Source organism: Taudactylus pleione, unplaced genomic scaffold, assembly GCF_031769625.1.
Source record: "Taudactylus pleione unplaced genomic scaffold, aTauple2 ptg001437l, whole genome shotgun sequence".
NCBI lineage: Eukaryota > Metazoa > Chordata > Amphibia > Anura > Myobatrachidae > Taudactylus > Taudactylus pleione.
Window position 1 is genome coordinate 310671 of NW_028285836.1, and position 144179 is coordinate 454849.

Here is a 144179-nt window from a genome sequence, read left to right on the forward strand (position 1 = left end):
ACATCCCACAAAACTTCCGAAACACATACCATAATTAGCCACAGCAACCTTTCATTCACACTACCACACGCACCCAGCCCAAACATAGCCACCTTCCATGACATCACCTGAATCCCAGACAACTCTTTTATCAAACCACCCAAATCCTTCCACACACGCTGTGCATATGAACAATTCCAAAACAAATGGATCACACTCTCAAAACCTCTACACCCTTCCCGTGGACACTCTTCTGACAAAACCAAATGTCTTTTCAACAGCACTTGTCTCACAGACAACACACCATGAAGCTTCATCCATACCACCTCCCTCTGTCTATTATTCAAACCACTCACATTAATCATCTTCCATGTTCTCACACTATCTGTGGAAGTCAAACCATCAATAAGACAAACCTCCTCACGCCCCTTCAACATTTTAATAACATTCTTCCTTTCTCTGAAGTCCTTCACACTCACCCCTAATAAATCAAATTTCCTCACAAACACTTCAATCACACTATACCAATTACACACTCTAAACGCCATTGGCACTGCATTTTCCCTGACACGCCACTTCAAGCCACACATCATCCAACCAGCCATATATTTCATCATATAAGCAGCCTTACTATCAATCTCCATCAATCTCAAAACTTGAGCAATATAATTCAACCCAAAATACACTTCTAAATTTGGAAACCTCATACCTCCATTCTGCCACTCTTTCATCACATGTTCACGTTTCAGACGCTCCATCTTACATCCCCAAAAGAAAAGAAACAGCATTCTATTAATCTTCCTCACACCCCGGGAACCTGGCGGAAACACATTTGCAATATGCAATAACATAGGTAACACCACTGCTTTAATAATTAGAACCTTCCCAAACATAGTCAATTTTCTTAAATTCCAAAAGTTAAGCTTTTTAGCCACTTTCCTCCCTACTTCATCCCAACTTTCCTTACCATTCAGACACTCATCAAAAATAACCCCTAACACCTTTATCCCACCTGACACACACTCCATCTGACTATCCCTCACACTACTGTCCCCAAACCCTTTCACTTTGGACTTGTCCCAATTAACCTTAAAGGCAGATGCCCCACAAAACAACTGTATTAATAATTTTGCTCTGTCCAAAGTAACCTTACTTCCACCCACAACAACCACATCATCCATATAAGCTAGTGTTTTCACACATCTCCCATTACTTCCAGGCACCAAAAAACCTCTAACAACCTTATCCCTACGCAACATACATAACAAAGGCTCAAGCACACAAATGAACATAATAGGAGACAAAGGACAACCCTGACGTACCCCAGACTCAATACTAACATGCTCACTCAAATACCCATTCACCAACAATCTACTACAAGCACCTGCATACAAACATCTAATCTTATTCACAAACTCCCCAGGAAAACCCATCCGCACCAGAACATTAAACATAAATACATGAGACACTCTATCATATGCTTTTTCGAAATCAAGCGCCATCACATACATCTTCTGCTTTCTTACTAGACAATCACCTATCATATCACGCAACAACATTAAATTATCATGCATACGACGTCCTGGGACCGCACATACCTGCTCCTCACCAATCACCTGACTAATAACCACTCTCATACGACATGCTATCAGCTTTGCAAACAACTTATAATCGGAGTTCAATAGTGTAATAGGCCTCCAATTTGCCAAACACCGCCTATCACCTTTTTTATGAATTAAAACAACCACACCTTCTTTCATAGAATCATTCATCTGGCCATTCACAAAAATATAACGCATGACTTCAACCAAATCAACTTTCACAACATCCCACATACTCATATAAAATTCAACAGGCAAACCATCCTTACCAGGAGATTTATTCCTCCCCATGCTCTTCAATACATCTTTCACCTCATCCTCAGACATATCATTCAATAATAAATCACAATCACCCATATTGACTTTTTCACTAACAGCACTCAACACCTCACTCTGCATATCTCCATCACCCACCTTCCATTCATACAATTTCTTATAAAATTTCTCAACCTCAAACATAACATCTTCCGCACCCACTTCCATACCACGATCATCCAATACCACATCCATAGCCTTAGACCCTCCACATATCTTTTTGAAAAAAAACCTGCTACATCTTTCATCCTTCTCCATATGTTCAACTTTCGCACTATATATAATCTGTCTACCCCTCTCCTCCAACATCTTATTCACCTCAAACCTCACTGCCTTAATATCATCTGCAACCTCTTGCCCCATTTCTCTCATCCTATACAAAAACCACAATCTCTTATTCAACCATTCATACCTATTACGCTTGCGCCGAGCCACAATATGGCCACTTCTTCTGAAAAACACACCCACTTTCATCTTCACCCATTCCCACCAATCAAGCACATTCACAAACTCACTTTTACACATCTGCCATTTAGCATAATTTTTAAAGAAATGTTTTCTAACTTGGTCATCTTCAAGCAACTGTACATTCAGCTTCCACACACCTTTCCCATGCCTCACACCATTCTTACATTCTACCTTACATATCAGACACTCATGATCAGAGTAAGACACACTCACTTGCACAAAACTAACACACTTCAAAACTTTAGTAACAAAAACATAATCCAAACGAGACTCAATCATTCCTCTATCAGCCTTATAAGTAAATAATGGCTTACCACCAGTACACACACTTGCAGCATCCACTAAATCAAAATCCACAATCATTCTTTTTAACATATTACCAGTCACATCCACCTTACTCGTACAAACGCTCTGTCTTCCCTGCACCTCAATTATACAATTCATGTCACCAATCAAAATAACAGGTGTTTTACCTGGTAAAAAATATACAATCTTTTCAAACAACTCTTTGCGCTCAATCAAATTAACTGGCGCATAAACATTAATGACCCTTAATTTAATCCCTCTAAACCAAATATCAACCAAAATGCAACGACCCTGCTCAATAATGACATAGGATTCAAAGGAAATCTCCCTACTCTGGGCTAATACCCCCACGCCATCATTTCTATTTAATGCAGAACCAGACCATATTGCAGCACCATGTGGCCATTCATCTTGTTTAGGAGCTTCACATATGCCACACTCCTGTAAACAAATTAAATCCCCCCCTTTAGCCCTAATATCTTCCAAAATTGCGGCTCTCCTGGCATTGGACTTAAATACCCTTACATTTTGGGAAATTATAGATATAGACATCGCGCCAGGCAAATTATAAGAAAGCAGCACATTACATCATGACTACATTGCCAACATTCATTTCCCACTACATACATCAATAAAGGATTCAACATCACCAGTGCTCAAAAAAGGCTGAGCAGGCGAATCCCCCTGCACACCACCCTCAGTCTGAATACACTGAGCAGGCTGATCAATAGCTTCCATAGGGACTGTAGCATCAACTGTGCCAGGCAAACACCCAGCAGACTGCATGCCAGTATCTGAGACAGGCTGACCAGCCATCACCACCACCTCCTGGCTGGCTACCTCCATATCACCCTCTTCTACTGGCAGGCCTTCAAAACGATTACTTGTAGTTACTGCAACCTTCACATCCAGCCGTGGGCGCTTTAAAGCGCTACCAGTCGCTACTCCACGATTCCTATTTACAGAGGTAAAACCATCCAGATCGTCTGAACTCCTAACAGTTGCAGGACTACTTCCACAACCAGACACGGTGTCAAAATCAGATTCGGATTCACTCCAATGACATTGCAAGGATGCTGTAGCATTGCTATCAGAAGGACTTGCTGAGGTGTCTGGAAACTCTGCTATGTTAGCAGTGCCACTCAAAGCAGGAGGGGAGGAACTGACTTGTGAAACAGGGGAGACAACTTGTCCAACAACTGAAGCAGGCACATTGCCTTTCTCAGCCTCCCACACAGTCTTAAACCCATATCTTTCCACCATCTCCACTTTAAACTTAAACTGCCTCTCCTGTTCCAGCAGCTCAGCCTCATTAACAGCAGGTGTTTCAGCATTACTCTCACTCCTGTTAACTATTCCACTCCCAGAATGTGATGGTACATTAAGCTGTTCATGCAGCCTTCTCGTATCCTTAGCCATTTCCTCAGGCCCTTTAGGGCAGCTCCTCATAACATGACCAGTATCCCCACATATGTCACACTTTCGTGCCTGAGGACATTCTGCAGCTTCATGCCCAGGCAAACCACAGTTTCTGCAACATTTTCCCACACTGCAATTTTCCTTAGTATGGCCATACTTAAAGCAACTCCTGCAAAAAAAAGGCTGGTCAGGATAAAACAAGTACCCTCTAGCTCCTCCAATATTAAAGTTCCCAGGAGGGTGCATAACTCCACCAATGCCACTGGGATCCAGTCTCAAGCGTACCCAAAATTTAGTCTTGCCGTTAAATATGCCGACATAATTTTCTAGGCGAATTCCTCCACGAACTGAAGAGCAATACCTGGACAGAAAAGCTCTAATAATGTCTGGCTCCACAAAGGGGTTGTACATGTGCACCGTTAATGGCCTCTCTGCTCCCATAAATAAAGGCAACACCTCAATTCCATGTAATAAAGGGTCTTTTGCAAAGGTTTTAACCCTCTCAAATGCATTCAGGCAGTTCTCAGGATGGCAAAAAGTCACATCATAAATCCCAGTTGAAGGAAACTCTTGAATACAGTAAATCTCCTCCTTACTTACCCCAGCCAGACCAACCAAAATTCTGTCCCATAAAGTACGCAGGGTTCTTCTTTGACCAGTAACCTCCTCAGCATATTTAAAGCGAATGGTATTCTTCAATCCAGACATCCTGGCAGCCTCAAGGACTCCAAACAGCAGTAGGCAATCACAAATCAACGTCCCAGGATCCCCTAGCAAGGAGACCCTGATTCCTTCCAACCAGACCAGATGCAGCAATTACACCACACCTGGTCCTAGCCAAAATGGCCGAGGATCACATCCTGCTACATGACATACAAAAGTAGCCATGTAACATGTGGAAGAAGTGAACAGAAAACTCAAATGCCATTAGGGGTAGTATAAAACATATACCACTAAAATTAGGGAGACCATTTAAAAACAAAAAAAAATAAAAAATTTGCTCAAGGGATCAAGTATGTCCAAGGGTCCCACTAGCATCGGTGAAGGGGGACCTGAAGATTCAGTTTTTTCCCTTCAATGGGGGCCATTTGGCTTTGAGGGGATGGGGAGAAATGGGGCCTATGCCCCCAGTGCTTGTTCTACAATCACATGTGAATACAACCTGCTGCTGCACTCATCTGCTTTCACTTTTGCATTTATAAACACTTCATATCATTCATTAAACAACTGAGAAGAAGAGGACTGACCTTTTGGTGTCTCCATGTCTTGTCTCCATTTATCTGCCTCTATTTAGGCCTAATTCCGGGACTAAAGTCAAAGTCCCTGTAAAGTGGATGTATTTGCAGAGGATTGGTTAATTAAATAATGAATATATTCTATTGTTTGTGTCATGACTATCCAACCCCTAAGACACTTTTGCAATGCCATTTAGAAATTGATTATCAGGTCTCCTGTTTTTACTTTTTCGCACCATTGCGGGGGTAACCACATGGATACAACTGTTGGAGCCATGAATTGCTTACCATTACTTCTGACAAATTGGGTATTTGTTACATTTCTATACTGAGGCCAAATTTGCTAGAGCAGTTCACATTATGTATTCAGAAAATTTCTGTCATCTTTTGAAAATATATTTTAGGTTTGCAACGCTTGAATTTCCCTGATTGTTTAACTTGGGACCAGCTGGAGGCATTCATTTTCTCCATTTGCAAGAACGAGCAGTGATATGATGCATCTCGAGGTGTTTGTCTCCCTCAAGTAAGCTTCTCCGAGGAAGTGCAATGGTTATAAGCAGCAGTAGATTGTGACATCATAGAAGAATGTTGTTATAGTGGCAGAATCTGCTAGCTGACTGTTTACATTCTATTGCCATGGTGACTGCATGGCAGCCACTCCTGAACATTCCGTGGACAGTATGACTATTCCGTAGAGTTCTGAACATTCCGTGGACAGTGTGAACATTCCATAAACACTGTTAACATTCCAATTAAGGTTTTAGACTATCTGATTAACTGCCGAGACAAGAAATGAAGAAAGGAAGGCTACCAGTTGGCTTGTGGGTGTGGCAGAGGCTTCCAGGAGGCAGTACGTTCACAAATCATGCACCCAGAGAGAAAGAGAAAGAAGTCTGCATATGTTAATTGATAACATAGAGATGAATTGAAAAAAAATAATAACTCCAAGGCTCTAAATGACATTGAAATCCTCTGCTCTCTTTTGGTAACAATGAATCAAAGAAATGAAAGTATAGATTAAGGAGGAGGAGGAAAGGATGGGTGAAAATAGAACCAGGCCAAATGAAAAAACATTTCTAGGAGAAAAAGACACAAATATAGGGGTGCATCTTCTGTTTGGTTGGGAGTTGCAGTTCTGTCTCTTGGATACCTGGCTCCTAATTTACTGCTGCAGTTTCTAACTACCAGCCCAAGCTCTGACACAATGAGCCGACCATACTTGAGAACAAAGCAGTAATAATCTTTTTTAGAAACCACTTTATATCATATACCATTATAAATCAATGTATATGTGTTTACATTTATAATACTTACCATATGCTAATCACCATATATTTAATCTTTTAAAGTCAGCTAAGTGGGCAAACAGTGCAAATATTACTTCATTTACACTTAAACTGTACAAGCTGTGAAATAATTTGAATATATGCAAAATATTTTGCAGCTAAACTTTATGCTTATAAATGAAGTAATGTGTGCACTATCTATTTGCTTAGTTAACATTTAAGCATTGAATTATGGGTGGTTAGCATATGATATGTACTGCAAATTATAATATATATATAGATGTATTTATTTTTTATTAAAGAAAAGCTCTCACTAATTGTAATAGCATATGATTTATACTACCCATTGTGTTCATCAGCAATTATCAATGTCTCTCTATGTGAGGTAGCTGCTTGTGTCTGATAAGTAACAAATCAGAAGCGCAACCCCAAGCTTTGAGACATAAGAGAGCCTGAAAACCCTGAATCTAAGGTGCTGTTTGGCTGCTCTGTCAGGTGCAGCCCTGCTCTCTGTGATGGTGGGTTTTTGGCTTTTGTGGTTTAAAGAGAAATGGTGCTTATTTGCAAAGCATGCTTTTACACTCTCCTGGGTGATTGGAGCATAGATTTAAGGCTTCAATAAAAAAGTATATAGGACCTGTGATGCTCTTGAGATTGTGGTTATGCACTCCACTACTGTCTCCAACTATGGCTTCCCTGTATTGGGGCAAGGTAGATTTTTACACAGTACCAAGCAAAACCGATTGGCTGCAGCAGTGCATCTTCATGGTGTTAGGCCTGAAGTGACCTAGGGGACTGCACCACTCCCTATAGCTTTACACCTGGCTCCAATCATCCAAGAAACTGTAAAAATGCACTGGGCACATGAGCCTCATTTCTCTTCATCAACTCAGAGCCAGAAAGCCCATCTTTGACATCCCTGGAGCCAAAAGGCTCCCATCCAACACAAGGATTGGGCACAAACTCCCACCTTGTTACATCACATACATAGCCATGTAACATGTGGAAGAAGTGAACAGAAAACTCAAATGCCATTAGGGGTAGTATAAAACATATACCACTAAAATTAGGGAGACCATTTAAAAACAAAAAAAAATAAAAAATTTGCTCAAGGGATCAAGTATGTCCAAGGGTCCCACTAGCATCGGTGAAGGGGGACCTGAAGATTCAGTTTTTTCCCTTCAATGGGGGCCATTTGGCTTTGAGGGGATGGGGAGAAATGGGGCCTATGCCCCCAGTGCTTGTTCTACAATCACATGTGAATACAACCTGCTGCTGCACTCATCTGCTTTCACTTTTGCATTTATAAACACTTCATATCATTCATTAAACAACTGAGAAGAAGAGGACTGACCTTTTGGTGTCTCCATGTCTTGTCTCCATTTATCTGCCTCTATTTAGGCCTAATTCCGGGACTAAAGTCAAAGTCCCTGTAAAGTGGATGTATTTGCAGAGGATTGGTTAATTAAATAATGAATATATTCTATTGTTTGTGTCATGACTATCCAACCCCTAAGACACTTTTGCAATGCCATTTAGAAATTGATTATCAGGTCTCCTGTTTTTACTTTTTCGCACCATTGCGGGGGTAACCACATGGATACAACTGTTGGAGCCATGAATTGCTTACCATTACTTCTGACAAATTGGGTATTTGTTACATTTCTATACTGAGGCCAAATTTGCTAGAGCAGTTCACATTATGTATTCAGAAAATTTCTGTCATCTTTTGAAAATATATTTTAGGTTTGCAACGCTTGAATTTCCCTGATTGTTTAACTTGGGACCAGCTGGAGGCATTCATTTTCTCCATTTGCAAGAACGAGCAGTGATATGATGCATCTCGAGGTGTTTGTCTCCCTCAAGTAAGCTTCTCCGAGGAAGTGCAATGGTTATAAGCAGCAGTAGATTGTGACATCATAGAAGAATGTTGTTATAGTGGCAGAATCTGCTAGCTGACTGTTTACATTCTATTGCCATGGTGACTGCATGGCAGCCACTCCTGAACATTCCGTGGACAGTATGACTATTCCGTAGAGTTCTGAACATTCCGTGGACAGTGTGAACATTCCATAAACACTGTTAACATTCCAATTAAGGTTTTAGACTATCTGATTAACTGCCGAGACAAGAAATGAAGAAAGGAAGGCTACCAGTTGGCTTGTGGGTGTGGCAGAGGCTTCCAGGAGGCAGTACGTTCACAAATCATGCACCCAGAGAGAAAGAGAAAGAAGTCTGCATATGTTAATTGATAACATAGAGATGAATTGAAAAAAAATAATAACTCCAAGGCTCTAAATGACATTGAAATCCTCTGCTCTCTTTTGGTAACAATGAATCAAAGAAATGAAAGTATAGATTAAGGAGGAGGAGGAAAGGATGGGTGAAAATAGAACCAGGCCAAATGAAAAAACATTTCTAGGAGAAAAAGACACAAATATAGGGGTGCATCTTCTGTTTGGTTGGGAGTTGCAGTTCTGTCTCTTGGATACCTGGCTCCTAATTTACTGCTGCAGTTTCTAACTACCAGCCCAAGCTCTGACACAATGAGCCGACCATACTTGAGAACAAAGCAGTAATAATCTTTTTTAGAAACCACTTTATATCATATACCATTATAAATCAATGTATATGTGTTTACATTTATAATACTTACCATATGCTAATCACCATATATTTAATCTTTTAAAGTCAGCTAAGTGGGCAAACAGTGCAAATATTACTTCATTTACACTTAAACTGTACAAGCTGTGAAATAATTTGAATATATGCAAAATATTTTGCAGCTAAACTTTATGCTTATAAATGAAGTAATGTGTGCACTATCTATTTGCTTAGTTAACATTTAAGCATTGAATTATGGGTGGTTAGCATATGATATGTACTGCAAATTATAATATATATATAGATGTATTTATTTTTTATTAAAGAAAAGCTCTCACTAATTGTAATAGCATATGATTTATACTACCCATTGTGTTCATCAGCAATTATCAATGTCTCTCTATGTGAGGTAGCTGCTTGTGTCTGATAAGTAACAAATCAGAAGCGCAACCCCAAGCTTTGAGACATAAGAGAGCCTGAAAACCCTGAATCTAAGGTGCTGTTTGGCTGCTCTGTCAGGTGCAGCCCTGCTCTCTGTGATGGTGGGTTTTTGGCTTTTGTGGTTTAAAGAGAAATGGTGCTTATTTGCAAAGCATGCTTTTACACTCTCCTCGGTGATTGGAGCATAGATTTAAGGCTTCAATAAAAAAGTATATAGGACCTGTGATGCTCTTGAGATTGTGGTTATGCACTCCACTACTGTCTCCAACTATGGCTTCCCTGTATTGGGGCAAGGTAGATTTTTACACAGTACCAAGCAAAACCGATTGGCTGCAGCAGTGCATCTTCATGGTGTTAGGCCTGAAGTGACCTAGGGGACTGCACCACTCCCTATAGCTTTACACCTGGCTCCAATCATCCAAGAAACTGTAAAAATGCACTGGGCACATGAGCCTCATTTCTCTTCATCAACTCAGAGCCAGAAAGCCCATCTTTGACATCCCTGGAGCCAAAAGGCTCCCATCCAACACAAGGATTGGGCACAAACTCCCACCTTGTTTTTTTTTTTTTTTTTTGAAACCGTTCAGGTGTAAGATAACTTCTCCATTCCCAAAAGGGATACAGCCACTGTTTGAAGTATCTAACAACTCATCATTAGGTTTCATCCACCAAAAGAAAAATTCCAATTACTGTACATCATATTAACTTACCAGAAAAAAAACAACAAACAAAGACATAGATCCTTTCCACAAAACTTATTAATAACAAAAACACCAATAAGTACTATCACTGAAATAACACCACCCCTTAAACAAATTATAAACATACTACAAAAAAATCATCCCTAAAACACTAGCACTCCTCCCACCCCAGCTAACTTAAACAAACAATTTCTTTCCATTTCCTATGTTTCCACAACCCCTCTGCATCCTCCCCCCCACCAGCATGCTTATCCCACATATAACATGTGTAAAGTTTCCCCAGTATCATATGAATACATTCCCTTGCATCAATATCATCTCGTCTAAACACATAAATATTCCTAACATCCCACAAAACTTCCGAAACACATACCATAATTAGCCACAGCAACCTTTCATTCACACTACCACACGCACCCAGCCCAAACATAGCCACCTTCCATGACATCACCTGAATCCCAGACAACTCTTTTATCAAACCACCCAAATCCTTCCACACACGCTGTGCATATGAACAATTCCAAAACAAATGGATCACACTCTCAAAACCTCTACACCCTTCCCGTGGACACTCTTCTGACAAAACCAAATGTCTTTTCAACAGCACTTGTCTCACAGACAACACACCATGAAGCTTCATCCATACCACCTCCCTCTGTCTATTATTCAAACCACTCACATTAATCATCTTCCATGTTCTCACACTATCTGTGGAAGTCAAACCATCAATAAGACAAACCTCCTCACGCCCCTTCAACATTTTAATAACATTCTTCCTTTCTCTGAAGTCCTTCACACTCACCCCTAATAAATCAAATTTCCTCACAAACACTTCAATCACACTATACCAATTACACACTCTAAACGCCATTGGCACTGCATTTTCCCTGACACGCCACTTCAAGCCACACATCATCCAACCAGCCATATATTTCATCATATAAGCAGCCTTACTATCAATCTCCATCAATCTCAAAACTTGAGCAATATAATTCAACCCAAAATACACTTCTAAATTTGGAAACCTCATACCTCCATTCTGCCACTCTTTCATCACATGTTCACGTTTCAGACGCTCCATCTTACATCCCCAAAAGAAAAGAAACAGCATTCTATTAATCTTCCTCACACCCCGGGAACCTGGCGGAAACACATTTGCAATATGCAATAACATAGGTAACACCACTGCTTTAATAATTAGAACCTTCCCAAACATAGTCAATTTTCTTAAATTCCAAAAGTTAAGCTTTTTAGCCACTTTCCTCCCTACTTCATCCCAACTTTCCTTACCATTCAGACACTCATCAAAAATAACCCCTAACACCTTTATCCCACCTGACACACACTCCATCTGACTATCCCTCACACTACTGTCCCCAAACCCTTTCACTTTGGACTTGTCCCAATTAACCTTAAAGGCAGATGCCCCACAAAACAACTGTATTAATAATTTTGCTCTGTCCAAAGTAACCTTACTTCCACCCACAACAACCACATCATCCATATAAGCTAGTGTTTTCACACATCTCCCATTACTTCCAGGCACCAAAAAACCTCTAACAACCTTATCCCTACGCAACATACATAACAAAGGCTCAAGCACACAAATGAACATAATAGGAGACAAAGGACAACCCTGACGTACCCCAGACTCAATACTAACATGCTCACTCAAATACCCATTCACCAACAATCTACTACAAGCACCTGCATACAAACATCTAATCTTATTCACAAACTCCCCAGGAAAACCCATCCGCACCAGAACATTAAACATAAATACATGAGACACTCTATCATATGCTTTTTCGAAATCAAGCGCCATCACATACATCTTCTGCTTTCTTACTAGACAATCACCTATCATATCACGCAACAACATTAAATTATCATGCATACGACGTCCTGGGACCGCACATACCTGCTCCTCACCAATCACCTGACTAATAACCACTCTCATACGACATGCTATCAGCTTTGCAAACAACTTATAATCGGAGTTCAATAGTGTAATAGGCCTCCAATTTGCCAAACACCGCCTATCACCTTTTTTATGAATTAAAACAACCACACCTTCTTTCATAGAATCATTCATCTGGCCATTCACAAAAATATAACGCATGACTTCAACCAAATCAACTTTCACAACATCCCACATACTCATATAAAATTCAACAGGCAAACCATCCTTACCAGGAGATTTATTCCTCCCCATGCTCTTCAATACATCTTTCACCTCATCCTCAGACATATCATTCAATAATAAATCACAATCACCCATATTGACTTTTTCACTAACAGCACTCAACACCTCACTCTGCATATCTCCATCACCCACCTTCCATTCATACAATTTCTTATAAAATTTCTCAACCTCAAACATAACATCTTCCGCACCCACTTCCATACCACGATCATCCAATACCACATCCATAGCCTTAGACCCTCCACATATCTTTTTGAAAAAAAACCTGCTACATCTTTCATCCTTCTCCATATGTTCAACTTTCGCACTATATATAATCTGTCTACCCCTCTCCTCCAACATCTTATTCACCTCAAACCTCACTGCCTTAATATCATCTGCAACCTCTTGCCCCATTTCTCTCATCCTATACAAAAACCACAATCTCTTATTCAACCATTCATACCTATTACGCTTGCGCCGAGCCACAATATGGCCACTTCTTCTGAAAAACACACCCACTTTCATCTTCACCCATTCCCACCAATCAAGCACATTCACAAACTCACTTTTACACATCTGCCATTTAGCATAATTTTTAAAGAAATGTTTTCTAACTTGGTCATCTTCAAGCAACCGTACATTCAGCTTCCACACACCTTTCCCATGCCTCACACCATTCTTACATTCTACCTTACATATCAGACACTCATGATCAGAGTAAGACACACTCACTTGCACAAAACTAACACACTTCAAAACTTTAGTAACAAAAACATAATCCAAACGAGACTCAATCATTCCTCTATCAGCCTTATAAGTAAATAATGGCTTACCACCAGTACACACACTTGCAGCATCCACTAAATCAAAATCCACAATCATTCTTTTTAACATATTACCAGTCACATCCACCTTACTCGTACAAACGCTCTGCCTTCCCTGCACCTCAATTATACAATTCATGTCACCAATCAAAATAACAGGTGTTTTACCTGGTAAAAAATATACAATCTTTTCAAACAACTCTTTGCGCTCAATCAAATTAACTGGCGCATAAACATTAATGACCCTTAATTTAATCCCTCTAAAACAAATATCAACCAAAATGCAACGACCCTGCTCAATAATGACATAGGATTCAAAGGAAATCTCCCTACTCTGGGCTAATACCCCCACGCCATCATTTCTATTTAATGCAGAACCAGACCATATTGCAGCACCATGTGGCCATTCATCTTGTTTAGGAGCTTCACATATGCCACACTCCTGTAAACAAATTAAATCCCCCCCTTTAGCCCTAATATCTTCCAAAATTGCGGCTCTCCTGGCATTGGACTTAAATACCCTTACATTTTGGGAAATTATAGATATAGACATCGCGCCAGGCAAATTATAAGAAAGCAGCACATTACATCATGACTACATTGCCAACATTCATTTCCCACTACATACATCAATAAAGGATTCAACATCACCAGTGCTCAAAAAAGGCTGAGCAGGCGAATCCCCCTGCACACCACCCTCAGTCTGAATACACTGAGCAGGCTGATCAATAGCTTCCATAGGGACTGTAGCATCAACTGTGCCAGGCAAACACCCAGCAGACTGCATGCCAGTATCTGAGACAGGCTGACCAGCCATCACCACCACCTCCTGGCTGGCTACCTCCATATCACCCTCTTCTACTGGCAGGCCTTCAAAACGATTACTTGTAGTTACTGCAACCTTCACATCCAGCCGTGGGCGCTTTAAAGCGCTACCAGTCGCTACTCCACGATTCCTATTTACAGAGGTAAAACCATCCAGATCGTCTGAACTCCTAACAGTTGCAGGACTACTTCCACAACCAGACACGGTGTCAAAATCAGATTCGGATTCACTCCAATGACATTGCAAGGATGCTGTAGCATTGCTATCAGAAGGACTTGCTGAGGTGTCTGGAAACTCTGCTATGTTAGCAGTGCCACTCAAAGCAGGAGGGGAGGAACTGACTTGTGAAACAGGGGAGACAACTTGTCCAACAACTGAAGCAGGCACATTGCCTTTCTCAGCCTCCCACACAGTCTTAAACCCATATCTTTCCACCATCTCCACTTTAAACTTAAACTGCCTCTCCTGTTCCAGCAGCTCAGCCTCATTAACAGCAGGTGTTTCAGCATTACTCTCACTCCTGTTAACTATTCCACTCCCAGAATGTGATGGTACATTAAGCTGTTCATGCAGCCTTCTCGTATCCTTAGCCATTTCCTCAGGCCCTTTAGGGCAGCTCCTCATAACATGACCAGTATCCCCACATATGTCACACTTTCGTGCCTGAGGACATTCTGCAGCTTCATGCCCAGGCAAACCACAGTTTCTGCAACATTTTCCCACACTGCAATTTTCCTTAGTATGGCCATACTTAAAGCAACTCCTGCAAAAAAAAGGCTGGTCAGGATAAAACAAGTACCCTCTAGCTCCTCCAATATTAAAGTTCCCAGGAGGGTGCATAACTCCACCAATGCCACTGGGATCCAGTCTCAAGCGTACCCAAAATTTAGTCTTGCCGTTAAATATGCCGACATAATTTTCTAGGCGAATTCCTCCACGAACTGAAGAGCAATACCTGGACAGAAAAGCTCTAATAATGTCTGGCTCCACAAAGGGGTTGTACATGTGCACCGTTAATGGCCTCTCTGCTCCCATAAATAAAGGCAACACCTCAATTCCATGTAATAAAGGGTCTTTTGCAAAGGTTTTAACCCTCTCAAATGCATTCAGGCAGTTCTCAGGATGGCAAAAAGTCACATCATAAATCCCAGTTGAAGGAAACTCTTGAATACAGTAAATCTCCTCCTTACTTACCCCAGCCAGACCAACCAAAATTCTGTCCCATAAAGTACGCAGGGTTCTTCTTTGACCAGTAACCTCCTCAGCATATTTAAAGCGAATGGTATTCTTCAATCCAGACATCCTGGCAGCCTCAAGGACTCCAAACAGCAGTAGGCAATCACAAATCAACGTCCCAGGATCCCCTAGCAAGGAGACCCTGATTCCTTCCAACCAGACCAGATGCAGCAATTACACCACACCTGGTCCTAGCCAAAATGGCCGAGGATCACATCCTGCTACATGACATACAAAAGTAGCCATGTAACATGTGGAAGAAGTGAACAGAAAACTCAAATGCCATTAGGGGTAGTATAAAACATATACCACTAAAATTAGGGAGACCATTTAAAAACAAAAAAAAATAAAAAATTTGCTCAAGGGATCAAGTATGTCCAAGGGTCCCACTAGCATCGGTGAAGGGGGACCTGAAGATTCAGTTTTTTCCCTTCAATGGGGGCCATTTGGCTTTGAGGGGATGGGGAGAAATGGGGCCTATGCCCCCAGTGCTTGTTCTACAATCACATGTGAATACAACCTGCTGCTGCACTCATCTGCTTTCACTTTTGCATTTATAAACACTTCATATCATTCATTAAACAACTGAGAAGAAGAGGACTGACCTTTTGGTGTCTCCATGTCTTGTCTCCATTTATCTGCCTCTATTTAGGCCTAATTCCGGGACTAAAGTCAAAGTCCCTGTAAAGTGGATGTATTTGCAGAGGGTTGGTTAATTAAAGAATGAATATATTCTATTGTTTGTGTCATGACTATCCAACCCCTAAGACACTTTTGCAATGCCATTTAGAAATTGATTATCAGGTCTCCTGTTTTTACTTTTTCGCACCATTGCGGGGGTAACCACATGGATACAACTGTTGGAGCCATGAATTGCTTACCATTACTTCTGACAAATTGGGTATTTGTTACATTTCTATACTGAGGCCAAATTTGCTAGAGCAGTTCACATTATGTATTCAGAAAATTTCTGTCATCTTTTGAAAATATATTTTAGGTTTGCAACGCTTGAATTTCCCTGATTGTTTAACTTGGGACCAGCTGGAGGCATTCATTTTCTCCATTTGCAAGAACGAGCAGTGATATGATGCATCTCGAGGTGTTTGTCTCCCTCAAGTAAGCTTCTCCGAGGAAGTGCAATGGTTATAAGCAGCAGTAGATTGTGACATCATAGAAGAATGTTGTTATAGTGGCAGAATCTGCTAGCTGACTGTTTACATTCTATTGCCATGGTGACTGCATGGCAGCCACTCCTGAACATTCCGTGGACAGTATGACTATTCCGTAGAGTTCTGAACATTCCGTGGACAGTGTGAACATTCCATAAACACTGTTAACATTCCAATTAAGGTTTTAGACTATCTGATTAACTGCCGAGACAAGAAATGAAGAAAGGAAGGCTACCAGTTGGCTTGTGGGTGTGGCAGAGGCTTGCAGGAGGCAGTGCGTTCACAAATCATGCACCCAGAGAGAAAGAGAAAGAAGTCTGCATATGTTAATTGATAACATAGAGATGAATTGAAAAAAAATAATAACTCCAAGGCTCTAAATGACATTGAAATCCTCTGCTCTCTTTTGGTAACAATGAATCAAAGAAATGAAAGTATAGATTAAGGAGGAGGAGGAAAGGATGGGTGAAAATAGAACCAGGCCAAATGAAAAAACATTTCTAGGAGAAAAAGACACAAATATAGGGGTGCATCTTCTGTTTGGTTGGGAGTTGCAGTTCTGTCTCTTGGATACCTGGCTCCTAATTTACTGCTGCAGTTTCTAACTACCAGCCCAAGCTCTGACACAATGAGCCGACCATACTTGAGAACAAAGCATAAATAATCTTTTTTAGAAACCACTTTATATCATATACCATTATAAATCAATGTATATGTGTTTACATTTATAATACTTACCATATGCTAATCACCATATATTTAATCTTTTAAAGTCAGCTAAGTGGGCAAACAGTGCAAATATTACTTCATTTACACTTAAACTGTACAAGCTGTGAAATAATTTGAATATATGCAAAATATTTTGCAGCTAAACTTTATGCTTATAAATGAAGTAATGTGTGCACTATCTATTTGCTTTGTTAACATTTAAGCATTGAATTATGGGTGGTTAGCATATGATATGTACTGCAAATTATAATATATATATAGATGTATTTATTTTTTATTAAAGAAAAGCTCTCACTAATTGTAATAGCATATGATTTATACTACCCATTGTGTTCATCAGCAATTATCAATGTCTCTCTATGTGAGGTAGCTGCTTGTGTCTGATAAGTAACAAATCAGAAGCGCAACCCCAAGCTTTGAGACATAAGAGAGCCTGAAAACCCTGAATCTAAGGTGCTGTTTGGCTGCTCTGTCAGGTGCAGCCCTGCTCTCTGTGATGGTGGGTTTTTGGCTTTCGTGGTTTAAAGAGAAATGGTGCTTATTTGCAAAGCATGCTTTTACACTCTCTTGGGTGATTGGAGCATAGATTTAAGGCTTCAATAAAAAAAGTATATAGGACCTGTGATGCTCTTGAGATTGTGGTTATGCACTCCACTACTGTCTCCAACTATGGCTTCCCTGTATTGGGGCAAGGTAGATTTTTACACAGTACCAAGCAAAACCGATTGGCTGCAGCAGTGCATCTTCATGGTGTTAGGCCTGAAGTGACCTAGGGGACTGCACCACTCCCTATAGCTTTACACCTGGCTCCAATCATCCAAGAAACTGTAAAAATGCACTGGGCACATGAGCCTCATTTCTCTTCATCAACTCAGAGCCAGAAAGCCCATCTTTGACATCCCTGGAGCCAAAAGGCTCCCATCCAACACAAGGATTGGGAACAAACTCCCACCTTGTTTTTTTTTTTTTTTTTTTGAAACCGTTCAGGTGTAAGATAACTTCTCCATTCCCAAAAGGGATACAGCCACTGTTTGAAGTATCTAACAACTCATCATTAGGTTTCATCCACCAAAAGAAAAATTCCAATTACTGTACATCATATTAACTTACCAGAAAAAAAAACAACAAACAAAGACATAGATCCTTTCCACAAAACTTATTAATAACAAAAACACCAATAAGTACTATCACTGAAATAACACCACCCCTTAAACAAATTATAAACATACTACAAAAAAATCATCCCTAAAACACTAGCACTCCTCCCACCCCAGCTAACTTAAACAAACAATTTCTTTCCATTTCCTATGTTTCCACAACCCCTCTGCATCCTCCCCCCCACCAGCATGCTTATCCCACATATAACATGTGTAAAGTTTCCCCAGTATCATATGAATACATTCCCTTGCATCAATATCATCTCGTCTAAACACATAAATATTCCTAACATCCCACAAAACTTCCGAAACACATACCATAATTAGCCACAGCAACCTTTCATTCACACTACCACACGCACCCAGCCCAAACATAGCCACCTTCCATGACATCACCTGAATCCCAGACAACTCTTTTATCAAACCACCCAAATCCTTCCACACACGCTGTGCATATGAACAATTCCAAAACAAATGGATCACACTCTCAAAACCTCTACACCCTTCCCGTGGACACTCTTCTGACAAAACCAAATGTCTTTTCAACAGCACTTGTCTCACAGACAACACACCATGAAGCTTCATCCATACCACCTCCCTCTGTCTATTATTCAAACCACTCACATTAATCATCTTCCATGTTCTCACACTATCTGTGGAAGTCAAACCATCAATAAGACAAACCTCCTCACGCCCCTTCAACATTTTAATAACATTCTTCCTTTCTCTGAAGTCCTTCACACTCACCCCTAATAAATCAAATTTCCTCACAAACACTTCAATCACACTATACCAATTACACACTCTAAACGCCATTGGCACTGCATTTTCCCTGACACGCCACTTTAAGCCACACATCATCCAACCAGCCATATATTTCATCATATAAGCAGCCTTACTATCAATCTCCATCAATCTCAAAACTTGAGCAATATAATTCAACCCAAAATACACTTCTAAATTTGGAAACCTCATACCTCCATTCTGCCACTCTTTCATCACATGTTCACGTTTCAGACGCTCCATCTTACATCCCCAAAAGAAAAGAAACAGCATTCTATTAATCTTCCTCACACCCTGGGAACCTGGCGGAAACACATTTGCAATATGCAATAACATAGGTAACACCACTGCTTTAATAATTAGAACCTTCCCAAACATAGTCAATTTCCTTAAATTCCAAAAGTTAAGCTTTTTAGCCACTTTCCTCCCTACTTCATCCCAACTTTCCTTACCATTCAGACACTCATCAAAAATAACCCCTAACACCTTTATCCCACCTGACACACACTCCATCTGACTATCCCTCACACTACTGTCCCCAAACCCTTTCACTTTGGACTTGTCCCAATTAACCTTAAAGGCAGATGCCCCACAAAACAACTGTATTAATAATTTTGCTCTGTCCAAAGTAACCTTACTTCCACCCACAACAACCACATCATCCATATAAGCTAGTGTTTTCACACATCTCCCATTACTTCCAGGCACCAAAAAACCTCTAACAACCTTATCCCTACGCAACATACATAACAAAGGCTCAAGCACACAAATGAACATAATAGGAGACAAAGGACAACCCTGACGTACCCCAGACTCAATACTAACATGCTCACTCAAATACCCATTCACCAACAATCTACTACAAGCACCTGCATACAAACATCTAATCTTATTCACAAACTCCCCAGGAAAACCCATCCGCACCAGAACATTAAACATAAATACATGAGACACTCTATCATATGCTTTTTCGAAATCAAGCGCCATCACATACATCTTCTGCTTTCTTACTAGACAATCACCTATCATATCACGCAACAACATTAAATTATCATGCATACGACGTCCTGGGACCGCACATACCTGCTCCTCACCAATCACCTGACTAATAACCACTCTCATACGACATGCTATCAGCTTTGCAAACAACTTATAATCGGAGTTCAATAGTGTAATAGGCCTCCAATTTGCCAAACACCGCCTATCACCTTTTTTATGAATTAAAACAACCACACCTTCTTTCATAGAATCATTCATCTGGCCATTCACAAAAATATAACGCATGACTTCAACCAAATCAACTTTCACAACATCCCACATACTCATATAAAATTCAACAGGCAAACCATCCTTACCAGGAGATTTATTCCTCCCCATGCTCTTCAATACATCTTTCACCTCATCCTCAGACATATCATTCAATAATAAATCACAATCACCCATATTGACTTTTTCACTAACAGCACTCAACACCTCACTCTGCATATCTCCATCACCCACCTTCCATTCATACAATTTCTTATAAAATTTCTCAACCTCAAACATAACATCTTCCGCACCCACTTCCATACCACGATCATCCAATACCACATCCATAGCCTTAGACCCTCCACATATCTTTTTGAAAAAAAACCTGCTACATCTTTCATCCTTCTCCATATGTTCAACTTTCGCACTATATATAATCTGTCTACCCCTCTCCTCCAACATCTTATTCACCTCAAACCTCACTGCCTTAATATCATCTGCAACCTCTTGCCCCATTTCTCTCATCCTATACAAAAACCACAATCTCTTATTCAACCATTCATACCTATTACGCTTGCGCCGAGCCACAATATGGCCACTTCTTCTGAAAAACACACCCACTTTCATCTTCACCCATTCCCACCAATCAAGCACATTCACAAACTCACTTTTACACATCTGCCATTTAGCATAATTTTTAAAGAAATGTTTTCTAACTTGGTCATCTTCAAGCAACCGTACATTCAGCTTCCACACACCTTTCCCATGCCTCACACCATTCTTACATTCTACCTTACATATCAGACACTCATGATCAGAGTAAGACACACTCACTTGCACAAAACTAACACACTTCAAAACTTTAGTAACAAAAACATAATCCAAACGAGACTCAATCATTCCTCTATCAGCCTTATAAGTAAATAATGGCTTACCACCAGTACACACACTTGCAGCATCCACTAAATCAAAATCCACAATCATTCTTTTTAACATATTACCAGTCACATCCACCTTACTCGTACAAACGCTCTGCCTTCCCTGCACCTCAATTATACAATTCATGTCACCAATCAAAATAACAGGTGTTTTACCTGGTAAAAAATATACAATCTTTTCAAACAACTCTTTGCGCTCAATCAAATTAACTGGCGCATAAACATTAATGACCCTTAATTTAATCCCTCTAAAACAAATATCAACCAAAATGCAACGACCCTGCTCAATAATGACATAGGATTCAAAGGAAATCTCCCTACTCTGGGCTAATACCCCCACGCCATCATTTCTATTTAATGCAGAACCAGACCATATTGCAGCACCATGTGGCCATTCATCTTGTTTAGGAGCTTCACATATGCCACACTCCTGTAAACAAATTAAATCCCCCCCTTTAGCCCTAATATCTTCCAAAATTGCGGCTCTCCTGGCATTGGACTTAAATACCCTTACATTTTGGGAAATTATAGATATAGACATCGCGCCAGGCAAATTATAAGAAAGCAGCACATTACATCATGACTACATTGCCAACATTCATTTCCCACTACATACATCAATAAAGGATTCAACATCACCAGTGCTCAAAAAAGGCTGAGCAGGCGAATCCCCCTGCACACCACCCTCAGTCTGAATACACTGAGCAGGCTGATCAATAGCTTCCATAGGGACTGTAGCATCAACTGTGCCAGGCAAACACCCAGCAGACTGCATGCCAGTATCTGAGACAGGCTGACCAGCCATCACCACCACCTCCTGGCTGGCTACCTCCATATCACCCTCTTCTACTGGCAGGCCTTCAAAACGATTACTTGTAGTTACTGCAACCTTCACATCCAGCCGTGGGCGCTTTAAAGCGCTACCAGTCGCTACTCCACGATTCCTATTTACAGAGGTAAAACCATCCAGATCGTCTGAACTCCTAACAGTTGCAGGACTACTTCCACAACCAGACACGGTGTCAAAATCAGATTCGGATTCACTCCAATGACATTGCAAGGATGCTGTAGCATTGCTATCAGAAGGACTTGCTGAGGTGTCTGGAAACTCTGCTATGTTAGCAGTGCCACTCAAAGCAGGAGGGGAGGAACTGACTTGTGAAACAGGGGAGACAACTTGTCCAACAACTGAAGCAGGCACATTGCCTTTCTCAGCCTCCCACACAGTCTTAAACCCATATCTTTCCACCATCTCCACTTTAAACTTAAACTGCCTCTCCTGTTCCAGCAGCTCAGCCTCATTAACAGCAGGTGTTTCAGCATTACTCTCACTCCTGTTAACTATTCCACTCCCAGAATGTGATGGTACATTAAGCTGTTCATGCAGCCTTCTCGTATCCTTAGCCATTTCCTCAGGCCCTTTAGGGCAGCTCCTCATAACATGACCAGTATCCCCACATATGTCACACTTTCGTGCCTGAGGACATTCTGCAGCTTCATGCCCAGGCAAACCACAGTTTCTGCAACATTTTCCCACACTGCAATTTTCCTTAGTATGGCCATACTTAAAGCAACTCCTGCAAAAAAAAGGCTGGTCAGGATAAAACAAGTACCCTCTAGCTCCTCCAATATTAAAGTTCCCAGGAGGGTGCATAACTCCACCAATGCCACTGGGATCCAGTCTCAAGCGTACCCAAAATTTAGTCTTGCCGTTAAATATGCCGACATAATTTTCTAGGCGAATTCCTCCACGAACTGAAGAGCAATACCTGGACAGAAAAGCTCTAATAATGTCTGGCTCCACAAAGGGGTTGTACATGTGCACCGTTAATGGCCTCTCTGCTCCCATAAATAAAGGCAACACCTCAATTCCATGTAATAAAGGGTCTTTTGCAAAGGTTTTAACCCTCTCAAATGCATTCAGGCAGTTCTCAGGATGGCAAAAAGTCACATCATAAATCCCAGTTGAAGGAAACTCTTGAATACAGTAAATCTCCTCCTTACTTACCCCAGCCAGACCAACCAAAATTCTGTCCCATAAAGTACGCAGGGTTCTTCTTTGACCAGTAACCTCCTCAGCATATTTAAAGCGAATGGTATTCTTCAATCCAGACATCCTGGCAGCCTCAAGGACTCCAAACAGCAGTAGGCAATCACAAATCAACGTCCCAGGATCCCCTAGCAAGGAGACCCTGATTCCTTCCAACCAGACCAGATGCAGCAATTACACCACACCTGGTCCTAGCCAAAATGGCCGAGGATCACATCCTGCTACATGACATTTTTTTATTTTGAAACCGTTCAGGTGTAAGATAACTTCTCCATTCCCAAAAGGGATACAGCCACTGTTTGAAGTATCTAACAACTCATCATTAGGTTTCATCCACCAAAAGAAAAATTCCAATTACTGTACATCATATTAACTTACCAGAAAAAAAAACAACAAACAAAGACATAGATCCTTTCCACAAAACTTATTAATAACAAAAACACCAATAAGTACTATCACTGAAATAACACCACCCCTTAAACAAATTATAAACATACTACAAAAAAATCATCCCTAAAACACTAGCACTCCTCCCACCCCAGCTAACTTAAACAAACAATTTCTTTCCATTTCCTATGTTTCCACAACCCCTCTGCATCCTCCCCCCCACCAGCATGCTTATCCCACATATAACATGTGTAAAGTTTCCCCAGTATCATATGAATACATTCCCTTGCATCAATATCATCTCGTCTAAACACATAAATATTCCTAACATCCCACAAAACTTCCGAAACACATACCATAATTAGCCACAGCAACCTTTCATTCACACTACCACACGCACCCAGCCCAAACATAGCCACCTTCCATGACATCACCTGAATCCCAGACAACTCTTTTATCAAACCACCCAAATCCTTCCACACACGCTGTGCATATGAACAATTCCAAAACAAATGGATCACACTCTCAAAACCTCTACACCCTTCCCGTGGACACTCTTCTGACAAAACCAAATGTCTTTTCAACAGCACTTGTCTCACAGACAACACACCATGAAGCTTCATCCATACCACCTCCCTCTGTCTATTATTCAAACCACTCACATTAATCATCTTCCATGTTCTCACACTATCTGTGGAAGTCAAACCATCAATAAGACAAACCTCCTCACGCCCCTTCAACATTTTAATAACATTCTTCCTTTCTCTGAAGTCCTTCACACTCACCCCTAATAAATCAAATTTCCTCACAAACACTTCAATCACACTATACCAATTACACACTCTAAACGCCATTGGCACTGCATTTTCCCTGACACGCCACTTCAAGCCACACATCATCCAACCAGCCATATATTTCATCATATAAGCAGCCTTACTATCAATCTCCATCAATCTCAAAACTTGAGCAATATAATTCAACCCAAAATACACTTCTAAATTTGGAAACCTCATACCTCCATTCTGCCACTCTTTCATCACATGTTCACGTTTCAGACGCTCCATCTTACATCCCCAAAAGAAAAGAAACAGCATTCTATTAATCTTCCTCACACCCCGGGAACCTGGCGGAAACACATTTGCAATATGCAATAACATAGGTAACACCACTGCTTTAATAATTAGAACCTTCCCAAACATAGTCAATTTTCTTAAATTCCAAAAGTTAAGCTTTTTAGCCACTTTCCTCCCTACTTCATCCCAACTTTCCTTACCATTCAGACACTCATCAAAAATAACCCCTAACACCTTTATCCCACCTGACACACACTCCATCTGACTATCCCTCACACTACTGTCCCCAAACCCTTTCACTTTGGACTTGTCCCAATTAACCTTAAAGGCAGATGCCCCACAAAACAACTGTATTAATAATTTTGCTCTGTCCAAAGTAACCTTACTTCCACCCACAACAACCACATCATCCATATAAGCTAGTGTTTTCACACATCTCCCATTACTTCCAGGCACCAAAAAACCTCTAACAACCTTATCCCTACGCAACATACATAACAAAGGCTCAAGCACACAAATGAACATAATAGGAGACAAAGGACAACCCTGACGTACCCCAGACTCAATACTAACATGCTCACTCAAATACCCATTCACCAACAATCTACTACAAGCACCTGCATACAAACATCTAATCTTATTCACAAACTCCCCAGGAAAACCCATCCGCACCAGAACATTAAACATAAATACATGAGACACTCTATCATATGCTTTTTCGAAATCAAGCGCCATCACATACATCTTCTGCTTTCTTACTAGACAATCACCTATCATATCACGCAACAACATTAAATTATCATGCATACGACGTCCTGGGACCGCACATACCTGCTCCTCACCAATCACCTGACTAATAACCACTCTCATACGACATGCTATCAGCTTTGCAAACAACTTATAATCGGAGTTCAATAGTGTAATAGGCCTCCAATTTGCCAAACACCGCCTATCACCTTTTTTATGAATTAAAACAACCACACCTTCTTTCATAGAATCATTCATCTGGCCATTCACAAAAATATAACGCATGACTTCAACCAAATCAACTTTCACAACATCCCACATACTCATATAAAATTCAACAGGCAAACCATCCTTACCAGGAGATTTATTCCTCCCCATGCTCTTCAATACATCTTTCACCTCATCCTCAGACATATCATTCAATAATAAATCACAATCACCCATATTGACTTTTTCACTAACAGCACTCAACACCTCACTCTGCATATCTCCATCACCCACCTTCCATTCATACAATTTCTTATAAAATTTCTCAACCTCAAACATAACATCTTCCGCACCCACTTCCATACCACGATCATCCAATACCACATCCATAGCCTTAGACCCTCCACATATCTTTTTGAAAAAAAAACCTGCTACATCTTTCATCCTTCTCCATATGTTCAACTTTCGCACTATATATAATCTGTCTACCCCTCTCCTCCAACATCTTATTCACCTCAAACCTCACTGCCTTAATATCATCTGCAACCTCTTGCCCCATTTCTCTCATCCTATACAAAAACCACAATCTCTTATTCAACCATTCATACCTATTACGCTTGCGCCGAGCCACAATATGGCCACTTCTTCTGAAAAACACACCCACTTTCATCTTCACCCATTCCCACCAATCAAGCACATTCACAAACTCACTTTTACACATCTGCCATTTAGCATAATTTTTAAAGAAATGTTTTCTAACTTGGTCATCTTCAAGCAACCGTACATTCAGCTTCCACACACCTTTCCCATGCCTCACACCATTCTTACATTCTACCTTACATATCAGACACTCATGATCAGAGTAAGACACACTCACTTGCACAAAACTAACACACTTCAAAACTTTAGTAACAAAAACATAATCCAAACGAGACTCAATCATTCCTCTATCAGCCTTATAAGTAAATAATGGCTTACCACCAGTACACACACTTGCAGCATCCACTAAATCAAAATCCACAATCATTCTTTTTAACATATTACCAGTCACATCCACCTTACTCGTACAAACGCTCTGCCTTCCCTGCACCTCAATTATACAATTCATGTCACCAATCAAAATAACAGGTGTTTTACCTGGTAAAAAATATACAATCTTTTCAAACAACTCTTTGCGCTCAATCAAATTAACTGGCGCATAAACATTAATGACCCTTAATTTAATCCCTCTAAAACAAATATCAACCAAAATGCAACGACCCTGCTCAATAATGACATAGGATTCAAAGGAAATCTCCCTACTCTGGGCTAATACCCCCACGCCATCATTTCTATTTAATGCAGAACCAGACCATATTGCAGCACCATGTGGCCATTCATCTTGTTTAGGAGCTTCACATATGCCACACTCCTGTAAACAAATTAAATCCCCCCCTTTAGCCCTAATATCTTCCAAAATTGCGGCTCTCCTGGCATTGGACTTAAATACCCTTACATTTTGGGAAATTATAGATATAGACATCGCGCCAGGCAAATTATAAGAAAGCAGCACATTACATCATGACTACATTGCCAACATTCATTTCCCACTACATACATCAATAAAGGATTCAACATCACCAGTGCTCAAAAAAGGCTGAGCAGGCGAATCCCCCTGCACACCACCCTCAGTCTGAATACACTGAGCAGGCTGATCAATAGCTTCCATAGGGACTGTAGCATCAACTGTGCCAGGCAAACACCCAGCAGACTGCATGCCAGTATCTGAGACAGGCTGACCAGCCATCACCACCACCTCCTGGCTGGCTACCTCCATATCACCCTCTTCTACTGGCAGGCCTTCAAAACGATTACTTGTAGTTACTGCAACCTTCACATCCAGCCGTGGGCGCTTTAAAGCGCTACCAGTCGCTACTCCACGATTCCTATTTACAGAGGTAAAACCATCCAGATCGTCTGAACTCCTAACAGTTGCAGGACTACTTCCACAACCAGACACGGTGTCAAAATCAGATTCGGATTCACTCCAATGACATTGCAAGGATGCTGTAGCATTGCTATCAGAAGGACTTGCTGAGGTGTCTGGAAACTCTGCTATGTTAGCAGTGCCACTCAAAGCAGGAGGGGAGGAACTGACTTGTGAAACAGGGGAGACAACTTGTCCAACAACTGAAGCAGGCACATTGCCTTTCTCAGCCTCCCACACAGTCTTAAACCCATATCTTTCCACCATCTCCACTTTAAACTTAAACTGCCTCTCCTGTTCCAGCAGCTCAGCCTCATTAACAGCAGGTGTTTCAGCATTACTCTCACTCCTGTTAACTATTCCACTCCCAGAATGTGATGGTACATTAAGCTGTTCATGCAGCCTTCTCGTATCCTTAGCCATTTCCTCAGGCCCTTTAGGGCAGCTCCTCATAACATGACCAGTATCCCCACATATGTCACACTTTCGTGCCTGAGGACATTCTGCAGCTTCATGCCCAGGCAAACCACAGTTTCTGCAACATTTTCCCACACTGCAATTTTCCTTAGTATGGCCATACTTAAAGCAACTCCTGCAAAAAAAAGGCTGGTCAGGATAAAACAAGTACCCTCTAGCTCCTCCAATATTAAAGTTCCCAGGAGGGTGCATAACTCCACCAATGCCACTGGGATCCAGTCTCAAGCGTACCCAAAATTTAGTCTTGCCGTTAAATATGCCGACATAATTTTCTAGGCGAATTCCTCCACGAACTGAAGAGCAATACCTGGACAGAAAAGCTCTAATAATGTCTGGCTCCACAAAGGGGTTGTACATGTGCACCGTTAATGGCCTCTCTGCTCCCATAAATAAAGGCAACACCTCAATTCCATGTAATAAAGGGTCTTTTGCAAAGGTTTTAACCCTCTCAAATGCATTCAGGCAGTTCTCAGGATGGCAAAAAGTCACATCATAAATCCCAGTTGAAGGAAACTCTTGAATACAGTAAATCTCCTCCTTACTTACCCCAGCCAGACCAACCAAAATTCTGTCCCATAAAGTACGCAGGGTTCTTCTTTGACCAGTAACCTCCTCAGCATATTTAAAGCGAATGGTATTCTTCAATCCAGACATCCTGGCAGCCTCAAGGACTCCAAACAGCAGTAGGCAATCACAAATCAACGTCCCAGGATCCCCTAGCAAGGAGACCCTGATTCCTTCCAACCAGACCAGATGCAGCAATTACACCACACCTGGTCCTAGCCAAAATGGCCGAGGATCACATCCTGCTACATGACATACAAAAGTAGCCATGTAACATGTGGAAGAAGTGAACAGAAAACTCAAATGCCATTAGGGGTAGTATAAAACATATACCACTAAAATTAGGGAGACCATTTAAAAACAAAAAAAAATAAAAAATTTGCTCAAGGGATCAAGTATGTCCAAGGGTCCCACTAGCATCGGTGAAGGGGGACCTGAAGATTCAGTTTTTTCCCTTCAATGGGGGCCATTTGGCTTTGAGGGGATGGGGAGAAATGGGGCCTATGCCCCCAGTGCTTGTTCTACAATCACATGTGAATACAACCTGCTGCTGCACTCATCTGCTTTCACTTTTGCATTTATAAACACTTCATATCATTCATTAAACAACTGAGAAGAAGAGGACTGACCTTTTGGTGTCTCCATGTCTTGTCTCCATTTATCTGCCTCTATTTAGGCCTAATTCCGGGACTAAAGTCAAAGTCCCTGTAAAGTGGATGTATTTGCAGAGGATTGGTTAATTAAATAATGAATATATTCTATTGTTTGTGTCATGACTATCCAACCCCTAAGACACTTTTGCAATGCCATTTAGAAATTGATTATCAGGTCTCCTGTTTTTACTTTTTCGCACCATTGCGGGGGTAACCACATGGATACAACTGTTGGAGCCATGAATTGCTTACCATTACTTCTGACAAATTGGGTATTTGTTACATTTCTATACTGAGGCCAAATTTGCTAGAGCAGTTCACATTATGTATTCAGAAAATTTCTGTCATCTTTTGAAAATATATTTTAGGTTTGCAACGCTTGAATTTCCCTGATTGTTTAACTTGGGACCAGCTGGAGGCATTCATTTTCTCCATTTGCAAGAACGAGCAGTGATATGATGCATCTCGAGGTGTTTGTCTCCCTCAAGTAAGCTTCTCCGAGGAAGTGCAATGGTTATAAGCAGCAGTAGATTGTGACATCATAGAAGAATGTTGTTATAGTGGCAGAATCTGCTAGCTGACTGTTTACATTCTATTGCCATGGTGACTGCATGGCAGCCACTCCTGAACATTCCGTGGACAGTATGACTATTCCGTAGAGTTCTGAACATTCCGTGGACAGTGTGAACATTCCATAAACACTGTTAACATTCCAATTAAGGTTTTAGACTATCTGATTAACTGCCGAGACAAGAAATGAAGAAAGGAAGGCTACCAGTTGGCTTGTGGGTGTGGCAGAGGCTTGCAGGAGGCAGTGCGTTCACAAATCATGCACCCAGAGAGAAAGAGAAAGAAGTCTGCATATGTTAATTGATAACATAGAGATGAATTGAAAAAAAATAATAACTCCAAGGCTCTAAATGACATTGAAATCCTCTGCTCTCTTTTGGTAACAATGAATCAAAGAAATGAAAGTATAGATTAAGGAGGAGGAGGAAAGGATGGGTGAAAATAGAACCAGGCCAAATGAAAAAACATTTCTAGGAGAAAAAGACACAAATATAGGGGTGCATCTTCTGTTTGGTTGGGAGTTGCAGTTCTGTCTCTTGGATACCTGGCTCCTAATTTACTGCTGCAGTTTCTAACTACCAGCCCAAGCTCTGACACAATGAGCCGACCATACTTGAGAACAAAGCATAAATAATCTTTTTTAGAAACCACTTTATATCATATACCATTATAAATCAATGTATATGTGTTTACATTTATAATACTTACCATATGCTAATCACCATATATTTAATCTTTTAAAGTCAGCTAAGTGGGCAAACAGTGCAAATATTACTTCATTTACACTTAAACTGTACAAGCTGTGAAATAATTTGAATATATGCAAAATATTTTGCAGCTAAACTTTCTGCTTATAAATGAAGTAATGTGTGCACTATCTATTTGCTTAGTTAACATTTAAGCATTGAATTATGGGTGGTTAGCATATGATATGTACTGCAAATTATAATATATATATAGATGTATTTATTTTTTATTAAAGAAAAGCTCTCACTAATTGTAATAGCATATGATTTATACTACCCATTGTGTTCATCAGCAATTATCAATGTCTCTCTATGTGAGGTAGCTGCTTGTGTCTGATAAGTAACAAATCAGAAGCGCAACCCCAAGCTTTGAGACATAAGAGAGCCTGAAAACCCTGAATCTAAGGTGCTGTTTGGCTGCTCTGTCAGGTGCAGCCCTGCTCTCTGTGATGGTGGGTTTTTGGCTTTCGTGGTTTAAAGAGAAATGGTGCTTATTTGCAAAGCATGCTTTTACACTCTCCTGGGTGATTGGAGCATAGATTTAAGGCTTCAATAAAAAAAGTATATAGGACCTGTGATGCTCTTGAGATTGTGGTTATGCACTCCACTACTGTCTCCAACTATGGCTTCCCTGTATTGGGGCAAGGTAGATTTTTACACAGTACCAAGCAAAACCGATTGGCTGCAGCAGTGCATCTTCATGGTGTTAGGCCTGAAGTGACCTAGGGGACTGCACCACTCCCTATAGCTTTACACCTGGCTCCAATCATCCAAGAAACTGTAAAAATGCACTGGGCACATGAGCCTCATTTCTCTTCATCAACTCAGAGCCAGAAAGCCCATCTTTGACATCCCTGGAGCCAAAAGGCTCCCATCCAACACAAGGATTGGGAACAAACTCCCACCTTGTTACATCACATACATAGCCATGTAACATGTGGAAGAAGTGAACAGAAAACTCAAATGCCATTAGGGGTAGTATAAAACATATACCACTAAAATTAGGGAGACCATTTAAAAACAAAAAAAAATAAAAAATTTGCTCAAGGGATCAAGTATGTCCAAGGGTCCCACTAGCATCGGTGAAGGGGGACCTGAAGATTCAGTTTTTTCCCTTCAATGGGGGCCATTTGGCTTTGAGGGGATGGGGAGAAATGGGGCCTATGCCCCCAGTGCTTGTTCTACAATCACATGTGAATACAACCTGCTGCTGCACTCATCTGCTTTCACTTTTGCATTTATAAACACTTCATATCATTCATTAAACAACTGAGAAGAAGAGGACTGACCTTTTGGTGTCTCCATGTCTTGTCTCCATTTATCTGCCTCTATTTAGGCCTAATTCCGGGACTAAAGTCAAAGTCCCTGTAAAGTGGATGTATTTGCAGAGGGTTGGTTAATTAAATAATGAATATATTCTATTGTTTGTGTCATGACTATCCAACCCCTAAGACACTTTTGCAATGCCATTTAGAAATTGATTATCAGGTCTCCTGTTTTTACTTTTTCGCACCATTGCGGGGGTAACCACATGGATACAACTGTTGGAGCCATGAATTGCTTACCATTACTTCTGACAAATTGGGTATTTGTTACATTTCTATACTGAGGCCAAATTTGCTAGAGCAGTTCACATTATGTATTCAGAAAATTTCTGTCATCTTTTGAAAATATATTTTAGGTTTGCAACGCTTGAATTTCCCTGATTGTTTAACTTGGGACCAGCTGGAGGCATTCATTTTCTCCATTTGCAAGAACGAGCAGTGATATGATGCATCTCGAGGTGTTTGTCTCCCTCAAGTAAGCTTCTCCGAGGAAGTGCAATGGTTATAAGCAGCAGTAGATTGTGACATCATAGAAGAATGTTGTTATAGTGGCAGAATCTGCTAGCTGACTGTTTACATTCTATTGCCATGGTGACTGCATGGCAGCCACTCCTGAACATTCCGTGGACAGTATGACTATTCCGTAGAGTTCTGAACATTCCGTGGACAGTGTGAACATTCCATAAACACTGTTAACATTCCAATTAAGGTTTTAGACTATCTGATTAACTGCCGAGACAAGAAATGAAGAAAGGAAGGCTACCAGTTGGCTTGTGGGTGTGGCAGAGGCTTGCAGGAGGCAGTGCGTTCACAAATCATGCACCCAGAGAGAAAGAGAAAGAAGTCTGCATATGTTAATTGATAACATAGAGATGAATTGAAAAAAAATAATAACTCCAAGGCTCTAAATGACATTGAAATCCTCTGCTCTCTTTTGGTAACAATGAATCAAAGAAATGAAAGTATAGATTAAGGAGGAGGAGGAAAGGATGGGTGAAAATAGAACCAGGCCAAATGAAAAAACATTTCTAGGAGAAAAAGACACAAATATAGGGGTGCATCTTCTGTTTGGTTGGGAGTTGCAGTTCTGTCTCTTGGATACCTGGCTCCTAATTTACTGCTGCAGTTTCTAACTACCAGCCCAAGCTCTGACACAATGAGCCGACCATACTTGAGAACAAAGCATAAATAATCTTTTTTAGAAACCACTTTATATCATATACCATTATAAATCAATGTATATGTGTTTACATTTATAATACTTACCATATGCTAATCACCATATATTTAATCTTTTAAAGTCAGCTAAGTGGGCAAACAGTGCAAATATTACTTCATTTACACTTAAACTGTACAAGCTGTGAAATAATTTGAATATATGCAAAATATTTTGCAGCTAAACTTTCTGCTTATAAATGAAGTAATGTGTGCACTATCTATTTGCTTAGTTAACATTTAAGCATTGAATTATGGGTGGTTAGCATATGATATGTACTGCAAATTATAATATATATATAGATGTATTTATTTTTTATTAAAGAAAAGCTCTCACTAATTGTAATAGCATATGATTTATACTACCCATTGTGTTCATCAGCAATTATCAATGTCTCTCTATGTGAGGTAGCTGCTTGTGTCTGATAAGTAACAAATCAGAAGCGCAACCCCAAGCTTTGAGACATAAGAGAGCCTGAAAACCCTGAATCTAAGGTGCTGTTTGGCTGCTCTGTCAGGTGCAGCCCTGCTCTCTGTGATGGTGGGTTTTTGGCTTTCGTGGTTTAAAGAGAAATGGTGCTTATTTGCAAAGCATGCTTTTACACTCTCCTGGGTGATTGGAGCATAGATTTATGGCTTCAATAAAAAAAGTATATAGGACCTGTGATGCTCTTGAGATTGTGGTTATGCACTCCACTACTGTCTCCAACTATGGCTTCCCTGTATTGGGGCAAGGTAGATTTTTACACAGTACCAAGCAAAACCGATTGGCTGCAGCAGTGCATCTTCATGGTGTTAGGCCTGAAGTGACCTAGGGGACTGCACCACTCCCTATAGCTTTACACCTGGCTCCAATCATCCAAGAAACTGTAAAAATGCACTGGGCACATGAGCCTCATTTCTCTTCATCAACTCAGAGCCAGAAAGCCCATCTTTGACATCCCTGGAGCCAAAAGGCTCCCATCCAACACAAGGATTGGGAACAAACTCCCACCTTGTTACATCACATACATAGCCATGTAACATGTGGAAGAAGTGAACAGAAAACTCAAATGCCATTAGTGGTAGTATAAAACATATACCACTAAAATTAGGGAGACCATTTAAAAACAAAAAAAAATAAAAAATTTGCTCAAGGGATCAAGTATGTCCAAGGGTCCCACTAGCATCGGTGAAGGGGGACCTGAAGATTCAGTTTTTTCCCTTCAATGGGGGCCATTTGGCTTTGAGGGGATGGGGAGAAATGGGGCCTATGCCCCCAGTGCTTGTTCTACAATCACATGTGAATACAACCTGCTGCTGCACTCATCTGCTTTCACTTTTGCATTTATAAACACTTCATATCATTCATTAAACAACTGAGAAGAAGAGGACTGACCTTTTGGTGTCTCCATGTCTTGTCTCCATTTATCTGCCTCTATTTAGGCCTAATTCCGGGACTAAAGTCAAAGTCCCTGTAAAGTGGATGTATTTGCAGAGGGTTGGTTAATTAAATAATGAATATATTCTATTGTTTGTGTCATGACTATCCAACCCCTAAGACACTTTTGCAATGCCATTTAGAAATTGATTATCAGGTCTCCTGTTTTTACTTTTTCGCACCATTGCGGGGGTAACCACATGGATACTACTGTTGGAGCCATGAATTGCTTACCATTACTTCTGACAAATTGGGTATTTGTTACATTTCTATACTGAGGCCAAATTTGCTAGAGCAGTTCACATTATGTATTCAGAAAATTTCTGTCATCTTTTGAAAATATATTTTAGGTTTGCAACGCTTGAATTTCCCTGATTGTTTAACTTGGGACCAGCTGGAGGCATTCATTTTCTCCATTTGCAAGAACGAGCAGTGATATGATGCATCTCGAGGTGTTTGTCTCCCTCAAGTAAGCTTCTCCGAGGAAGTGCAATGGTTATAAGCAGCAGTAGATTGTGACATCATAGAAGAATGTTGTTATAGTGGCAGAATCTGCTAGCTGACTGTTTACATTCTATTGCCATGGTGACTGCATGGCAGCCACTCCTGAACATTCCGTGGACAGTATGACTATTCCGTAGAGTTCTGAACATTCCGTGGACAGTGTGAACATTCCATAAACACTGTTAACATTCCAATTAAGGTTTTAGACTATCTGATTAACTGCCGAGACAAGAAATGAAGAAAGGAAGGCTACCAGTTGGCTTGTGGGTGTGGCAGAGGCTTGCAGGAGGCAGTGCGTTCACAAATCATGCACCCAGAGAGAAAGAGAAAGAAGTCTGCATATGTTAATTGATAACATAGAGATGAATTGAAAAAAAATAATAACTCCAAGGCTCTAAATGACATTGAAATCCTCTGCTCTCTTTTGGTAACAATGAATCAAAGAAATGAAAGTATAGATTAAGGAGGAGGAGGAAAGGATGGGTGAAAATAGAACCAGGCCAAATGAAAAAACATTTCTAGGAGAAAAAGACACAAATATAGGGGTGCATCTTCTGTTTGGTTGGGAGTTGCAGTTCTGTCTCTTGGATACCTGGCTCCTAATTTACTGCTGCAGTTTCTAACTACCAGCCCAAGCTCTGACACAATGAGCCGACCATACTTGAGAACAAAGCATAAATAATCTTTTTTAGAAACCACTTTATATCATATACCATTATAAATCAATGTATATGTGTTTACATTTATAATACTTACCATATGCTAATCACCATATATTTAATCTTTTAAAGTCAGCTAAGTGGGCAAACAGTGCAAATATTACTTCATTTACACTTAAACTGTACAAGCTGTGAAATAATTTGAATATATGCAAAATATTTTGCAGCTAAACTTTCTGCTTATAAATGAAGTAATGTGTGCACTATCTATTTGCTTAGTTAACATTTAAGCATTGAATTATGGGTGGTTAGCATATGATATGTACTGCAAATTATAATATATATATAGATGTATTTATTTTTTATTAAAGAAAAGCTCTCACTAATTGTAATAGCATATGATTTATACTACCCATTGTGTTCATCAGCAATTATCAATGTCTCTCTATGTGAGGTAGCTGCTTGTGTCTGATAAGTAACAAATCAGAAGCGCAACCCCAAGCTTTGAGACATAAGAGAGCCTGAAAACCCTGAATCTAAGGTGCTGTTTGGCTGCTCTGTCAGGTGCAGCCCTGCTCTCTGTGATGGTGGGTTTTTGGCTTTCGTGGTTTAAAGAGAAATGGTGCTTATTTGCAAAGCATGCTTTTACACTCTCCTGGGTGATTGGAGCATAGATTTAAGGCTTCAATAAAAAAAGTATATAGGACCTGTGATGCTCTTGAGATTGTGGTTATGCACTCCACTACTGTCTCCAACTATGGCTTCCCTGTATTGGGGCAAGGTAGATTTTTACACAGTACCAAGCAAAACCGATTGGCTGCAGCAGTGCATCTTCATGGTGTTAGGCCTGAAGTGACCTAGGGGACTGCACCACTCCCTATAGCTTTACACCTGGCTCCAATCATCCAAGAAACTGTAAAAATGCACTGGGCACATGAGCCTCATTTCTCTTCATCAACTCAGAGCCAGAAAGCCCATCTTTGACATCCCTGGAGCCAAAAGGCTCCCATCCAACACAAGGATTGGGAACAAACTCCCACCTTGTTACATCACATACATAGCCATGTAACATGTGGAAGAAGTGAACAGAAAACTCAAATGCCATTAGTGGTAGTATAAAACATATACCACTAAAATTAGGGAGACCATTTAAAAACAAAAAAAAATAAAAAATTTGCTCAAGGGATCAAGTATGTCCAAGGGTCCCACTAGCATCGGTGAAGGGGGACCTGAAGATTCAGTTTTTTCCCTTCAATGGGGGCCATTTGGCTTTGAGGGGATGGGGAGAAATGGGGCCTATGCCCCCAGTGCTTGTTCTACAATCACATGTGAATACAACCTGCTGCTGCACTCATCTGCTTTCACTTTTGCATTTATAAACACTTCATATCATTCATTAAACAACTGAGAAGAAGAGGACTGACCTTTTGGTGTCTCCATGTCTTGTCTCCATTTATCTGCCTCTATTTAGGCCTAATTCCGGGACTAAAGTCAAAGTCCCTGTAAAGTGGATGTATTTGCAGAGGGTTGGTTAATTAAATAATGAATATATTCTATTGTTTGTGTCATGACTATCCAACCCCTAAGACACTTTTGCAATGCCATTTAGAAATTGATTATCAGGTCTCCTGTTTTTACTTTTTCGCACCATTGCGGGGGTAACCACATGGATACTACTGTTGGAGCCATGAATTGCTTACCATTACTTCTGACAAATTGGGTATTTGTTACATTTCTATACTGAGGCCAAATTTGCTAGAGCAGTTCACATTATGTATTCAGAAAATTTCTGTCATCTTTTGAAAATATATTTTAGGTTTGCAACGCTTGAATTTCCCTGATTGTTTAACTTGGGACCAGCTGGAGGCATTCATTTTCTCCATTTGCAAGAACGAGCAGTGATATGATGCATCTCGAGGTGTTTGTCTCCCTCAAGTAAGCTTCTCCGAGGAAGTGCAATGGTTATAAGCAGCAGTAGATTGTGACATCATAGAAGAATGTTGTTATAGTGGCAGAATCTGCTAGCTGACTGTTTACATTCTATTGCCATGGTGACTGCATGGCAGCCACTCCTGAACATTCCGTGGACAGTATGACTATTCCGTAGAGTTCTGAACATTCCGTGGACAGTGTGAACATTCCATAAACACTGTTAACATTCCAATTAAGGTTTTAGACTATCTGATTAACTGCCGAGACAAGAAATGAAGAAAGGAAGGCTACCAGTTGGCTTGTGGGTGTGGCAGAGGCTTGCAGGAGGCAGTGCGTTCACAAATCATGCACCCAGAGAGAAAGAGAAAGAAGTCTGCATATGTTAATTGATAACATAGAGATGAATTGAAAAAAAATAATAACTCCAAGGCTCTAAATGACATTGAAATCCTCTGCTCTCTTTTGGTAACAATGAATCAAAGAAATGAAAGTATAGATTAAGGAGGAGGAGGAAAGGATGGGTGAAAATAGAACCAGGCCAAATAAAAAAACATTTCTAGGAGAAAAAGACACAAATATAGGGGTGCATCTTCTGTTTGGTTGGGAGTTGCAGTTCTGTCTCTTGGATACCTGGCTCCTAATTTACTGCTGCAGTTTCTAACTACCAGCCCAAGCTCTGACACAATGAGCCGACCATACTTGAGAACAAAGCATAAATAATCTTTTTTAGAAACCACTTTATATCATATACCATTATAAATCAATGTATATGTGTTTACATTTAGAATACTTACCATATGCTAATCACCATATATTTAATCTTTTAAAGTCAGCTAAGTGGGCAAACAGTGCAAATATTACTTCATTTACACTTAAACTGTACAAGCTGTGAAATAATTTGAATATATGCAAAATATTTTGCAGCTAAACTTTCTGCTTATAAATGAAGTAATGTGTGCACTATCTATTTGCTTAGTTAACATTTAAGCATTGAATTATGGGTGGTTAGCATATGATATGTACTGCAAATTATAATATATATATAGATGTATTTATTTTTTATTAAAGAAAAGCTCTCACTAATTGTAATAGCATATGATTTATACTACCCATTGTGTTCATCAGCAATTATCAATGTCTCTCTATGTGAGGTAGCTGTTTGTGTCTGATAAGTAACAAATCAGAAGCGCAACCCCAAGCTTTGAGACATAAGAGAGCCTGAAAACCCTGAATCTAAGGTGCTGTTTGGCTGCTCTGTCAGGTGCAGCCCTGCTCTCTGTGATGGTGGGTTTTTGGCTTTCGTGGTTTAAAGAGAAATGGTGCTTATTTGCAAAGCATGCTTTTACACTCTCCTGGGTGATTGGAGCATAGATTTAAGGCTTCAATAAAAAAAGTATATAGGACCTGTGATGCTCTTGAGATTGTGGTTATACACTCCACTACTGTCTCCAACTATGGCTTCCCTGTATTGGGGCAAGGTAGATTTTTACACAGTACCAAGCAAAACCGATTGGCTGCAGCAGTGCATCTTCATGGTGTTAGGCCTGAAGTGACCTAGGGGACTGCACCACTCCCTATAGCTTTACACCTGGCTCCAATCATCCAAGAAACTGTAAAAATGCACTGGGCACATGAGCCTCATTTCTCTTCATCAACTCAGAGCCAGAAAGCCCATCTTTGACATCCCTGGAGCCAAAAGGCTCCCATCCAACACAAGGATTGGGAACAAACTCCCACCTTGTTTTTTTTTTTTTTTTTTTTTTTGAAACCGTTCAGGTGTAAGATAACTTCTCCATTCCCAAAAGGGATACAGCCACTGTTTGAAGTATCTAACAACTCATCATTAGGTTTCATCCACCAAACGAAAAATTCCAATTACTGTACATCATATTAACTTACCAGAAAAAAAACAACAAACAAAGACATAGATCCTTTCCACAAAACTTATTAATAACAAAAACACCAATAAGTACTATCACTGAAATAACACCACCCCTTAAACAAATTATAAACATACTACAAAAAAATCATCCCTAAAACACTAGCACTCCTCCCACCCCAGCTAACTTAAACAAACAATTTCTTTCCATTTCCTATGTTTCCACAACCCCTCTGCATCCTCCCCCCCACCAGCATGCTTATCCCACATATAACATGTGTAAAGTTTCCCCAGTATCATATGAATACATTCCCTTGCATCAATATCATCTCGTCTAAACACATAAATATTCCTAACATCCCACAAAACTTCCGAAACACATACCATAATTAGCCACAGCAACCTTTCATTCACACTACCACACGCACCCAGCCCAAACATAGCCACCTTCCATGACATCACCTGAATCCCAGACAACTCTTTTATCAAACCACCCAAATCCTTCCACACACGCTGTGCATATGAACAATTCCAAAACAAATGGATCACACTCTCAAAACCTCTACACCCTTCCCGTGGACACTCTTCTGACAAAACCAAATGTCTTTTCAACAGCACTTGTCTCACAGACAACACACCATGAAGCTTCATCCATACCACCTCCCTCTGTCTATTATTCAAACCACTCACATTAATCATCTTCCATGTTCTCACACTATCTGTGGAAGTCAAACCATCAATAAGACAAACCTCCTCACGCCCCTTCAACATTTTAATAACATTCTTCCTTTCTCTGAAGTCCTTCACACTCACCCCTAATAAATCAAATTTCCTCACAAACACTTCAATCACACTATACCAATTACACACTCTAAACGCCATTGGCACTGCATTTTCCCTGACACGCCACTTCAAGCCACACATCATCCAACCAGCCATATATTTCATCATATAAGCAGCCTTACTATCAATCTCCATCAATCTCAAAACTTGAGCAATATAATTCAACCCAAAATACACTTCTAAATTTGGAAACCTCATACCTCCATTCTGCCACTCTTTCATCACATGTTCACGTTTCAGACGCTCCATCTTACATCCCCAAAAGAAAAGAAACAGCATTCTATTAATCTTCCTCACACCCCGGGAACCTGGCGGAAACACATTTGCAATATGCAATAACATAGGTAACACCACTGCTTTAATAATTAGAACCTTCCCAAACATAGTCAATTTTCTTAAATTCCAAAAGTTAAGCTTTTTAGCCACTTTCCTCCCTACTTCATCCCAACTTTCCTTACCATTCAGACACTCATCAAAAATAACCCCTAACACCTTTATCCCACCTGACACACACTCCATCTGACTATCCCTCACACTACTGTCCCCAAACCCTTTCACTTTGGACTTGTCCCAATTAACCTTAAAGGCAGATGCCCCACAAAACAACTGTATTAATAATTTTGCTCTGTCCAAAGTAACCTTACTTCCACCCACAACAACCACATCATCCATATAAGCTAGTGTTTTCACACATCTCCCATTACTTCCAGGCACCAAAAAACCTCTAACAACCTTATCCCTACGCAACATACATAACAAAGGCTCAAGCACACAAATGAACATAATAGGAGACAAAGGACAACCCTGACGTACCCCAGACTCAATACTAACATGCTCACTCAAATACCCATTCACCAACAATCTACTACAAGCACCTGCATACAAACATCTAATCTTATTCACAAACTCCCCAGGAAAACCCATCCGCACCAGAACATTAAACATAAATACATGAGACACTCTATCATATGCTTTTTCGAAATCAAGCGCCATCACATACATCTTCTGCTTTCTTACTAGACAATCACCTATCATATCACGCAACAACATTAAATTATCATGCATACGACGTCCTGGGACCGCACATACCTGCTCCTCACCAATCACCTGACTAATAACCACTCTCATACGACATGCTATCAGCTTTGCAAACAACTTATAATCGGAGTTCAATAGTGTAATAGGCCTCCAATTTGACAAACACCGCCTATCACCTTTTTTATGAATTAAAACAACCACACCTTCTTTCATAGAATCATTCATCTGGCCATTCACAAAAATATAACGCATGACTTCAACCAAATCAACTTTCACAACATCCCACATACTCATATAAAATTCAACAGGCAAACCATCCTTACCAGGAGATTTATTCCTCCCCATGCTCTTCAATACATCTTTCACCTCATCCTCAGACATATCATTCAATAATAAATCACAATCACCCATATTGACTTTTTCACTAACAGCACTCAACACCTCACTCTGCATATCTCCATCACCCACCTTCCATTCATACAATTTCTTATAAAATTTCTCAACCTCAAACATAACATCTTCCGCACCCACTTCCATACCACGATCATCCAATACCACATCCATAGCCTTAGACCCTCCACATATCTTTTTGAAAAAAAACCTGCTACATCTTTCATCCTTCTCCATATGTTCAACTTTCGCACTATATATAATCTGTCTACCCCTCTCCTCCAACATCTTATTCACCTCAAACCTCACTGCCTTAATATCATCTGCAACCTCTTGCCCCATTTCTCTCATCCTATACAAAAACCACAATCTCTTATTCAACCATTCATACCTATTACGCTTGCGCCGAGCCACAATATGGCCACTTCTTCTGAAAAACACACCCACTTTCATCTTCACCCATTCCCACCAATCAAGCACATTCACAAACTCACTTTTACACATCTGCCATTTAGCATAATTTTTAAAGAAATGTTTTCTAACTTGGTCATCTTCAAGCAACCGTACATTCAGCTTCCACACACCTTTCCCATGCCTCACACCATTCTTACATTCTACCTTACATATCAGACACTCATGATCAGAGTAAGACACACTCACTTGCACAAAACTAACACACTTCAAAACTTTAGTAACAAAAACGTAATCCAAACGAGACTCAATCATTCCTCTATCAGCCTTATAAGTAAATAATGGCTTACCACCAGTACACACACTTGCAGCATCCACTAAATCAAAATCCACAATCATTCTTTTTAACATATTACCAGTCACATCCACCTTACTCGTACAAACGCTCTGCCTTCCCTGCACCTCAATTATACAATTCATGTCACCAATCAAAATAACAGGTGTTTTACCTGGTAAAAAATATACAATCTTTTCAAACAACTCTTTGCGCTCAATCAAATTAACTGGCGCATAAACATTAATGACCCTTAATTTAATCCCTCTAAAACAAATATCAACCAAAATGCAACGACCCTGCTCAATAATGACATAGGATTCAAAGGAAATCTCCCTACTCTGGGCTAATACCCCCACGCCATCATTTCTATTTAATGCAGAACCAGACCATATTGCAGCACCATGTGGCCATTCATCTTGTTTAGGAGCTTCACATATGCCACACTCCTGTAAACAAATTAAATCCCCCCCTTTAGCCCTAATATCTTCCAAAATTGCGGCTCTCCTGGCATTGGACTTAAATACCCTTACATTTTGGGAAATTATAGATATAGACATCGCGCCAGGCAAATTATAAGAAAGCAGCACATTACATCATGACTACATTGCCAACATTCATTTCCCACTACATACATCAATAAAGGATTCAACATCACCAGTGCTCAAAAAAGGCTGAGCAGGCGAATCCCCCTGCACACCACCCTCAGTCTGAATACACTGAGCAGGCTGATCAATAGCTTCCATAGGGACTGTAGCATCAACTGTGCCAGGCAAACACCCAGCAGACTGCATGCCAGTATCTGAGACAGGCTGACCAGCCATCACCACCACCTCCTGGCTGGCTACCTCCATATCACCCTCTTCTACTGGCAGGCCTTCAAAACGATTACTTGTAGTTACTGCAACCTTCACATCCAGCCGTGGGCGCTTTAAAGCGCTACCAGTCGCTACTCCACGATTCCTATTTACAGAGGTAAAACCATCCAGATCGTCTGAACTCCTAACAGTTGCAGGACTACTTCCACAACCAGACACGGTGTCAAAATCAGATTCGGATTCACTCCAATGACATTGCAAGGATGCTGTAGCATTGCTATCAGAAGGACTTGCTGAGGTGTCTGGAAACTCTGCTATGTTAGCAGTGCCACTCAAAGCAGGAGGGGAGGAACTGACTTGTGAAACAGGGGAGACAACTTGTCCAACAACTGAAGCAGGCACATTGCCTTTCTCAGCCTCCCACACAGTCTTAAACCCATATCTTTCCACCATCTCCACTTTAAACTTAAACTGCCTCTCCTGTTCCAGCAGCTCAGCCTCATTAACAGCAGGTGTTTCAGCATTACTCTCACTCCTGTTAACTATTCCACTCCCAGAATGTGATGGTACATTAAGCTGTTCATGCAGCCTTCTCGTATCCTTAGCCATTTCCTCAGGCCCTTTAGGGCAGCTCCTCATAACATGACCAGTATCCCCACATATGTCACACTTTCGTGCCTGAGGACATTCTGCAGCTTCATGCCCAGGCAAACCACAGTTTCTGCAACATTTTCCCACACTGCAATTTTCCTTAGTATGGCCATACTTAAAGCAACTCCTGCAAAAAAAAGGCTGGTCAGGATAAAACAAGTACCCTCTAGCTCCTCCAATATTAAAGTTCCCAGGAGGGTGCATAACTCCACCAATGCCACTGGGATCCAGTCTCAAGCGTACCCAAAATTTAGTCTTGCCGTTAAATATGCCGACATAATTTTCTAGGCGAATTCCTCCACGAACTGAAGAGCAATACCTGGACAGAAAAGCTCTAATAATGTCTGGCTCCACAAAGGGGTTGTACATGTGCACCGTTAATGGCCTCTCTGCTCCCATAAATAAAGGCAACACCTCAATTCCATGTAATAAAGGGTCTTTTGCAAAGGTTTTAACCCTCTCAAATGCATTCAGGCAGTTCTCAGGATGGCAAAAAGTCACATCATAAATCCCAGTTGAAGGAAACTCTTGAATACAGTAAATCTCCTCCTTACTTACCCCAGCCAGACCAACCAAAATTCTGTCCCATAAAGTACGCAGGGTTCTTCTTTGACCAGTAACCTCCTCAGCATATTTAAAGCGAATGGTATTCTTCAATCCAGACATCCTGGCAGCCTCAAGGACTCCAAACAGCAGTAGGCAATCACAAATCAACGTCCCAGGATCCCCTAGCAAGGAGACCCTGATTCCTTCCAACCAGACCAGATGCAGCAATTACACCACACCTGGTCCTAGCCAAAATGGCCGAGGATCACATCCTGCTACATGACATACAAAAGTAGCCATGTAACATGTGGAAGAAGTGAACAGAAAACTCAAATGCCATTAGTGGTAGTATAAAACATATACCACTAAAATTAGGGAGACCATTTAAAAACAAAAAAAAATAAAAAATTTGCTCAAGGGATCAAGTATGTCCAAGGGTCCCACTAGCATCGGTGAAGGGGGACCTGAAGATTCAGTTTTTTCCCTTCAATGGGGGCCATTTGGCTTTGAGGGGATGGGGAGAAATGGGGCCTATGCCCCCAGTGCTTGTTCTACAATCACATGTGAATACAACCTGCTGCTGCACTCATCTGCTTTCACTTTTGCATTTATAAACACTTCATATCATTCATTAAACAACTGAGAAGAAGAGGACTGACCTTTTGGTGTCTCCATGTCTTGTCTCCATTTATCTGCCTCTATTTAGGCCTAATTCCGGGACTAAAGTCAAAGTCCCTGTAAAGTGGATGTATTTGCAGAGGGTTGGTTAATTAAATAATGAATATATTCTATTGTTTGTGTCATGACTATCCAACCCCTAAGACACTTTTGCAATGCCATTTAGAAATTGATTATCAGGTCTCCTGTTTTTACTTTTTCGCACCATTGCGGGGGTAACCACATGGATACAACTGTTGGAGCCATGAATTGCTTACCATTACTTCTGACAAATTGGGTATTTGTTACATTTCTATACTGAGGCCAAATTTGCTAGAGCAGTTCACATTATGTATTCAGAAAATTTCTGTCATCTTTTGAAAATATATTTTAGGTTTGCAACGCTTGAATTTCCCTGATTGTTTAACTTGGGACCAGCTGGAGGCATTCATTTTCTCCATTTGCAAGAACGAGCAGTGATATGATGCATCTCGAGGTGTTTGTCTCCCTCAAGTAAGCTTCTCCGAGGAAGTGCAATGGTTATAAGCAGCAGTAGATTGTGACATCATAGAAGAATGTTGTTATAGTGGCAGAATCTGCTAGCTGACTGTTTACATTCTATTGCCATGGTGACTGCATGGCAGCCACTCCTGAACATTCCGTGGACAGTATGACTATTCCGTAGAGTTCTGAACATTCCGTGGACAGTGTGAACATTCCATAAACACTGTTAACATTCCAATTAAGGTTTTAGACTATCTGATTAACTGCCGAGACAAGAAATGAAGAAAGGAAGGCTACCAGTTGGCTTGTGGGTGTGGCAGAGGCTTGCAGGAGGCAGTGCGTTCACAAATCATGCACCCAGAGAGAAAGAGAAAGAAGTCTGCATATGTTAATTGATAACATAGAGATGAATTGAAAAAAAATAATAACTCCAAGGCTCTAAATGACATTGAAATCCTCTGCTCTCTTTTGGTAACAATGAATCAAAGAAATGAAAGTATAGATTAAGGAGGAGGAGGAAAGGATGGGTGAAAATAGAACCAGGCCAAATGAAAAAACATTTCTAGGAGAAAAAGACACAAATATAGGGGTGCATCTTCTGTTTGGTTGGGAGTTGCAGTTCTGTCTCTTGGATACCTGGCTCCTAATTTACTGCTGCAGTTTCTAACTACCAGCCCAAGCTCTGACACAATGAGCCGACCATACTTGAGAACAAAGCATAAATAATCTTTTTTAGAAACCACTTTATATCATATACCATTATAAATCAATGTATATGTGTTTACATTTATAATACTTACCATATGCTAATCACCATATATTTAATCTTTTAAAGTCAGCTAAGTGGGCAAACAGTGCAAATATTACTTCATTTACACTTAAACTGTACAAGCTGTGAAATAATTTGAATATATGCAAAATATTTTGCAGCTAAACTTTATGCTTATAAATGAAGTAATGTGTGCACTATCTATTTGCTTAGTTAACATTTAAGCATTGAATTATGGGTGGTTAGCATATGATATGTACTGCAAATTATAATATATATATAGATGTATTTATTTTTTATTAAAGAAAAGCTCTCACTAATTGTAATAGCATATGATTTATACTACCCATTGTGTTCATCAGCAATTATCAATGTCTCTCTATGTGAGGTAGCTGCTTGTGTCTGATAAGTAACAAATCAGAAGCGCAACCCCAAGCTTTGAGACATAAGAGAGCCTGAAAACCCTGAATCTAAGGTGCTGTTTGGCTGCTCTGTCAGGTGCAGCCCTGCTCTCTGTGATGGTGGGTTTTTGGCTTTCGTGGTTTAAAGAGAAATGGTGCTTATTTGCAAAGCATGCTTTTACACTCTCCTGGGTGATTGGAGCATAGATTTAAGGCTTCAATAAAAAAAGTATATAGGACCTGTGATGCTCTTGAGATTGTGGTTATGCACTCCACTACTGTCTCCAACTATGGCTTCCCTGTATTGGGGCAAGGTAGATTTTTACACAGTACCAAGCAAAACCGATTGGCTGCAGCAGTGCATCTTCATGGTGTTAGGCCTGAAGTGACCTAGGGGACTGCACCACTCCCTATAGCTTTACACCTGGCTCCAATCATCCAAGAAACTGTAAAAATGCACTGGGCACATGAGCCTCATTTCTCTTCATCAACTCAGAGCCAGAAAGCCCATCTTTGACATCCCTGGAGCCAAAAGGCTCCCATCCAACACAAGGATTGGGAACAAACTCCCACCTTGTTTTTTTTTTTTTTTTTTTTTTTTTGAAACCGTTCAGGTGTAAGATAACTTCTCCATTCCCAAAAGGGATACAGCCACTGTTTGAAGTATCTAACAACTCATCATTAGGTTTCATCCACCAAACGAAAAATTCCAATTACTGTACATCATATTAACTTACCAGAAAAAAAACAACAAACAAAGACATAGATCCTTTCCACAAAACTTATTAATAACAAAAACACCAATAAGTACTATCACTGAAATAACACCACCCCTTAAACAAATTATAAACATACTACAAAAAAATCATCCCTAAAACACTAGCACTCCTCCCACCCCAGCTAACTTAAACAAACAATTTCTTTCCATTTCCTATGTTTCCACAACCCCTCTGCATCCTCCCCCCCACCAGCATGCTTATCCCACATATAACATGTGTAAAGTTTCCCCAGTATCATATGAATACATTCCCTTGCATCAATATCATCTCGTCTAAACACATAAATATTCCTAACATCCCACAAAACTTCCGAAACACATACCATAATTAGCCACAGCAACCTTTCATTCACACTACCACACGCACCCAGCCCAAACATAGCCACCTTCCATGACATCACCTGAATCCCAGACAACTCTTTTATCAAACCACCCAAATCCTTCCACACACGCTGTGCATATGAACAATTCCAAAACAAATGGATCACACTCTCAAAACCTCTACACCCTTCCCGTGGACACTCTTCTGACAAAACCAAATGTCTTTTCAACAGCACTTGTCTCACAGACAACACACCATGAAGCTTCATCCATACCACCTCCCTCTGTCTATTATTCAAACCACTCACATTAATCATCTTCCATGTTCTCACACTATCTGTGGAAGTCAAACCATCAATAAGACAAACCTCCTCACGCCCCTTCAACATTTTAATAACATTCTTCCTTTCTCTGAAGTCCTTCACACTCACCCCTAATAAATCAAATTTCCTCACAAACACTTCAATCACACTATACCAATTACACACTCTAAACGCCATTGGCACTGCATTTTCCCTGACACGCCACTTCAAGCCACACATCATCCAACCAGCCATATATTTCATCATATAAGCAGCCTTACTATCAATCTCCATCAATCTCAAAACTTGAGCAATATAATTCAACCCAAAATACACTTCTAAATTTGGAAACCTCATACCTCCATTCTGCCACTCTTTCATCACATGTTCACGTTTCAGACGCTCCATCTTACATCCCCAAAAGAAAAGAAACAGCATTCTATTAATCTTCCTCACACCCCGGGAACCTGGCGGAAACACATTTGCAATATGCAATAACATAGGTAACACCACTGCTTTAATAATTAGAACCTTCCCAAACATAGTCAATTTTCTTAAATTCCAAAAGTTAAGCTTTTTAGCCACTTTCCTCCCTACTTCATCCCAACTTTCCTTACCATTCAGACACTCATCAAAAATAACCCCTAACACCTTTATCCCACCTGACACACACTCCATCTGACTATCCCTCACACTACTGTCCCCAAACCCTTTCACTTTGGACTTGTCCCAATTAACCTTAAAGGCAGATGCCCCACAAAACAACTGTATTAATAATTTTGCTCTGTCCAAAGTAACCTTACTTCCACCCACAACAACCACATCATCCATATAAGCTAGTGTTTTCACACATCTCCCATTACTTCCAGGCACCAAAAAACCTCTAACAACCTTATCCCTACGCAACATACATAACAAAGGCTCAAGCACACAAATGAACATAATAGGAGACAAAGGACAACCCTGACGTACCCCAGACTCAATACTAACATGCTCACTCAAATACCCATTCACCAACAATCTACTACAAGCACCTGCATACAAACATCTAATCTTATTCACAAACTCCCCAGGAAAACCCATCCGCACCAGAACATTAAACATAAATACATGAGACACTCTATCATATGCTTTTTCGAAATCAAGCGCCATCACATACATCTTCTGCTTTCTTACTAGACAATCACCTATCATATCACGCAACAACATTAAATTATCATGCATACGACGTCCTGGGACCGCACATACCTGCTCCTCACCAATCACCTGACTAATAACCACTCTCATACGACATGCTATCAGCTTTGCAAACAACTTATAATCGGAGTTCAATAGTGTAATAGGCCTCCAATTTGACAAACACCGCCTATCACCTTTTTTATGAATTAAAACAACCACACCTTCTTTCATAGAATCATTCATCTGGCCATTCACAAAAATATAACGCATGACTTCAACCAAATCAACTTTCACAACATCCCACATACTCATATAAAATTCAACAGGCAAACCATCCTTACCAGGAGATTTATTCCTCCCCATGCTCTTCAATACATCTTTCACCTCATCCTCAGACATATCATTCAATAATAAATCACAATCACCCATATTGACTTTTTCACTAACAGCACTCAACACCTCACTCTGCATATCTCCATCACCCACCTTCCATTCATACAATTTCTTATAAAATTTCTCAACCTCAAACATAACATCTTCCGCACCCACTTCCATACCACGATCATCCAATACCACATCCATAGCCTTAGACCCTCCACATATCTTTTTGAAAAAAAACCTGCTACATCTTTCATCCTTCTCCATATGTTCAACTTTCGCACTATATATAATCTGTCTACCCCTCTCCTCCAACATCTTATTCACCTCAAACCTCACTGCCTTAATATCATCTGCAACCTCTTGCCCCATTTCTCTCATCCTATACAAAAACCACAATCTCTTATTCAACCATTCATACCTATTACGCTTGCGCCGAGCCACAATATGGCCACTTCTTCTGAAAAACACACCCACTTTCATCTTCACCCATTCCCACCAATCAAGCACATTCACAAACTCACTTTTACACATCTGCCATTTAGCATAATTTTTAAAGAAATGTTTTCTAACTTGGTCATCTTCAAGCAACCGTACATTCAGCTTCCACACACCTTTCCCATGCCTCACACCATTCTTACATTCTACCTTACATATCAGACACTCATGATCAGAGTAAGACACACTCACTTGCACAAAACTAACACACTTCAAAACTTTAGTAACAAAAACGTAATCCAAACGAGACTCAATCATTCCTCTATCAGCCTTATAAGTAAATAATGGCTTACCACCAGTACACACACTTGCAGCATCCACTAAATCAAAATCCACAATCATTCTTTTTAACATATTACCAGTCACATCCACCTTACTCGTACAAACGCTCTGCCTTCCCTGCACCTCAATTATACAATTCATGTCACCAATCAAAATAACAGGTGTTTTACCTGGTAAAAAATATACAATCTTTTCAAACAACTCTTTGCGCTCAATCAAATTAACTGGCGCATAAACATTAATGACCCTTAATTTAATCCCTCTAAAACAAATATCAACCAAAATGCAACGACCCTGCTCAATAATGACATAGGATTCAAAGGAAATCTCCCTACTCTGGGCTAATACCCCCACGCCATCATTTCTATTTAATGCAGAACCAGACCATATTGCAGCACCATGTGGCCATTCATCTTGTTTAGGAGCTTCACATATGCCACACTCCTGTAAACAAATTAAATCCCCCCCTTTAGCCCTAATATCTTCCAAAATTGCGGCTCTCCTGGCATTGGACTTAAATACCCTTACATTTTGGGAAATTATAGATATAGACATCGCGCCAGGCAAATTATAAGAAAGCAGCACATTACATCATGACTACATTGCCAACATTCATTTCCCACTACATACATCAATAAAGGATTCAACATCACCAGTGCTCAAAAAAGGCTGAGCAGGCGAATCCCCCTGCACACCACCCTCAGTCTGAATACACTGAGCAGGCTGATCAATAGCTTCCATAGGGACTGTAGCATCAACTGTGCCAGGCAAACACCCAGCAGACTGCATGCCAGTATCTGAGACAGGCTGACCAGCCATCACCACCACCTCCTGGCTGGCTACCTCCATATCACCCTCTTCTACTGGCAGGCCTTCAAAACGATTACTTGTAGTTACTGCAACCTTCACATCCAGCCGTGGGCGCTTTAAAGCGCTACCAGTCGCTACTCCACGATTCCTATTTACAGAGGTAAAACCATCCAGATCGTCTGAACTCCTAACAGTTGCAGGACTACTTCCACAACCAGACACGGTGTCAAAATCAGATTCGGATTCACTCCAATGACATTGCAAGGATGCTGTAGCATTGCTATCAGAAGGACTTGCTGAGGTGTCTGGAAACTCTGCTATGTTAGCAGTGCCACTCAAAGCAGGAGGGGAGGAACTGACTTGTGAAACAGGGGAGACAACTTGTCCAACAACTGAAGCAGGCACATTGCCTTTCTCAGCCTCCCACACAGTCTTAAACCCATATCTTTCCACCATCTCCACTTTAAACTTAAACTGCCTCTCCTGTTCCAGCAGCTCAGCCTCATTAACAGCAGGTGTTTCAGCATTACTCTCACTCCTGTTAACTATTCCACTCCCAGAATGTGATGGTACATTAAGCTGTTCATGCAGCCTTCTCGTATCCTTAGCCATTTCCTCAGGCCCTTTAGGGCAGCTCCTCATAACATGACCAGTATCCCCACATATGTCACACTTTCGTGCCTGAGGACATTCTGCAGCTTCATGCCCAGGCAAACCACAGTTTCTGCAACATTTTCCCACACTGCAATTTTCCTTAGTATGGCCATACTTAAAGCAACTCCTGCAAAAAAAAGGCTGGTCAGGATAAAACAAGTACCCTCTAGCTCCTCCAATATTAAAGTTCCCAGGAGGGTGCATAACTCCACCAATGCCACTGGGATCCAGTCTCAAGCGTACCCAAAATTTAGTCTTGCCGTTAAATATGCCGACATAATTTTCTAGGCGAATTCCTCCACGAACTGAAGAGCAATACCTGGACAGAAAAGCTCTAATAATGTCTGGCTCCACAAAGGGGTTGTACATGTGCACCGTTAATGGCCTCTCTGCTCCCATAAATAAAGGCAACACCTCAATTCCATGTAATAAAGGGTCTTTTGCAAAGGTTTTAACCCTCTCAAATGCATTCAGGCAGTTCTCAGGATGGCAAAAAGTCACATCATAAATCCCAGTTGAAGGAAACTCTTGAATACAGTAAATCTCCTCCTTACTTACCCCAGCCAGACCAACCAAAATTCTGTCCCATAAAGTACGCAGGGTTCTTCTTTGACCAGTAACCTCCTCAGCATATTTAAAGCGAATGGTATTCTTCAATCCAGACATCCTGGCAGCCTCAAGGACTCCAAACAGCAGTAGGCAATCACAAATCAACGTCCCAGGATCCCCTAGCAAGGAGACCCTGATTCCTTCCAACCAGACCAGATGCAGCAATTACACCACACCTGGTCCTAGCCAAAATGGCCGAGGATCACATCCTGCTACATGACATACAAAAGTAGCCATGTAACATGTGGAAGAAGTGAACAGAAAACTCAAATGCCATTAGTGGTAGTATAAAACATATACCACTAAAATTAGGGAGACCATTTAAAAACAAAAAAAAATAAAAAATTTGCTCAAGGGATCAAGTATGTCCAAGGGTCCCACTAGCATCGGTGAAGGGGGACCTGAAGATTCAGTTTTTTCCCTTCAATGGGGGCCATTTGGCTTTGAGGGGATGGGGAGAAATGGGGCCTATGCCCCCAGTGCTTGTTCTACAATCACATGTGAATACAACCTGCTGCTGCACTCATCTGCTTTCACTTTTGCATTTATAAACACTTCATATCATTCATTAAACAACTGAGAAGAAGAGGACTGACCTTTTGGTGTCTCCATGTCTTGTCTCCATTTATCTGCCTCTATTTAGGCCTAATTCCGGGACTAAAGTCAAAGTCCCTGTAAAGTGGATGTATTTGCAGAGGGTTGGTTAATTAAATAATGAATATATTCTATTGTTTGTGTCATGACTATCCAACCCCTAAGACACTTTTGCAATGCCATTTAGAAATTGATTATCAGGTCTCCTGTTTTTACTTTTTCGCACCATTGCGGGGGTAACCACATGGATACAACTGTTGGAGCCATGAATTGCTTACCATTACTTCTGACAAATTGGGTATTTGTTACATTTCTATACTGAGGCCAAATTTGCTAGAGCAGTTCACATTATGTATTCAGAAAATTTCTGTCATCTTTTGAAAATATATTTTAGGTTTGCAACGCTTGAATTTCCCTGATTGTTTAACTTGGGACCAGCTGGAGGCATTCATTTTCTCCATTTGCAAGAACGAGCAGTGATATGATGCATCTCGAGGTGTTTGTCTCCCTCAAGTAAGCTTCTCCGAGGAAGTGCAATGGTTATAAGCAGCAGTAGATTGTGACATCATAGAAGAATGTTGTTATAGTGGCAGAATCTGCTAGCTGACTGTTTACATTCTATTGCCATGGTGACTGCATGGCAGCCACTCCTGAACATTCCGTGGACAGTATGACTATTCCGTAGAGTTCTGAACATTCCGTGGACAGTGTGAACATTCCATAAACACTGTTAACATTCCAATTAAGGTTTTAGACTATCTGATTAACTGCCGAGACAAGAAATGAAGAAAGGAAGGCTACCAGTTGGCTTGTGGGTGTGGCAGAGGCTTGCAGGAGGCAGTGCGTTCACAAATCATGCACCCAGAGAGAAAGAGAAAGAAGTCTGCATATGTTAATTGATAACATAGAGATGAATTGAAAAAAAATAATAACTCCAAGGCTCTAAATGACATTGAAATCCTCTGCTCTCTTTTGGTAACAATGAATCAAAGAAATGAAAGTATAGATTAAGGAGGAGGAGGAAAGGATGGGTGAAAATAGAACCAGGCCAAATGAAAAAACATTTCTAGGAGAAAAAGACACAAATATAGGGGTGCATCTTCTGTTTGGTTGGGAGTTGCAGTTCTGTCTCTTGGATACCTGGCTCCTAATTTACTGCTGCAGTTTCTAACTACCAGCCCAAGCTCTGACACAATGAGCCGACCATACTTGAGAACAAAGCATAAATAATCTTTTTTAGAAACCACTTTATATCATATACCATTATAAATCAATGTATATGTGTTTACATTTATAATACTTACCATATGCTAATCACCATATATTTAATCTTTTAAAGTCAGCTAAGTGGGCAAACAGTGCAAATATTACTTCATTTACACTTAAACTGTACAAGCTGTGAAATAATTTGAATATATGCAAAATATTTTGCAGCTAAACTTTATGCTTATAAATGAAGTAATGTGTGCACTATCTATTTGCTTAGTTAACATTTAAGCATTGAATTATGGGTGGTTAGCATATGATATGTACTGCAAATTATAATATATATATAGATGTATTTATTTTTTATTAAAGAAAAGCTCTCACTAATTGTAATAGCATATGATTTATACTACCCATTGTGTTCATCAGCAATTATCAATGTCTCTCTATGTGAGGTAGCTGCTTGTGTCTGATAAGTAACAAATCAGAAGCGCAACCCCAAGCTTTGAGACATAAGAGAGCCTGAAAACCCTGAATCTAAGGTGCTGTTTGGCTGCTCTGTCAGGTGCAGCCCTGCTCTCTGTGATGGTGGGTTTTTGGCTTTCGTGGTTTAAAGAGAAATGGTGCTTATTTGCAAAGCATGCTTTTACACTCTCCTGGGTGATTGGAGCATAGATTTAAGGCTTCAATAAAAAAAGTATATAGGACCTGTGATGCTCTTGAGATTGTGGTTATGCACTCCACTACTGTCTCCAACTATGGCTTCCCTGTATTGGGGCAAGGTAGATTTTTACACAATACCAAGCAAAACCGATTGGCTGCAGCAGTGCATCTTCATGGTGTTAGGCCTGAAGTGACCTAGGGGACTGCACCACTCCCTATAGCTTTACACCTGGCTCCAATCATCCAAGAAACTGTAAAAATGCACTGGGCACATGAGCCTCATTTCTCTTCATCAACTCAGAGCCAGAAAGCCCATCTTTGACATCCCTGGAGCCAAAAGGCTCCCATCCAACACAAGGATTGGGAACAAACTCCCACCTTGTTACATCACATACATAGCCATGTAACATGTGGAAGAAGTGAACAGAAAACTCAAATGCCATTAGGGGTAGTATAAAACATATACCACTAAAATTAGGGAGACCATTTAAAAACAAAAAAAAAAAAAAAATTTGCTCAAGGGATCAAGTATGTCCAAGGGTCCCACTAGCATCGGTGAAGGGGGACCTGAAGATTCAGTTTTTTCCCTTCAATGGGGGCCATTTGGCTTTGAGGGGATGGGGAGAAATGGGGCCTATGCCCCCAGTGCTTGTTCTACAATCACATGTGAATACAACCTGCTGCTGCACTCATCTGCTTTCACTTTTGCATTTATAAACACTTCATATCATTCATTAAACAACTGAGAAGAAGAGGACTGACCTTTTGGTGTCTCCATGTCTTGTCTCCATTTATCTGCCTCTATTTAGGCCTAATTCCGGGACTAAAGTCAAAGTCCCTGTAAAGTGGATGTATTTGCAGAGGGTTGGTTAATTAAATAATGAATATATTCTATTGTTTGTGTCATGACTATCCAACCCCTAAGACACTTTTGCAATGCCATTTAGAAATTGATTATCAGGTCTCCTGTTTTTACTTTTTCGCACCATTGCGGGGGTAACCACATGGATACAACTGTTGGAGCCATGAATTGCTTACCATTACTTCTGACAAATTGGGTATTTGTTACATTTCTATACTGAGGCCAAATTTGCTAGAGCAGTTCACATTATGTATTCAGAAAATTTCTGTCATCTTTTGAAAATATATTTTAGGTTTGCAACGCTTGAATTTCCCTGATTGTTTAACTTGGGACCAGCTGGAGGCATTCATTTTCTCCATTTGCAAGAACGAGCAGTGATATGATGCATCTCGAGGTGTTTGTCTCCCTCAAGTAAGCTTCTCCGAGGAAGTGCAATGGTTATAAGCAGCAGTAGATTGTGACATCATAGAAGAATGTTGTTATAGTGGCAGAATCTGCTAGCTGACTGTTTACATTCTATTGCCATGGTGACTGCATGGCAGCCACTCCTGAACATTCCGTGGACAGTATGACTATTCCGTAGAGTTCTGAACATTCCGTGGACAGTGTGAACATTCCATAAACACTGTTAACATTCCAATTAAGGTTTTAGACTATCTGATTAACTGCCGAGACAAGAAATGAAGAAAGGAAGGCTACCAGTTGGCTTGTGGGTGTGGCAGAGGCTTGCAGGAGGCAGTGCGTTCACAAATCATGCACCCAGAGAGAAAGAGAAAGAAGTCTGCATATGTTAATTGATAACATAGAGATGAATTGAAAAAAAATAATAACTCCAAGGCTCTAAATGACATTGAAATCCTCTGCTCTCTTTTGGTAACAATGAATCAAAGAAATGAAAGTATAGATTAAGGAGGAGGAGGAAAGGATGGGTGAAAATAGAACCAGGCCAAATGAAAAAACATTTCTAGGAGAAAAAGACACAAATATAGGGGTGCATCTTCTGTTTGGTTGGGAGTTGCAGTTCTGTCTCTTGGATACCTGGCTCCTAATTTACTGCTGCAGTTTCTAACTACCAGCCCAAGCTCTGACACAATGAGCCGACCATACTTGAGAACAAAGCATAAATAATCTTTTTTAGAAACCACTTTATATCATATACCATTATAAATCAATGTATATGTGTTTACATTTATAATACTTACCATATGCTAATCACCATATATTTAATCTTTTAAAGTCAGCTAAGTGGGCAAACAGTGCAAATATTACTTCATTTACACTTAAACTGTACAAGCTGTGAAATAATTTGAATATATGCAAAATATTTTGCAGCTAAACTTTCTGCTTATAAATGAAGTAATGTGTGCACTATCTATTTGCTTTGTTAACATTTAAGCATTGAATTATGGGTGGTTAGCATATGATATGTACTGCAAATTATAATATATATATAGATGTATTTATTTTTTATTAAAGAAAAGCTCTCACTAATTGTAATAGCATATGATTTATACTACCCATTGTGTTCATCAGCAATTATCAATGTCTCTCTATGTGAGGTAGCTGCTTGTGTCTGATAAGTAACAAATCAGAAGCGCAACCCCAAGCTTTGAGACATAAGAGAGCCTGAAAACCCTGAATCTAAGGTGCTGTTTGGCTGCTCTGTCAGGTGCAGCCCTGCTCTCTGTGATGGTGGGTTTTTGGCTTTCGTGGTTTAAAGAGAAATGGTGCTTATTTGCAAAGCATGCTTTTACACTCTCCTGGGTGATTGGAGCATAGATTTAAGGCTTCAATAAAAAAAGTATATAGGACCTGTGATGCTCTTGAGATTGTGGTTATGCACTCCACTACTGTCTCCAACTATGGCTTCCCTGTATTGGGGCAAGGTAGATTTTTACACAGTACCAAGCAAAACCGATTGGCTGCAGCAGTGCATCTTCATGGTGTTAGGCCTGAAGTGACCTAGGGGACTGCACCACTCCCTATAGCTTTACACCTGGCTCCAATCATCCAAGAAACTGTAAAAATGCACTGGGCACATGAGCCTCATTTCTCTTCATCAACTCAGAGCCAGAAAGCCCATCTTTGACATCCCTGGAGCCAAAAGGCTCCCATCCAACACAAGGATTGGGAACAAACTCCCACCTTGTTACATCACATACATAGCCATGTAACATGTGGAAGAAGTGAACAGAAAACTCAAATGCCATTAGGGGTAGTATAAAACATATACCACTAAAATTAGGGAGACCATTTAAAAACAAAAAAAAAAAAAAAATTTGCTCAAGGGATCAAGTATGTCCAAGGGTCCCACTAGCATCGGTGAAGGGGGACCTGAAGATTCAGTTTTTTCCCTTCAATGGGGGCCATTTGGCTTTGAGGGGATGGGGAGAAATGGGGCCTATGCCCCCAGTGCTTGTTCTACAATCACATGTGAATACAACCTGCTGCTGCACTCATCTGCTTTCACTTTTGCATTTATAAACACTTCATATCATTCATTAAACAACTGAGAAGAAGAGGACTGACCTTTTGGTGTCTCCATGTCTTGTCTCCATTTATCTGCCTCTATTTAGGCCTAATTCCGGGACTAAAGTCAAAGTCCCTGTAAAGTGGATGTATTTGCAGAGGGTTGGTTAATTAAATAATGAATATATTCTATTGTTTGTGTCATGACTATCCAACCCCTAAGACACTTTTGCAATGCCATTTAGAAATTGATTATCAGGTCTCCTGTTTTTACTTTTTCGCACCATTGCGGGGGTAACCACATGGATACAACTGTTGGAGCCATGAATTGCTTACCATTACTTCTGACAAATTGGGTATTTGTTACATTTCTATACTGAGGCCAAATTTGCTAGAGCAGTTCACATTATGTATTCAGAAAATTTCTGTCATCTTTTGAAAATATATTTTAGGTTTGCAACGCTTGAATTTCCCTGATTGTTTAACTTGGGACCAGCTGGAGGCATTCATTTTCTCCATTTGCAAGAACGAGCAGTGATATGATGCATCTCGAGGTGTTTGTCTCCCTCAAGTAAGCTTCTCCGAGGAAGTGCAATGGTTATAAGCAGCAGTAGATTGTGACATCATAGAAGAATGTTGTTATAGTGGCAGAATCTGCTAGCTGACTGTTTACATTCTATTGCCATGGTGACTGCATGGCAGCCACTCCTGAACATTCCGTGGACAGTATGACTATTCCGTAGAGTTCTGAACATTCCGTGGACAGTGTGAACATTCCATAAACACTGTTAACATTCCAATTAAGGTTTTAGACTATCTGATTAACTGCCGAGACAAGAAATGAAGAAAGGAAGGCTACCAGTTGGCTTGTGGGTGTGGCAGAGGCTTGCAGGAGGCAGTGCGTTCACAAATCATGCACCCAGAGAGAAAGAGAAAGAAGTCTGCATATGTTAATTGATAACATAGAGATGAATTGAAAAAAAATAATAACTCCAAGGCTCTAAATGACATTGAAATCCTCTGCTCTCTTTTGGTAACAATGAATCAAAGAAATGAAAGTATAGATTAAGGAGGAGGAGGAAAGGATGGGTGAAAATAGAACCAGGCCAAATGAAAAAACATTTCTAGGAGAAAAAGACACAAATATAGGGGTGCATCTTCTGTTTGGTTGGGAGTTGCAGTTCTGTCTCTTGGATACCTGGCTCCTAATTTACTGCTGCAGTTTCTAACTACCAGCCCAAGCTCTGACACAATGAGCCGACCATACTTGAGAACAAAGCATAAATAATCTTTTTTAGAAACCACTTTATATCATATACCATTATAAATCAATGTATATGTGTTTACATTTATAATACTTACCATATGCTAATCACCATATATTTAATCTTTTAAAGTCAGCTAAGTGGGCAAACAGTGCAAATATTACTTCATTTACACTTAAACTGTACAAGCTGTGAAATAATTTGAATATATGCAAAATATTTTGCAGCTAAACTTTCTGCTTATAAATGAAGTAATGTGTGCACTATCTATTTGCTTTGTTAACATTTAAGCATTGAATTATGGGTGGTTAGCATATGATATGTACTGCAAATTATAATATATATATAGATGTATTTATTTTTTATTAAAGAAAAGCTCTCACTAATTGTAATAGCATATGATTTATACTACCCATTGTGTTCATCAGCAATTATCAATGTCTCTCTATGTGAGGTAGCTGCTTGTGTCTGATAAGTAACAAATCAGAAGCGCAACCCCAAGCTTTGAGACATAAGAGAGCCTGAAAACCCTGAATCTAAGGTGCTGTTTGGCTGCTCTGTCAGGTGCAGCCCTGCTCTCTGTGATGGTGGGTTTTTGGCTTTCGTGGTTTAAAGAGAAATGGTGCTTATTTGCAAAGCATGCTTTTACACTCTCCTGGGTGATTGGAGCATAGATTTAAGGCTTCAATAAAAAAAGTATATAGGACCTGTGATGCTCTTGAGATTGTGGTTATGCACTCCACTACTGTCTCCAACTATGGCTTCCCTGTATTGGGGCAAGGTAGATTTTTACACAGTACCAAGCAAAACCGATTGGCTGCAGCAGTGCATCTTCATGGTGTTAGGCCTGAAGTGACCTAGGGGACTGCACCACTCCCTATAGCTTTACACCTGGCTCCAATCATCCAAGAAACTGTAAAAATGCACTGGGCACATGAGCCTCATTTCTCTTCATCAACTCAGAGCCAGAAAGCCCATCTTTGACATCCCTGGAGCCAAAAGGCTCCCATCCAACACAAGGATTGGGAACAAACTCCCACCTTGTTACATCACATACATAGCCATGTAACATGTGGAAGAAGTGAACAGAAAACTCAAATGCCATTAGTGGTAGTATAAAACATATACCACTAAAATTAGGGAGACCATTTAAAAACAAAAAAAAATAAAAAATTTGCTCAAGGGATCAAGTATGTCCAAGGGTCCCACTAGCATCGGTGAAGGGGGACCTGAAGATTCAGTTTTTTCCCTTCAATGGGGGCCATTTGGCTTTGAGGGGATGGGGAGAAATGGGGCCTATGCCCCCAGTGCTTGTTCTACAATCACATGTGAATACAACCTGCTGCTGCACTCATCTGCTTTCACTTTTGCATTTATAAACACTTCATATCATTCATTAAACAACTGAGAAGAAGAGGACTGACCTTTTGGTGTCTCCATGTCTTGTCTCCATTTATCTGCCTCTATTTAGGCCTAATTCCGGGACTAAAGTCAAAGTCCCTGTAAAGTGGATGTATTTGCAGAGGGTTGGTTAATTAAATAATGAATATATTCTATTGTTTGTGTCATGACTATCCAACCCCTAAGACACTTTTGCAATGCCATTTAGAAATTGATTATCAGGTCTCCTGTTTTTACTTTTTCGCACCATTGCGGGGGTAACCACATGGATACAACTGTTGGAGCCATGAATTGCTTACCATTACTTCTGACAAATTGGGTATTTGTTACATTTCTATACTGAGGCCAAATTTGCTAGAGCAGTTCACATTATGTATTCAGAAAATTTCTGTCATCTTTTGAAAATATATTTTAGGTTTGCAACGCTTGAATTTCCCTGATTGTTTAACTTGGGACCAGCTGGAGGCATTCATTTTCTCCATTTGCAAGAACGAGCAGTGATATGATGCATCTCGAGGTGTTTGTCTCCCTCAAGTAAGCTTCTCCGAGGAAGTGCAATGGTTATAAGCAGCAGTAGATTGTGACATCATAGAAGAATGTTGTTATAGTGGCAGAATCTGCTAGCTGACTGTTTACATTCTATTGCCATGGTGACTGCATGGCAGCCACTCCTGAACATTCCGTGGACAGTATGACTATTCCGTAGAGTTCTGAACATTCCGTGGACAGTGTGAACATTCCATAAACACTGTTAACATTCCAATTAAGGTTTTAGACTATCTGATTAACTGCCGAGACAAGAAATGAAGAAAGGAAGGCTACCAGTTGGCTTGTGGGTGTGGCAGAGGCTTGCAGGAGGCAGTGCGTTCACAAATCATGCACCCAGAGAGAAAGAGAAAGAAGTCTGCATATGTTAATTGATAACATAGAGATGAATTGAAAAAAAATAATAACTCCAAGGCTCTAAATGACATTGAAATCCTCTGCTCTCTTTTGGTAACAATGAATCAAAGAAATGAAAGTATAGATTAAGGAGGAGGAGGAAAGGATGGGTGAAAATAGAACCAGGCCAAATGAAAAAACATTTCTAGGAGAAAAAGACACAAATATAGGGGTGCATCTTCTGTTTGGTTGGGAGTTGCAGTTCTGTCTCTTGGATACCTGGCTCCTAATTTACTGCTGCAGTTTCTAACTACCAGCCCAAGCTCTGACACAATGAGCCGACCATACTTGAGAACAAAGCATAAATAATCTTTTTTAGAAACCACTTTATATCATATACCATTATAAATCAATGTATATGTGTTTACATTTATAATACTTACCATATGCTAATCACCATATATTTAATCTTTTAAAGTCAGCTAAGTGGGCAAACAGTGCAAATATTACTTCATTTACACTTAAACTGTACAAGCTGTGAAATAATTTGAATATATGCAAAATATTTTGCAGCTAAACTTTCTGCTTATAAATGAAGTAATGTGTGCACTATCTATTTGCTTTGTTAACATTTAAGCATTGAATTATGGGTGGTTAGCATATGATATGTACTGCAAATTATAATATATATATAGATGTATTTATTTTTTATTAAAGAAAAGCTCTCACTAATTGTAATAGCATATGATTTATACTACCCATTGTGTTCATCAGCAATTATCAATGTCTCTCTATGTGAGGTAGCTGCTTGTGTCTGATAAGTAACAAATCAGAAGCGCAACCCCAAGCTTTGAGACATAAGAGAGCCTGAAAACCCTGAATCTAAGGTGCTGTTTGGCTGCTCTGTCAGGTGCAGCCCTGCTCTCTGTGATGGTGGGTTTTTGGCTTTTGTGGTTTAAAGAGAAATGGTGCTTATTTGCAAAGCATGCTTTTACACTCTCTTGGGTGATTGGAGCATAGATTTAAGGCTTCAATAAAAAAAGTATATAGGACCTGTGATGCTCTTGAGATTGTGGTTATGCACTCCACTACTGTCTCCAACTATGGCTTCCCTGTATTGGGGCAAGGTAGATTTTTACACAGTACCAAGCAAAACCGATTGGCTGCAGCAGTGCATCTTCATGGTGTTAGGCCTGAAGTGACCTAGGGGACTGCACCACTCCCTATAGCTTTACACCTGGCTCCAATCATCCAAGAAACTGTAAAAATGCACTGGGCACATGAGCCTCATTTCTCTTCATCAACTCAGAGCCAGAAAGCCCATCTTTGACATCCCTGGAGCCAAAAGGCTCCCATCCAACACAAGGATTGGGAACAAACTCCCACCTTGTTACATCACATACATAGCCATGTAACATGTGGAAGAAGTGAACAGAAAACTCAAATGCCATTAGGGGTAGTATAAAACATATACCACTAAAATTAGGGAGACCATTTAAAAACAAAAAAAAATAAAAAATTTGCTCAAGGGATCAAGTATGTCCAAGGGTCCCACTAGCATCGGTGAAGGGGGACCTGAAGATTCAGTTTTTTCCCTTCAATGGGGGCCATTTGGCTTTGAGGGGATGGGGAGAAATGGGGCCTATGCCCCCAGTGCTTGTTCTACAATCACATGTGAATACAACCTGCTGCTGCACTCATCTGCTTTCACTTTTGCATTTATAAACACTTCATATCATTCATTAAACAACTGAGAAGAAGAGGACTGACCTTTTGGTGTCTCCATGTCTTGTCTCCATTTATCTGCCTCTATTTAGGCCTAATTCCGGGACTAAAGTCAAAGTCCCTGTAAAGTGGATGTATTTGCAGAGGGTTGGTTAATTAAATAATGAATATATTCTATTGTTTGTGTCATGACTATCCAACCCCTAAGACACTTTTGCAATGCCATTTAGAAATTGATTATCAGGTCTCCTGTTTTTACTTTTTCGCACCATTGCGGGGGTAACCACATGGATACAACTGTTGGAGCCATGAATTGCTTACCATTACTTCTGACAAATTGGGTATTTGTTACATTTCTATACTGAGGCCAAATTTGCTAGAGCAGTTCACATTATGTATTCAGAAAATTTCTGTCATCTTTTGAAAATATATTTTAGGTTTGCAACGCTTGAATTTCCCTGATTGTTTAACTTGGGACCAGCTGGAGGCATTCATTTTCTCCATTTGCAAGAACGAGCAGTGATATGATGCATCTCGAGGTGTTTGTCTCCCTCAAGTAAGCTTCTCCGAGGAAGTGCAATGGTTATAAGCAGCAGTAGATTGTGACATCATAGAAGAATGTTGTTATAGTGGCAGAATCTGCTAGCTGACTGTTTACATTCTATTGCCATGGTGACTGCATGGCAGCCACTCCTGAACATTCCGTGGACAGTATGACTATTCCGTAGAGTTCTGAACATTCCGTGGACAGTGTGAACATTCCATAAACACTGTTAACATTCCAATTAAGGTTTTAGACTATCTGATTAACTGCCGAGACAAGAAATGAAGAAAGGAAGGCTACCAGTTGGCTTGTGGGTGTGGCAGAGGCTTCCAGGAGGCAGTACGTTCACAAATCATGCACCCAGAGAGAAAGAGAAAGAAGTCTGCATATGTTAATTGATAACATAGAGATGAATTGAAAAAAAATAATAACTCCAAGGCTCTAAATGACATTGAAATCCTCTGCTCTCTTTTGGTAACAATGAATCAAAGAAATGAAAGTATAGATTAAGGAGGAGGAGGAAAGGATGGGTGAAAATAGAACCAGGCCAAATGAAAAAACATTTCTAGGAGAAAAAGACACAAATATAGGGGTGCATCTTCTGTTTGGTTGGGAGTTGCAGTTCTGTCTCTTGGATACCTGGCTCCTAATTTACTGCTGCAGTTTCTAACTACCAGCCCAAGCTCTGACACAATGAGCCGACCATACTTGAGAACAAAGCATAAATAATCTTTTTTAGAAACCACTTTATATCATATACCATTATAAATCAATGTATATGTGTTTACATTTATAATACTTACCATATGCTAATCACCATATATTTAATCTTTTAAAGTCAGCTAAGTGGGCAAACAGTGCAAATATTACTTCATTTACACTTAAACTGTACAAGCTGTGAAATAATTTGAATATATGCAAAATATTTTGCAGCTAAACTTTCTGCTTATAAATGAAGTAATGTGTGCACTATCTATTTGCTTTGTTAACATTTAAGCATTGAATTATGGGTGGTTAGCATATGATATGTACTGCAAATTATAATATATATATAGATGTATTTATTTTTTATTAAAGAAAAGCTCTCACTAATTGTAATAGCATATGATTTATACTACCCATTGTGTTCATCAGCAATTATCAATGTCTCTCTATGTGAGGTAGCTGCTTGTGTCTGATAAGTAACAAATCAGAAGCGCAACCCCAAGCTTTGAGACATAAGAGAGCCTGAAAACCCTGAATCTAAGGTGCTGTTTGGCTGCTCTGTCAGGTGCAGCCCTGCTCTCTGTGATGGTGGGTTTTTGGCTTTCGTGGTTTAAAGAGAAATGGTGCTTATTTGCAAAGCATGCTTTTACACTCTCCTGGGTGATTGGAGCATAGATTTAAGGCTTCAATAAAAAAAGTATATAGGACCTGTGATGCTCTTGAGATTGTGGTTATGCACTCCACTACTGTCTCCAACTATGGCTTCCCTGTATTGGGGCAAGGTAGATTTTTACACAGTACCAAGCAAAACCGATTGGCTGCAGCAGTGCATCTTCATGGTGTTAGGCCTGAAGTGACCTAGGGGACTGCACCACTCCCTATAGCTTTACACCTGGCTCCAATCATCCAAGAAACTGTAAAAATGCACTGGGCACATGAGCCTCATTTCTCTTCATCAACTCAGAGCCAGAAAGCCCATCTTTGACATCCCTGGAGCCAAAAGGCTCCCATCCAACACAAGGATTGGGAACAAACTCCCACCTTGTTACATCACATACATAGCCATGTAACATGTGGAAGAAGTGAACAGAAAACTCAAATGCCATTAGTGGTAGTATAAAACATATACCACTAAAATTAGGGAGACCATTTAAAAACAAAAAAAAATAAAAAATTTGCTCAAGGGATCAAGTATGTCCAAGGGTCCCACTAGCATCGGTGAAGGGGGACCTGAAGATTCAGTTTTTTCCCTTCAATGGGGGCCATTTGGCTTTGAGGGGATGGGGAGAAATGGGGCCTATGCCCCCAGTGCTTGTTCTACAATCACATGTGAATACAACCTGCTGCTGCACTCATCTGCTTTCACTTTTGCATTTATAAACACTTCATATCATTCATTAAACAACTGAGAAGAAGAGGACTGACCTTTTGGTGTCTCCATGTCTTGTCTCCATTTATCTGCCTCTATTTAGGCCTAATTCCGGGACTAAAGTCAAAGTCCCTGTAAAGTGGATGTATTTGCAGAGGGTTGGTTAATTAAATAATGAATATATTCTATTGTTTGTGTCATGACTATCCAACCCCTAAGACACTTTTGCAATGCCATTTAGAAATTGATTATCAGGTCTCCTGTTTTTACTTTTTCGCACCATTGCGGGGGTAACCACATGGATACAACTGTTGGAGCCATGAATTGCTTACCATTACTTCTGACAAATTGGGTATTTGTTACATTTCTATACTGAGGCCAAATTTGCTAGAGCAGTTCACATTATGTATTCAGAAAATTTCTGTCATCTTTTGAAAATATATTTTAGGTTTGCAACGCTTGAATTTCCCTGATTGTTTAACTTGGGACCAGCTGGAGGCATTCATTTTCTCCATTTGCAAGAACGAGCAGTGATATGATGCATCTCGAGGTGTTTGTCTCCCTCAAGTAAGCTTCTCCGAGGAAGTGCAATGGTTATAAGCAGCAGTAGATTGTGACATCATAGAAGAATGTTGTTATAGTGGCAGAATCTGCTAGCTGACTGTTTACATTCTATTGCCATGGTGACTGCATGGCAGCCACTCCTGAACATTCCGTGGACAGTATGACTATTCCGTAGAGTTCTGAACATTCCGTGGACAGTGTGAACATTCCATAAACACTGTTAACATTCCAATTAAGGTTTTAGACTATCTGATTAACTGCCGAGACAAGAAATGAAGAAAGGAAGGCTACCAGTTGGCTTGTGGGTGTGGCAGAGGCTTGCAGGAGGCAGTGCGTTCACAAATCATGCACCCAGAGAGAAAGAGAAAGAAGTCTGCATATGTTAATTGATAACATAGAGATGAATTGAAAAAAAATAATAACTCCAAGGCTCTAAATGACATTGAAATCCTCTGCTCTCTTTTGGTAACAATGAATCAAAGAAATGAAAGTATAGATTAAGGAGGAGGAGGAAAGGATGGGTGAAAATAGAACCAGGCCAAATGAAAAAACATTTCTAGGAGAAAAAGACACAAATATAGGGGTGCATCTTCTGTTTGGTTGGGAGTTGCAGTTCTGTCTCTTGGATACCTGGCTCCTAATTTACTGCTGCAGTTTCTAACTACCAGCCCAAGCTCTGACACAATGAGCCGACCATACTTGAGAACAAAGCATAAATAATCTTTTTTAGAAACCACTTTATATCATATACCATTATAAATCAATGTATATGTGTTTACATTTATAATACTTACCATATGCTAATCACCATATATTTAATCTTTTAAAGTCAGCTAAGTGGGCAAACAGTGCAAATATTACTTCATTTACACTTAAACTGTACAAGCTGTGAAATAATTTGAATATATGCAAAATATTTTGCAGCTAAACTTTCTGCTTATAAATGAAGTAATGTGTGCACTATCTATTTGCTTTGTTAACATTTAAGCATTGAATTATGGGTGGTTAGCATATGATATGTACTGCAAATTATAATATATATATAGATGTATTTATTTTTTATTAAAGAAAAGCTCTCACTAATTGTAATAGCATATGATTTATACTACCCATTGTGTTCATCAGCAATTATCAATGTCTCTCTATGTGAGGTAGCTGCTTGTGTCTGATAAGTAACAAATCAGAAGCGCAACCCCAAGCTTTGAGACATAAGAGAGCCTGAAAACCCTGAATCTAAGGTGCTGTTTGGCTGCTCTGTCAGGTGCAGCCCTGCTCTCTGTGATGGTGGGTTTTTGGCTTTCGTGGTTTAAAGAGAAATGGTGCTTATTTGCAAAGCATGCTTTTACACTCTCCTGGGTGATTGGAGCATAGATTTAAGGCTTCAATAAAAAAAGTATATAGGACCTGTGATGCTCTTGAGATTGTGGTTATGCACTCCACTACTGTCTCCAACTATGGCTTCCCTGTATTGGGGCAAGGTAGATTTTTACACAGTACCAAGCAAAACCGATTGGCTGCAGCAGTGCATCTTCATGGTGTTAGGCCTGAAGTGACCTAGGGGACTGCACCACTCCCTATAGCTTTACACCTGGCTCCAATCATCCAAGAAACTGTAAAAATGCACTGGGCACATGAGCCTCATTTCTCTTCATCAACTCAGAGCCAGAAAGCCCATCTTTGACATCCCTGGAGCCAAAAGGCTCCCATCCAACACAAGGATTGGGAACAAACTCCCACCTTGTTACATCACATACATAGCCATGTAACATGTGGAAGAAGTGAACAGAAAACTCAAATGCCATTAGGGGTAGTATAAAACATATACCACTAAAATTAGGGAGACCATTTAAAAACAAAAAAAAATAAAAAATTTGCTCAAGGGATCAAGTATGTCCAAGGGTCCCACTAGCATCGGTGAAGGGGGACCTGAAGATTCAGTTTTTTCCCTTCAATGGGGGCCATTTGGCTTTGAGGGGATGGGGAGAAATGGGGCCTATGCCCCCAGTGCTTGTTCTACAATCACATGTGAATACAACCTGCTGCTGCACTCATCTGCTTTCACTTTTGCATTTATAAACACTTCATATCATTCATTAAACAACTGAGAAGAAGAGGACTGACCTTTTGGTGTCTCCATGTCTTGTCTCCATTTATCTGCCTCTATTTAGGCCTAATTCCGGGACTAAAGTCAAAGTCCCTGTAAAGTGGATGTATTTGCAGAGGGTTGGTTAATTAAATAATGAATATATTCTATTGTTTGTGTCATGACTATCCAACCCCTAAGACACTTTTGCAATGCCATTTAGAAATTGATTATCAGGTCTCCTGTTTTTACTTTTTCGCACCATTGCGGGGGTAACCACATGGATACAACTGTTGGAGCCATGAATTGCTTACCATTACTTCTGACAAATTGGGTATTTGTTACATTTCTATACTGAGGCCAAATTTGCTAGAGCAGTTCACATTATGTATTCAGAAAATTTCTGTCATCTTTTGAAAATATATTTTAGGTTTGCAACGCTTGAATTTCCCTGATTGTTTAACTTGGGACCAGCTGGAGGCATTCATTTTCTCCATTTGCAAGAACGAGCAGTGATATGATGCATCTCGAGGTGTTTGTCTCCCTCAAGTAAGCTTCTCCGAGGAAGTGCAATGGTTATAAGCAGCAGTAGATTGTGACATCATAGAAGAATGTTGTTATAGTGGCAGAATCTGCTAGCTGACTGTTTACATTCTATTGCCATGGTGACTGCATGGCAGCCACTCCTGAACATTCCGTGGACAGTATGACTATTCCGTAGAGTTCTGAACATTCCGTGGACAGTGTGAACATTCCATAAACACTGTTAACATTCCAATTAAGGTTTTAGACTATCTGATTAACTGCCGAGACAAGAAATGAAGAAAGGAAGGCTACCAGTTGGCTTGTGGGTGTGGCAGAGGCTTCCAGGAGGCAGTACGTTCACAAATCATGCACCCAGAGAGAAAGAGAAAGAAGTCTGCATATGTTAATTGATAACATAGAGATGAATTGAAAAAAAATAATAACTCCAAGGCTCTAAATGACATTGAAATCCTCTGCTCTCTTTTGGTAACAATGAATCAAAGAAATGAAAGTATAGATTAAGGAGGAGGAGGAAAGGATGGGTGAAAATAGAACCAGGCCAAATGAAAAAACATTTCTAGGAGAAAAAGACACAAATATAGGGGTGCATCTTCTGTTTGGTTGGGAGTTGCAGTTCTGTCTCTTGGATACCTGGCTCCTAATTTACTGCTGCAGTTTCTAACTACCAGCCCAAGCTCTGACACAATGAGCCGACCATACTTGAGAACAAAGCATAAATAATCTTTTTTAGAAACCACTTTATATCATATACCATTATAAATCAATGTATATGTGTTTACATTTATAATACTTACCATATGCTAATCACCATATATTTAATCTTTTAAAGTCAGCTAAGTGGGCAAACAGTGCAAATATTACTTCATTTACACTTAAACTGTACAAGCTGTGAAATAATTTGAATATATGCAAAATATTTTGCAGCTAAACTTTCTGCTTATAAATGAAGTAATGTGTGCACTATCTATTTGCTTTGTTAACATTTAAGCATTGAATTATGGGTGGTTAGCATATGATATGTACTGCAAATTATAATATATATATAGATGTATTTATTTTTTATTAAAGAAAAGCTCTCACTAATTGTAATAGCATATGATTTATACTACCCATTGTGTTCATCAGCAATTATCAATGTCTCTCTATGTGAGGTAGCTGCTTGTGTCTGATAAGTAACAAATCAGAAGCGCAACCCCAAGCTTTGAGACATAAGAGAGCCTGAAAACCCTGAATCTAAGGTGCTGTTTGGCTGCTCTGTCAGGTGCAGCCCTGCTCTCTGTGATGGTGGGTTTTTGGCTTTCGTGGTTTAAAGAGAAATGGTGCTTATTTGCAAAGCATGCTTTTACACTCTCCTGGGTGATTGGAGCATAGATTTAAGGCTTCAATAAAAAAAGTATATAGGACCTGTGATGCTCTTGAGATTGTGGTTATGCACTCCACTACTGTCTCCAACTATGGCTTCCCTGTATTGGGGCAAGGTAGATTTTTACACAGTACCAAGCAAAACCGATTGGCTGCAGCAGTGCATCTTCATGGTGTTAGGCCTGAAGTGACCTAGGGGACTGCACCACTCCCTATAGCTTTACACCTGGCTCCAATCATCCAAGAAACTGTAAAAATGCACTGGGCACATGAGCCTCATTTCTCTTCATCAACTCAGAGCCAGAAAGCCCATCTTTGACATCCCTGGAGCCAAAAGGCTCCCATCCAACACAAGGATTGGGAACAAACTCCCACCTTGTTACATCACATACATAGCCATGTAACATGTGGAAGAAGTGAACAGAAAACTCAAATGCCATTAGTGGTAGTATAAAACATATACCACTAAAATTAGGGAGACCATTTAAAAACAAAAAAAAATAAAAAATTTGCTCAAGGGATCAAGTATGTCCAAGGGTCCCACTAGCATCGGTGAAGGGGGACCTGAAGATTCAGTTTTTTCCCTTCAATGGGGGCCATTTGGCTTTGAGGGGATGGGGAGAAATGGGGCCTATGCCCCCAGTGCTTGTTCTACAATCACATGTGAATACAACCTGCTGCTGCACTCATCTGCTTTCACTTTTGCATTTATAAACACTTCATATCATTCATTAAACAACTGAGAAGAAGAGGACTGACCTTTTGGTGTCTCCATGTCTTGTCTCCATTTATCTGCCTCTATTTAGGCCTAATTCCGGGACTAAAGTCAAAGTCCCTGTAAAGTGGATGTATTTGCAGAGGGTTGGTTAATTAAATAATGAATATATTCTATTGTTTGTGTCATGACTATCCAACCCCTAAGACACTTTTGCAATGCCATTTAGAAATTGATTATCAGGTCTCCTGTTTTTACTTTTTCGCACCATTGCGGGGGTAACCACATGGATACAACTGTTGGAGCCATGAATTGCTTACCATTACTTCTGACAAATTGGGTATTTGTTACATTTCTATACTGAGGCCAAATTTGCTAGAGCAGTTCACATTATGTATTCAGAAAATTTCTGTCATCTTTTGAAAATATATTTTAGGTTTGCAACGCTTGAATTTCCCTGATTGTTTAACTTGGGACCAGCTGGAGGCATTCATTTTCTCCATTTGCAAGAACGAGCAGTGATATGATGCATCTCGAGGTGTTTGTCTCCCTCAAGTAAGCTTCTCCGAGGAAGTGCAATGGTTATAAGCAGCAGTAGATTGTGACATCATAGAAGAATGTTGTTATAGTGGCAGAATCTGCTAGCTGACTGTTTACATTCTATTGCCATGGTGACTGCATGGCAGCCACTCCTGAACATTCCGTGGACAGTATGACTATTCCGTAGAGTTCTGAACATTCCGTGGACAGTGTGAACATTCCATAAACACTGTTAACATTCCAATTAAGGTTTTAGACTATCTGATTAACTGCCGAGACAAGAAATGAAGAAAGGAAGGCTACCAGTTGGCTTGTGGGTGTGGCAGAGGCTTGCAGGAGGCAGTGCGTTCACAAATCATGCACCCAGAGAGAAAGAGAAAGAAGTCTGCATATGTTAATTGATAACATAGAGATGAATTGAAAAAAAATAATAACTCCAAGGCTCTAAATGACATTGAAATCCTCTGCTCTCTTTTGGTAACAATGAATCAAAGAAATGAAAGTATAGATTAAGGAGGAGGAGGAAAGGATGGGTGAAAATAGAACCAGGCCAAATGAAAAAACATTTCTAGGAGAAAAAGACACAAATATAGGGGTGCATCTTCTGTTTGGTTGGGAGTTGCAGTTCTGTCTCTTGGATACCTGGCTCCTAATTTACTGCTGCAGTTTCTAACTACCAGCCCAAGCTCTGACACAATGAGCCGACCATACTTGAGAACAAAGCATAAATAATCTTTTTTAGAAACCACTTTATATCATATACCATTATAAATCAATGTATATGTGTTTACATTTATAATACTTACCATATGCTAATCACCATATATTTAATCTTTTAAAGTCAGCTAAGTGGGCAAACAGTGCAAATATTACTTCATTTACACTTAAACTGTACAAGCTGTGAAATAATTTGAATATATGCAAAATATTTTGCAGCTAAACTTTCTGCTTATAAATGAAGTAATGTGTGCACTATCTATTTGCTTTGTTAACATTTAAGCATTGAATTATGGGTGGTTAGCATATGATATGTACTGCAAATTATAATATATATATAGATGTATTTATTTTTTATTAAAGAAAAGCTCTCACTAATTGTAATAGCATATGATTTATACTACCCATTGTGTTCATCAGCAATTATCAATGTCTCTCTATGTGAGGTAGCTGCTTGTGTCTGATAAGTAACAAATCAGAAGCGCAACCCCAAGCTTTGAGACATAAGAGAGCCTGAAAACCCTGAATCTAAGGTGCTGTTTGGCTGCTCTGTCAGGTGCAGCCCTGCTCTCTGTGATGGTGGGTTTTTGGCTTTCGTGGTTTAAAGAGAAATGGTGCTTATTTGCAAAGCATGCTTTTACACTCTCCTGGGTGATTGGAGCATAGATTTAAGGCTTCAATAAAAAAAGTATATAGGACCTGTGATGCTCTTGAGATTGTGGTTATGCACTCCACTACTGTCTCCAACTATGGCTTCCCTGTATTGGGGCAAGGTAGATTTTTACACAGTACCAAGCAAAACCGATTGGCTGCAGCAGTGCATCTTCATGGTGTTAGGCCTGAAGTGACCTAGGGGACTGCACCACTCCCTATAGCTTTACACCTGGCTCCAATCATCCAAGAAACTGTAAAAATGCACTGGGCACATGAGCCTCATTTCTCTTCATCAACTCAGAGCCAGAAAGCCCATCTTTGACATCCCTGGAGCCAAAAGGCTCCCATCCAACACAAGGATTGGGAACAAACTCCCACCTTGTTACATCACATACATAGCCATGTAACATGTGGAAGAAGTGAACAGAAAACTCAAATGCCATTAGGGGTAGTATAAAACATATACCACTAAAATTAGGGAGACCATTTAAAAACAAAAAAAAATAAAAAATTTGCTCAAGGGATCAAGTATGTCCAAGGGTCCCACTAGCATCGGTGAAGGGGGACCTGAAGATTCAGTTTTTTCCCTTCAATGGGGGCCATTTGGCTTTGAGGGGATGGGGAGAAATGGGGCCTATGCCCCCAGTGCTTGTTCTACAATCACATGTGAATACAACCTGCTGCTGCACTCATCTGCTTTCACTTTTGCATTTATAAACACTTCATATCATTCATTAAACAACTGAGAAGAAGAGGACTGACCTTTTGGTGTCTCCATGTCTTGTCTCCATTTATCTGCCTCTATTTAGGCCTAATTCCGGGACTAAAGTCAAAGTCCCTGTAAAGTGGATGTATTTGCAGAGGGTTGGTTAATTAAATAATGAATATATTCTATTGTTTGTGTCATGACTATCCAACCCCTAAGACACTTTTGCAATGCCATTTAGAAATTGATTATCAGGTCTCCTGTTTTTACTTTTTCGCACCATTGCGGGGGTAACCACATGGATACAACTGTTGGAGCCATGAATTGCTTACCATTACTTCTGACAAATTGGGTATTTGTTACATTTCTATACTGAGGCCAAATTTGCTAGAGCAGTTCACATTATGTATTCAGAAAATTTCTGTCATCTTTTGAAAATATATTTTAGGTTTGCAACGCTTGAATTTCCCTGATTGTTTAACTTGGGACCAGCTGGAGGCATTCATTTTCTCCATTTGCAAGAACGAGCAGTGATATGATGCATCTCGAGGTGTTTGTCTCCCTCAAGTAAGCTTCTCCGAGGAAGTGCAATGGTTATAAGCAGCAGTAGATTGTGACATCATAGAAGAATGTTGTTATAGTGGCAGAATCTGCTAGCTGACTGTTTACATTCTATTGCCATGGTGACTGCATGGCAGCCACTCCTGAACATTCCGTGGACAGTATGACTATTCCGTAGAGTTCTGAACATTCCGTGGACAGTGTGAACATTCCATAAACACTGTTAACATTCCAATTAAGGTTTTAGACTATCTGATTAACTGCCGAGACAAGAAATGAAGAAAGGAAGGCTACCAGTTGGCTTGTGGGTGTGGCAGAGGCTTCCAGGAGGCAGTACGTTCACAAATCATGCACCCAGAGAGAAAGAGAAAGAAGTCTGCATATGTTAATTGATAACATAGAGATGAATTGAAAAAAAATAATAACTCCAAGGCTCTAAATGACATTGAAATCCTCTGCTCTCTTTTGGTAACAATGAATCAAAGAAATGAAAGTATAGATTAAGGAGGAGGAGGAAAGGATGGGTGAAAATAGAACCAGGCCAAATGAAAAAACATTTCTAGGAGAAAAAGACACAAATATAGGGGTGCATCTTCTGTTTGGTTGGGAGTTGCAGTTCTGTCTCTTGGATACCTGGCTCCTAATTTACTGCTGCAGTTTCTAACTACCAGCCCAAGCTCTGACACAATGAGCCGACCATACTTGAGAACAAAGCATAAATAATCTTTTTTAGAAACCACTTTATATCATATACCATTATAAATCAATGTATATGTGTTTACATTTATAATACTTACCATATGCTAATCACCATATATTTAATCTTTTAAAGTCAGCTAAGTGGGCAAACAGTGCAAATATTACTTCATTTACACTTAAACTGTACAAGCTGTGAAATAATTTGAATATATGCAAAATATTTTGCAGCTAAACTTTCTGCTTATAAATGAAGTAATGTGTGCACTATCTATTTGCTTTGTTAACATTTAAGCATTGAATTATGGGTGGTTAGCATATGATATGTACTGCAAATTATAATATATATATAGATGTATTTATTTTTTATTAAAGAAAAGCTCTCACTAATTGTAATAGCATATGATTTATACTACCCATTGTGTTCATCAGCAATTATCAATGTCTCTCTATGTGAGGTAGCTGCTTGTGTCTGATAAGTAACAAATCAGAAGCGCAACCCCAAGCTTTGAGACATAAGAGAGCCTGAAAACCCTGAATCTAAGGTGCTGTTTGGCTGCTCTGTCAGGTGCAGCCCTGCTCTCTGTGATGGTGGGTTTTTGGCTTTCGTGGTTTAAAGAGAAATGGTGCTTATTTGCAAAGCATGCTTTTACACTCTCCTGGGTGATTGGAGCATAGATTTAAGGCTTCAATAAAAAAAGTATATAGGACCTGTGATGCTCTTGAGATTGTGGTTATGCACTCCACTACTGTCTCCAACTATGGCTTCCCTGTATTGGGGCAAGGTAGATTTTTACACAGTACCAAGCAAAACCGATTGGCTGCAGCAGTGCATCTTCATGGTGTTAGGCCTGAAGTGACCTAGGGGACTGCACCACTCCCTATAGCTTTACACCTGGCTCCAATCATCCAAGAAACTGTAAAAATGCACTGGGCACATGAGCCTCATTTCTCTTCATCAACTCAGAGCCAGAAAGCCCATCTTTGACATCCCTGGAGCCAAAAGGCTCCCATCCAACACAAGGATTGGGAACAAACTCCCACCTTGTTACATCACATACATAGCCATGTAACATGTGGAAGAAGTGAACAGAAAACTCAAATGCCATTAGGGGTAGTATAAAACATATACCACTAAAATTAGGGAGACCATTTAAAAACAAAAAAAAATAAAAAATTTGCTCAAGGGATCAAGTATGTCCAAGGGTCCCACTAGCATCGGTGAAGGGGGACCTGAAGATTCAGTTTTTTCCCTTCAATGGGGGCCATTTGGCTTTGAGGGGATGGGGAGAAATGGGGCCTATGCCCCCAGTGCTTGTTCTACAATCACATGTGAATACAACCTGCTGCTGCACTCATCTGCTTTCACTTTTGCATTTATAAACACTTCATATCATTCATTAAACAACTGAGAAGAAGAGGACTGACCTTTTGGTGTCTCCATGTCTTGTCTCCATTTATCTGCCTCTATTTAGGCCTAATTCCGGGACTAAAGTCAAAGTCCCTGTAAAGTGGATGTATTTGCAGAGGGTTGGTTAATTAAATAATGAATATATTCTATTGTTTGTGTCATGACTATCCAACCCCTAAGACACTTTTGCAATGCCATTTAGAAATTGATTATCAGGTCTCCTGTTTTTACTTTTTCGCACCATTGCGGGGGTAACCACATGGATACAACTGTTGGAGCCATGAATTGCTTACCATTACTTCTGACAAATTGGGTATTTGTTACATTTCTATACTGAGGCCAAATTTGCTAGAGCAGTTCACATTATGTATTCAGAAAATTTCTGTCATCTTTTGAAAATATATTTTAGGTTTGCAACGCTTGAATTTCCCTGATTGTTTAACTTGGGACCAGCTGGAGGCATTCATTTTCTCCATTTGCAAGAACGAGCAGTGATATGATGCATCTCGAGGTGTTTGTCTCCCTCAAGTAAGCTTCTCCGAGGAAGTGCAATGGTTATAAGCAGCAGTAGATTGTGACATCATAGAAGAATGTTGTTATAGTGGCAGAATCTGCTAGCTGACTGTTTACATTCTATTGCCATGGTGACTGCATGGCAGCCACTCCTGAACATTCCGTGGACAGTATGACTATTCCGTAGAGTTCTGAACATTCCGTGGACAGTGTGAACATTCCATAAACACTGTTAACATTCCAATTAAGGTTTTAGACTATCTGATTAACTGCCGAGACAAGAAATGAAGAAAGGAAGGCTACCAGTTGGCTTGTGGGTGTGGCAGAGGCTTGCAGGAGGCAGTGCGTTCACAAATCATGCACCCAGAGAGAAAGAGAAAGAAGTCTGCATATGTTAATTGATAACATAGAGATGAATTGAAAAAAAATAATAACTCCAAGGCTCTAAATGACATTGAAATCCTCTGCTCTCTTTTGGTAACAATGAATCAAAGAAATGAAAGTATAGATTAAGGAGGAGGAGGAAAGGATGGGTGAAAATAGAACCAGGCCAAATGAAAAAACATTTCTAGGAGAAAAAGACACAAATATAGGGGTGCATCTTCTGTTTGGTTGGGAGTTGCAGTTCTGTCTCTTGGATACCTGGCTCCTAATTTACTGCTGCAGTTTCTAACTACCAGCCCAAGCTCTGACACAATGAGCCGACCATACTTGAGAACAAAGCATAAATAATCTTTTTTAGAAACCACTTTATATCATATACCATTATAAATCAATGTATATGTGTTTACATTTATAATACTTACCATATGCTAATCACCATATATTTAATCTTTTAAAGTCAGCTAAGTGGGCAAACAGTGCAAATATTACTTCATTTACACTTAAACTGTACAAGCTGTGAAATAATTTGAATATATGCAAAATATTTTGCAGCTAAACTTTCTGCTTATAAATGAAGTAATGTGTGCACTATCTATTTGCTTAGTTAACATTTAAGCATTGAATTATGGGTGGTTAGCATATGATATGTACTGCAAATTATAATATATATATAGATGTATTTATTTTTTATTAAAGAAAAGCTCTCACTAATTGTAATAGCATATGATTTATACTACCCATTGTGTTCATCAGCAATTATCAATGTCTCTCTATGTGAGGTAGCTGCTTGTGTCTGATAAGTAACAAATCAGAAGCGCAACCCCAAGCTTTGAGACATAAGAGAGCCTGAAAACCCTGAATCTAAGGTGCTGTTTGGCTGCTCTGTCAGGTGCAGCCCTGCTCTCTGTGATGGTGGGTTTTTGGCTTTCGTGGTTTAAAGAGAAATGGTGCTTATTTGCAAAGCATGCTTTTACACTCTCCTGGGTGATTGGAGCATAGATTTAAGGCTTCAATAAAAAAAGTATATAGGACCTGTGATGCTCTTGAGATTGTGGTTATGCACTCCACTACTGTCTCCAACTATGGCTTCCCTGTATTGGGGCAAGGTAGATTTTTACACAGTACCAAGCAAAACCGATTGGCTGCAGCAGTGCATCTTCATGGTGTTAGGCCTGAAGTGACCTAGGGGACTGCACCACTCCCTATAGCTTTACACCTGGCTCCAATCATCCAAGAAACTGTAAAAATGCACTGGGCACATGAGCCTCATTTCTCTTCATCAACTCAGAGCCAGAAAGCCCATCTTTGACATCCCTGGAGCCAAAAGGCTCCCATCCAACACAAGGATTGGGAACAAACTCCCACCTTGTTACATCACATACATAGCCATGTAACATGTGGAAGAAGTGAACAGAAAACTCAAATGCCATTAGGGGTAGTATAAAACATATACCACTAAAATTAGGGAGACCATTTAAAAACAAAAAAAAAAAAAAAATTTGCTCAAGGGATCAAGTATGTCCAAGGGTCCCACTAGCATCGGTGAAGGGGGACCTGAAGATTCAGTTTTTTCCCTTCAATGGGGGCCATTTGGCTTTGAGGGGATGGGGAGAAATGGGGCCTATGCCCCCAGTGCTTGTTCTACAATCACATGTGAATACAACCTGCTGCTGCACTCATCTGCTTTCACTTTTGCATTTATAAACACTTCATATCATTCATTAAACAACTGAGAAGAAGAGGACTGACCTTTTGGTGTCTCCATGTCTTGTCTCCATTTATCTGCCTCTATTTAGGCCTAATTCCGGGACTAAAGTCAAAGTCCCTGTAAAGTGGATGTATTTGCAGAGGGTTGGTTAATTAAATAATGAATATATTCTATTGTTTGTGTCATGACTATCCAACCCCTAAGACACTTTTGCAATGCCATTTAGAAATTGATTATCAGGTCTCCTGTTTTTACTTTTTCGCACCATTGCGGGGGTAACCACATGGATACAACTGTTGGAGCCATGAATTGCTTACCATTACTTCTGACAAATTGGGTATTTGTTACATTTCTATACTGAGGCCAAATTTGCTAGAGCAGTTCACATTATGTATTCAGAAAATTTCTGTCATCTTTTGAAAATATATTTTAGGTTTGCAACGCTTGAATTTCCCTGATTGTTTAACTTGGGACCAGCTGGAGGCATTCATTTTCTCCATTTGCAAGAACGAGCAGTGATATGATGCATCTCGAGGTGTTTGTCTCCCTCAAGTAAGCTTCTCCGAGGAAGTGCAATGGTTATAAGCAGCAGTAGATTGTGACATCATAGAAGAATGTTGTTATAGTGGCAGAATCTGCTAGCTGACTGTTTACATTCTATTGCCATGGTGACTGCATGGCAGCCACTCCTGAACATTCCGTGGACAGTATGACTATTCCGTAGAGTTCTGAACATTCCGTGGACAGTGTGAACATTCCATAAACACTGTTAACATTCCAATTAAGGTTTTAGACTATCTGATTAACTGCCGAGACAAGAAATGAAGAAAGGAAGGCTACCAGTTGGCTTGTGGGTGTGGCAGAGGCTTGCAGGAGGCAGTGCGTTCACAAATCATGCACCCAGAGAGAAAGAGAAAGAAGTCTGCATATGTTAATTGATAACATAGAGATGAATTGAAAAAAAATAATAACTCCAAGGCTCTAAATGACATTGAAATCCTCTGCTCTCTTTTGGTAACAATGAATCAAAGAAATGAAAGTATAGATTAAGGAGGAGGAGGAAAGGATGGGTGAAAATAGAACCAGGCCAAATGAAAAAACATTTCTAGGAGAAAAAGACACAAATATAGGGGTGCATCTTCTGTTTGGTTGGGAGTTGCAGTTCTGTCTCTTGGATACCTGGCTCCTAATTTACTGCTGCAGTTTCTAACTACCAGCCCAAGCTCTGACACAATGAGCCGACCATACTTGAGAACAAAGCATAAATAATCTTTTTTAGAAACCACTTTATATCATATACCATTATAAATCAATGTATATGTGTTTACATTTATAATACTTACCATATGCTAATCACCATATATTTAATCTTTTAAAGTCAGCTAAGTGGGCAAACAGTGCAAATATTACTTCATTTACACTTAAACTGTACAAGCTGTGAAATAATTTGAATATATGCAAAATATTTTGCAGCTAAACTTTCTGCTTATAAATGAAGTAATGTGTGCACTATCTATTTGCTTAGTTAACATTTAAGCATTGAATTATGGGTGGTTAGCATATGATATGTACTGCAAATTATAATATATATATAGATGTATTTATTTTTTATTAAAGAAAAGCTCTCACTAATTGTAATAGCATATGATTTATACTACCCATTGTGTTCATCAGCAATTATCAATGTCTCTCTATGTGAGGTAGCTGCTTGTGTCTGATAAGTAACAAATCAGAAGCGCAACCCCAAGCTTTGAGACATAAGAGAGCCTGAAAACCCTGAATCTAAGGTGCTGTTTGGCTGCTCTGTCAGGTGCAGCCCTGCTCTCTGTGATGGTGGGTTTTTGGCTTTCGTGGTTTAAAGAGAAATGGTGCTTATTTGCAAAGCATGCTTTTACACTCTCCTGGGTGATTGGAGCATAGATTTAAGGCTTCAATAAAAAAAGTATATAGGACCTGTGATGCTCTTGAGATTGTGGTTATGCACTCCACTACTGTCTCCAACTATGGCTTCCCTGTATTGGGGCAAGGTAGATTTTTACACAGTACCAAGCAAAACCGATTGGCTGCAGCAGTGCATCTTCATGGTGTTAGGCCTGAAGTGACCTAGGGGACTGCACCACTCCCTATAGCTTTACACCTGGCTCCAATCATCCAAGAAACTGTAAAAATGCACTGGGCACATGAGCCTCATTTCTCTTCATCAACTCAGAGCCAGAAAGCCCATCTTTGACATCCCTGGAGCCAAAAGGCTCCCATCCAACACAAGGATTGGGAACAAACTCCCACCTTGTTACATCACATACATAGCCATGTAACATGTGGAAGAAGTGAACAGAAAACTCAAATGCCATTAGGGGTAGTATAAAACATATACCACTAAAATTAGGGAGACCATTTAAAAACAAAAAAAAAAAAAAAATTTGCTCAAGGGATCAAGTATGTCCAAGGGTCCCACTAGCATCGGTGAAGGGGGACCTGAAGATTCAGTTTTTTCCCTTCAATGGGGGCCATTTGGCTTTGAGGGGATGGGGAGAAATGGGGCCTATGCCCCCAGTGCTTGTTCTACAATCACATGTGAATACAACCTGCTGCTGCACTCATCTGCTTTCACTTTTGCATTTATAAACACTTCATATCATTCATTAAACAACTGAGAAGAAGAGGACTGACCTTTTGGTGTCTCCATGTCTTGTCTCCATTTATCTGCCTCTATTTAGGCCTAATTCCGGGACTAAAGTCAAAGTCCCTGTAAAGTGGATGTATTTGCAGAGGGTTGGTTAATTAAATAATGAATATATTCTATTGTTTGTGTCATGACTATCCAACCCCTAAGACACTTTTGCAATGCCATTTAGAAATTGATTATCAGGTCTCCTGTTTTTACTTTTTCGCACCATTGCGGGGGTAACCACATGGATACAACTGTTGGAGCCATGAATTGCTTACCATTACTTCTGACAAATTGGGTATTTGTTACATTTCTATACTGAGGCCAAATTTGCTAGAGCAGTTCACATTATGTATTCAGAAAATTTCTGTCATCTTTTGAAAATATATTTTAGGTTTGCAACGCTTGAATTTCCCTGATTGTTTAACTTGGGACCAGCTGGAGGCATTCATTTTCTCCATTTGCAAGAACGAGCAGTGATATGATGCATCTCGAGGTGTTTGTCTCCCTCAAGTAAGCTTCTCCGAGGAAGTGCAATGGTTATAAGCAGCAGTAGATTGTGACATCATAGAAGAATGTTGTTATAGTGGCAGAATCTGCTAGCTGACTGTTTACATTCTATTGCCATGGTGACTGCATGGCAGCCACTCCTGAACATTCCGTGGACAGTATGACTATTCCGTAGAGTTCTGAACATTCCGTGGACAGTGTGAACATTCCATAAACACTGTTAACATTCCAATTAAGGTTTTAGACTATCTGATTAACTGCCGAGACAAGAAATGAAGAAAGGAAGGCTACCAGTTGGCTTGTGGGTGTGGCAGAGGCTTGCAGGAGGCAGTGCGTTCACAAATCATGCACCCAGAGAGAAAGAGAAAGAAGTCTGCATATGTTAATTGATAACATAGAGATGAATTGAAAAAAAATAATAACTCCAAGGCTCTAAATGACATTGAAATCCTCTGCTCTCTTTTGGTAACAATGAATCAAAGAAATGAAAGTATAGATTAAGGAGGAGGAGGAAAGGATGGGTGAAAATAGAACCAGGCCAAATGAAAAAACATTTCTAGGAGAAAAAGACACAAATATAGGGGTGCATCTTCTGTTTGGTTGGGAGTTGCAGTTCTGTCTCTTGGATACCTGGCTCCTAATTTACTGCTGCAGTTTCTAACTACCAGCCCAAGCTCTGACACAATGAGCCGACCATACTTGAGAACAAAGCATAAATAATCTTTTTTAGAAACCACTTTATATCATATACCATTATAAATCAATGTATATGTGTTTACATTTATAATACTTACCATATGCTAATCACCATATATTTAATCTTTTAAAGTCAGCTAAGTGGGCAAACAGTGCAAATATTACTTCATTTACACTTAAACTGTACAAGCTGTGAAATAATTTGAATATATGCAAAATATTTTGCAGCTAAACTTTCTGCTTATAAATGAAGTAATGTGTGCACTATCTATTTGCTTAGTTAACATTTAAGCATTGAATTATGGGTGGTTAGCATATGATATGTACTGCAAATTATAATATATATATAGATGTATTTATTTTTTATTAAAGAAAAGCTCTCACTAATTGTAATAGCATATGATTTATACTACCCATTGTGTTCATCAGCAATTATCAATGTCTCTCTATGTGAGGTAGCTGCTTGTGTCTGATAAGTAACAAATCAGAAGCGCAACCCCAAGCTTTGAGACATAAGAGAGCCTGAAAACCCTGAATCTAAGGTGCTGTTTGGCTGCTCTGTCAGGTGCAGCCCTGCTCTCTGTGATGGTGGGTTTTTGGCTTTCGTGGTTTAAAGAGAAATGGTGCTTATTTGCAAAGCATGCTTTTACACTCTCCTGGGTGATTGGAGCATAGATTTAAGGCTTCAATAAAAAAAGTATATAGGACCTGTGATGCTCTTGAGATTGTGGTTATGCACTCCACTACTGTCTCCAACTATGGCTTCCCTGTATTGGGGCAAGGTAGATTTTTACACAGTACCAAGCAAAACCGATTGGCTGCAGCAGTGCATCTTCATGGTGTTAGGCCTGAAGTGACCTAGGGGACTGCACCACTCCCTATAGCTTTACACCTGGCTCCAATCATCCAAGAAACTGTAAAAATGCACTGGGCACATGAGCCTCATTTCTCTTCATCAACTCAGAGCCAGAAAGCCCATCTTTGACATCCCTGGAGCCAAAAGGCTCCCATCCAACACAAGGATTGGGAACAAACTCCCACCTTGTTACATCACATACATAGCCATGTAACATGTGGAAGAAGTGAACAGAAAACTCAAATGCCATTAGGGGTAGTATAAAACATATACCACTAAAATTAGGGAGACCATTTAAAAACAAAAAAAAAAAAAAAATTTGCTCAAGGGATCAAGTATGTCCAAGGGTCCCACTAGCATCGGTGAAGGGGGACCTGAAGATTCAGTTTTTTCCCTTCAATGGGGGCCATTTGGCTTTGAGGGGATGGGGAGAAATGGGGCCTATGCCCCCAGTGCTTGTTCTACAATCACATGTGAATACAACCTGCTGCTGCACTCATCTGCTTTCACTTTTGCATTTATAAACACTTCATATCATTCATTAAACAACTGAGAAGAAGAGGACTGACCTTTTGGTGTCTCCATGTCTTGTCTCCATTTATCTGCCTCTATTTAGGCCTAATTCCGGGACTAAAGTCAAAGTCCCTGTAAAGTGGATGTATTTGCAGAGGGTTGGTTAATTAAATAATGAATATATTCTATTGTTTGTGTCATGACTATCCAACCCCTAAGACACTTTTGCAATGCCATTTAGAAATTGATTATCAGGTCTCCTGTTTTTACTTTTTCGCACCATTGCGGGGGTAACCACATGGATACAACTGTTGGAGCCATGAATTGCTTACCATTACTTCTGACAAATTGGGTATTTGTTACATTTCTATACTGAGGCCAAATTTGCTAGAGCAGTTCACATTATGTATTCAGAAAATTTCTGTCATCTTTTGAAAATATATTTTAGGTTTGCAACGCTTGAATTTCCCTGATTGTTTAACTTGGGACCAGCTGGAGGCATTCATTTTCTCCATTTGCAAGAACGAGCAGTGATATGATGCATCTCGAGGTGTTTGTCTCCCTCAAGTAAGCTTCTCCGAGGAAGTGCAATGGTTATAAGCAGCAGTAGATTGTGACATCATAGAAGAATGTTGTTATAGTGGCAGAATCTGCTAGCTGACTGTTTACATTCTATTGCCATGGTGACTGCATGGCAGCCACTCCTGAACATTCCGTGGACAGTATGACTATTCCGTAGAGTTCTGAACATTCCGTGGACAGTGTGAACATTCCATAAACACTGTTAACATTCCAATTAAGGTTTTAGACTATCTGATTAACTGCCGAGACAAGAAATGAAGAAAGGAAGGCTACCAGTTGGCTTGTGGGTGTGGCAGAGGCTTGCAGGAGGCAGTGCGTTCACAAATCATGCACCCAGAGAGAAAGAGAAAGAAGTCTGCATATGTTAATTGATAACATAGAGATGAATTGAAAAAAAATAATAACTCCAAGGCTCTAAATGACATTGAAATCCTCTGCTCTCTTTTGGTAACAATGAATCAAAGAAATGAAAGTATAGATTAAGGAGGAGGAGGAAAGGATGGGTGAAAATAGAACCAGGCCAAATGAAAAAACATTTCTAGGAGAAAAAGACACAAATATAGGGGTGCATCTTCTGTTTGGTTGGGAGTTGCAGTTCTGTCTCTTGGATACCTGGCTCCTAATTTACTGCTGCAGTTTCTAACTACCAGCCCAAGCTCTGACACAATGAGCCGACCATACTTGAGAACAAAGCATAAATAATCTTTTTTAGAAACCACTTTATATCATATACCATTATAAATCAATGTATATGTGTTTACATTTATAATACTTACCATATGCTAATCACCATATATTTAATCTTTTAAAGTCAGCTAAGTGGGCAAACAGTGCAAATATTACTTCATTTACACTTAAACTGTACAAGCTGTGAAATAATTTGAATATATGCAAAATATTTTGCAGCTAAACTTTCTGCTTATAAATGAAGTAATGTGTGCACTATCTATTTGCTTAGTTAACATTTAAGCATTGAATTATGGGTGGTTAGCATATGATATGTACTGCAAATTATAATATATATATAGATGTATTTATTTTTTATTAAAGAAAAGCTCTCACTAATTGTAATAGCATATGATTTATACTACCCATTGTGTTCATCAGCAATTATCAATGTCTCTCTATGTGAGGTAGCTGCTTGTGTCTGATAAGTAACAAATCAGAAGCGCAACCCCAAGCTTTGAGACATAAGAGAGCCTGAAAACCCTGAATCTAAGGTGCTGTTTGGCTGCTCTGTCAGGTGCAGCCCTGCTCTCTGTGATGGTGGGTTTTTGGCTTTCGTGGTTTAAAGAGAAATGGTGCTTATTTGCAAAGCATGCTTTTACACTCTCCTGGGTGATTGGAGCATAGATTTAAGGCTTCAATAAAAAAAGTATATAGGACCTGTGATGCTCTTGAGATTGTGGTTATGCACTCCACTACTGTCTCCAACTATGGCTTCCCTGTATTGGGGCAAGGTAGATTTTTACACAGTACCAAGCAAAACCGATTGGCTGCAGCAGTGCATCTTCATGGTGTTAGGCCTGAAGTGACCTAGGGGACTGCACCACTCCCTATAGCTTTACACCTGGCTCCAATCATCCAAGAAACTGTAAAAATGCACTGGGCACATGAGCCTCATTTCTCTTCATCAACTCAGAGCCAGAAAGCCCATCTTTGACATCCCTGGAGCCAAAAGGCTCCCATCCAACACAAGGATTGGGAACAAACTCCCACCTTGTTACATCACATACATAGCCATGTAACATGTGGAAGAAGTGAACAGAAAACTCAAATGCCATTAGGGGTAGTATAAAACATATACCACTAAAATTAGGGAGACCATTTAAAAACAAAAAAAAATAAAAAATTTGCTCAAGGGATCAAGTATGTCCAAGGGTCCCACTAGCATCGGTGAAGGGGGACCTGAAGATTCAGTTTTTTCCCTTCAATGGGGGCCATTTGGCTTTGAGGGGATGGGGAGAAATGGGGCCTATGCCCCCAGTGCTTGTTCTACAATCACATGTGAATACAACCTGCTGCTGCACTCATCTGCTTTCACTTTTGCATTTATAAACACTTCATATCATTCATTAAACAACTGAGAAGAAGAGGACTGACCTTTTGGTGTCTCCATGTCTTGTCTCCATTTATCTGCCTCTATTTAGGCCTAATTCCGGGACTAAAGTCAAAGTCCCTGTAAAGTGGATGTATTTGCAGAGGGTTGGTTAATTAAATAATGAATATATTCTATTGTTTGTGTCATGACTATCCAACCCCTAAGACACTTTTGCAATGCCATTTAGAAATTGATTATCAGGTCTCCTGTTTTTACTTTTTCGCACCATTGCGGGGGTAACCACATGGATACAACTGTTGGAGCCATGAATTGCTTACCATTACTTCTGACAAATTGGGTATTTGTTACATTTCTATACTGAGGCCAAATTTGCTAGAGCAGTTCACATTATGTATTCAGAAAATTTCTGTCATCTTTTGAAAATATATTTTAGGTTTGCAACGCTTGAATTTCCCTGATTGTTTAACTTGGGACCAGCTGGAGGCATTCATTTTCTCCATTTGCAAGAACGAGCAGTGATATGATGCATCTCGAGGTGTTTGTCTCCCTCAAGTAAGCTTCTCCGAGGAAGTGCAATGGTTATAAGCAGCAGTAGATTGTGACATCATAGAAGAATGTTGTTATAGTGGCAGAATCTGCTAGCTGACTATTTACATTCTATTGCCATGGTGACTGCATGGCAGCCACTCCTGAACATTCCGTGGACAGTATGACTATTCCGTAGAGTTCTGAACATTCCGTGGACAGTGTGAACATTCCATAAACACTGTTAACATTCCAATTAAGGTTTTAGACTATCTGATTAACTGCCGAGACAAGAAATGAAGAAAGGAAGGCTACCAGTTGGCTTGTGGGTGTGGCAGAGGCTTGCAGGAGGCAGTGCGTTCACAAATCATGCACCCAGAGAGAAAGAGAAAGAAGTCTGCATATGTTAATTGATAACATAGAGATGAATTGAAAAAAAATAATAACTCCAAGGCTCTAAATGACATTGAAATCCTCTGCTCTCTTTTGGTAACAATGAATCAAAGAAATGAAAGTATAGATTAAGGAGGAGGAGGAAAGGATGGGTGAAAATAGAACCAGGCCAAATGAAAAAACATTTCTAGGAGAAAAAGACACAAATATAGGGGTGCATCTTCTGTTTGGTTGGGAGTTGCAGTTCTGTCTCTTGGATACCTGGCTCCTAATTTACTGCTGCAGTTTCTAACTACCAGCCCAAGCTCTGACACAATGAGCCGACCATACTTGAGAACAAAGCATAAATAATCTTTTTTAGAAACCACTTTATATCATATACCATTATAAATCAATGTATATGTGTTTACATTTATAATACTTACCATATGCTAATCACCATATATTTAATCTTTTAAAGTCAGCTAAGTGGGCAAACAGTGCAAATATTACTTCATTTACACTTAAACTGTACAAGCTGTGAAATAATTTGAATATATGCAAAATATTTTGCAGCTAAACTTTCTGCTTATAAATGAAGTAATGTGTGCACTATCTATTTGCTTAGTTAACATTTAAGCATTGAATTATGGGTGGTTAGCATATGATATGTACTGCAAATTATAATATATATATAGATGTATTTATTTTTTATTAAAGAAAAGCTCTCACTAATTGTAATAGCATATGATTTATACTACCCATTGTGTTCATCAGCAATTATCAATGTCTCTCTATGTGAGGTAGCTGCTTGTGTCTGATAAGTAACAAATCAGAAGCGCAACCCCAAGCTTTGAGACATAAGAGAGCCTGAAAACCCTGAATCTAAGGTGCTGTTTGGCTGCTCTGTCAGGTGCAGCCCTGCTCTCTGTGATGGTGGGTTTTTGGCTTTTGTGGTTTAAAGAGAAATGGTGCTTATTTGCAAAGCATGCTTTTACACTCTCCTGGGTGATTGGAGCATAGATTTAAGGCTTCAATAAAAAAAGTATATAGGACCTGTGATGCTCTTGAGATTGTGGTTATGCACTCCACTACTGTCTCCAACTATGGCTTCCCTGTATTGGGGCAAGGTAGATTTTTACACAGTACCAAGCAAAACCGATTGGCTGCAGCAGTGCATCTTCATGGTGTTAGGCCTGAAGTGACCTAGGGGACTGCACCACTCCCTATAGCTTTACACCTGGCTCCAATCATCCAAGAAACTGTAAAAATGCACTGGGCACATGAGCCTCATTTCTCTTCATCAACTCAGAGCCAGAAAGCCCATCTTTGACATCCCTGGAGCCAAAAGGCTCCCATCCAACACAAGGATTGGGAACAAACTCCCACCTTGTTACATCACATACATAGCCATGTAACATGTGGAAGAAGTGAACAGAAAACTCAAATGCCATTAGGGGTAGTATAAAACATATACCACTAAAATTAGGGAGACCATTTAAAAACAAAAAAAAATAAAAAATTTGCTCAAGGGATCAAGTATGTCCAAGGGTCCCACTAGCATCGGTGAAGGGGGACCTGAAGATTCAGTTTTTTCCCTTCAATGGGGGCCATTTGGCTTTGAGGGGATGGGGAGAAATGGGGCCTATGCCCCCAGTGCTTGTTCTACAATCACATGTGAATACAACCTGCTGCTGCACTCATCTGCTTTCACTTTTGCATTTATAAACACTTCATATCATTCATTAAACAACTGAGAAGAAGAGGACTGACCTTTTGGTGTCTCCATGTCTTGTCTCCATTTATCTGCCTCTATTTAGGCCTAATTCCGGGACTAAAGTCAAAGTCCCTGTAAAGTGGATGTATTTGCAGAGGGTTGGTTAATTAAATAATGAATATATTCTATTGTTTGTGTCATGACTATCCAACCCCTAAGACACTTTTGCAATGCCATTTAGAAATTGATTATCAGGTCTCCTGTTTTTACTTTTTCGCACCATTGCGGGGGTAACCACATGGATACAACTGTTGGAGCCATGAATTGCTTACCATTACTTCTGACAAATTGGGTATTTGTTACATTTCTATACTGAGGCCAAATTTGCTAGAGCAGTTCACATTATGTATTCAGAAAATTTCTGTCATCTTTTGAAAATATATTTTAGGTTTGCAACGCTTGAATTTCCCTGATTGTTTAACTTGGGACCAGCTGGAGGCATTCATTTTCTCCATTTGCAAGAACGAGCAGTGATATGATGCATCTCGAGGTGTTTGTCTCCCTCAAGTAAGCTTCTCCGAGGAAGTGCAATGGTTATAAGCAGCAGTAGATTGTGACATCATAGAAGAATGTTGTTATAGTGGCAGAATCTGCTAGCTGACTGTTTACATTCTATTGCCATGGTGACTGCATGGCAGCCACTCCTGAACATTCCGTGGACAGTATGACTATTCCGTAGAGTTCTGAACATTCCGTGGACAGTGTGAACATTCCATAAACACTGTTAACATTCCAATTAAGGTTTTAGACTATCTGATTAACTGCCGAGACAAGAAATGAAGAAAGGAAGGCTACCAGTTGGCTTGTGGGTGTGGCAGAGGCTTGCAGGAGGCAGTGCGTTCACAAATCATGCACCCAGAGAGAAAGAGAAAGAAGTCTGCATATGTTAATTGATAACATAGAGATGAATTGAAAAAAAATAATAACTCCAAGGCTCTAAATGACATTGAAATCCTCTGCTCTCTTTTGGTAACAATGAATCAAAGAAATGAAAGTATAGATTAAGGAGGAGGAGGAAAGGATGGGTGAAAATAGAACCAGGCCAAATGAAAAAACATTTCTAGGAGAAAAAGACACAAATATAGGGGTGCATCTTCTGTTTGGTTGGGAGTTGCAGTTCTGTCTCTTGGATACCTGGCTCCTAATTTACTGCTGCAGTTTCTAACTACCAGCCCAAGCTCTGACACAATGAGCCGACCATACTTGAGAACAAAGCATAAATAATCTTTTTTAGAAACCACTTTATATCATATACCATTATAAATCAATGTATATGTGTTTACATTTATAATACTTACCATATGCTAATCACCATATATTTAATCTTTTAAAGTCAGCTAAGTGGGCAAACAGTGCAAATATTACTTCATTTACACTTAAACTGTACAAGCTGTGAAATAATTTGAATATATGCAAAATATTTTGCAGCTAAACTTTCTGCTTATAAATGAAGTAATGTGTGCACTATCTATTTGCTTTGTTAACATTTAAGCATTGAATTATGGGTGGTTAGCATATGATATGTACTGCAAATTATAATATATATATAGATGTATTTATTTTTTATTAAAGAAAAGCTCTCACTAATTGTAATAGCATATGATTTATACTACCCATTGTGTTCATCAGCAATTATCAATGTCTCTCTATGTGAGGTAGCTGCTTGTGTCTGATAAGTAACAAATCAGAAGCGCAACCCCAAGCTTTGAGACATAAGAGAGCCTGAAAACCCTGAATCTAAGGTGCTGTTTGGCTGCTCTGTCAGGTGCAGCCCTGCTCTCTGTGATGGTGGGTTTTTGGCTTTCGTGGTTTAAAGAGAAATGGTGCTTATTTGCAAAGCATGCTTTTACACTCTCCTGGGTGATTGGAGCATAGATTTAAGGCTTCAATAAAAAAAGTATATAGGACCTGTGATGCTCTTGAGATTGTGGTTATGCACTCCACTACTGTCTCCAACTATGGCTTCCCTGTATTGGGGCAAGGTAGATTTTTACACAGTACCAAGCAAAACCGATTGGCTGCAGCAGTGCATCTTCATGGTGTTAGGCCTGAAGTGACCTAGGGGACTGCACCACTCCCTATAGCTTTACACCTGGCTCCAATCATCCAAGAAACTGTAAAAATGCACTGGGCACATGAGCCTCATTTCTCTTCATCAACTCAGAGCCAGAAAGCCCATCTTTGACATCCCTGGAGCCAAAAGGCTCCCATCCAACAAAAGGATTGGGAACAAACTCCCACCTTGTTACATCACATACATAGCCATGTAACATGTGGAAGAAGTGAACAGAAAACTCAAATGCCATTAGGGGTAGTATAAAACATATACCACTAAAATTAGGGAGACCATTTAAAAACAAAAAAAAATAAAAAATTTGCTCAAGGGATCAAGTATGTCCAAGGGTCCCACTAGCATCGGTGAAGGGGGACCTGAAGATTCAGTTTTTTCCCTTCAATGGGGGCCATTTGGCTTTGAGGGGATGGGGAGAAATGGGGCCTATGCCCCCAGTGCTTGTTCTACAATCACATGTGAATACAACCTGCTGCTGCACTCATCTGCTTTCACTTTTGCATTTATAAACACTTCATATCATTCATTAAACAACTGAGAAGAAGAGGACTGACCTTTTGGTGTCTCCATGTCTTGTCTCCATTTATCTGCCTCTATTTAGGCCTAATTCCGGGACTAAAGTCAAAGTCCCTGTAAAGTGGATGTATTTGCAGAGGGTTGGTTAATTAAATAATGAATATATTCTATTGTTTGTGTCATGACTATCCAACCCCTAAGACACTTTTGCAATGCCATTTAGAAATTGATTATCAGGTCTCCTGTTTTTACTTTTTCGCACCATTGCGGGGGTAACCACATGGATACAACTGTTGGAGCCATGAATTGCTTACCATTACTTCTGACAAATTGGGTATTTGTTACATTTCTATACTGAGGCCAAATTTGCTAGAGCAGTTCACATTATGTATTCAGAAAATTTCTGTCATCTTTTGAAAATATATTTTAGGTTTGCAACGCTTGAATTTCCCTGATTGTTTAACTTGGGACCAGCTGGAGGCATTCATTTTCTCCATTTGCAAGAACGAGCAGTGATATGATGCATCTCGAGGTGTTTGTCTCCCTCAAGTAAGCTTCTCCGAGGAAGTGCAATGGTTATAAGCAGCAGTAGATTGTGACATCATAGAAGAATGTTGTTATAGTGGCAGAATCTGCTAGCTGACTATTTACATTCTATTGCCATGGTGACTGCATGGCAGCCACTCCTGAACATTCCGTGGACAGTATGACTATTCCGTAGAGTTCTGAACATTCCGTGGACAGTGTGAACATTCCATAAACACTGTTAACATTCCAATTAAGGTTTTAGACTATCTGATTAACTGCCGAGACAAGAAATGAAGAAAGGAAGGCTACCAGTTGGCTTGTGGGTGTGGCAGAGGCTTGCAGGAGGCAGTGCGTTCACAAATCATGCACCCAGAGAGAAAGAGAAAGAAGTCTGCATATGTTAATTGATAACATAGAGATGAATTGAAAAAAAATAATAACTCCAAGGCTCTAAATGACATTGAAATCCTCTGCTCTCTTTTGGTAACAATGAATCAAAGAAATGAAAGTATAGATTAAGGAGGAGGAGGAAAGGATGGGTGAAAATAGAACCAGGCCAAATGAAAAAACATTTCTAGGAGAAAAAGACACAAATATAGGGGTGCATCTTCTGTTTGGTTGGGAGTTGCAGTTCTGTCTCTTGGATACCTGGCTCCTAATTTACTGCTGCAGTTTCTAACTACCAGCCCAAGCTCTGACACAATGAGCCGACCATACTTGAGAACAAAGCATAAATAATCTTTTTTAGAAACCACTTTATATCATATACCATTATAAATCAATGTATATGTGTTTACATTTATAATACTTACCATATGCTAATCACCATATATTTAATCTTTTAAAGTCAGCTAAGTGGGCAAACAGTGCAAATATTACTTCATTTACACTTAAACTGTACAAGCTGTGAAATAATTTGAATATATGCAAAATATTTTGCAGCTAAACTTTCTGCTTATAAATGAAGTAATGTGTGCACTATCTATTTGCTTAGTTAACATTTAAGCATTGAATTATGGGTGGTTAGCATATGATATGTACTGCAAATTATAATATATATATAGATGTATTTATTTTTTATTAAAGAAAAGCTCTCACTAATTGTAATAGCATATGATTTATACTACCCATTGTGTTCATCAGCAATTATCAATGTCTCTCTATGTGAGGTAGCTGCTTGTGTCTGATAAGTAACAAATCAGAAGCGCAACCCCAAGCTTTGAGACATAAGAGAGCCTGAAAACCCTGAATCTAAGGTGCTGTTTGGCTGCTCTGTCAGGTGCAGCCCTGCTCTCTGTGATGGTGGGTTTTTGGCTTTTGTGGTTTAAAGAGAAATGGTGCTTATTTGCAAAGCATGCTTTTACACTCTCCTGGGTGATTGGAGCATAGATTTAAGGCTTCAATAAAAAAAGTATATAGGACCTGTGATGCTCTTGAGATTGTGGTTATGCACTCCACTACTGTCTCCAACTATGGCTTCCCTGTATTGGGGCAAGGTAGATTTTTACACAGTACCAAGCAAAACCGATTGGCTGCAGCAGTGCATCTTCATGGTGTTAGGCCTGAAGTGACCTAGGGGACTGCACCACTCCCTATAGCTTTACACCTGGCTCCAATCATCCAAGAAACTGTAAAAATGCACTGGGCACATGAGCCTCATTTCTCTTCATCAACTCAGAGCCAGAAAGCCCATCTTTGACATCCCTGGAGCCAAAAGGCTCCCATCCAACACAAGGATTGGGAACAAACTCCCACCTTGTTACATCACATACATAGCCATGTAACATGTGGAAGAAGTGAACAGAAAACTCAAATGCCATTAGGGGTAGTATAAAACATATACCACTAAAATTAGGGAGACCATTTAAAAACAAAAAAAAATAAAAAATTTGCTCAAGGGATCAAGTATGTCCAAGGGTCCCACTAGCATCGGTGAAGGGGGACCTGAAGATTCAGTTTTTTCCCTTCAATGGGGGCCATTTGGCTTTGAGGGGATGGGGAGAAATGGGGCCTATGCCCCCAGTGCTTGTTCTACAATCACATGTGAATACAACCTGCTGCTGCACTCATCTGCTTTCACTTTTGCATTTATAAACACTTCATATCATTCATTAAACAACTGAGAAGAAGAGGACTGACCTTTTGGTGTCTCCATGTCTTGTCTCCATTTATCTGCCTCTATTTAGGCCTAATTCCGGGACTAAAGTCAAAGTCCCTGTAAAGTGGATGTATTTGCAGAGGGTTGGTTAATTAAATAATGAATATATTCTATTGTTTGTGTCATGACTATCCAACCCCTAAGACACTTTTGCAATGCCATTTAGAAATTGATTATCAGGTCTCCTGTTTTTACTTTTTCGCACCATTGCGGGGGTAACCACATGGATACAACTGTTGGAGCCATGAATTGCTTACCATTACTTCTGACAAATTGGGTATTTGTTACATTTCTATACTGAGGCCAAATTTGCTAGAGCAGTTCACATTATGTATTCAGAAAATTTCTGTCATCTTTTGAAAATATATTTTAGGTTTGCAACGCTTGAATTTCCCTGATTGTTTAACTTGGGACCAGCTGGAGGCATTCATTTTCTCCATTTGCAAGAACGAGCAGTGATATGATGCATCTCGAGGTGTTTGTCTCCCTCAAGTAAGCTTCTCCGAGGAAGTGCAATGGTTATAAGCAGCAGTAGATTGTGACATCATAGAAGAATGTTGTTATAGTGGCAGAATCTGCTAGCTGACTGTTTACATTCTATTGCCATGGTGACTGCATGGCAGCCACTCCTGAACATTCCGTGGACAGTATGACTATTCCGTAGAGTTCTGAACATTCCGTGGACAGTGTGAACATTCCATAAACACTGTTAACATTCCAATTAAGGTTTTAGACTATCTGATTAACTGCCGAGACAAGAAATGAAGAAAGGAAGGCTACCAGTTGGCTTGTGGGTGTGGCAGAGGCTTGCAGGAGGCAGTGCGTTCACAAATCATGCACCCAGAGAGAAAGAGAAAGAAGTCTGCATATGTTAATTGATAACATAGAGATGAATTGAAAAAAAATAATAACTCCAAGGCTCTAAATGACATTGAAATCCTCTGCTCTCTTTTGGTAACAATGAATCAAAGAAATGAAAGTATAGATTAAGGAGGAGGAGGAAAGGATGGGTGAAAATAGAACCAGGCCAAATGAAAAAACATTTCTAGGAGAAAAAGACACAAATATAGGGGTGCATCTTCTGTTTGGTTGGGAGTTGCAGTTCTGTCTCTTGGATACCTGGCTCCTAATTTACTGCTGCAGTTTCTAACTACCAGCCCAAGCTCTGACACAATGAGCCGACCATACTTGAGAACAAAGCATAAATAATCTTTTTTAGAAACCACTTTATATCATATACCATTATAAATCAATGTATATGTGTTTACATTTATAATACTTACCATATGCTAATCACCATATATTTAATCTTTTAAAGTCAGCTAAGTGGGCAAACAGTGCAAATATTACTTCATTTACACTTAAACTGTACAAGCTGTGAAATAATTTGAATATATGCAAAATATTTTGCAGCTAAACTTTCTGCTTATAAATGAAGTAATGTGTGCACTATCTATTTGCTTTGTTAACATTTAAGCATTGAATTATGGGTGGTTAGCATATGATATGTACTGCAAATTATAATATATATATAGATGTATTTATTTTTTATTAAAGAAAAGCTCTCACTAATTGTAATAGCATATGATTTATACTACCCATTGTGTTCATCAGCAATTATCAATGTCTCTCTATGTGAGGTAGCTGCTTGTGTCTGATAAGTAACAAATCAGAAGCGCAACCCCAAGCTTTGAGACATAAGAGACCCTGAAAACCCTGAATCTAAGGTGCTGTTTGGCTGCTCTGTCAGGTGCAGCCCTGCTCTCTGTGATGGTGGGTTTTTGGCTTTCGTGGTTTAAAGAGAAATGGTGCTTATTTGCAAAGCATGCTTTTACACTCTCCTGGGTGATTGGAGCATAGATTTAAGGCTTCAATAAAAAAAGTATATAGGACCTGTGATGCTCTTGAGATTGTGGTTATGCACTCCACTACTGTCTCCAACTATGGCTTCCCTGTATTGGGGCAAGGTAGATTTTTACACAGTACCAAGCAAAACCGATTGGCTGCAGCAGTGCATCTTCATGGTGTTAGGCCTGAAGTGACCTAGGGGACTGCACCACTCCCTATAGCTTTACACCTGGCTCCAATCATCCAAGAAACTGTAAAAATGCACTGGGCACATGAGCCTCATTTCTCTTCATCAACTCAGAGCCAGAAAGCCCATCTTTGACATCCCTGGAGCCAAAAGGCTCCCATCCAACACAAGGATTGGGAACAAACTCCCACCTTGTTACATCACATACATAGCCATGTAACATGTGGAAGAAGTGAACAGAAAACTCAAATGCCATTAGGGGTAGTATAAAACATATACCACTAAAATTAGGGAGACCATTTAAAAACAAAAAAAAATAAAAAATTTGCTCAAGGGATCAAGTATGTCCAAGGGTCCCACTAGCATCGGTGAAGGGGGACCTGAAGATTCAGTTTTTTCCCTTCAATGGGGGCCATTTGGCTTTGAGGGGATGGGGAGAAATGGGGCCTATGCCCCCAGTGCTTGTTCTACAATCACATGTGAATACAACCTGCTGCTGCACTCATCTGCTTTCACTTTTGCATTTATAAACACTTCATATCATTCATTAAACAACTGAGAAGAAGAGGACTGACCTTTTGGTGTCTCCATGTCTTGTCTCCATTTATCTGCCTCTATTTAGGCCTAATTCCGGGACTAAAGTCAAAGTCCCTGTAAAGTGGATGTATTTGCAGAGGGTTGGTTAATTAAATAATGAATATATTCTATTGTTTGTGTCATGACTATCCAACCCCTAAGACACTTTTGCAATGCCATTTAGAAATTGATTATCAGGTCTCCTGTTTTTACTTTTTCGCACCATTGCGGGGGTAACCACATGGATACAACTGTTGGAGCCATGAATTGCTTACCATTACTTCTGACAAATTGGGTATTTGTTACATTTCTATACTGAGGCCAAATTTGCTAGAGCAGTTCACATTATGTATTCAGAAAATTTCTGTCATCTTTTGAAAATATATTTTAGGTTTGCAACGCTTGAATTTCCCTGATTGTTTAACTTGGGACCAGCTGGAGGCATTCATTTTCTCCATTTGCAAGAACGAGCAGTGATATGATGCATCTCGAGGTGTTTGTCTCCCTCAAGTAAGCTTCTCCGAGGAAGTGCAATGGTTATAAGCAGCAGTAGATTGTGACATCATAGAAGAATGTTGTTATAGTGGCAGAATCTGCTAGCTGACTGTTTACATTCTATTGCCATGGTGACTGCATGGCAGCCACTCCTGAACATTCCGTGGACAGTATGACTATTCCGTAGAGTTCTGAACATTCCGTGGACAGTGTGAACATTCCATAAACACTGTTAACATTCCAATTAAGGTTTTAGACTATCTGATTAACTGCCGAGACAAGAAATGAAGAAAGGAAGGCTACCAGTTGGCTTGTGGGTGTGGCAGAGGCTTGCAGGAGGCAGTGCGTTCACAAATCATGCACCCAGAGAGAAAGAGAAAGAAGTCTGCATATGTTAATTGATAACATAGAGATGAATTGAAAAAAAATAATAACTCCAAGGCTCTAAATGACATTGAAATCCTCTGCTCTCTTTTGGTAACAATGAATCAAAGAAATGAAAGTATAGATTAAGGAGGAGGAGGAAAGGATGGGTGAAAATAGAACCAGGCCAAATGAAAAAACATTTCTAGGAGAAAAAGACACAAATATAGGGGTGCATCTTCTGTTTGGTTGGGAGTTGCAGTTCTGTCTCTTGGATACCTGGCTCCTAATTTACTGCTGCAGTTTCTAACTACCAGCCCAAGCTCTGACACAATGAGCCGACCATACTTGAGAACAAAGCATAAATAATCTTTTTTAGAAACCACTTTATATCATATACCATTATAAATCAATGTATATGTGTTTACATTTATAATACTTACCATATGCTAATCACCATATATTTAATCTTTTAAAGTCAGCTAAGTGGGCAAACAGTGCAAATATTACTTCATTTACACTTAAACTGTACAAGCTGTGAAATAATTTGAATATATGCAAAATATTTTGCAGCTAAACTTTCTGCTTATAAATGAAGTAATGTGTGCACTATCTATTTGCTTTGTTAACATTTAAGCATTGAATTATGGGTGGTTAGCATATGATATGTACTGCAAATTATAATATATATATAGATGTATTTATTTTTTATTAAAGAAAAGCTCTCACTAATTGTAATAGCATATGATTTATACTACCCATTGTGTTCATCAGCAATTATCAATGTCTCTCTATGTGAGGTAGCTGCTTGTGTCTGATAAGTAACAAATCAGAAGCGCAACCCCAAGCTTTGAGACATAAGAGACCCTGAAAACCCTGAATCTAAGGTGCTGTTTGGCTGCTCTGTCAGGTGCAGCCCTGCTCTCTGTGATGGTGGGTTTTTGGCTTTCGTGGTTTAAAGAGAAATGGTGCTTATTTGCAAAGCATGCTTTTACACTCTCCTGGGTGATTGGAGCATAGATTTAAGGCTTCAATAAAAAAAGTATATAGGACCTGTGATGCTCTTGAGATTGTGGTTATGCACTCCACTACTGTCTCCAACTATGGCTTCCCTGTATTGGGGCAAGGTAGATTTTTACACAGTACCAAGCAAAACCGATTGGCTGCAGCAGTGCATCTTCATGGTGTTAGGCCTGAAGTGACCTAGGGGACTGCACCACTCCCTATAGCTTTACACCTGGCTCCAATCATCCAAGAAACTGTAAAAATGCACTGGGCACATGAGCCTCATTTCTCTTCATCAACTCAGAGCCAGAAAGCCCATCTTTGACATCCCTGGAGCCAAAAGGCTCCCATCCAACACAAGGATTGGGAACAAACTCCCACCTTGTTACATCACATACATAGCCATGTAACATGTGGAAGAAGTGAACAGAAAACTCAAATGCCATTAGGGGTAGTATAAAACATATACCACTAAAATTAGGGAGACCATTTAAAAACAAAAAAAAATAAAAAATTTGCTCAAGGGATCAAGTATGTCCAAGGGTCCCACTAGCATCGGTGAAGGGGGACCTGAAGATTCAGTTTTTTCCCTTCAATGGGGGCCATTTGGCTTTGAGGGGATGGGGAGAAATGGGGCCTATGCCCCCAGTGCTTGTTCTACAATCACATGTGAATACAACCTGCTGCTGCACTCATCTGCTTTCACTTTTGCATTTATAAACACTTCATATCATTCATTAAACAACTGAGAAGAAGAGGACTGACCTTTTGGTGTCTCCATGTCTTGTCTCCATTTATCTGCCTCTATTTAGGCCTAATTCCGGGACTAAAGTCAAAGTCCCTGTAAAGTGGATGTATTTGCAGAGGGTTGGTTAATTAAATAATGAATATATTCTATTGTTTGTGTCATGACTATCCAACCCCTAAGACACTTTTGCAATGCCATTTAGAAATTGATTATCAGGTCTCCTGTTTTTACTTTTTCGCACCATTGCGGGGGTAACCACATGGATACAACTGTTGGAGCCATGAATTGCTTACCATTACTTCTGACAAATTGGGTATTTGTTACATTTCTATACTGAGGCCAAATTTGCTAGAGCAGTTCACATTATGTATTCAGAAAATTTCTGTCATCTTTTGAAAATATATTTTAGGTTTGCAACGCTTGAATTTCCCTGATTGTTTAACTTGGGACCAGCTGGAGGCATTCATTTTCTCCATTTGCAAGAACGAGCAGTGATATGATGCATCTCGAGGTGTTTGTCTCCCTCAAGTAAGCTTCTCCGAGGAAGTGCAATGGTTATAAGCAGCAGTAGATTGTGACATCATAGAAGAATGTTGTTATAGTGGCAGAATCTGCTAGCTGACTATTTACATTCTATTGCCATGGTGACTGCATGGCAGCCACTCCTGAACATTCCGTGGACAGTATGACTATTCCGTAGAGTTCTGAACATTCCGTGGACAGTGTGAACATTCCATAAACACTGTTAACATTCCAATTAAGGTTTTAGACTATCTGATTAACTGCCGAGACAAGAAATGAAGAAAGGAAGGCTACCAGTTGGCTTGTGGGTGTGGCAGAGGCTTGCAGGAGGCAGTGCGTTCACAAATCATGCACCCAGAGAGAAAGAGAAAGAAGTCTGCATATGTTAATTGATAACATAGAGATGAATTGAAAAAAAATAATAACTCCAAGGCTCTAAATGACATTGAAATCCTCTGCTCTCTTTTGGTAACAATGAATCAAAGAAATGAAAGTATAGATTAAGGAGGAGGAGGAAAGGATGGGTGAAAATAGAACCAGGCCAAATGAAAAAACATTTCTAGGAGAAAAAGACACAAATATAGGGGTGCATCTTCTGTTTGGTTGGGAGTTGCAGTTCTGTCTCTTGGATACCTGGCTCCTAATTTACTGCTGCAGTTTCTAACTACCAGCCCAAGCTCTGACACAATGAGCCGACCATACTTGAGAACAAAGCATAAATAATCTTTTTTAGAAACCACTTTATATCATATACCATTATAAATCAATGTATATGTGTTTACATTTATAATACTTACCATATGCTAATCACCATATATTTAATCTTTTAAAGTCAGCTAAGTGGGCAAACAGTGCAAATATTACTTCATTTACACTTAAACTGTACAAGCTGTGAAATAATTTGAATATATGCAAAATATTTTGCAGCTAAACTTTCTGCTTATAAATGAAGTAATGTGTGCACTATCTATTTGCTTAGTTAACATTTAAGCATTGAATTATGGGTGGTTAGCATATGATATGTACTGCAAATTATAATATATATATAGATGTATTTATTTTTTATTAAAGAAAAGCTCTCACTAATTGTAATAGCATATGATTTATACTACCCATTGTGTTCATCAGCAATTATCAATGTCTCTCTATGTGAGGTAGCTGCTTGTGTCTGATAAGTAACAAATCAGAAGCGCAACACCAAGCTTTGAGACATAAGAGAGCCTGAAAACCCTGAATCTAAGGTGCTGTTTGGCTGCTCTGTCAGGTGCAGCCCTGCTCTCTGTGATGGTGGGTTTTTGGCTTTCGTGGTTTAAAGAGAAATGGTGCTTATTTGCAAAGCATGCTTTTACACTCTCCTGGGTGATTGGAGCATAGATTTAAGGCTTCAATAAAAAAAGTATATAGGACCTGTGATGCTCTTGAGATTGTGGTTATGCACTCCACTACTGTCTCCAACTATGGCTTCCCTGTATTGGGGCAAGGTAGATTTTTACACAGTACCAAGCAAAACCGATTGGCTGCAGCAGTGCATCTTCATGGTGTTAGGCCTGAAGTGACCTAGGGGACTGCACCACTCCCTATAGCTTTACACCTGGCTCCAATCATCCAAGAAACTGTAAAAATGCACTGGGCACATGAGCCTCATTTCTCTTCATCAACTCAGAGCCAGAAAGCCCATCTTTGACATCCCTGGAGCCAAAAGGCTCCCATCCAACACAAGGATTGGGAACAAACTCCCACCTTGTTACATCACATACATAGCCATGTAACATGTGGAAGAAGTGAACAGAAAACTCAAATGCCATTAGGGGTAGTATAAAACATATACCACTAAAATTAGGGAGACCATTTAAAAACAAAAAAAAATAAAAAATTTGCTCAAGGGATCAAGTATGTCCAAGGGTCCCACTAGCATCGGTGAAGGGGGACCTGAAGATTCAGTTTTTTCCCTTCAATGGGGGCCATTTGGCTTTGAGGGGATGGGGAGAAATGGGGCCTATGCCCCCAGTGCTTGTTCTACAATCACATGTGAATACAACCTGCTGCTGCACTCATCTGCTTTCACTTTTGCATTTATAAACACTTCATATCATTCATTAAACAACTGAGAAGAAGAGGACTGACCTTTTGGTGTCTCCATGTCTTGTCTCCATTTATCTGCCTCTATTTAGGCCTAATTCCGGGACTAAAGTCAAAGTCCCTGTAAAGTGGATGTATTTGCAGAGGGTTGGTTAATTAAATAATGAATATATTCTATTGTTTGTGTCATGACTATCCAACCCCTAAGACACTTTTGCAATGCCATTTAGAAATTGATTATCAGGTCTCCTGTTTTTACTTTTTCGCACCATTGCGGGGGTAACCACATGGATACAACTGTTGGAGCCATGAATTGCTTACCATTACTTCTGACAAATTGGGTATTTGTTACATTTCTATACTGAGGCCAAATTTGCTAGAGCAGTTCACATTATGTATTCAGAAAATTTCTGTCATCTTTTGAAAATATATTTTAGGTTTGCAACGCTTGAATTTCCCTGATTGTTTAACTTGGGACCAGCTGGAGGCATTCATTTTCTCCATTTGCAAGAACGAGCAGTGATATGATGCATCTCGAGGTGTTTGTCTCCCTCAAGTAAGCTTCTCCGAGGAAGTGCAATGGTTATAAGCAGCAGTAGATTGTGACATCATAGAAGAATGTTGTTATAGTGGCAGAATCTGCTAGCTGACTGTTTACATTCTATTGCCATGGTGACTGCATGGCAGCCACTCCTGAACATTCCGTGGACAGTATGACTATTCCGTAGAGTTCTGAACATTCCGTGGACAGTGTGAACATTCCATAAACACTGTTAACATTCCAATTAAGGTTTTAGACTATCTGATTAACTGCCGAGACAAGAAATGAAGAAAGGAAGGCTACCAGTTGGCTTGTGGGTGTGGCAGAGGCTTGCAGGAGGCAGTGCGTTCACAAATCATGCACCCAGAGAGAAAGAGAAAGAAGTCTGCATATGTTAATTGATAACATAGAGATGAATTGAAAAAAAATAATAACTCCAAGGCTCTAAATGACATTGAAATCCTCTGCTCTCTTTTGGTAACAATGAATCAAAGAAATGAAAGTATAGATTAAGGAGGAGGAGGAAAGGATGGGTGAAAATAGAACCAGGCCAAATGAAAAAACATTTCTAGGAGAAAAAGACACAAATATAGGGGTGCATCTTCTGTTTGGTTGGGAGTTGCAGTTCTGTCTCTTGGATACCTGGCTCCTAATTTACTGCTGCAGTTTCTAACTACCAGCCCAAGCTCTGACACAATGAGCCGACCATACTTGAGAACAAAGCATAAATAATCTTTTTTAGAAACCACTTTATATCATATACCATTATAAATCAATGTATATGTGTTTACATTTATAATACTTACCATATGCTAATCACCATATATTTAATCTTTTAAAGTCAGCTAAGTGGGCAAACAGTGCAAATATTACTTCATTTACACTTAAACTGTACAAGCTGTGAAATAATTTGAATATATGCAAAATATTTTGCAGCTAAACTTTCTGCTTATAAATGAAGTAATGTGTGCACTATCTATTTGCTTAGTTAACATTTAAGCATTGAATTATGGGTGGTTAGCATATGATATGTACTGCAAATTATAATATATATATAGATGTATTTATTTTTTATTAAAGAAAAGCTCTCACTAATTGTAATAGCATATGATTTATACTACCCATTGTGTTCATCAGCAATTATCAATGTCTCTCTATGTGAGGTAGCTGCTTGTGTCTGATAAGTAACAAATCAGAAGCGCAACCCCAAGCTTTGAGACATAAGAGAGCCTGAAAACCCTGAATCTAAGGTGCTGTTTGGCTGCTCTGTCAGGTGCAGCCCTGCTCTCTGTGATGGTGGGTTTTTGGCTTTCGTGGTTTAAAGAGAAATGGTGCTTATTTGCAAAGCATGCTTTTACACTCTCCTGGGTGATTGGAGCATAGATTTAAGGCTTCAATAAAAAAAGTATATAGGACCTGTGATGCTCTTGAGATTGTGGTTATGCACTCCACTACTGTCTCCAACTATGGCTTCCCTGTATTGGGGCAAGGTAGATTTTTACACAGTACCAAGCAAAACCGATTGGCTGCAGCAGTGCATCTTCATGGTGTTAGGCCTGAAGTGACCTAGGGGACTGCACCACTCCCTATAGCTTTACACCTGGCTCCAATCATCCAAGAAACTGTAAAAATGCACTGGGCACATGAGCCTCATTTCTCTTCATCAACTCAGAGCCAGAAAGCCCATCTTTGACATCCCTGGAGCCAAAAGGCTCCCATCCAACACAAGGATTGGGAACAAACTCCCACCTTGTTACATCACATACATAGCCATGTAACATGTGGAAGAAGTGAACAGAAAACTCAAATGCCATTAGGGGTAGTATAAAACATATACCACTAAAATTAGGGAGACCATTTAAAAACAAAAAAAAATAAAAAATTTGCTCAAGGGATCAAGTATGTCCAAGGGTCCCACTAGCATCGGTGAAGGGGGACCTGAAGATTCAGTTTTTTCCCTTCAATGGGGGCCATTTGGCTTTGAGGGGATGGGGAGAAATGGGGCCTATGCCCCCAGTGCTTGTTCTACAATCACATGTGAATACAACCTGCTGCTGCACTCATCTGCTTTCACTTTTGCATTTATAAACACTTCATATCATTCATTAAACAACTGAGAAGAAGAGGACTGACCTTTTGGTGTCTCCATGTCTTGTCTCCATTTATCTGCCTCTATTTAGGCCTAATTCCGGGACTAAAGTCAAAGTCCCTGTAAAGTGGATGTATTTGCAGAGGGTTGGTTAATTAAATAATGAATATATTCTATTGTTTGTGTCATGACTATCCAACCCCTAAGACACTTTTGCAATGCCATTTAGAAATTGATTATCAGGTCTCCTGTTTTTACTTTTTCGCACCATTGCGGGGGTAACCACATGGATACAACTGTTGGAGCCATGAATTGCTTACCATTACTTCTGACAAATTGGGTATTTGTTACATTTCTATACTGAGGCCAAATTTGCTAGAGCAGTTCACATTATGTATTCAGAAAATTTCTGTCATCTTTTGAAAATATATTTTAGGTTTGCAACGCTTGAATTTCCCTGATTGTTTAACTTGGGACCAGCTGGAGGCATTCATTTTCTCCATTTGCAAGAACGAGCAGTGATATGATGCATCTCGAGGTGTTTGTCTCCCTCAAGTAAGCTTCTCCGAGGAAGTGCAATGGTTATAAGCAGCAGTAGATTGTGACATCATAGAAGAATGTTGTTATAGTGGCAGAATCTGCTAGCTGACTGTTTACATTCTATTGCCATGGTGACTGCATGGCAGCCACTCCTGAACATTCCGTGGACAGTATGACTATTCCGTAGAGTTCTGAACATTCCGTGGACAGTGTGAACATTCCATAAACACTGTTAACATTCCAATTAAGGTTTTAGACTATCTGATTAACTGCCGAGACAAGAAATGAAGAAAGGAAGGCTACCAGTTGGCTTGTGGGTGTGGCAGAGGCTTGCAGGAGGCAGTGCGTTCACAAATCATGCACCCAGAGAGAAAGAGAAAGAAGTCTGCATATGTTAATTGATAACATAGAGATGAATTGAAAAAAAATAATAACTCCAAGGCTCTAAATGACATTGAAATCCTCTGCTCTCTTTTGGTAACAATGAATCAAAGAAATGAAAGTATAGATTAAGGAGGAGGAGGAAAGGATGGGTGAAAATAGAACCAGGCCAAATGAAAAAACATTTCTAGGAGAAAAAGACACAAATATAGGGGTGCATCTTCTGTTTGGTTGGGAGTTGCAGTTCTGTCTCTTGGATACCTGGCTCCTAATTTACTGCTGCAGTTTCTAACTACCAGCCCAAGCTCTGACACAATGAGCCGACCATACTTGAGAACAAAGCATAAATAATCTTTTTTAGAAACCACTTTATATCATATACCATTATAAATCAATGTATATGTGTTTACATTTATAATACTTACCATATGCTAATCACCATATATTTAATCTTTTAAAGTCAGCTAAGTGGGCAAACAGTGCAAATATTACTTCATTTACACTTAAACTGTACAAGCTGTGAAATAATTTGAATATATGCAAAATATTTTGCAGCTAAACTTTCTGCTTATAAATGAAGTAATGTGTGCACTATCTATTTGCTTTGTTAACATTTAAGCATTGAATTATGGGTGGTTAGCATATGATATGTACTGCAAATTATAATATATATATAGATGTATTTATTTTTTATTAAAGAAAAGCTCTCACTAATTGTAATAGCATATGATTTATACTACCCATTGTGTTCATCAGCAATTATCAATGTCTCTCTATGTGAGGTAGCTGCTTGTGTCTGATAAGTAACAAATCAGAAGCGCAACCCCAAGCTTTGAGACATAAGAGAGCCTGAAAACCCTGAATCTAAGGTGCTGTTTGGCTGCTCTGTCAGGTGCAGCCCTGCTCTCTGTGATGGTGGGTTTTTGGCTTTCGTGGTTTAAAGAGAAATGGTGCTTATTTGCAAAGCATGCTTTTACACTCTCCTGGGTGATTGGAGCATAGATTTAAGGCTTCAATAAAAAAGTATATAGGACCTGTGATGCTCTTGAGATTGTGGTTATGCACTCCACTACTGTCTCCAACTATGGCTTCCCTGTATTGGGGCAAGGTAGATTTTTACACAGTACCAAGCAAAACCGATTGGCTGCAGCAGTGCATCTTCATGGTGTTAGGCCTGAAGTGACCTAGGGGACTGCACCACTCCCTATAGCTTTACACCTGGCTCCAATCATCCAAGAAACTGTAAAAATGCACTGGGCACATGAGCCTCATTTCTCTTCATCAACTCAGAGCCAGAAAGCCCATCTTTGACATCCCTGGAGCCAAAAGGCTCCCATCCAACACAAGGATTGGGAACAAACTCCCACCTTGTTACATCACATACATAGCCATGTAACATGTGGAAGAAGTGAACAGAAAACTCAAATGCCATTAGGGGTAGTATAAAACATATACCACTAAAATTAGGGAGACCATTTAAAAACAAAAAAAAATAAAAAATTTGCTCAAGGGATCAAGTATGTCCAAGGGTCCCACTAGCATCGGTGAAGGGGGACCTGAAGATTCAGTTTTTTCCCTTCAATGGGGGCCATTTGGCTTTGAGGGGATGGGGAGAAATGGGGCCTATGCCCCCAGTGCTTGTTCTACAATCACATGTGAATACAACCTGCTGCTGCACTCATCTGCTTTCACTTTTGCATTTATAAACACTTCATATCATTCATTAAACAACTGAGAAGAAGAGGACTGACCTTTTGGTGTCTCCATGTCTTGTCTCCATTTATCTGCCTCTATTTAGGCCTAATTCCGGGACTAAAGTCAAAGTCCCTGTAAAGTGGATGTATTTGCAGAGGGTTGGTTAATTAAATAATGAATATATTCTATTGTTTGTGTCATGACTATCCAACCCCTAAGACACTTTTGCAATGCCATTTAGAAATTGATTATCAGGTCTCCTGTTTTTACTTTTTCGCACCATTGCGGGGGTAACCACATGGATACAACTGTTGGAGCCATGAATTGCTTACCATTACTTCTGACAAATTGGGTATTTGTTACATTTCTATACTGAGGCCAAATTTGCTAGAGCAGTTCACATTATGTATTCAGAAAATTTCTGTCATCTTTTGAAAATATATTTTAGGTTTGCAACGCTTGAATTTCCCTGATTGTTTAACTTGGGACCAGCTGGAGGCATTCATTTTCTCCATTTGCAAGAACGAGCAGTGATATGATGCATCTCGAGGTGTTTGTCTCCCTCAAGTAAGCTTCTCCGAGGAAGTGCAATGGTTATAAGCAGCAGTAGATTGTGACATCATAGAAGAATGTTGTTATAGTGGCAGAATCTGCTAGCTGACTGTTTACATTCTATTGCCATGGTGACTGCATGGCAGCCACTCCTGAACATTCCGTGGACAGTATGACTATTCCGTAGAGTTCTGAACATTCCGTGGACAGTGTGAACATTCCATAAACACTGTTAACATTCCAATTAAGGTTTTAGACTATCTGATTAACTGCCGAGACAAGAAATGAAGAAAGGAAGGCTACCAGTTGGCTTGTGGGTGTGGCAGAGGCTTGCAGGAGGCAGTGCGTTCACAAATCATGCACCCAGAGAGAAAGAGAAAGAAGTCTGCATATGTTAATTGATAACATAGAGATGAATTGAAAAAAAATAATAACTCCAAGGCTCTAAATGACATTGAAATCCTCTGCTCTCTTTTGGTAACAATGAATCAAAGAAATGAAAGTATAGATTAAGGAGGAGGAGGAAAGGATGGGTGAAAATAGAACCAGGCCAAATGAAAAAACATTTCTAGGAGAAAAAGACACAAATATAGGGGTGCATCTTCTGTTTGGTTGGGAGTTGCAGTTCTGTCTCTTGGATACCTGGCTCCTAATTTACTGCTGCAGTTTCTAACTACCAGCCCAAGCTCTGACACAATGAGCCGACCATACTTGAGAACAAAGCATAAATAATCTTTTTTAGAAACCACTTTATATCATATACCATTATAAATCAATGTATATGTGTTTACATTTATAATACTTACCATATGCTAATCACCATATATTTAATCTTTTAAAGTCAGCTAAGTGGGCAAACAGTGCAAATATTACTTCATTTACACTTAAACTGTACAAGCTGTGAAATAATTTGAATATATGCAAAATATTTTGCAGCTAAACTTTATGCTTATAAATGAAGTAATGTGTGCACTATCTATTTGCTTAGTTAACATTTAAGCATTGAATTATGGGTGGTTAGCATATGATATGTACTGCAAATTATAATATATATATAGATGTATTTATTTTTTATTAAAGAAAAGCTCTCACTAATTGTAATAGCATATGATTTATACTACCCATTGTGTTCATCAGCAATTATCAATGTCTCTCTATGTGAGGTAGCTGCTTGTGTCTGATAAGTAACAAATCAGAAGCGCAACCCCAAGCTTTGAGACATAAGAGAGCCTGAAAACCCTGAATCTAAGGTGCTGTTTGGCTGCTCTGTCAGGTGCAGCCCTGCTCTCTGTGATGGTGGGTTTTTGGCTTTCGTGGTTTAAAGAGAAATGGTGCTTATTTGCAAAGCATGCTTTTACACTCTCCTGGGTGATTGGAGCATAGATTTAAGGCTTCAATAAAAAAAGTATATAGGACCTGTGATGCTCTTGAGATTGTGGTTATGCACTCCACTACTGTCTCCAACTATGGCTTCCCTGTATTGGGGCAAGGTAGATTTTTACACAGTACCAAGCAAAACCGATTGGCTGCAGCAGTGCATCTTCATGGTGTTAGGCCTGAAGTGACCTAGGGGACTGCACCACTCCCTATAGCTTTACACCTGGCTCCAATCATCCAAGAAACTGTAAAAATGCACTGGGCACATGAGCCTCATTTCTCTTCATCAACTCAGAGCCAGAAAGCCCATCTTTGACATCCCTGGAGCCAAAAGGCTCCCATCCAACACAAGGATTGGGAACAAACTCCCACCTTGTTACATCACATACATAGCCATGTAACATGTGGAAGAAGTGAACAGAAAACTCAAATGCCATTAGGGGTAGTATAAAACATATACCACTAAAATTAGGGAGACCATTTAAAAACAAAAAAAAATAAAAAATTTGCTCAAGGGATCAAGTATGTCCAAGGGTCCCACTAGCATCGGTGAAGGGGGACCTGAAGATTCAGTTTTTTCCCTTCAATGGGGGCCATTTGGCTTTGAGGGGATGGGGAGAAATGGGGCCTATGCCCCCAGTGCTTGTTCTACAATCACATGTGAATACAACCTGCTGCTGCACTCATCTGCTTTCACTTTTGCATTTATAAACACTTCATATCATTCATTAAACAACTGAGAAGAAGAGGACTGACCTTTTGGTGTCTCCATGTCTTGTCTCCATTTATCTGCCTCTATTTAGGCCTAATTCCGGGACTAAAGTCAAAGTCCCTGTAAAGTGGATGTATTTGCAGAGGGTTGGTTAATTAAATAATGAATATATTCTATTGTTTGTGTCATGACTATCCAACCCCTAAGACACTTTTGCAATGCCATTTAGAAATTGATTATCAGGTCTCCTGTTTTTACTTTTTCGCACCATTGCGGGGGTAACCACATGGATACAACTGTTGGAGCCATGAATTGCTTACCATTACTTCTGACAAATTGGGTATTTGTTACATTTCTATACTGAGGCCAAATTTGCTAGAGCAGTTCACATTATGTATTCAGAAAATTTCTGTCATCTTTTGAAAATATATTTTAGGTTTGCAACGCTTGAATTTCCCTGATTGTTTAACTTGGGACCAGCTGGAGGCATTCATTTTCTCCATTTGCAAGAACGAGCAGTGATATGATGCATCTCGAGGTGTTTGTCTCCCTCAAGTAAGCTTCTCCGAGGAAGTGCAATGGTTATAAGCAGCAGTAGATTGTGACATCATAGAAGAATGTTGTTATAGTGGCAGAATCTGCTAGCTGACTGTTTACATTCTATTGCCATGGTGACTGCATGGCAGCCACTCCTGAACATTCCGTGGACAGTATGACTATTCCGTAGAGTTCTGAACATTCCGTGGACAGTGTGAACATTCCATAAACACTGTTAACATTCCAATTAAGGTTTTAGACTATCTGATTAACTGCCGAGACAAGAAATGAAGAAAGGAAGGCTACCAGTTGGCTTGTGGGTGTGGCAGAGGCTTGCAGGAGGCAGTGCGTTCACAAATCATGCACCCAGAGAGAAAGAGAAAGAAGTCTGCATATGTTAATTGATAACATAGAGATGAATTGAAAAAAAATAATAACTCCAAGGCTCTAAATGACATTGAAATCCTCTGCTCTCTTTTGGTAACAATGAATCAAAGAAATGAAAGTATAGATTAAGGAGGAGGAGGAAAGGATGGGTGAAAATAGAACCAGGCCAAATGAAAAAACATTTCTAGGAGAAAAAGACACAAATATAGGGGTGCATCTTCTGTTTGGTTGGGAGTTGCAGTTCTGTCTCTTGGATACCTGGCTCCTAATTTACTGCTGCAGTTTCTAACTACCAGCCCAAGCTCTGACACAATGAGCCGACCATACTTGAGAACAAAGCATAAATAATCTTTTTTAGAAACCACTTTATATCATATACCATTATAAATCAATGTATATGTGTTTACATTTATAATACTTACCATATGCTAATCACCATATATTTAATCTTTTAAAGTCAGCTAAGTGGGCAAACAGTGCAAATATTACTTCATTTACACTTAAACTGTACAAGCTGTGAAATAATTTGAATATATGCAAAATATTTTGCAGCTAAACTTTATGCTTATAAATGAAGTAATGTGTGCACTATCTATTTGCTTAGTTAACATTTAAGCATTGAATTATGGGTGGTTAGCATATGATATGTACTGCAAATTATAATATATATATAGATGTATTTATTTTTTATTAAAGAAAAGCTCTCACTAATTGTAATAGCATATGATTTATACTACCCATTGTGTTCATCAGCAATTATCAATGTCTCTCTATGTGAGGTAGCTGCTTGTGTCTGATAAGTAACAAATCAGAAGCGCAACCCCAAGCTTTGAGACATAAGAGAGCCTGAAAACCCTGAATCTAAGGTGCTGTTTGGCTGCTCTGTCAGGTGCAGCCCTGCTCTCTGTGATGGTGGGTTTTTGGCTTTCGTGGTTTAAAGAGAAATGGTGCTTATTTGCAAAGCATGCTTTTACACTCTCCTGGGTGATTGGAGCATAGATTTAAGGCTTCAATAAAAAAAGTATATAGGACCTGTGATGCTCTTGAGATTGTGGTTATGCACTCCACTACTGTCTCCAACTATGGCTTCCCTGTATTGGGGCAAGGTAGATTTTTACACAGTACCAAGCAAAACCGATTGGCTGCAGCAGTGCATCTTCATGGTGTTAGGCCTGAAGTGACCTAGGGGACTGCACCACTCCCTATAGCTTTACACCTGGCTCCAATCATCCAAGAAACTGTAAAAATGCACTGGGCACATGAGCCTCATTTCTCTTCATCAACTCAGAGCCAGAAAGCCCATCTTTGACATCCCTGGAGCCAAAAGGCTCCCATCCAACACAAGGATTGGGAACAAACTCCCACCTTGTTACATCACATACATAGCCATGTAACATGTGGAAGAAGTGAACAGAAAACTCAAATGCCATTAGGGGTAGTATAAAACATATACCACTAAAATTAGGGAGACCATTTAAAAACAAAAAAAAATAAAAAATTTGCTCAAGGGATCAAGTATGTCCAAGGGTCCCACTAGCATCGGTGAAGGGGGACCTGAAGATTCAGTTTTTTCCCTTCAATGGGGGCCATTTGGCTTTGAGGGGATGGGGAGAAATGGGGCCTATGCCCCCAGTGCTTGTTCTACAATCACATGTGAATACAACCTGCTGCTGCACTCATCTGCTTTCACTTTTGCATTTATAAACACTTCATATCATTCATTAAACAACTGAGAAGAAGAGGACTGACCTTTTGGTGTCTCCATGTCTTGTCTCCATTTATCTGCCTCTATTTAGGCCTAATTCCGGGACTAAAGTCAAAGTCCCTGTAAAGTGGATGTATTTGCAGAGGGTTGGTTAATTAAATAATGAATATATTCTATTGTTTGTGTCATGACTATCCAACCCCTAAGACACTTTTGCAATGCCATTTAGAAATTGATTATCAGGTCTCCTGTTTTTACTTTTTCGCACCATTGCGGGGGTAACCACATGGATACAACTGTTGGAGCCATGAATTGCTTACCATTACTTCTGACAAATTGGGTATTTGTTACATTTCTATACTGAGGCCAAATTTGCTAGAGCAGTTCACATTATGTATTCAGAAAATTTCTGTCATCTTTTGAAAATATATTTTAGGTTTGCAACGCTTGAATTTCCCTGATTGTTTAACTTGGGACCAGCTGGAGGCATTCATTTTCTCCATTTGCAAGAACGAGCAGTGATATGATGCATCTCGAGGTGTTTGTCTCCCTCAAGTAAGCTTCTCCGAGGAAGTGCAATGGTTATAAGCAGCAGTAGATTGTGACATCATAGAAGAATGTTGTTATAGTGGCAGAATCTGCTAGCTGACTGTTTACATTCTATTGCCATGGTGACTGCATGGCAGCCACTCCTGAACATTCCGTGGACAGTATGACTATTCCGTAGAGTTCTGAACATTCCGTGGACAGTGTGAACATTCCATAAACACTGTTAACATTCCAATTAAGGTTTTAGACTATCTGATTAACTGCCGAGACAAGAAATGAAGAAAGGAAGGCTACCAGTTGGCTTGTGGGTGTGGCAGAGGCTTGCAGGAGGCAGTGCGTTCACAAATCATGCACCCAGAGAGAAAGAGAAAGAAGTCTGCATATGTTAATTGATAACATAGAGATGAATTGAAAAAAAATAATAACTCCAAGGCTCTAAATGACATTGAAATCCTCTGCTCTCTTTTGGTAACAATGAATCAAAGAAATGAAAGTATAGATTAAGGAGGAGGAGGAAAGGATGGGTGAAAATAGAACCAGGCCAAATGAAAAAACATTTCTAGGAGAAAAAGACACAAATATAGGGGTGCATCTTCTGTTTGGTTGGGAGTTGCAGTTCTGTCTCTTGGATACCTGGCTCCTAATTTACTGCTGCAGTTTCTAACTACCAGCCCAAGCTCTGACACAATGAGCCGACCATACTTGAGAACAAAGCATAAATAATCTTTTTTAGAAACCACTTTATATCATATACCATTATAAATCAATGTATATGTGTTTACATTTATAATACTTACCATATGCTAATCACCATATATTTAATCTTTTAAAGTCAGCTAAGTGGGCAAACAGTGCAAATATTACTTCATTTACACTTAAACTGTACAAGCTGTGAAATAATTTGAATATATGCAAAATATTTTGCAGCTAAACTTTCTGCTTATAAATGAAGTAATGTGTGCACTATCTATTTGCTTTGTTAACATTTAAGCATTGAATTATGGGTGGTTAGCATATGATATGTACTGCAAATTATAATATATATATAGATGTATTTATTTTTTATTAAAGAAAAGCTCTCACTAATTGTAATAGCATATGATTTATACTACCCATTGTGTTCATCAGCAATTATCAATGTCTCTCTATGTGAGGTAGCTGCTTGTGTCTGATAAGTAACAAATCAGAAGCGCAACCCCAAGCTTTGAGACATAAGAGAGCCTGAAAACCCTGAATCTAAGGTGCTGTTTGGCTGCTCTGTCAGGTGCAGCCCTGCTCTCTGTGATGGTGGGTTTTTGGCTTTTGTGGTTTAAAGAGAAATGGTGCTTATTTGCAAAGCATGCTTTTACACTCTCCTGGGTGATTGGAGCATAGATTTAAGGCTTCAATAAAAAAAGTATATAGGACCTGTGATGCTCTTGAGATTGTGGTTATGCACTCCACTACTGTCTCCAACTATGGCTTCCCTGTATTGGGGCAAGGTAGATTTTTACACAGTACCAAGCAAAACCGATTGGCTGCAGCAGTGCATCTTCATGGTGTTAGGCCTGAAGTGACCTAGGGGACTGCACCACTCCCTATAGCTTTACACCTGGCTCCAATCATCCAAGAAACTGTAAAAATGCACTGGGCACATGAGCCTCATTTCTCTTCATCAACTCAGAGCCAGAAAGCCCATCTTTGACATCCCTGGAGCCAAAAGGCTCCCATCCAACACAAGGATTGGGAACAAACTCCCACCTTGTTACATCACATACATAGCCATGTAACATGTGGAAGAAGTGAACAGAAAACTCAAATGCCATTAGGGGTAGTATAAAACATATACCACTAAAATTAGGGAGACCATTTAAAAACAAAAAAAAATAAAAAATTTGCTCAAGGGATCAAGTATGTCCAAGGGTCCCACTAGCATCGGTGAAGGGGGACCTGAAGATTCAGTTTTTTCCCTTCAATGGGGGCCATTTGGCTTTGAGGGGATGGGGAGAAATGGGGCCTATGCCCCCAGTGCTTGTTCTACAATCACATGTGAATACAACCTGCTGCTGCACTCATCTGCTTTCACTTTTGCATTTATAAACACTTCATATCATTCATTAAACAACTGAGAAGAAGAGGACTGACCTTTTGGTGTCTCCATGTCTTGTCTCCATTTATCTGCCTCTATTTAGGCCTAATTCCGGGACTAAAGTCAAAGTCCCTGTAAAGTGGATGTATTTGCAGAGGGTTGGTTAATTAAATAATGAATATATTCTATTGTTTGTGTCATGACTATCCAACCCCTAAGACACTTTTGCAATGCCATTTAGAAATTGATTATCAGGTCTCCTGTTTTTACTTTTTCGCACCATTGCGGGGGTAACCACATGGATACAACTGTTGGAGCCATGAATTGCTTACCATTACTTCTGACAAATTGGGTATTTGTTACATTTCTATACTGAGGCCAAATTTGCTAGAGCAGTTCACATTATGTATTCAGAAAATTTCTGTCATCTTTTGAAAATATATTTTAGGTTTGCAACGCTTGAATTTCCCTGATTGTTTAACTTGGGACCAGCTGGAGGCATTCATTTTCTCCATTTGCAAGAACGAGCAGTGATATGATGCATCTCGAGGTGTTTGTCTCCCTCAAGTAAGCTTCTCCGAGGAAGTGCAATGGTTATAAGCAGCAGTAGATTGTGACATCATAGAAGAATGTTGTTATAGTGGCAGAATCTGCTAGCTGACTGTTTACATTCTATTGCCATGGTGACTGCATGGCAGCCACTCCTGAACATTCCGTGGACAGTATGACTATTCCGTAGAGTTCTGAACATTCCGTGGACAGTGTGAACATTCCATAAACACTGTTAACATTCCAATTAAGGTTTTAGACTATCTGATTAACTGCCGAGACAAGAAATGAAGAAAGGAAGGCTACCAGTTGGCTTGTGGGTGTGGCAGAGGCTTGCAGGAGGCAGTGCGTTCACAAATCATGCACCCAGAGAGAAAGAGAAAGAAGTCTGCATATGTTAATTGATAACATAGAGATGAATTGAAAAAAAATAATAACTCCAAGGCTCTAAATGACATTGAAATCCTCTGCTCTCTTTTGGTAACAATGAATCAAAGAAATGAAAGTATAGATTAAGGAGGAGGAGGAAAGGATGGGTGAAAATAGAACCAGGCCAAATGAAAAAACATTTCTAGGAGAAAAAGACACAAATATAGGGGTGCATCTTCTGTTTGGTTGGGAGTTGCAGTTCTGTCTCTTGGATACCTGGCTCCTAATTTACTGCTGCAGTTTCTAACTACCAGCCCAAGCTCTGACACAATGAGCCGACCATACTTGAGAACAAAGCATAAATAATCTTTTTTAGAAACCACTTTATATCATATACCATTATAAATCAATGTATATGTGTTTACATTTATAATACTTACCATATGCTAATCACCATATATTTAATCTTTTAAAGTCAGCTAAGTGGGCAAACAGTGCAAATATTACTTCATTTACACTTAAACTGTACAAGCTGTGAAATAATTTGAATATATGCAAAATATTTTGCAGCTAAACTTTCTGCTTATAAATGAAGTAATGTGTGCACTATCTATTTGCTTTGTTAACATTTAAGCATTGAATTATGGGTGGTTAGCATATGATATGTACTGCAAATTATAATATATATATAGATGTATTTATTTTTTATTAAAGAAAAGCTCTCACTAATTGTAATAGCATATGATTTATACTACCCATTGTGTTCATCAGCAATTATCAATGTCTCTCTATGTGAGGTAGCTGCTTGTGTCTGATAAGTAACAAATCAGAAGCGCAACCCCAAGCTTTGAGACATAAGAGAGCCTGAAAACCCTGAATCTAAGGTGCTGTTTGGCTGCTCTGTCAGGTGCAGCCCTGCTCTCTGTGATGGTGGGTTTTTGGCTTTCGTGGTTTAAAGAGAAATGGTGCTTATTTGCAAAGCATGCTTTTACACTCTCCTGGGTGATTGGAGCATAGATTTAAGGCTTCAATAAAAAAAGTATATAGGACCTGTGATGCTCTTGAGATTGTGGTTATGCACTCCACTACTGTCTCCAACTATGGCTTCCCTGTATTGGGGCAAGGTAGATTTTTACACAGTACCAAGCAAAACCGATTGGCTGCAGCAGTGCATCTTCATGGTGTTAGGCCTGAAGTGACCTAGGGGACTGCACCACTCCCTATAGCTTTACACCTGGCTCCAATCATCCAAGAAACTGTAAAAATGCACTGGGCACATGAGCCTCATTTCTCTTCATCAACTCAGAGCCAGAAAGCCCATCTTTGACATCCCTGGAGCCAAAAGGCTCCCATCCAACACAAGGATTGGGAACAAACTCCCACCTTGTTACATCACATACATAGCCATGTAACATGTGGAAGAAGTGAACAGAAAACTCAAATGCCATTAGGGGTAGTATAAAACATATACCACTAAAATTAGGGAGACCATTTAAAAACAAAAAAAAATAAAAAATTTGCTCAAGGGATCAAGTATGTCCAAGGGTCCCACTAGCATCGGTGAAGGGGGACCTGAAGATTCAGTTTTTTCCCTTCAATGGGGGCCATTTGGCTTTGAGGGGATGGGGAGAAATGGGGCCTATGCCCCCAGTGCTTGTTCTACAATCACATGTGAATACAACCTGCTGCTGCACTCATCTGCTTTCACTTTTGCATTTATAAACACTTCATATCATTCATTAAACAACTGAGAAGAAGAGGACTGACCTTTTGGTGTCTCCATGTCTTGTCTCCATTTATCTGCCTCTATTTAGGCCTAATTCCGGGACTAAAGTCAAAGTCCCTGTAAAGTGGATGTATTTGCAGAGGGTTGGTTAATTAAATAATGAATATATTCTATTGTTTGTGTCATGACTATCCAACCCCTAAGACACTTTTGCAATGCCATTTAGAAATTGATTATCAGGTCTCCTGTTTTTACTTTTTCGCACCATTGCGGGGGTAACCACATGGATACAACTGTTGGAGCCATGAATTGCTTACCATTACTTCTGACAAATTGGGTATTTGTTACATTTCTATACTGAGGCCAAATTTGCTAGAGCAGTTCACATTATGTATTCAGAAAATTTCTGTCATCTTTTGAAAATATATTTTAGGTTTGCAACGCTTGAATTTCCCTGATTGTTTAACTTGGGACCAGCTGGAGGCATTCATTTTCTCCATTTGCAAGAACGAGCAGTGATATGATGCATCTCGAGGTGTTTGTCTCCCTCAAGTAAGCTTCTCCGAGGAAGTGCAATGGTTATAAGCAGCAGTAGATTGTGACATCATAGAAGAATGTTGTTATAGTGGCAGAATCTGCTAGCTGACTATTTACATTCTATTGCCATGGTGACTGCATGGCAGCCACTCCTGAACATTCCGTGGACAGTATGACTATTCCGTAGAGTTCTGAACATTCCGTGGACAGTGTGAACATTCCATAAACACTGTTAACATTCCAATTAAGGTTTTAGACTATCTGATTAACTGCCGAGACAAGAAATGAAGAAAGGAAGGCTACCAGTTGGCTTGTGGGTGTGGCAGAGGCTTGCAGGAGGCAGTGCGTTCACAAATCATGCACCCAGAGAGAAAGAGAAAGAAGTCTGCATATGTTAATTGATAACATAGAGATGAATTGAAAAAAAATAATAACTCCAAGGCTCTAAATGACATTGAAATCCTCTGCTCTCTTTTGGTAACAATGAATCAAAGAAATGAAAGTATAGATTAAGGAGGAGGAGGAAAGGATGGGTGAAAATAGAACCAGGCCAAATGAAAAAACATTTCTAGGAGAAAAAGACACAAATATAGGGGTGCATCTTCTGTTTGGTTGGGAGTTGCAGTTCTGTCTCTTGGATACCTGGCTCCTAATTTACTGCTGCAGTTTCTAACTACCAGCCCAAGCTCTGACACAATGAGCCGACCATACTTGAGAACAAAGCATAAATAATCTTTTTTAGAAACCACTTTATATCATATACCATTATAAATCAATGTATATGTGTTTACATTTATAATACTTACCATATGCTAATCACCATATATTTAATCTTTTAAAGTCAGCTAAGTGGGCAAACAGTGCAAATATTACTTCATTTACACTTAAACTGTACAAGCTGTGAAATAATTTGAATATATGCAAAATATTTTGCAGCTAAACTTTCTGCTTATAAATGAAGTAATGTGTGCACTATCTATTTGCTTTGTTAACATTTAAGCATTGAATTATGGGTGGTTAGCATATGATATGTACTGCAAATTATAATATATATATAGATGTATTTATTTTTTAATTAAAGAAAAGCTCTCACTAATTGTAATAGCATATGATTTATACTACCCATTGTGTTCATCAGCAATTATCAATGTCTCTCTATGTGAGGTAGCTGCTTGTGTCTGATAAGTAACAAATCAGAAGCGCAACCCCAAGCTTTGAGACATAAGAGAGCCTGAAAACCCTGAATCTAAGGTGCTGTTTGGCTGCTCTGTCAGGTGCAGCCCTGCTCTCTGTGATGGTGGGTTTTTGGCTTTCGTGGTTTAAAGAGAAATGGTGCTTATTTGCAAAGCATGCTTTTACACTCTCCTGGGTGATTGGAGCATAGATTTAAGGCTTCAATAAAAAAAGTATATAGGACCTGTGATGCTCTTGAGATTGTGGTTATGCACTCCACTACTGTCTCCAACTATGGCTTCCCTGTATTGGGGCAAGGTAGATTTTTACACAGTACCAAGCAAAACCGATTGGCTGCAGCAGTGCATCTTCATGGTGTTAGGCCTGAAGTGACCTAGGGGACTGCACCACTCCCTATAGCTTTACACCTGGCTCCAATCATCCAAGAAACTGTAAAAATGCACTGGGCACATGAGCCTCATTTCTCTTCATCAACTCAGAGCCAGAAAGCCCATCTTTGACATCCCTGGAGCCAAAAGGCTCCCATCCAACACAAGGATTGGGAACAAACTCCCACCTTGTTACATCACATACATAGCCATGTAACATGTGGAAGAAGTGAACAGAAAACTCAAATGCCATTAGGGGTAGTATAAAACATATACCACTAAAATTAGGGAGACCATTTAAAAACAAAAAAAAATAAAAAATTTGCTCAAGGGATCAAGTATGTCCAAGGGTCCCACTAGCATCGGTGAAGGGGGACCTGAAGATTCAGTTTTTTCCCTTCAATGGGGGCCATTTGGCTTTGAGGGGATGGGGAGAAATGGGGCCTATGCCCCCAGTGCTTGTTCTACAATCACATGTGAATACAACCTGCTGCTGCACTCATCTGCTTTCACTTTTGCATTTATAAACACTTCATATCATTCATTAAACAACTGAGAAGAAGAGGACTGACCTTTTGGTGTCTCCATGTCTTGTCTCCATTTATCTGCCTCTATTTAGGCCTAATTCCGGGACTAAAGTCAAAGTCCCTGTAAAGTGGATGTATTTGCAGAGGGTTGGTTAATTAAATAATGAATATATTCTATTGTTTGTGTCATGACTATCCAACCCCTAAGACACTTTTGCAATGCCATTTAGAAATTGATTATCAGGTCTCCTGTTTTTACTTTTTCGCACCATTGCGGGGGTAACCACATGGATACAACTGTTGGAGCCATGAATTGCTTACCATTACTTCTGACAAATTGGGTATTTGTTACATTTCTATACTGAGGCCAAATTTGCTAGAGCAGTTCACATTATGTATTCAGAAAATTTCTGTCATCTTTTGAAAATATATTTTAGGTTTGCAACGCTTGAATTTCCCTGATTGTTTAACTTGGGACCAGCTGGAGGCATTCATTTTCTCCATTTGCAAGAACGAGCAGTGATATGATGCATCTCGAGGTGTTTGTCTCCCTCAAGTAAGCTTCTCCGAGGAAGTGCAATGGTTATAAGCAGCAGTAGATTGTGACATCATAGAAGAATGTTGTTATAGTGGCAGAATCTGCTAGCTGACTGTTTACATTCTATTGCCATGGTGACTGCATGGCAGCCACTCCTGAACATTCCGTGGACAGTATGACTATTCCGTAGAGTTCTGAACATTCCGTGGACAGTGTGAACATTCCATAAACACTGTTAACATTCCAATTAAGGTTTTAGACTATCTGATTAACTGCCGAGACAAGAAATGAAGAAAGGAAGGCTACCAGTTGGCTTGTGGGTGTGGCAGAGGCTTGCAGGAGGCAGTGCGTTCACAAATCATGCACCCAGAGAGAAAGAGAAAGAAGTCTGCATATGTTAATTGATAACATAGAGATGAATTGAAAAAAAATAATAACTCCAAGGCTCTAAATGACATTGAAATCCTCTGCTCTCTTTTGGTAACAATGAATCAAAGAAATGAAAGTATAGATTAAGGAGGAGGAGGAAAGGATGGGTGAAAATAGAACCAGGCCAAATGAAAAAACATTTCTAGGAGAAAAAGACACAAATATAGGGGTGCATCTTCTGTTTGGTTGGGAGTTGCAGTTCTGTCTCTTGGATACCTGGCTCCTAATTTACTGCTGCAGTTTCTAACTACCAGCCCAAGCTCTGACACAATGAGCCGACCATACTTGAGAACAAAGCATAAATAATCTTTTTTAGAAACCACTTTATATCATATACCATTATAAATCAATGTATATGTGTTTACATTTATAATACTTACCATATGCTAATCACCATATATTTAATCTTTTAAAGTCAGCTAAGTGGGCAAACAGTGCAAATATTACTTCATTTACACTTAAACTGTACAAGCTGTGAAATAATTTGAATATATGCAAAATATTTTGCAGCTAAACTTTCTGCTTATAAATGAAGTAATGTGTGCACTATCTATTTGCTTAGTTAACATTTAAGCATTGAATTATGGGTGGTTAGCATATGATATGTACTGCAAATTATAATATATATATAGATGTATTTATTTTTTATTAAAGAAAAGCTCTCACTAATTGTAATAGCATATGATTTATACTACCCATTGTGTTCATCAGCAATTATCAATGTCTCTCTATGTGAGGTAGCTGCTTGTGTCTGATAAGTAACAAATCAGAAGCGCAACCCCAAGCTTTGAGACATAAGAGAGCCTGAAAACCCTGAATCTAAGGTGCTGTTTGGCTGCTCTGTCAGGTGCAGCCCTGCTCTCTGTGATGGTGGGTTTTTGGCTTTCGTGGTTTAAAGAGAAATGGTGCTTATTTGCAAAGCATGCTTTTACACTCTCCTGGGTGATTGGAGCATAGATTTAAGGCTTCAATAAAAAAAGTATATAGGACCTGTGATGCTCTTGAGATTGTGGTTATGCACTCCACTACTGTCTCCAACTATGGCTTCCCTGTATTGGGGCAAGGTAGATTTTTACACAGTACCAAGCAAAACCGATTGGCTGCAGCAGTGCATCTTCATGGTGTTAGGCCTGAAGTGACCTAGGGGACTGCACCACTCCCTATAGCTTTACACCTGGCTCCAATCATCCAAGAAACTGTAAAAATGCACTGGGCACATGAGCCTCATTTCTCTTCATCAACTCAGAGCCAGAAAGCCCATCTTTGACATCCCTGGAGCCAAAAGGCTCCCATCCAACACAAGGATTGGGAACAAACTCCCACCTTGTTACATCACATACATAGCCATGTAACATGTGGAAGAAGTGAACAGAAAACTCAAATGCCATTAGGGGTAGTATAAAACATATACCACTAAAATTAGGGAGACCATTTAAAAACAAAAAAAAATAAAAAATTTGCTCAAGGGATCAAGTATGTCCAAGGGTCCCACTAGCATCGGTGAAGGGGGACCTGAAGATTCAGTTTTTTCCCTTCAATGGGGGCCATTTGGCTTTGAGGGGATGGGGAGAAATGGGGCCTATGCCCCCAGTGCTTGTTCTACAATCACATGTGAATACAACCTGCTGCTGCACTCATCTGCTTTCACTTTTGCATTTATAAACACTTCATATCATTCATTAAACAACTGAGAAGAAGAGGACTGACCTTTTGGTGTCTCCATGTCTTGTCTCCATTTATCTGCCTCTATTTAGGCCTAATTCCGGGACTAAAGTCAAAGTCCCTGTAAAGTGGATGTATTTGCAGAGGGTTGGTTAATTAAATAATGAATATATTCTATTGTTTGTGTCATGACTATCCAACCCCTAAGACACTTTTGCAATGCCATTTAGAAATTGATTATCAGGTCTCCTGTTTTTACTTTTTCGCACCATTGCGGGGGTAACCACATGGATACAACTGTTGGAGCCATGAATTGCTTACCATTACTTCTGACAAATTGGGTATTTGTTACATTTCTATACTGAGGCCAAATTTGCTAGAGCAGTTCACATTATGTATTCAGAAAATTTCTGTCATCTTTTGAAAATATATTTTAGGTTTGCAACGCTTGAATTTCCCTGATTGTTTAACTTGGGACCAGCTGGAGGCATTCATTTTCTCCATTTGCAAGAACGAGCAGTGATATGATGCATCTCGAGGTGTTTGTCTCCCTCAAGTAAGCTTCTCCGAGGAAGTGCAATGGTTATAAGCAGCAGTAGATTGTGACATCATAGAAGAATGTTGTTATAGTGGCAGAATCTGCTAGCTGACTGTTTACATTCTATTGCCATGGTGACTGCATGGCAGCCACTCCTGAACATTCCGTGGACAGTATGACTATTCCGTAGAGTTCTGAACATTCCGTGGACAGTGTGAACATTCCATAAACACTGTTAACATTCCAATTAAGGTTTTAGACTATCTGATTAACTGCCGAGACAAGAAATGAAGAAAGGAAGGCTACCAGTTGGCTTGTGGGTGTGGCAGAGGCTTGCAGGAGGCAGTGCGTTCACAAATCATGCACCCAGAGAGAAAGAGAAAGAAGTCTGCATATGTTAATTGATAACATAGAGATGAATTGAAAAAAAATAATAACTCCAAGGCTCTAAATGACATTGAAATCCTCTGCTCTCTTTTGGTAACAATGAATCAAAGAAATGAAAGTATAGATTAAGGAGGAGGAGGAAAGGATGGGTGAAAATAGAACCAGGCCAAATGAAAAAACATTTCTAGGAGAAAAAGACACAAATATAGGGGTGCATCTTCTGTTTGGTTGGGAGTTGCAGTTCTGTCTCTTGGATACCTGGCTCCTAATTTACTGCTGCAGTTTCTAACTACCAGCCCAAGCTCTGACACAATGAGCCGACCATACTTGAGAACAAAGCATAAATAATCTTTTTTAGAAACCACTTTATATCATATACCATTATAAATCAATGTATATGTGTTTACATTTATAATACTTACCATATGCTAATCACCATATATTTAATCTTTTAAAGTCAGCTAAGTGGGCAAACAGTGCAAATATTACTTCATTTACACTTAAACTGTACAAGCTGTGAAATAATTTGAATATATGCAAAATATTTTGCAGCTAAACTTTATGCTTATAAATGAAGTAATGTGTGCACTATCTATTTGCTTTGTTAACATTTAAGCATTGAATTATGGGTGGTTAGCATATGATATGTACTGCAAATTATAATATATATATAGATGTATTTATTTTTTATTAAAGAAAAGCTCTCACTAATTGTAATAGCATATGATTTATACTACCCATTGTGTTCATCAGCAATTATCAATGTCTCTCTATGTGAGGTAGCTGCTTGTGTCTGATAAGTAACAAATCAGAAGCGCAACCCCAAGCTTTGAGACATAAGAGAGCCTGAAAACCCTGAATCTAAGGTGCTGTTTGGCTGCTCTGTCAGGTGCAGCCCTGCTCTCTGTGATGGTGGGTTTTTGGCTTTCGTGGTTTAAAGAGAAATGGTGCTTATTTGCAAAGCATGCTTTTACACTCTCCTGGGTGATTGGAGCATAGATTTAAGGCTTCAATAAAAAAAGTATATAGGACCTGTGATGCTCTTGAGATTGTGGTTATGCACTCCACTACTGTCTCCAACTATGGCTTCCCTGTATTGGGGCAAGGTAGATTTTTACACAGTACCAAGCAAAACCGATTGGCTGCAGCAGTGCATCTTCATGGTGTTAGGCCTGAAGTGACCTAGGGGACTGCACCACTCCCTATAGCTTTACACCTGGCTCCAATCATCCAAGAAACTGTAAAAATGCACTGGGCACATGAGCCTCATTTCTCTTCATCAACTCAGAGCCAGAAAGCCCATCTTTGACATCCCTGGAGCCAAAAGGCTCCCATCCAACACAAGGATTGGGAACAAACTCCCACCTTGTTACATCACATACATAGCCATGTAACATGTGGAAGAAGTGAACAGAAAACTCAAATGCCATTAGGGGTAGTATAAAACATATACCACTAAAATTAGGGAGACCATTTAAAAACAAAAAAAAATAAAAAATTTGCTCAAGGGATCAAGTATGTCCAAGGGTCCCACTAGCATCGGTGAAGGGGGACCTGAAGATTCAGTTTTTTCCCTTCAATGGGGGCCATTTGGCTTTGAGGGGATGGGGAGAAATGGGGCCTATGCCCCCAGTGCTTGTTCTACAATCACATGTGAATACAACCTGCTGCTGCACTCATCTGCTTTCACTTTTGCATTTATAAACACTTCATATCATTCATTAAACAACTGAGAAGAAGAGGACTGACCTTTTGGTGTCTCCATGTCTTGTCTCCATTTATCTGCCTCTATTTAGGCCTAATTCCGGGACTAAAGTCAAAGTCCCTGTAAAGTGGATGTATTTGCAGAGGGTTGGTTAATTAAATAATGAATATATTCTATTGTTTGTGTCATGACTATCCAACCCCTAAGACACTTTTGCAATGCCATTTAGAAATTGATTATCAGGTCTCCTGTTTTTACTTTTTCGCACCATTGCGGGGGTAACCACATGGATACAACTGTTGGAGCCATGAATTGCTTACCATTACTTCTGACAAATTGGGTATTTGTTACATTTCTATACTGAGGCCAAATTTGCTAGAGCAGTTCACATTATGTATTCAGAAAATTTCTGTCATCTTTTGAAAATATATTTTAGGTTTGCAACGCTTGAATTTCCCTGATTGTTTAACTTGGGACCAGCTGGAGGCATTCATTTTCTCCATTTGCAAGAACGAGCAGTGATATGATGCATCTCGAGGTGTTTGTCTCCCTCAAGTAAGCTTCTCCGAGGAAGTGCAATGGTTATAAGCAGCAGTAGATTGTGACATCATAGAAGAATGTTGTTATAGTGGCAGAATCTGCTAGCTGACTGTTTACATTCTATTGCCATGGTGACTGCATGGCAGCCACTCCTGAACATTCCGTGGACAGTATGACTATTCCGTAGAGTTCTGAACATTCCGTGGACAGTGTGAACATTCCATAAACACTGTTAACATTCCAATTAAGGTTTTAGACTATCTGATTAACTGCCGAGACAAGAAATGAAGAAAGGAAGGCTACCAGTTGGCTTGTGGGTGTGGCAGAGGCTTGCAGGAGGCAGTGCGTTCACAAATCATGCACCCAGAGAGAAAGAGAAAGAAGTCTGCATATGTTAATTGATAACATAGAGATGAATTGAAAAAAAATAATAACTCCAAGGCTCTAAATGACATTGAAATCCTCTGCTCTCTTTTGGTAACAATGAATCAAAGAAATGAAAGTATAGATTAAGGAGGAGGAGGAAAGGATGGGTGAAAATAGAACCAGGCCAAATGAAAAAACATTTCTAGGAGAAAAAGACACAAATATAGGGGTGCATCTTCTGTTTGGTTGGGAGTTGCAGTTCTGTCTCTTGGATACCTGGCTCCTAATTTACTGCTGCAGTTTCTAACTACCAGCCCAAGCTCTGACACAATGAGCCGACCATACTTGAGAACAAAGCATAAATAATCTTTTTTAGAAACCACTTTATATCATATACCATTATAAATCAATGTATATGTGTTTACATTTATAATACTTACCATATGCTAATCACCATATATTTAATCTTTTAAAGTCAGCTAAGTGGGCAAACAGTGCAAATATTACTTCATTTACACTTAAACTGTACAAGCTGTGAAATAATTTGAATATATGCAAAATATTTTGCAGCTAAACTTTCTGCTTATAAATGAAGTAATGTGTGCACTATCTATTTGCTTAGTTAACATTTAAGCATTGAATTATGGGTGGTTAGCATATGATATGTACTGCAAATTATAATATATATATAGATGTATTTATTTTTTATTAAAGAAAAGCTCTCACTAATTGTAATAGCATATGATTTATACTACCCATTGTGTTCATCAGCAATTATCAATGTCTCTCTATGTGAGGTAGCTGCTTGTGTCTGATAAGTAACAAATCAGAAGCGCAACCCCAAGCTTTGAGACATAAGAGAGCCTGAAAACCCTGAATCTAAGGTGCTGTTTGGCTGCTCTGTCAGGTGCAGCCCTGCTCTCTGTGATGGTGGGTTTTTGGCTTTCGTGGTTTAAAGAGAAATGGTGCTTATTTGCAAAGCATGCTTTTACACTCTCCTGGGTGATTGGAGCATAGATTTAAGGCTTCAATAAAAAAAGTATATAGGACCTGTGATGCTCTTGAGATTGTGGTTATGCACTCCACTACTGTCTCCAACTATGGCTTCCCTGTATTGGGGCAAGGTAGATTTTTACACAGTACCAAGCAAAACCGATTGGCTGCAGCAGTGCATCTTCATGGTGTTAGGCCTGAAGTGACCTAGGGGACTGCACCACTCCCTATAGCTTTACACCTGGCTCCAATCATCCAAGAAACTGTAAAAATGCACTGGGCACATGAGCCTCATTTCTCTTCATCAACTCAGAGCCAGAAAGCCCATCTTTGACATCCCTGGAGCCAAAAGGCTCCCATCCAACACAAGGATTGGGAACAAACTCCCACCTTGTTACATCACATACATAGCCATGTAACATGTGGAAGAAGTGAACAGAAAACTCAAATGCCATTAGGGGTAGTATAAAACATATACCACTAAAATTAGGGAGACCATTTAAAAACAAAAAAAAATAAAAAATTTGCTCAAGGGATCAAGTATGTCCAAGGGTCCCACTAGCATCGGTGAAGGGGGACCTGAAGATTCAGTTTTTTCCCTTCAATGGGGGCCATTTGGCTTTGAGGGGATGGGGAGAAATGGGGCCTATGCCCCCAGTGCTTGTTCTACAATCACATGTGAATACAACCTGCTGCTGCACTCATCTGCTTTCACTTTTGCATTTATAAACACTTCATATCATTCATTAAACAACTGAGAAGAAGAGGACTGACCTTTTGGTGTCTCCATGTCTTGTCTCCATTTATCTGCCTCTATTTAGGCCTAATTCCGGGACTAAAGTCAAAGTCCCTGTAAAGTGGATGTATTTGCAGAGGATTGGTTAATTAAATAATGAATATATTCTATTGTTTGTGTCATGACTATCCAACCCCTAAGACACTTTTGCAATGCCATTTAGAAATTGATTATCAGGTCTCCTGTTTTTACTTTTTCGCACCATTGCGGGGGTAACCACATGGATACAACTGTTGGAGCCATGAATTGCTTACCATTACTTCTGACAAATTGGGTATTTGTTACATTTCTATACTGAGGCCAAATTTGCTAGAGCAGTTCACATTATGTATTCAGAAAATTTCTGTCATCTTTTGAAAATATATTTTAGGTTTGCAACGCTTGAATTTCCCTGATTGTTTAACTTGGGACCAGCTGGAGGCATTCATTTTCTCCATTTGCAAGAACGAGCAGTGATATGATGCATCTCGAGGTGTTTGTCTCCCTCAAGTAAGCTTCTCCGAGGAAGTGCAATGGTTATAAGCAGCAGTAGATTGTGACATCATAGAAGAATGTTGTTATAGTGGCAGAATCTGCTAGCTGACTGTTTACATTCTATTGCCATGGTGACTGCATGGCAGCCACTCCTGAACATTCCGTGGACAGTATGACTATTCCGTAGAGTTCTGAACATTCCGTGGACAGTGTGAACATTCCATAAACACTGTTAACATTCCAATTAAGGTTTTAGACTATCTGATTAACTGCCGAGACAAGAAATGAAGAAAGGAAGGCTACCAGTTGGCTTGTGGGTGTGGCAGAGGCTTGCAGGAGGCAGTGCGTTCACAAATCATGCACCCAGAGAGAAAGAGAAAGAAGTCTGCATATGTTAATTGATAACATAGAGATGAATTGAAAAAAAATAATAACTCCAAGGCTCTAAATGACATTGAAATCCTCTGCTCTCTTTTGGTAACAATGAATCAAAGAAATGAAAGTATAGATTAAGGAGGAGGAGGAAAGGATGGGTGAAAATAGAACCAGGCCAAATGAAAAAACATTTCTAGGAGAAAAAGACACAAATATAGGGGTGCATCTTCTGTTTGGTTGGGAGTTGCAGTTCTGTCTCTTGGATACCTGGCTCCTAATTTACTGCTGCAGTTTCTAACTACCAGCCCAAGCTCTGACACAATGAGCCGACCATACTTGAGAACAAAGCATAAATAATCTTTTTTAGAAACCACTTTATATCATATACCATTATAAATCAATGTATATGTGTTTACATTTATAATACTTACCATATGCTAATCACCATATATTTAATCTTTTAAAGTCAGCTAAGTGGGCAAACAGTGCAAATATTACTTCATTTACACTTAAACTGTACAAGCTGTGAAATAATTTGAATATATGCAAAATATTTTGCAGCTAAACTTTATGCTTAGAAATGAAGTAATGTGTGCACTATCTATTTGCTTTGTTAACATTTAAGCATTGAATTATGGGTGGTTAGCATATGATATGTACTGCAAATTATAATATATATATAGATGTATTTATTTTTTATTAAAGAAAAGCTCTCACTAATTGTAATAGCATATGATTTATACTACCCATTGTGTTCATCAGCAATTATCAATGTCTCTCTATGTGAGGTAGCTGCTTGTGTCTGATAAGTAACAAATCAGAAGCGCAACCCCAAGCTTTGAGACATAAGAGAGCCTGAAAACCCTGAATCTAAGGTGCTGTTTGGCTGCTCTGTCAGGTGCAGCCCTGCTCTCTGTGATGGTGGGTTTTTGGCTTTCGTGGTTTAAAGAGAAATGGTGCTTATTTGCAAAGCATGCTTTTACACTCTCCTGGGTGATTGGAGCATAGATTTAAGGCTTCAATAAAAAAAGTATATAGGACCTGTGATGCTCTTGAGATTGTGGTTATGCACTCCACTACTGTCTCCAACTATGGCTTCCCTGTATTGGGGCAAGGTAGATTTTTACACAGTACCAAGCAAAACCGATTGGCTGCAGCAGTGCATCTTCATGGTGTTAGGCCTGAAGTGACCTAGGGGACTGCACCACTCCCTATAGCTTTACACCTGGCTCCAATCATCCAAGAAACTGTAAAAATGCACTGGGCACATGAGCCTCATTTCTCTTCATCAACTCAGAGCCAGAAAGCCCATCTTTGACATCCCTGGAGCCAAAAGGCTCCCATCCAACACAAGGATTGGGAACAAACTCCCACCTTGTTACATCACATACATAGCCATGTAACATGTGGAAGAAGTGAACAGAAAACTCAAATGCCATTAGGGGTAGTATAAAACATATACCACTAAAATTAGGGAGACCATTTAAAAACAAAAAAAAATAAAAAATTTGCTCAAGGGATCAAGTATGTCCAAGGGTCCCACTAGCATCGGTGAAGGGGGACCTGAAGATTCAGTTTTTTCCCTTCAATGGGGGCCATTTGGCTTTGAGGGGATGGGGAGAAATGGGGCCTATGCCCCCAGTGCTTGTTCTACAATCACATGTGAATACAACCTGCTGCTGCACTCATCTGCTTTCACTTTTGCATTTATAAACACTTCATATCATTCATTAAACAACTGAGAAGAAGAGGACTGACCTTTTGGTGTCTCCATGTCTTGTCTCCATTTATCTGCCTCTATTTAGGCCTAATTCCGGGACTAAAGTCAAAGTCCCTGTAAAGTGGATGTATTTGCAGAGGGTTGGTTAATTAAATAATGAATATATTCTATTGTTTGTGTCATGACTATCCAACCCCTAAGACACTTTTGCAATGCCATTTAGAAATTGATTATCAGGTCTCCTGTTTTTACTTTTTCGCACCATTGCGGGGGTAACCACATGGATACAACTGTTGGAGCCATGAATTGCTTACCATTACTTCTGACAAATTGGGTATTTGTTACATTTCTATACTGAGGCCAAATTTGCTAGAGCAGTTCACATTATGTATTCAGAAAATTTCTGTCATCTTTTGAAAATATATTTTAGGTTTGCAACGCTTGAATTTCCCTGATTGTTTAACTTGGGACCAGCTGGAGGCATTCATTTTCTCCATTTGCAAGAACGAGCAGTGATATGATGCATCTCGAGGTGTTTGTCTCCCTCAAGTAAGCTTCTCCGAGGAAGTGCAATGGTTATAAGCAGCAGTAGATTGTGACATCATAGAAGAATGTTGTTATAGTGGCAGAATCTGCTAGCTGACTGTTTACATTCTATTGCCATGGTGACTGCATGGCAGCCACTCCTGAACATTCCGTGGACAGTATGACTATTCCGTAGAGTTCTGAACATTCCGTGGACAGTGTGAACATTCCATAAACACTGTTAACATTCCAATTAAGGTTTTAGACTATCTGATTAACTGCCGAGACAAGAAATGAAGAAAGGAAGGCTACCAGTTGGCTTGTGGGTGTGGCAGAGGCTTGCAGGAGGCAGTGCGTTCACAAATCATGCACCCAGAGAGAAAGAGAAAGAAGTCTGCATATGTTAATTGATAACATAGAGATGAATTGAAAAAAAATAATAACTCCAAGGCTCTAAATGACATTGAAATCCTCTGCTCTCTTTTGGTAACAATGAATCAAAGAAATGAAAGTATAGATTAAGGAGGAGGAGGAAAGGATGGGTGAAAATAGAACCAGGCCAAATGAAAAAACATTTCTAGGAGAAAAAGACACAAATATAGGGGTGCATCTTCTGTTTGGTTGGGAGTTGCAGTTCTGTCTCTTGGATACCTGGCTCCTAATTTACTGCTGCAGTTTCTAACTACCAGCCCAAGCTCTGACACAATGAGCCGACCATACTTGAGAACAAAGCATAAATAATCTTTTTTAGAAACCACTTTATATCATATACCATTATAAATCAATGTATATGTGTTTACATTTATAATACTTACCATATGCTAATCACCATATATTTAATCTTTTAAAGTCAGCTAAGTGGGCAAACAGTGCAAATATTACTTCATTTACACTTAAACTGTACAAGCTGTGAAATAATTTGAATATATGCAAAATATTTTGCAGCTAAACTTTATGCTTATAAATGAAGTAATGTGTGCACTATCTATTTGCTTTGTTAACATTTAAGCATTGAATTATGGGTGGTTAGCATATGATATGTACTGCAAATTATAATATATATATAGATGTATTTATTTTTTATTAAAGAAAAGCTCTCACTAATTGTAATAGCATATGATTTATACTACCCATTGTGTTCATCAGCAATTATCAATGTCTCTCTATGTGAGGTAGCTGCTTGTGTCTGATAAGTAACAAATCAGAAGCGCAACCCCAAGCTTTGAGACATAAGAGAGCCTGAAAACCCTGAATCTAAGGTGCTGTTTGGCTGCTCTGTCAGGTGCAGCCCTGCTCTCTGTGATGGTGGGTTTTTGGCTTTCGTGGTTTAAAGAGAAATGGTGCTTATTTGCAAAGCATGCTTTTACACTCTCCTGGGTGATTGGAGCATAGATTTAAGGCTTCAATAAAAAAAGTATATAGGACCTGTGATGCTCTTGAGATTGTGGTTATGCACTCCACTACTGTCTCCAACTATGGCTTCCCTGTATTGGGGCAAGGTAGATTTTTACACAGTACCAAGCAAAACCGATTGGCTGCAGCAGTGCATCTTCATGGTGTTAGGCCTGAAGTGACCTAGGGGACTGCACCACTCCCTATAGCTTTACACCTGGCTCCAATCATCCAAGAAACTGTAAAAATGCACTGGGCACATGAGCCTCATTTCTCTTCATCAACTCAGAGCCAGAAAGCCCATCTTTGACATCCCTGGAGCCAAAAGGCTCCCATCCAACACAAGGATTGGGAACAAACTCCCACCTTGTTACATCACATACATAGCCATGTAACATGTGGAAGAAGTGAACAGAAAACTCAAATGCCATTAGGGGTAGTATAAAACATATACCACTAAAATTAGGGAGACCATTTAAAAACAAAAAAAAATAAAAAATTTGCTCAAGGGATCAAGTATGTCCAAGGGTCCCACTAGCATCGGTGAAGGGGGACCTGAAGATTCAGTTTTTTCCCTTCAATGGGGGCCATTTGGCTTTGAGGGGATGGGGAGAAATGGGGCCTATGCCCCCAGTGCTTGTTCTACAATCACATGTGAATACAACCTGCTGCTGCACTCATCTGCTTTCACTTTTGCATTTATAAACACTTCATATCATTCATTAAACAACTGAGAAGAAGAGGACTGACCTTTTGGTGTCTCCATGTCTTGTCTCCATTTATCTGCCTCTATTTAGGCCTAATTCCGGGACTAAAGTCAAAGTCCCTGTAAAGTGGATGTATTTGCAGAGGATTGGTTAATTAAATAATGAATATATTCTATTGTTTGTGTCATGACTATCCAACCCCTAAGACACTTTTGCAATGCCATTTAGAAATTGATTATCAGGTCTCCTGTTTTTACTTTTTCGCACCATTGCGGGGGTAACCACATGGATACAACTGTTGGAGCCATGAATTGCTTACCATTACTTCTGACAAATTGGGTATTTGTTACATTTCTATACTGAGGCCAAATTTGCTAGAGCAGTTCACATTATGTATTCAGAAAATTTCTGTCATCTTTTGAAAATATATTTTAGGTTTGCAACGCTTGAATTTCCCTGATTGTTTAACTTGGGACCAGCTGGAGGCATTCATTTTCTCCATTTGCAAGAACGAGCAGTGATATGATGCATCTCGAGGTGTTTGTCTCCCTCAAGTAAGCTTCTCCGAGGAAGTGCAATGGTTATAAGCAGCAGTAGATTGTGACATCATAGAAGAATGTTGTTATAGTGGCAGAATCTGCTAGCTGACTGTTTACATTCTATTGCCATGGTGACTGCATGGCAGCCACTCCTGAACATTCCGTGGACAGTATGACTATTCCGTAGAGTTCTGAACATTCCGTGGACAGTGTGAACATTCCATAAACACTGTTAACATTCCAATTAAGGTTTTAGACTATCTGATTAACTGCTGAGACAAGAAATGAAGAAAGGAAGGCTACCAGTTGGCTTGTGGGTGTGGCAGAGGCTTGCAGGAGGCAGTGCGTTCACAAATCATGCACCCAGAGAGAAAGAGAAAGAAGTCTGCATATGTTAATTGATAACATAGAGATGAATTGAAAAAAAATAATAACTCCAAGGCTCTAAATGACATTGAAATCCTCTGCTCTCTTTTGGTAACAATGAATCAAAGAAATGAAAGTATAGATTAAGGAGGAGGAGGAAAGGATGGGTGAAAATAGAACCAGGCCAAATGAAAAAACATTTCTAGGAGAAAAAGACACAAATATAGGGGTGCATCTTCTGTTTGGTTGGGAGTTGCAGTTCTGTCTCTTGGATACCTGGCTCCTAATTTACTGCTGCAGTTTCTAACTACCAGCCCAAGCTCTGACACAATGAGCCGACCATACTTGAGAACAAAGCATAAATAATCTTTTTTAGAAACCACTTTATATCATATACCATTATAAATCAATGTATATGTGTTTACATTTATAATACTTACCATATGCTAATCACCATATATTTAATCTTTTAAAGTCAGCTAAGTGGGCAAACAGTGCAAATATTACTTCATTTACACTTAAACTGTACAAGCTGTGAAATAATTTGAATATATGCAAAATATTTTGCAGCTAAACTTTCTGCTTATAAATGAAGTAATGTGTGCACTATCTATTTGCTTAGTTAACATTTAAGCATTGAATTATGGGTGGTTAGCATATGATATGTACTGCAAATTATAATATATATATAGATGTATTTATTTTTTATTAAAGAAAAGCTCTCACTAATTGTAATAGCATATGATTTATACTACCCATTGTGTTCATCAGCAATTATCAATGTCTCTCTATGTGAGGTAGCTGCTTGTGTCTGATAAGTAACAAATCAGAAGCGCAACCCCAAGCTTTGAGACATAAGAGAGCCTGAAAACCCTGAATCTAAGGTGCTGTTTGGCTGCTCTGTCAGGTGCAGCCCTGCTCTCTGTGATGGTGGGTTTTTGGCTTTCGTGGTTTAAAGAGAAATGGTGCTTATTTGCAAAGCATGCTTTTACACTCTCCTGGGTGATTGGAGCATAGATTTAAGGCTTCAATAAAAAAAGTATATAGGACCTGTGATGCTCTTGAGATTGTGGTTATGCACTCCACTACTGTCTCCAACTATGGCTTCCCTGTATTGGGGCAAGGTAGATTTTTACACAGTACCAAGCAAAACCGATTGGCTGCAGCAGTGCATCTTCATGGTGTTAGGCCTGAAGTGACCTAGGGGACTGCACCACTCCCTATAGCTTTACACCTGGCTCCAATCATCCAAGAAACTGTAAAAATGCACTGGGCACATGAGCCTCATTTCTCTTCATCAACTCAGAGCCAGAAAGCCCATCTTTGACATCCCTGGAGCCAAAAGGCTCCCATCCAACACAAGGATTGGGAACAAACTCCCACCTTGTTACATCACATACATAGCCATGTAACATGTGGAAGAAGTGAACAGAAAACTCAAATGCCATTAGGGGTAGTATAAAACATATACCACTAAAATTAGGGAGACCATTTAAAAACAAAAAAAAATAAAAAATTTGCTCAAGGGATCAAGTATGTCCAAGGGTCCCACTAGCATCGGTGAAGGGGGACCTGAAGATTCAGTTTTTTCCCTTCAATGGGGGCCATTTGGCTTTGAGGGGATGGGGAGAAATGGGGCCTATGCCCCCAGTGCTTGTTCTACAATCACATGTGAATACAACCTGCTGCTGCACTCATCTGCTTTCACTTTTGCATTTATAAACACTTCATATCATTCATTAAACAACTGAGAAGAAGAGGACTGACCTTTTGGTGTCTCCATGTCTTGTCTCCATTTATCTGCCTCTATTTAGGCCTAATTCCGGGACTAAAGTCAAAGTCCCTGTAAAGTGGATGTATTTGCAGAGGATTGGTTAATTAAATAATGAATATATTCTATTGTTTGTGTCATGACTATCCAACCCCTAAGACACTTTTGCAATGCCATTTAGAAATTGATTATCAGGTCTCCTGTTTTTACTTTTTCGCACCATTGCGGGGGTAACCACATGGATACAACTGTTGGAGCCATGAATTGCTTACCATTACTTCTGACAAATTGGGTATTTGTTACATTTCTATACTGAGGCCAAATTTGCTAGAGCAGTTCACATTATGTATTCAGAAAATTTCTGTCATCTTTTGAAAATATATTTTAGGTTTGCAACGCTTGAATTTCCCTGATTGTTTAACTTGGGACCAGCTGGAGGCATTCATTTTCTCCATTTGCAAGAACGAGCAGTGATATGATGCATCTCGAGGTGTTTGTCTCCCTCAAGTAAGCTTCTCCGAGGAAGTGCAATGGTTATAAGCAGCAGTAGATTGTGACATCATAGAAGAATGTTGTTATAGTGGCAGAATCTGCTAGCTGACTGTTTACATTCTATTGCCATGGTGACTGCATGGCAGCCACTCCTGAACATTCCGTGGACAGTATGACTATTCCGTAGAGTTCTGAACATTCCGTGGACAGTGTGAACATTCCATAAACACTGTTAACATTCCAATTAAGGTTTTAGACTATCTGATTAACTGCCGAGACAAGAAATGAAGAAAGGAAGGCTACCAGTTGGCTTGTGGGTGTGGCAGAGGCTTGCAGGAGGCAGTGCGTTCACAAATCATGCACCCAGAGAGAAAGAGAAAGAAGTCTGCATATGTTAATTGATAACATAGAGATGAATTGAAAAAAAATAATAACTCCAAGGCTCTAAATGACATTGAAATCCTCTGCTCTCTTTTGGTAACAATGAATCAAAGAAATGAAAGTATAGATTAAGGAGGAGGAGGAAAGGATGGGTGAAAATAGAACCAGGCCAAATGAAAAAACATTTCTAGGAGAAAAAGACACAAATATAGGGGTGCATCTTCTGTTTGGTTGGGAGTTGCAGTTCTGTCTCTTGGATACCTGGCTCCTAATTTACTGCTGCAGTTTCTAACTACCAGCCCAAGCTCTGACACAATGAGCCGACCATACTTGAGAACAAAGCATAAATAATCTTTTTTAGAAACCACTTTATATCATATACCATTATAAATCAATGTATATGTGTTTACATTTATAATACTTACCATATGCTAATCACCATATATTTAATCTTTTAAAGTCAGCTAAGTGGGCAAACAGTGCAAATATTACTTCATTTACACTTAAACTGTACAAGCTGTGAAATAATTTGAATATATGCAAAATATTTTGCAGCTAAACTTTCTGCTTATAAATGAAGTAATGTGTGCACTATCTATTTGCTTAGTTAACATTTAAGCATTGAATTATGGGTGGTTAGCATATGATATGTACTGCAAATTATAATATATATATAGATGTATTTATTTTTTATTAAAGAAAAGCTCTCACTAATTGTAATAGCATATGATTTATATTACCCATTGTGTTCATCAGCAATTATCAATGTCTCTCTATGTGAGGTAGCTGCTTGTGTCTGATAAGTAACAAATCAGAAGCGCAACCCCAAGCTTTGAGACATAAGAGAGCCTGAAAACCCTGAATCTAAGGTGCTGTTTGGCTGCTCTGTCAGGTGCAGCCCTGCTCTCTGTGATGGTGGGTTTTTGGCTTTCGTGGTTTAAAGAGAAATGGTGCTTATTTGCAAAGCATGCTTTTACACTCTCCTGGGTGATTGGAGCATAGATTTAAGGCTTCAATAAAAAAAGTATATAGGACCTGTGATGCTCTTGAGATTGTGGTTATGCACTCCACTACTGTCTCCAACTATGGCTTCCCTGTATTGGGGCAAGGTAGATTTTTACACAGTACCAAGCAAAACCGATTGGCTGCAGCAGTGCATCTTCATGGTGTTAGGCCTGAAGTGACCTAGGGGACTGCACCACTCCCTATAGCTTTACACCTGGCTCCAATCATCCAAGAAACTGTAAAAATGCACTGGGCACATGAGCCTCATTTCTCTTCATCAACTCAGAGCCAGAAAGCCCATCTTTGACATCCCTGGAGCCAAAAGGCTCCCATCCAACACAAGGATTGGGAACAAACTCCCACCTTGTTACATCACATACATAGCCATGTAACATGTGGAAGAAGTGAACAGAAAACTCAAATGCCATTAGGGGTAGTATAAAACATATACCACTAAAATTAGGGAGACCATTTAAAAACAAAAAAAAATAAAAAATTTGCTCAAGGGATCAAGTATGTCCAAGGGTCCCACTAGCATCGGTGAAGGGGGACCTGAAGATTCAGTTTTTTCCCTTCAATGGGGGCCATTTGGCTTTGAGGGGATGGGGAGAAATGGGGCCTATGCCCCCAGTGCTTGTTCTACAATCACATGTGAATACAACCTGCTGCTGCACTCATCTGCTTTCACTTTTGCATTTATAAACACTTCATATCATTCATTAAACAACTGAGAAGAAGAGGACTGACCTTTTGGTGTCTCCATGTCTTGTCTCCATTTATCTGCCTCTATTTAGGCCTAATTCCGGGACTAAAGTCAAAGTCCCTGTAAAGTGGATGTATTTGCAGAGGATTGGTTAATTAAATAATGAATATATTCTATTGTTTGTGTCATGACTATCCAACCCCTAAGACACTTTTGCAATGCCATTTAGAAATTGATTATCAGGTCTCCTGTTTTTACTTTTTCGCACCATTGCGGGGGTAACCACATGGATACAACTGTTGGAGCCATGAATTGCTTACCATTACTTCTGACAAATTGGGTATTTGTTACATTTCTATACTGAGGCCAAATTTGCTAGAGCAGTTCACATTATGTATTCAGAAAATTTCTGTCATCTTTTGAAAATATATTTTAGGTTTGCAACGCTTGAATTTCCCTGATTGTTTAACTTGGGACCAGCTGGAGGCATTCATTTTCTCCATTTGCAAGAACGAGCAGTGATATGATGCATCTCGAGGTGTTTGTCTCCCTCAAGTAAGCTTCTCCGAGGAAGTGCAATGGTTATAAGCAGCAGTAGATTGTGACATCATAGAAGAATGTTGTTATAGTGGCAGAATCTGCTAGCTGACTGTTTACATTCTATTGCCATGGTGACTGCATGGCAGCCACTCCTGAACATTCCGTGGACAGTATGACTATTCCGTAGAGTTCTGAACATTCCGTGGACAGTGTGAACATTCCATAAACACTGTTAACATTCCAATTAAGGTTTTAGACTATCTGATTAACTGCCGAGACAAGAAATGAAGAAAGGAAGGCTACCAGTTGGCTTGTGGGTGTGGCAGAGGCTTGCAGGAGGCAGTGCGTTCACAAATCATGCACCCAGAGAGAAAGAGAAAGAAGTCTGCATATGTTAATTGATAACATAGAGATGAATTGAAAAAAAATAATAACTCCAAGGCTCTAAATGACATTGAAATCCTCTGCTCTCTTTTGGTAACAATGAATCAAAGAAATGAAAGTATAGATTAAGGAGGAGGAGGAAAGGATGGGTGAAAATAGAACCAGGCCAAATGAAAAAACATTTCTAGGAGAAAAAGACACAAATATAGGGGTGCATCTTCTGTTTGGTTGGGAGTTGCAGTTCTGTCTCTTGGATACCTGGCTCCTAATTTACTGCTGCAGTTTCTAACTACCAGCCCAAGCTCTGACACAATGAGCCGACCATACTTGAGAACAAAGCATAAATAATCTTTTTTAGAAACCACTTTATATCATATACCATTATAAATCAATGTATATGTGTTTACATTTATAATACTTACCATATGCTAATCACCATATATTTAATCTTTTAAAGTCAGCTAAGTGGGCAAACAGTGCAAATATTACTTCATTTACACTTAAACTGTACAAGCTGTGAAATAATTTGAATATATGCAAAATATTTTGCAGCTAAACTTTATGCTTAGAAATGAAGTAATGTGTGCACTATCTATTTGCTTTGTTAACATTTAAGCATTGAATTATGGGTGGTTAGCATATGATATGTACTGCAAATTATAATATATATATAGATGTATTTATTTTTTATTAAAGAAAAGCTCTCACTAATTGTAATAGCATATGATTTATACTACCCATTGTGTTCATCAGCAATTATCAATGTCTCTCTATGTGAGGTAGCTGCTTGTGTCTGATAAGTAACAAATCAGAAGCGCAACCCCAAGCTTTGAGACATAAGAGAGCCTGAAAACCCTGAATCTAAGGTGCTGTTTGGCTGCTCTGTCAGGTGCAGCCCTGCTCTCTGTGATGGTGGGTTTTTGGCTTTCGTGGTTTAAAGAGAAATGGTGCTTATTTGCAAAGCATGCTTTTACACTCTCCTGGGTGATTGGAGCATAGATTTAAGGCTTCAATAAAAAAAGTATATAGGACCTGTGATGCTCTTGAGATTGTGGTTATGCACTCCACTACTGTCTCCAACTATGGCTTCCCTGTATTGGGGCAAGGTAGATTTTTACACAGTACCAAGCAAAACCGATTGGCTGCAGCAGTGCATCTTCATGGTGTTAGGCCTGAAGTGACCTAGGGGACTGCACCACTCCCTATAGCTTTACACCTGGCTCCAATCATCCAAGAAACTGTAAAAATGCACTGGGCACATGAGCCTCATTTCTCTTCATCAACTCAGAGCCAGAAAGCCCATCTTTGACATCCCTGGAGCCAAAAGGCTCCCATCCAACACAAGGATTGGGAACAAACTCCCACCTTGTTACATCACATACATAGCCATGTAACATGTGGAAGAAGTGAACAGAAAACTCAAATGCCATTAGGGGTAGTATAAAACATATACCACTAAAATTAGGGAGACCATTTAAAAACAAAAAAAAATAAAAAATTTGCTCAAGGGATCAAGTATGTCCAAGGGTCCCACTAGCATCGGTGAAGGGGGACCTGAAGATTCAGTTTTTTCCCTTCAATGGGGGCCATTTGGCTTTGAGGGGATGGGGAGAAATGGGGCCTATGCCCCCAGTGCTTGTTCTACAATCACATGTGAATACAACCTGCTGCTGCACTCATCTGCTTTCACTTTTGCATTTATAAACACTTCATATCATTCATTAAACAACTGAGAAGAAGAGGACTGACCTTTTGGTGTCTCCATGTCTTGTCTCCATTTATCTGCCTCTATTTAGGCCTAATTCCGGGACTAAAGTCAAAGTCCCTGTAAAGTGGATGTATTTGCAGAGGGTTGGTTAATTAAATAATGAATATATTCTATTGTTTGTGTCATGACTATCCAACCCCTAAGACACTTTTGCAATGCCATTTAGAAATTGATTATCAGGTCTCCTGTTTTTACTTTTTCGCACCATTGCGGGGGTAACCACATGGATACAACTGTTGGAGCCATGAATTGCTTACCATTACTTCTGACAAATTGGGTATTTGTTACATTTCTATACTGAGGCCAAATTTGCTAGAGCAGTTCACATTATGTATTCAGAAAATTTCTGTCATCTTTTGAAAATATATTTTAGGTTTGCAACGCTTGAATTTCCCTGATTGTTTAACTTGGGACCAGCTGGAGGCATTCATTTTCTCCATTTGCAAGAACGAGCAGTGATATGATGCATCTCGAGGTGTTTGTCTCCCTCAAGTAAGCTTCTCCGAGGAAGTGCAATGGTTATAAGCAGCAGTAGATTGTGACATCATAGAAGAATGTTGTTATAGTGGCAGAATCTGCTAGCTGACTGTTTACATTCTATTGCCATGGTGACTGCATGGCAGCCACTCCTGAACATTCCGTGGACAGTATGACTATTCCGTAGAGTTCTGAACATTCCGTGGACAGTGTGAACATTCCATAAACACTGTTAACATTCCAATTAAGGTTTTAGACTATCTGATTAACTGCCGAGACAAGAAATGAAGAAAGGAAGGCTACCAGTTGGCTTGTGGGTGTGGCAGAGGCTTGCAGGAGGCAGTGCGTTCACAAATCATGCACCCAGAGAGAAAGAGAAAGAAGTCTGCATATGTTAATTGATAACATAGAGATGAATTGAAAAAAAATAATAACTCCAAGGCTCTAAATGACATTGAAATCCTCTGCTCTCTTTTGGTAACAATGAATCAAAGAAATGAAAGTATAGATTAAGGAGGAGGAGGAAAGGATGGGTGAAAATAGAACCAGGCCAAATGAAAAAACATTTCTAGGAGAAAAAGACACAAATATAGGGGTGCATCTTCTGTTTGGTTGGGAGTTGCAGTTCTGTCTCTTGGATACCTGGCTCCTAATTTACTGCTGCAGTTTCTAACTACCAGCCCAAGCTCTGACACAATGAG